This window comes from Chamaea fasciata, unplaced genomic scaffold, assembly GCF_029207755.1.
Source record: "Chamaea fasciata isolate MVZ Bird 193981 ecotype frontalis unplaced genomic scaffold, bChaFas1.0.hap1 SCAF_7, whole genome shotgun sequence".
NCBI classification, from domain to species: domain Eukaryota; kingdom Metazoa; phylum Chordata; class Aves; order Passeriformes; family Sylviidae; genus Chamaea; species Chamaea fasciata.
In genome coordinates this window covers 8,607,495-8,729,390 of record NW_027094092.1, presented here as the reverse complement: position 1 = coordinate 8,729,390, position 121,896 = coordinate 8,607,495, and the positions used below count along the sequence as shown (strand labels likewise).

The 121,896-nt window shown below is 39.0% G+C and overlaps 2 protein-coding genes across 2 annotated transcripts; one reads left to right on the top strand and one right to left on the bottom strand.

The window, feature by feature from the left end:
* Positions 1–2,572: 2,572 nt before the first annotated feature.
* SVIP (small VCP interacting protein) lies at positions 2,573–9,131 on the bottom strand. The gene is made up of 4 exons (XM_066187481.1): positions 9,005–9,131; positions 8,047–8,097; positions 5,729–5,842; positions 2,573–4,934 (listed from the first exon to the last, which is right to left on the bottom strand). Exons 1-4 carry the CDS (start codon positions 9,065–9,067, stop codon positions 4,920–4,922), a joined length of 243 nt encoding a protein of 80 aa, XP_066043578.1. The 5' UTR covers positions 9,068–9,131; the 3' UTR covers positions 2,573–4,919.
* A 7,450-nt stretch (positions 9,132–16,581) lies between these two features.
* Positions 16,582–104,720, top strand: LUZP2 (leucine zipper protein 2). The gene is made up of 12 exons (XM_066187469.1): positions 16,582–16,837; positions 48,151–48,268; positions 49,728–49,798; positions 52,730–52,808; positions 60,951–61,013; positions 67,534–67,596; positions 71,970–72,032; positions 86,616–86,690; positions 88,535–88,699; positions 95,410–95,502; positions 102,839–102,916; positions 103,509–104,720. The coding sequence occupies exons 1-12, from the start codon at positions 16,776–16,778 to the stop codon at positions 103,611–103,613; spliced, it is 1,035 nt and encodes a 344-aa protein (XP_066043566.1). The 5' UTR covers positions 16,582–16,775; the 3' UTR covers positions 103,614–104,720.
* The last annotated feature ends 17,176 nt before the right edge of the window (positions 104,721–121,896 follow it).

Genomic DNA, 121,896 nt, shown 5'->3' with positions numbered 1-121,896 from the left:
CTTCAAAATTAACAGCAAAATGTCTATGGACTGGAAAGGATCAAGACCATCTTTCATGTTCCATGCCTTACTAAAATCAGCACCTTGTATCTCACTTCTGTGGAAAAGGCCTACCTCACCATCTGAAAGTACCTGCTGAATACAAACAGTTCACAGTGACTTGGTGCAGCAGACAAAGTAGCAGGACATAATTCCAAAGTTGCAGCCTTTTATTCTTATTTTGAAACACTTTCTAGGAAGATTAAACCTATATTCAAGCAATAGATCTTTTGAAAAGCCATAGGAAGTCCCAGTTGTCACAGAAGTTGTCATATGTCCTCCATAAGGGAGCGGAAAACAGACCATAAGCAACATCATTTTATAAAAAACATAGCATAGCTGAAAAAAAATCATGATCTTAATATAACCACTGAGAAATCTGTTTTCAAATAAAAAGGGAAGGGAAAAAAATCACTCGTGGAAATGTGAGATGTTTATTTTAAAATAATGGCTAGTTTTTAAAATATAATTAATTGGATTTCACAGAATCATTGAGGTTGAAAAGACTTCCAAGATCTTTATTTTCATTATCCAAGACTAAGTTTGTGTAGTTATTATTATATTGGTTTTTCAAATATTTGAAGGTGTTTACATATTAATAAATCAGAGCAGATAATTATAAGAAAAGGTATTCGTAAGTTTATTTTAATAGTAAACTTCAACAGACCCAGTAAATCCAAATCAAGATTTTAAACTAAACATGAACCCCTTTATGTGCTTGGACTCTACCTATCAAAATAGTCTCTTTTTATTTCAGGGTACTCCAATGTCTCTTTAAAAATCACATTAAAACACTTCCTGACTTAAAACTTCAACTTTGCCAGTTGCAAAATGGGAGACCATAGGATTTTATTTTAAAGTATTGCCAGTACCCCCTGATGTAGGAGAAGGGAATACAAGTGACCTCACCCCTGCTAAGTACCCAAAACACCCTCACCTCTGATGAATCACAGCTACATCCAATGAAGATAAGTGTGATAAAAAGGAGTAGGTGAGCTGGTGAGAGGCAATCATGAAGGAGGAGGAACCTTGAGGAAGAGGGAATGAGAGGATCATGAGGAAGGACTCTGGGGAGAGAGAATCACTGCTGTGAGGTCAGTCTGGAGCTGCAGTTAGAACCTGCTGTTGGAACCTGCAGCCACAGTCTAGCTGGGTAAAAGCCTGCAGTCAGAGTCTGCACACTGATACCTGCAGTCAGAGTTTAGCAGGGAATAACCAGCAGTGAGAGGCTGAAAGGGAAGCCTACAGTACGAGCTTGCTGCAGAGTCAGTGAATAGTTGGAGTCAGGATGGCTGAGCTGTAAAGAGGAATAAACCAGGGCCCTTTTCATTCTGTGATGAACAAGACACCTGTGTTTCTGCTCATTTCTACTCTCTGACAAGGGGGCTGCTGTAACAACCTGATGTAAAAAACATTTGTTAGGAACCTATAGCTCAATTTATAAAGCTAAAGCTGAGCAGCAGAATCTTGCTCAAAGGCATATAGCCCTTGTAGCAGTGATGAGGGCAGAACAGATTTAGGTCATTTTCCATGAGGCAGTGATTTTAACTAACTATTTTGCTGTGAAAATTGGCTGACTGTGAATGTTGAGGAGGCTGAAATCCTAAAAAGTTTAAGTGATAGGAGTTGCAATAAAGCCCTTTCTTAAAGTCCTCGTAGACAAACCCCATGGGAGCTGCCTGTGAATAAACTGTGCTTAATCTCAAAATGGATAAATTATGTATAATTATTTACAAAAAACATTATTGTATGATGTCAAATATGACTCATCATGCTGGAAGCCCTTCAAAATTAGTTTGGAAATGTAATTGTGGTATCTGTTACTGCTCATTATAGGAAGTGCATTCTGTCACCTTACTATTCGTGCATTACCTGGAGATCTTTTTTCCCAAGCAGGATTATTTACATCACTGATTGAGGATAGGATTTTTTTTCATCTTTATTATAGTGATAATTGCTCCTTCCTTTTCAGTACCACCTTTTTTTTTCCAACAGCAATTTAGAGAAGATATGGAAAATCTATGACAGCTAGTTAAAGGGTTGTTGGTGGGCATGAGTGAAATGAGAAGGCAATGTATGTGTGGGAAGTAACTTCAGTTACTTCCTTGTAACTGAAGACTCAATCCCAAATTCATTACATGTGTTCACATTTGATCAGGAAGATGAGCTGTTTGCCACACCCCAGAGTTACAGAAGCATCTCCTAGAGATGCTGACAAGGGCATGGTTCTTCTTGGGTTTACATGTTGTACTGCCTCCTTGGCAGCAGCCTGGCAGTACCTGACAAGAGAAGGAAGCGCAGTGCTGCTGCTTTGCTATGTCTCCTCCTTCCTTAGCTTGTGGAATGTTGACTCGGGTAAGGTGGAACAGACAGGAGGGATCACACAAATGTTGATGGGGCTAGACAGGTTTTCCCAGACTCTGGAAAAACTGCTGGCATTGCTTGTGCCTGATGAGCTGTGTCTCCAGCATTTAGTCTTGACACTGTGCCAAATGCTGAAGTCATCTGTGTTCCTCAGGGCCCACTGTGCTGCTGCCCACCCTTGCGGAGACACAGCTTCTGTGTCTTCCCAAGTTTCAGGATATCTGAAACACTACAAACACTCTCTCTCTAGCATAATCTGTTTATATTAACCATATGGAGTGGCAAATGGTTTCACTTTGTGATAGCGTGATCTTTGTTGCAGTAAGAGTCATGGATAGTCAGTTTTTCAGTCCAGTTTACTAGCACTGGGCTTTGGCCTCCCAGTTTTTGAAGTGCAAGACTATGCTTTCTGATGATTAAAAAAAAAAAATAGTTGTACTGATGTAAACAAAGTATCAACTGTCTAGGTAATCTACATGAAAAGGTGCATTTTAACAGCCTCTGAGGTGCAGTAAACATCTAGAATTGGGGGAAATAAAGACAAAATTCCTGTTGTGGTTCGTGTTAACTTAGTGCTGCACTAAGCAATAAGAAAGACAGGGAACACATCTCTAAGAAGAGAGCAGCTCTAATCTACGTGGCTCTCAGCCTTACTGTTTAGTGGTACGTGTCAGTTGTACACTACTAATATGCAGTAGTTGCTGCTTTCACCCTCAACTGAAACAAAAACTTAAACCAACAGTAAGTGTTTTTATTTACCCAAATAATTCCCAGTCAGTCGAGCCTGGCCATTTGGACAATTGGATGTGTATGGTATAGGAATATCTTTTAAAACAGCTTTGTAGGTGATTCATAATCTACAACTACACACTCCTACAGCCTCTGATGTGGTTCCTTAGCCAAAGAATAAATCTGACATTCCATACTATGTCTCTTAAATAGCACAGACCGCTCTGGCTTTTACATAAAGGATGGAGGGAGAGAATAGTGTGATTAGTTTCTCTAGGTTCTTTAATGGCTTTAAATGAAAGTGTTCATGGCACTAATGCAAGCAGGGGATTGGATGACAAGAGACGTGGTTATTCGCTCCCCTTGCACTCTTGGGGAAGCAGTATGACAGAGAATGAAGAGAAAAATGTTTGAAGTCCCCAAGTGACCAACTATAAGTGCAAGTGCTGCTTAAGTGTCTTGTACTAACACCTGTGATGTTAGATTGAAATTCTCATTTCAAATTTATGTCTGAGATACTTTTGTATAACTCAATGCACTTTCATTAGACTTTAAAAAAAATTATGACCAGTTAACACACTGAAGGGAGCAATTGCCAGGAATCAAAGGAAACTGAAGGCAGTCTTCAGCCAAGGACACAGCTTTTTTTCAGCTCAAACACCATTACGTTAATATTGAAAGTTCTCCCTTCAGTTCTGAAGGCTAAGCCAAGAAACTGTGTCAAGACTGCACTCCCAGGCAAACACTGGGCAGCACTGAGATGGGAAAGACAAAATACATAGTACAAGGGGTGGAAAAAAAAAAAAAAGCCTCTATAGTTTTGACTAGGTCAGACATGAGGTAATTGCAGTACTGAGCCTATGTGTAATATGCATACTGCTCTCTGGGGAAAAGAAAATGTTTTTGCACCGTAAGTAGTACGCCTAAGTAACACAGAAACTTTTGGAAATGAACTGGCAAAGAGATGGCTTAGTGATTTGTTTTCAATGCTGCTGAGAAGGGCAGCATTGCCCTCTTGTGGTAATAAATGAAAACAACTAATAACAAGATTTTTAATTTCATGTTTAACTTTTAGTATTCATTATAAATACTTACAGACCCCAAAGAAATCCACATGAGAAAATGAGAACAATTATTACATACATAATAAAACAGCATTCTTGATCTAAGTGCACTGGATTTATAAAGGTTTCTATTTTCTTTTAACTAGTCACAAAATTATTCCATTTGCGAGGACTCTACTTTTCTTTTTTTGAAAAAGGCACTAAATTCCTAAGCAGTCCAAGAGTCATTAGGAAACAGAAAAGAAATGCTGTCATCTGCATATTCAAATACATACATATATGAAAAACTTTCTACATGAGGACTTGGAGAAAAGTTTAATTGTTGAGCTTGAAATAAGCACCAAAACCAACATGTGGGCACCTGAGCTTGCTCAGGCCAGTCATACACAGACAGACAGACAGACATCAACTGACCAGCCAGTATGCACATATTGACTGATTGCACACAAGGAGGCCACTTCCAGCTGACAGGAAGTCTTCAAAGGGAAGCAATAAAACATGCATGAAAAACAAACAAACAAAATTGGCAAAACCGTAGTGTTCAGAATTAGTTCTTAAGTTTTTTTGTGAATGTTTCCACATCCGTTGTCCCTCAATGGCAAAGTACTGCTGAGTTTTCAGATGTAAATAGCAAAAGCCACATGATGAGTAAGTACCACTTGGCTGCAGAAACCAACGAGTTATTGGCAGTAAAACATCAATCATCTGTTCAGAAGTCATGTGTTATCCAACCTGCCACTAAAGAAACAAACAAAACACACCACAGGTTTGTAGGAAGGTAAGACAGGAAAAAATCCTAAACCAAACAAACACCATAACGTTGTCCAACTACAATAAATTCTCCATTCACCTTTAAATTCCCAATTCACCTTTCACCCCAGGAAGTAATGGACATGCAGTATATCAACTTATACAAGCTCCTGCCTCCTGAGTCATATAAGATAATGAGGGCAAAAGATGAAGGTTTATGGAGCCTGAGTTTCAGTGATCAGATACATCTATTGTTTTGGAGAGATTGTAATTCTTCATTCATTCTCTGCCTGGCCTTCTGAGGTTAAGTTCACATTAGAATAGCAATAGTAATAAACTTCATCCATATTTATGCCAACACTGCACGTTTCTTTTGTAATGAGAGACACATACATAACCCCCAAACCACCACCCTACTTAGTTCAAGTGTTTTCTGTAAGTTATGAAGGAAGTGAGACAATCTCAACTGGCACTGAGTACAGGGTAACACAGAGATGAGGCCCCCAGTGCTGAGACCTCTAAAACTGATGCATCACAGATGTAGAAACTGGGAAGAAGAGGGGGGGGGAAAAAAAAGCTCTCTGCCACCCGTGCTGTCTTTCTGTCTGAGTGATGAAGTCTCATTAAGAACACTGCAGGATAATGACACATGCTTCCATTTCTATTCCATTTCCCTTCCTCTTGGTTTTTCCTCAAGCTATTCAATCTTCTAAGTGACAAAACAGGATTTTCACAGTGAATACATGGACAGTTGAATCATATTGTTTCTTTTTTAAACTTACTCTCAGTCCTCCTTCTCCTCCAGGACGTGAAGCTGCAACTCTTCTTTCTATTTCTTCCTGTTTCTTTTTCTTCTGCTCTACAGAGTAAACATTCTTAATACCTCGAGAGGAAGCCTGGCAGAAAGCACATTTGAGTAAGACCAAGTTACCTTAGAGAGAAACCAAACTGCAAGTGTTGGCAACACTATTTTATGAACTGTGGTTTGCATGAAAAGACTGAAGCACTCAGAAATGCTACTGTTATATCAAGGTAGACCTTTCAGGATATTTCCTCATTCTGTGAACTCTTGGTCCCATAGGTGAGGGTGGTTTTGTTTCACTTTGTTACTACATCCAGCTGAAGATATTTAATACTCAGATACAGAACCAGAACTTCCCTTCTAAAAAGTCCACAAATTTTCACTTTGTAGTTTTTTCAGTGTCAGGGCCTCATGAACAGGGGAGAAAAAGAGCTGTGTTAGTAGTGCTAGCCCTGGCTGTGAAGAAGTTCAACATTTAAACTATGATCCGTGAGAAATACCTTGTACGATAGTCTACCCTTCAAAATGTCCCAGGGCGTGTGGGTAGCAGGAGTACCAAATGAAAAATCTGTCATGAATTGCCTGCTTCACATCCTTGTGGGAACTGTTAAATGATGATCTAGACTAGATGGCAGGAGTATCAGAATTACAGACAGTAAACACCATGGAAAAGAAATAGAAAAAAGAAGAAAATGTTTTAAAAACTGATTCTTACCTAAGTTTAGGGTTATTGTAACATAGCAGAAGTTATATAAAAGATACGAAAATCTTCCAAGGCAAAACAGCAATGTTCTCACCTGAATTTCAATCCGAACAATAAGCTCAATTCTCAGTGGGGTACTAAGACAAATCTTACCACCAAATACCAACCTACTTAGACCATATGTTCTCTGCCTCTTAGGAAACTGCCCTTCCAAGTGAGCCAGGTACCCAAATTGCCTCCAGCACCCCAAAAGGAAGAACAACTCACATGATGTCAGGAGGGATAATGAGCAGCTAAGAGGCATGTACAGGAAAACACTAAGCAGAGAAGAAAGGACATCTGATCTATTCTCTTGTCCCCTCACTAAGGCAAAACCAAACATGGCTGCTTGCAAGATATCTCCATTACCCAACATTCAGAGACTAAAATGACCTCAAAGATAGTCCTGAAAAATCCTGGTAGATGTTTTATCTCTCTGTCTTCCAAGAAAACAAAAAGTAACAGAGAGTGATAGTTCCATTTTTCTTTGGCAGCATCACGGGTCCCACAAAGCTTAAAGGACATGCACAACCCTAGTTGCTTCATTTCTTCTTCCTCTGAGGAAAGCTTTTTAGCCAGTTAAGAGCTAGCTATTTCCTACAGTTATGCCTAAAAATCTCTTTGTGACTGAAACCCATTTGTGACTGAAAATAGCACGTGGATTGCTTTTAGTGCAGAGAATGACACAAAATCAAGAGTTTTAAGGAGTCTAACGCATCCTGTCACTCCAATTAGTTACCAAACCCCCTTCAAACCAGGTCAACATGGTCCTCATGCATAATGGTCAATTCCTAATTCAATATGTAATGTCACTGACATTCACACAAATAACAATCCTTTCTCTTCACAGTTCAGCTGTGGTCTCTATGACACACCATTCAAAATCTACAATAAATAAAGAGTATTTGCTATAAGCCTTTTTCAGAGGTATGTAAGGGGAAAAAAAACCAGGCTGGCTGTTCTGCTAGAACATTAGTATCCTACCTCTCCTAACTCTAAAGATATCAAAGCAGTTAAAGCTTGGAAACCTTAAAAAGACAAAAGACTAAGTTAATACTACATCTTTGCTGGAATCTGAGCTGATAAACATGTTTAAACTGTTGCCTTGTTGATCAACAGAACTTGCAAGTGCATACAACCTGCATTTTTAAGAAAAGTACGAAGTGCAGTATCACTTGAAATTGCCCCTGCAACAATTGTTTGACCACTCTGGTTTCAACACTTCTCTATCTCTTGTTTTCAAGTCTTAGAACAAGGATAAAATAATGTTGAACTTGCTCTTCCAGTTCTTAGGTTGTTTTATACACTAAAGTATCTTCCATCCAAACCAGCTCAGTTATTTTGCAATGGTCTTAGAGCACCTACCTAGCTGTGAAATTCTTAATATATATAAAAAAGGTATAAATGCACAACAGTAATAATACCAGGAAAGTACTCAATGACAATTCCCACAATCCGAAGACAATATCCAGTGTTACCAGAGAAACCAAGCCATTTTCCCCAAAAATCAGTTATCTAAAAATAATTTCAATAAATGACATTTTATCAGACATTACCTCCATCTGCCTCTTTTCAGCGGCTTCTGCTAGTTGTCTTCTTTTTATTTCCTAGATATAAGGACAGTGAAATTCTACTTCAGTATAGCCTTAGCATTCTTTTCAAAGTCTTCATTTTTAAGTACGACTCAAATCTGTGATACTAACTCCCACAAAATGTCAACTTCAAGTCAATTAGTATCATCTTCCCCTGCATTGCCAGCCTACAAGAACGAAGTGTTTTTAGTGACTAATATGCCAGAAGAGCAGCTGCTGACATATACAGAGTCAGAAACCGCTATTCAGCTGTTCTGCACCTTCACTCAAAACAATCCAGACTGAGGTGAAATGGCACTCAGTAAAACGTGCTTTTAGAGTCTGGAAAGGGGAATGCTTGCTCTTCCAGGCAGAGCAGGCTCCTTTTCTTTTCCCCCATAAAATCCTCAGATGAGGGGCACAAAGCACAGAGACGAGCTCTTACCCAGGAAAAATGTCATGCAGTGGAAGCTAGTTAGAAGCGAGCACTGGAGAAAAAAGCCCATCTTTTCCTATTTCTTGTAAAAATGGGGGTCATGCTGGCCACAGTTAAGCACTAACACGTCTCACGCGTGTACGGGTCTCCACACAGCCACAGAAGTGCCCACGGGTGATCGGTGGGCCAGGGCAGCAGCAGGTTCTGGGGCGCCAGGCCCCACGCTGCGGGGTGCTCAGGGTGGCCTCGGCCCAACACTTCTCCCCAGCCCAGGCCGGGGGCCGAAGGACGGGCATCCTTTCCCCGGCAGAGCCGCTGCCTCCCGGGGCATAACCACAGCCCCGCGGCCTGGCCTCCATGCTGAGGAAGGGAGGTCACCGCCCCCGCGCTCACCCTCAGCGCGGCGACACCGGGCGTCACTGATAAACAACGGGGGAAAGGGAAGGACAGGGAACGGACGGGGGCTCGGGCCCGGCCCCGGGGCCGCCGCCGCGCTCCCACACTCACCGGGTCGGGCGTCTCCACCACGTCCTTGACGGCGCCCCCGAAGCAGGGAAGGCACTGCCCCATGGCGAGCCCGCCCGCCCTGGAGCCCCGCGGAGGAAGCGGCGGCGGCCCCGCCCACGGCCCCGCGGGCCCGGCAGTGCCCGCCCCGGCCTGGGGCCGGCGGGGGCGGGCGGGGCCGCGGCGGAGGCTGGAACGGGGTCGTGCCGGTGCCCCCGGTCGTGAATTCCATGGAAGGTGTTCTGTGATGGCGCAAGGAGAACAGTGCGATTGGTTTCCCGGGCGGTGTTCTGCCGGCAGCCAGCGTTTCCGATCCTGTGCCCCGCCCGGCGCTGCTGGAGCTCAGCTTAGCCGGCGCGGATCTAGCTCGGCTCAGATTGAAACATTAATTTTGAAGAATTAAAGATTTTAGTTAAACCAGATATTGCTGAAGTAAGACAGATAGACTTCCCTTTTGATAAGCAGAAGCCGGATTTAAGGAACTGATAAATCATGAGGCCTGTCAACTTATGTTTGTGTATTCTGACTAATCAATAGGCTTCAAGAAGGACAATGAATTCATAAATCAAATACTCCTGGGAAAACAGGATTCAGTTGTCACACAACACTAAAAGGTTAAAAAGTCAAAGCGAAGAAGACTCGCTTACTTCATCATTTTGAGACCCTGTCCCATAAACAAGACCACCGACCCATTTCAAAGAACAAACCATGCATGCTTAATAGTTTTTGGCTAATTACCATACGAAGTGGGGGATGAGATGTACTAAAGTCATGAATATACATTTGTGTTTTGGGTATTCAAAACTTCTGTACATAAAAAGACCCTGTGATCTTCTGTAGGTGCGCGTGTGTTTGGGAGCTATCCCGCATGCTGCCCGGCGTCGTAATTAAACATACGCTTTCTAACTTTAAACTGTTAAAGAGTCTTTTGTCCGTCATAGTTGGATATCGGCATTAGGGCGATATTCATATTTTTTTAATAATTCAGGATGATTGAAGGTGTCTCTTTCTGGCTCTTCTGCTATTTCTTTTTTTTTTCTTCTTCTTTTTTTTTAACTTTTTTTTCTTTTTTTTTTCCTTAAAATAAAATGAAGAAACCTTGTCTTCCACTTATTTATAGTAGACTCCAGCATTACCATATTCAACATTTCCTGAATTTGAGTGTTGGTGCATATATCAATCCCCAAGGATTATGTGAGGAGTATAAAATGTATTCTTCTGTCCAGAACCTCATGCCCAGATCATGCTACATCTGACCAGCTTCTTGTCTTCCTCTGTAATTTTGAACAAGGAATATCTTTTTTGCACCCGTCTTCTTGTCCTAGCATATATTTCATGAGCTTGTGATGCCATACATTATTGTGAAGCACGAATTTAAGTTTTTGTGTTTGTTCCCTGCACCTGTAATCAGGCATGGAATCATGTGACTTGGGTAGAATCATAGAGTGGGTTGGGTTGGAAGGGATCTTATTGACCACGTAGTTCCAAACCCTCTACCATGGTCAGGGACACCTTCCACTAGATCAGGTTGCTTCAAGACCCATCCACCCTGGGCTCAGACATTTTCAGGGATGGGGCACCTACAGCTTCTCTGGGCAACCTCTGCCACTGCCTTACTACTATCATGTAGGAGAAGGGAATACAGGTGACCTGGCCCCTGATAAGTAACTGCTGTATTAATTACCCAATAGAGCTTCACCCCTAATGAGTCACAGCTACATCCAATAAAGATAAGTGTGACAAAAGGGAGTGAGTTAACTACTGAGGCTAGAATCATGTAGGAGGAACCTTGAGGAAGAGGGAACAAGAGGATTATGAAGAAGAAGGCTCCTGAGGAGAGAGAATCACTGCTGTGAGGTTGGTCTGGGGCTGTGGTTAGAGCCTGTGGCTGGAACCTGCAGTCTAGTCTGCAAACTAATCCTTGGAGTTGGAGTTTAGCAGGAAATAACCAGCAATGAGGGTGCAAGGAAAGCCTACAGTAGGAGCTTGTTGGAGCCAGAATCACTGAATGGTTGGAGTCAGGATGGCTGAGCTGTAAAGAGGAATAAACCAGGGCTCTTTTCATGCTGTGATAAACAAGTCTGTGTCTTGACTCATTTCTGCCCTCTGACAAGAGGGCTGCTGCAACACTGTCACAGTAAAAAGTTTCCTCATTAAAAAATTGTAAGAAGTCTTACAATTGCACTTTCTTGTAAACCTCTCCAGCTCTCCTGTAGGTATGTGCTGGAGGGGGCTTTAAGGCCTCTCTGGAGTCTTCTCTAGGTTGAACAAGCCCAACTCTCTCAACCTGTCTCCACATTGGAGGTGCTCCAGCCCTCTGAGGGTCTTCAGGGTCCCCTCTGGACTCTCTAGCAGGTCCATGTCCTTCCTGTGTTGGGGGCCCCAGAGCTGCACACAGTGCTCCTGAAGGGGTCTCACCAGAGCAGAGTAAAGGGAAAGTCACCTCCCTTGACCTGTTGGTCACTCTGCTCTTCATGCAGCCCACAATGTGGTTGGCTTTCTAGGCCGCAGGTGTGCATTGCTGGGTTGTGTGGAGCTTCTCACACCCATTGTTATAAATGATCAGGGCAGGAGATGATATTAGCTCCTTTAAATGCCTTTATTAGGAAAAGAAAAGGGGAAGCTCGAGGGATTGCCTATGCTGCTGCTGCTCCACCAAGGAGGAGGTCTGTATCAGTCCTACTGTGCAGCTGCTGTAGAGCTGGGGGTTCTCATGGCCTTGTCCTGAGGCCTCCTCTCAATCCATTCTTTGCCCAGCTTGTATTTGGGATTGCCCTGACCCATATGCAGCACCTGGCCTTGAATTTCATGGGGTTCATACAGACCTACTTCTTAAGCCTGTTAGGTCATCAGATGGGCTTTGCTGGGTTGCTGAAGTAAGTACTTATTACAAGTCTCAGCATGGTCCTGGGCTTTCTGAACTGGCCTTCAAGTCTTACTGCCATAATGAGAGACTGATGAGGTTCAATGGAGGGTGGAGAAAAGGATGCTTACCTGCTGCCCTTATTAGAGAGGCTGAGATGGTATGCAGGAGAGCTGTGTTGTGTTCTTGGAAGCTGCAGTGGAGGTACTGCAACTTTCCTGCTGCGTTGTGTAGTGTGTTAGGAATTAGTTTTCTGCTTTGTAATGAAAGCATTTTTTGAGGTTTGTTTTTTTTTAAGGGTATCAAGGTGCTGGTTTTTTGTGGATTTAGTGTTCAGTATTTGTCAAGCTTTAGATTAGAACTAAGGGGATCTCTGTTGCTTGCAGTCACCCGTTGTATCCATCAGATGATAATCCCTGAAAGTAACTAAAATAGATTTTGCTGCAAATCTGTTAAGATTTAGAGGAGGATTGAAGTGTGCTTGGACAGAACTCTTCATGGAGAAAGAGAGCACAGCTTTCTGAAGGAATGGTGACCTGGTGTAAGATACATAATGGAAAAGATGAGTGGTTCTTTTAATGTTCTTATATAACTGTTGTGATTTGACACTAACCCAACACCGGGTCCCCCCCAGAGCTGCTTGCTCACCCCTCCTGCTACAGCTGGAAAGCAGAGAGGAGGGGAAAAAATTAACAAAGGGTTCATGAGTGAGATAAGGACCAGGAAAATATTTCAAAGGCAAAACAGGCGCAACTGAAAGTTGCAAAGTGAATTTGTTATCAGAATCAGAGGAGGAAAATGAGAAGTAAAATGAGCCCTTAAAACACCTTTTCACTGCCAGCCCCTCCCTCCTTCTCACCTACAGTCATGGGAGTTTTGGTAATTCATCATCGAGGTTTTCTTCCACGGCTCAGGGGAGAGGAGTCCTTTCCCTGTGAGGCTGTGGGGTCCCTCCCACAGGAGACAGTTCTCCATGAACTTCCCCATATTTTTCCTATCATTGTGGCCTGGATGTGCAACAGAAATAACTTCATTCACATGTTGCCTGAGTTGTGCAGAGAAAATCATTCCATCACACGTGATTCTTTACTGGATTTTTCACGTACTTATTCAGACAAAGCCCAGAGAAATTCATTGGTCCAATGTTCATTTGTCCCAGATCACACAATTCTTAATATTTGGCTTCCTATTGGTCATTGATCCTTTTGCATTCAATGCTAATTATATGCTCATTCTTAGTTCTCTTATTGATCTTTTCCCAGACCTTGTCTCCAGCATATCAGGGAGGATGTTTGGATGTTGATGTTTGTTAATGGTCGCTTATTTCTTGTGCATCCTCTGGCAGCTCCCAGTCCATTGAGATGTTAAGCTCACCAGGCCCCAGGCCATGCCCGGGGAACAGTCTCTTGTAAAGAAACTTCCATTCCCTTTCCCCTGGGCAAAGAGGAACAAAAGCCCTAGCTAAAGTTGCATCATTTTAATAGGGAATATTTGTTCTAATATCTTTACAAACAATTCTATAGGTGAGAGTATGGGTGTTAAGGTCTCCACCGACTTCGAGCAGCAGGTTTGTTACAGAACCCAGACTATTTGACTCCTGAAATAAAAAAAATGGGTCCAAACAAGTCTGACTTTCTGAATGTCTGGAGAATATGACATGTTTAAGGGGGGAGTATGTGGTAGGCGGTTCAGGAAGGCTGTACCTTCCTAGTACCTTAGCCAGTGGGGAAAGGAAAAGGGCAGTATGTAGCTGGGAGTTTAAAAAGGAGACTGTGCCCTCCAAGACCTTGAGAGAGAAAACCCCACAGGTGTGTGCCCCAGTGGACCCTCTCCCTTTACTGGTATAAAGTTTCAGGACTCCTCTGTCTCCTTTATGGACACTGTCTTTTCATATTGTGATTTTCTGAACAAAAACAACATCCTGGCCGGAATAAAGTAATGCCTTAATTCTCTAACACTAAAAATGTTGTTTGGAGAGTTTGGGGTTTTTTTTCCTGCAGTTCCTGTGACATTTCTGCTCTGGCAAGCATAAGCTTGTGTTGTATTTTGCAAAGGGAGACAGTTGGTTCATTTTCCTCTCCAAGGCAGGCAATAATATTCCTACACTATTGATGTATTTAGCTAAACTTGCAAGAACCTATGTGACGAGTGTTTGAAGTGCCTTGGAATTTTGCAGTAATACTTCCATATTTCCTATGTATGGGGTTTTTTTAATGGCAGATAAAATCATCTTTTGCTCGCTAAGCTAGGAGTAATTATTTATTTAGTAAGACTGTCAATTAATTTGAACCAAAAAATGTAAAGCCATTAATTGCAAGAGTACAACTGGGATATTTCTAAGGAGTTCTGCATGTCTTATGTGTTTATATAGAATGTTTCTGTGATATCTTTGAAGTTGTTACACATTGATATTTGATCTCTAAGTGTACACAGCACAATAAATCAACTACAGTCTACGTCTAAGAAAAATCTGCAAGTGATTCTCTCAATTTTTGGTATATATATATTATTGTTAAGATGCACATTACTCCTCTAAAATAAACAACTGACCAACCAACCAAAACACAAAAACTCCAACTTGTCAAGATCAAGGTCATTTATTCCAATAGGAGGGAGGAAAAGGATTCGTTTTTGCTTCTTTAGGCAAGCAGCTGGAGTACAATCAGGTCTGACAAGAACCGCATTGAAGATTAAATGCCCAGCCCTTAATTACAGAAATTTGCCTCTAAAAAGGCAGGTTTTCCTTCTCTCCTACATGCATTTACTGCTAAGCATTGTCTTCACAGTGATGCACTTGAACCTGTGTCTAGCTCAGTATTTTGGGGTGCAATTGCTGCAGTCTCTGCTGAGCCTGGCTATGGACATGCTGTGCTCAAGTGGGCTGAGGGTTCCCCATGGGCTGACCTGAGTTGGGAAAGCTTGTTACACATCCTGTACCCTGAGTTCTTGAGGTGTTTGCAAGCTCAGTGCTGTGACAGTCTTTATAGGATATTCACATCAGAGCAGAACCAAAGCAAGTAGTGCTGGTAAGCATGAAAGTTCCTGATTGTTCAGTCAGTTCTGAATAGGATGGACAAATTATGCAGAGACTGACAAAGTTGTGTCTGGGTGATGTAGCGCTGCCGTAGTTGCAGATTACCTGTACTGAAGTCACTCAACAACTTGTGCAGATATTCCCCCATGCAAGCCTGGTAAAACTCCTTGAGGTGAAACCAAGAAGCAGCAGTAGGCCTCTCTATTCCACCCCCCCTCTGCTTCCCAAAGACAGAGGCAGAGCAGTAAAAGAATTAAAAAATAGTTCCTCAAGTTGCAAAATTTCATAAGGTTACTTAAGATCACTCAGCATTTTTTACTGCCGTGATGCACCAGGACCTTACCCTCTGTTCCACCCTGTAAGAATGCACATAAAAGGAAGATGAAAGAAGTGTTAGCTGCTGATACATGACTATGAAGTGCTTGGTAGACTGAAAAGGTTGGCTTTTTCTCAAAGAGAAAATGACAAGCTAACAGTTCTTTTTATGACCTTTTTACTGTGCTATCATAAGTATCCATGGTAACATGACTGTTCATTCAAGCTGGTACATAGCATCAAAGTAACAATAAATACAGATTTAAATTAATGTGATTGAGTAGGATGTGTTGCCAGGTGTGCTGAAAAAGATTACTAGAGTTGGGACGCAGAAAGTCAGAAGTGAAATATTTTTGTTCCTTTTTGGCTGTGTATATTATATTTTCTTTTTTTTTTTTCTTTTACCTCCCATCATTCTCAGTTTGCTATTGAAGGATGTAATTTATTAATTTTATTTGTATTCACCATGTCCATATCTTAAAGGACAATACCAATTTTAAAAAGTCTTCCATTCATTTCAAACAATGAATTTCTGTTTTCTGAAATACAAAATTACTCTGCAATGAACAGCTGAATGCAATGACCAAAAACCAGTTTAAACTAAGGAATTTTTTATTTTATGCTTGTGATGTATGATGTAGTTTCTGGATGCCTTTTGTAAGAGCAGAGAAGCACATGAGTGACCAGATATCTTTCTTGTAATGACCACACTTCTTCATTTGCAGACAAGTTTGGGGTTTTGTGGTATTGCAGAGATACGCGTTTAAATGTTATACTTTCATATTATTTGCCATCAGATGAACTTGTGTTAAGGCAGGCAATTATCTATACACTGAAAACATGTTTAACCAATGCTGATTTATGTAATTTATGATTAAGATCGGGAGAACACAGGAAACGTGAAAAGGGTGTTTATTTCTTTGAAGGTCTTGTCCATTGTTTCAGGTGATCAAGGGCTTTTAGAGATGGCATTGTTCTAAATCCTATTCTGGAAGCTATTTCTGCTCCTACCTTCAACTTGCCATGGGGTGAACCGATTGAAATAGTAGCTTGCGTGTTCCTGCTTTGCAGAAATGACACCTGGCTATGCGTAGTGGCTTGACTTGGAACAGCTCCTGCCCTTACATCACCTGTCTCGTTCACAGTCACATCGCATAAAGACACTAACTGAAAAATACTGCTGATGTTTTTACTGCAGCTTTCTCAATATTTCTTTTTCCCCCGTCCTGTTAGGATTTCTGGGCCATGCCCCGCTGTTCCCTTGCAATGAAGCTTGGAGCGTCAGACCGTGCTGCCTCCCGGGCCGCCCCTAAGGGGCGCGTCCTGGCGCAGTCTGCGGGCCGTGCTGGAGCGGCGCCGGGCGGGCTCTGGGTGCTCTGCTGCCTCCCGATACTGTCGCTCCCGGAGCTCAAATCCCGATCGTTCCCTGCCTCACGCCGTCTGTCTGTCTGTCTGCGCTGGAGGTGGAACCTCTGGGCAGCGGCGGGCAGCTCCCTTGGTGAGGCGGGGACAATCGGTGTAAGGAGCGGCGTGAGGGATGGAGTGAACCGTGTAGGGCCAGCATGAAATCAATCGCTGCTTACTGCGTGCTGCCTCTCTTCGCTGCTCTGGTCTGTGGCACTGGGTGAGTACCGTCTGCTGTTTTCCTTACAGCTTTGTTTCCCTTTTCTGATTCAGTGCTTTGAAGAGAAATAATGCAGATTTCGGCTTTTGCTGGGTGTTAAGTTTAGAGCAAAGATCGTCTCTTATCTGTCTCGCTCCCGCTCCTGATCGTCTCAAGATTGAACGTTCTCCTAATGGTGTTGTTTGTTTGTTTGGGTTTTTGTGTTGGTTGAGGACTTTTGTTTGTTTGTTTGGATTTTTTTTTGTTCGCTTCTGTGTTTTTCTGTTTTTTTTTTGGTTTTTTTTTTTTTTTTTTGGGTTTTTTTTTTTTTAATGCTGAGAAAAAGATGCTCCTGTATAACTTGACCCACAGCTTGTGGGATGTAACAAGGCAGTGACAGATGTAAGCTTTAAATGTAGGGCAGTTAAGCCAGATAGTCTATTTCGTTGTAAAGAGAGGCAGACAGCTGAAACTGAGAATAGCTAACGTTTTCCCTTATAGAGTGCAAAAAATTTAAAAACACTTGAACATTGTCATCTCAGTTAGGATTCTATATTTGAATATAGACCCGGGGCTTACCTTTTTTTTTTTTTTTTTTACCTTAAGATATTGTACTGTTATCTCAATGCTAGTAAATGTGTAAAAAGTTACTGCAATTTAGAATAATTTCTTTCTTTGAAAGTGTGTGAGAAAATACGAACAAAATCTATTGCAGCTTAAAAATAAACCTGATCTGACCATGCAGTGTTGTGATAGGATTATGCGTTCTGCTCACAGGCTCAGAGATAGTATATTGTCTATGTTGTCAGTATAATATGTTCAGCAGAGAAAAGATAAAACAGACACGTTTTCCCATTGTCTTGATATAAACAGATGAGAAATTAATGTTGGGTACAGAGCAGATCTATTATGATATTGCTCTCTGTTTAGACTGCCCAATTTCCAGTTCTTCATCTGTAAATCAAGCCCAAATTTTGACTATGGTATTTCTCTGCTGTGTTAAAATAATAACACAGAAATAAGTGCATAATAAATAGTAATGGGTCTATAAAGCATGTTCTTGGAGGATATAAGCATATACATTTTTCAAGGAAATGTGACTTTTTCCTTTATGTAGTGTCGCCCCCTATAAAATGGGCATCAAAGCGGCCTTTTGCAGAAACACTCCATGTATTAAGGCTTAATTGTTCACTGAGATGTAAAAAGAAAAGAAAAAATGTGTGCCGGCAACATAGTCGAAGTAAGGGACAGCAGGAGCTACACACACAAGCAAATAATAACTGAAAATCTCTGAATGGGAAAGTGTCCAAATGTGGGGAGAAATCAGGAAATTGCTTCAATTATCCAGTAACTTCCTTACTTTAAAGTGGGGTTTTATTGGCAGAAGGAGGGTACTTTTTTTGGTAACATTTCTGGTTAGGAGTTCCACAGTACTGGTCCATATGAACCAAGCTTTGTAATACAGCATTTGGAGGAGTATGTTGTGGTTCGGTTCTTCTGATTTAATAAAATGTCTATGGCAACTTTCACTGGCAGTCATGTGAATTTACTTGGATTATTAATTTTATGCACATTGAGGAGTGATGCATCCTTGGAAGAAGAGTTAAAATGGAGAGGAAGTGCTAAAGCAGCTTTTGCAGGTGCAGGTTTGTATCTTGCATGAGCTTGTGCAGATTAACCCGTACTGAAAAGAGATACAGAAAGCTTAAAAACTGTCAAAACATTCATGGGAATCAAGGTATTTAGTGTAGAGCCCTAAAACGGAGTCTTATCTTCTTGAGCAGATCTTACCACTATGAGAAATGAAGTGTAGCTAATTCCGGATAATTGTAAAAAAAAAAAAACATAATAAATTGAAATCCTCCCTCAACCTTGAAAAAGTAGTTGGAAAGAATGTCAAGAAGTTGAAGTTGGCATGTGGATGCTGATTATGAAAATTATAATTCTGAGGAGTGTGTATATTTTCATAAGAGCACAGTGTTGTGGCTTGTGATGGTTTATGTTCTTATGTAGTTGAGAAATGAAAATGATCAATGGGAGAGAAATTCCAGTTAAAATTCCACCCGAGTATGTGTTGCTAAGTGAGTTTTGGTACCAGATTGGCCATCCAGTTACAGAAGGAGACTGAAACTCTACAACAGAGTTGGAGATGTAGAAAAGTTGTCTTCAGTTGTCACTTGGTTTTTAAATGGCTGTGTAGAAGGTGAAGTAGTTTTTCAACAGCATGTTCTGGAAGTTTAAAAAATGCAAGGCTGTCAACATGCCATTTACTGGGAAGAGATTATGCTTTAATCTCCTTCAGCAGAAGGCAGTTCTGGCTCTGGCAGTTAATACTTGTTGTAAACCTATGGTTAATTCATCAGTTAGACCCAACAAGGTAGGTTTGCAGGACTAGCTTTTCTTGCAAAACAGCAGGGTACACTATAAAATGCAGGGTTCCTGTGAAATTGCTTAGCTAAGGCAAAATATTAACTTTGCAGGACAGAGCTTTCCATCATGAGGATTTTTTTGTTTTTGAAGTTTGTACTCTTATTTCATACATTGGTACTGAAATAGAGTGAACACAGTACTTGTTGCAGAGGTGGACAACTCATGGATTTTTGTTCCTTGTCAGGTGGTGATGCCATCTTTTTTGCATCATGTCATGGTCATAGTTTTGAAAGATCTCAGCGTGCCTTCAAGCCTAATTGCAATCAAATACAAATTGATGAGTTAAGCTACATTAAAGCAGTATGTAATCTTTTCTTATTTGATAACATTGTTAAGAAGAGGAAAGTACACAGCTGTCACCATTATTTCATAATTGTATGTAACTTCTAAACTTGGTCTAAAATCATACCCATTTAATCAAATGCCCATAAAATTACAGAAAGTTAATGATTTGGTAGTGAACGGCCTTTTCTGCATTATCTAAAATGGATTTTGGTATGGCTTTGAGACACAATTATAGGTCTTAATCATAATTCTGGTCGGTTGTAGTGCCAGAGGTCATATATTTGAATTTGTCTATCCAGTTAAATATGCATGCTTTGGCATAAGTAAAAATTACTGCTCTAAAATCAGTCTCTCAAAATGTAAAGTGGAACATTTTTGAAGATGAATTTAGCTCGGTAAAAATTATGGAATTTGTGTTTTCCTGACCACTTTTATATTTCCTTTGACATTTCAATTTTGGCAGATTTAATGTGTTAGACTTTATATGTAGGTTTTTTTCAACTGTTGCTGAAGACAATACAGGGTTTTCATGTGACATCAGAAATGAGTCTCACAGCCCTGAGAGTTCAGGGAAAAGACCCAGTATACAGTTATAAGCTCAGGATCTTATTCTGTGGCCACTTGAGTGCTTTTGTGGCTCCAGACACCTTAACAGTCTGACTGGAATGCTGCTTGTAAAAGGGAATCTTACATGACGGCAGTCATTGGGATCAGTAACTAAGGTTTATGGTCCAGATGATCTTGTCTGGTGAGACCTCCCTACTTTTAGCTAAAAGGACAGTTTTCGGAGTATTGTTTGAACATTACTATTGAAATACTGTATACCAAAATTTTTGTCTAAACAACAAAATACAGCTTCTTGGAAGAAGCCTTATATGAAACAGAGCTTTCCTTTCCTTTTTTTTTTTTCCTTGTGATAGTGCATTCTTTTCTGCCCACATGTGAAATATGACAAAGATACAAGACACTGAATAATTTGATTGAAGCAGAATGCTTAATAGCAGAGAACGGGACCATAAACCCAGCAAGATGTGCTTCAATAGCAATTGTAATATTTCTACTATGGCAACTCCTTAAATGCATGTAAAAAGAACAGGGCTGTAAAAGGCAGAATTTTTTAATTGTGGAGAAGTAGCTGTTGGAGTTGTTTTTTCTAAAAGTACAGTTCTTTGTCAGTCTTACTCCACTGGTGTTAAAAGGCAATCTGTAATACAATGGCTTCAGAATAACACATCTGTTGTTTGTAGCAGGATAAAAGTCATGTGCTTATTTCAAGCTGGTTAATGAATGTACAGGTGTTGATCTGGCATGTGTCTATAGTTGGAAGTGATAAAAATATGATGAATTGCTTAATTAAGCTTGAGAATGGTTGGGCTTTCCTTGATTGTATTTTTAAGGTCAGCTATTTTCTTTACATTTGTTGGGTTTGGTAATTATTTTTTAAGGGATATGAAAATAATTTCCCTCCTTTCAGGTAAAGGTGTGTAAATGACTCAGCCTGAAACTTAAGGAAAAGATAAAGAGGAACATGTCTGATGTTACTGTACTGGCATGGAGTGGGAGAAAGTTGAAAATCCTTGTTTCCAGTTTTTAAGATCTTTTTGGTTTTAAGAACACTGAGCTATAGTCAGATGTTGAAAGTAGCTGTTTTTCATTTAGGCTGATGTGAGAGTAGATGGAACCCTTCCTTATAGGCTTTGAAGTGTGAGGCTCATTGAATGTTAATGCTCTTGGCTCTGGCCAAGCCATTGTAACATTCTCTGGCAGGAAGCCAGCGCTCATCCTCACTTGTGAGCTCTCAGACTAAGGTCCAGTAGTGTCCCTTCTCTTCCCCACAACTGAAGATGAATTCTGCAGAGTGGTAGTAGGCTACTTTTTAAAGAGAAAATAGGATACTTTTTTTTTTTTTCCTGCAGGTTCTTAATATGCCTTCTGAATTCTTTCAGAAATGCAAGGGTAATAAATATCATTTTTCTCCTGCGTAGAATTCACAGTTTTGTAGTCTGAATTTTCTGGGCCCTAAAAAATTTCTGATTTCTACCAATGTGGATGATGATGTTTGATTGGTTAATGGCTTGTAGGGATTTATACTTGAGGTACAGATGTAGTATTTAGGATGAGACTTGTGGCCGTATTATACCTGTAAACTATGTGCTGTTGTTGTGGACTGTGTATAAGTGTAGTGGGTGCTAAAAGCAGTGGTGCAACTCCATAATTTCATGGGATGTGTTTGGCTTGATGGCTTCATTTTGATGACTTAGAAGAAAGTGCCTAATGCAGCAAACTAGAAGTTACTTGCACCTTGCTGCCAAAGGAATGGAGAAAAATGCATTGGCAATATCGATGGTGCTCCATAGATCTAAGATCATGAACTAAAAATCCAGAAAGAAAGTCTTAGTTTGACCAGAAAAACTAAAAAAAACAAACAAACAAACAAACAAACAAAAAAAAAACCCTAAAAAAAAAAATCTTTTGTGATGTTGGCATTCTGCTTGTTATGCTATGTATAATGCATTTCTGCCCAGGAGACTTGCTGTGGAGTTACTTTTGACATTTTAATGTGTTCTTTGTGTTTAGAAAAATTAGAATGCTGGCACTTTCCTGTGTCTCATTTATTAAGTTACAACAAGGACAGAAGATAAGGATATTTTAACCTAAATTGTAATCCCTTTTTCAGTGAGATTGTGAGCTCAATATTATTTTCTATATTTAATAGAAAACTGTTCAGAGACAGTATTCCTTACTGTAGGTAAGGATGTAAGATGTATATAAGATGTACCACTCTGCAGACAAAGAAATGTCATTTATGCCACTTGTCAAAGCAGTGTTTCTTCCTATTGTCTAGTTTTGCACAATGGATGTACCATTTGTCTTGTAAGGGTCAGATTGTGAATATTCTCTTTTTGGAAGTCAAGTAATATGTTTGTCAGAAAGCAAAAAAGATTTTTCATACCATCCTTCAGTCTTAATACTGAGCAAAGGTTTAAGATGTATATTATTTTATTTGCTATTTCAATCACATTGGAAGGCAAGTACCTTTTAGAAATACTGAAAAATAAATATGACATTTCATCAAATAGCAATTTTTATGTGCTACTATAGTTTTCTCTACTCTTTCCTTACTTGCTCATCTTACTCTTTACATAATTACAGTGGTTTTTTAAATGTTTACTTTTACTGGTTTTTATCTTAGCAATATAGAAATCAGTACATTAATCCTACAAGCTGAAGAAATAGGTGTGTACAGAATTTCTTGATATCTTACTTGTTGATACTGATTGTTTACTGATTAATAGTTTCTATGGAAAAAAAAGTAGAGAAGTGTCAAAAAATTCTGCTGTGTTTTGTCTTCATGTGCTGTCTTAGGAAGAAAAGAATTATTTGCTGCCAGCTGGTGTATATTACCCAAAATGTTGATTTTTCCAGCCTTTTACATATTCTTATTGTTGTTTATGAATTTGGTCAATTTCTGGTCAGTTTCCTTGCAGGAAATAGGTAAGTTTTCTTTGCATTTGCAACTACCAAAGTGGAAGCTGGTTGAAAAATCAAGTAAACCTACTTTGGACAAAATGAAGCACTTAGAAAACGGACCACGTGTTTGCTGAGTCACATGTAATTGCAGAACTAAAATCTTTCCCTTTTAGTTGGAGATGGAGCTGCAGCAGAATATCTTTATCCAATGTCTCTATATAAAAGTCTTCCAGGCCATCACACTTCTACCCATGACCCAGATATATGCTCTTGCTTTGACAGCATCAAAACACCTTCTATGCAACAACAGGGAAACAGGGATTTCTGGTGGGGCCCGGTCTCTGTAATTTCACCATGGTGAAATCATACATAAACAAATCATTGGTAGTTTCTATGGGTGTTTATATAACTTGCTTTGGTAGTGGGAGGGGAGAGAAATTACCTGGTGTAAGTGGTAAACGAAATAGCTTACTCATGCTTTATATTGTTGAATTCTCTATAGCTGATACAGTTCTTCAGGTGAATTGTGTGTTTTTTGTTGATATGAATGACTACAGGAAGTAGGAGCTGTGACTCTGTACCTCAGAATTGCTTGGTGAACCCAGAGCAGCAATAAGCCCAGCGATTACACTGTGCCCACCATATATGTGTCATCCTCATCATGTTTGAATGATTTTTCAGCCATGTGTTTGTTTCTGGCTAGTCTGTGACAATAAACATGGGGGAGACATCTGAGATTTTAGTGAAATGTGGAAAAATTGAGCTGACAAGACTGAAAAGCCGCAGCTGTGCTCTGGGCAGCATTAGATTGTTAAGGAAGTTTCTTCCTCCTGAGGCAGTGTAATGAAATGTGTGCTCGATGTGCAAAGAAAGACCTGTCTCTCTTGCAAATGGAGAAATAAAATCAATTTTTATACTGCTTCACTTAGGGTTTTTTGTGAAGAAGTATTTTTCAGGGCAGGGTGAAACTCAGCAGGAGTGCAAATCAAAGAACTATGTTTAGGTGTTTAGTAGCTGAACCTTTGAGATGCTATGCTGAAACTATTCAGTTGATAATTAATTGTTATTTTCAGTGCCAAAATGTCAAAAATAGCCACTGTATTCTTACTACTTATCAATGGCTGGCACAGTCCATCAGTCCTGCTGTACTTCTACCCCTCTGTTCTGTGGAGAGTACAGAAGGTCCTGGTATTTCCTCCTCTGAAAATAGCTGTTGATTTTTTGTTGTTTTTGGTTTGTTTTCTTCCCCCTTCTGTGAAGGGAGCCAGCGTTTGCCAAGGGACCAGATATCTTTGAGAGGCTTAATACCTATAATCTGCAATGGATTTTCTTTCAAGTGAGCTGAAAGAGTCTAGTCTGATGACTTCTGCATTTCAGAAGGGGACAGCTGGTTGACTGCACTAACCTTTTGAAATTCTGAATGTAAACAAGAGCTGTATTCTTTGAAACTTAAGACTGTTCTTTAGGTGCTCAATGGTATGGGGGTTACCAAATAGTTGTGATTTTTAGGAATCCATCCTGACCTCTTTTAGCGAGCTTAGCCTTGCAGCTGTCTTCATTTTACCCTCAGTCCAGGAATGAGATTATTTGGCTTAATGCAGAGGGTAATTAATCTGTAACCATGGTGCCTCAATGGCAGTGAAATGAGGGGTCAAAACCCATGAAAGCATTGCTGCTTTCATTCTGTTCCCTTAAGCATATTTAATGTTGCAATTAGTGCAGCCGATGCAATTTAATTTGGTGAAAAATCAGTCTCAAATACCACTTTCTGTGAGATCACCGCATTTTTATATGAATATATAGACATTCATATATGAAAAAAACCACTGTCCTCAAGTGCATAGGTGGTGAATAGAGACTTATCTGCTTTTTTGTTTACTTGTAAAACCACTATCTGCTCTTAAGTACACAGATGTACTGTGTTTGGCTCAGGAAAGTTCATGAAAGCAGAAATTTAATGTATTTATTTAACTCTGTTCCTGTTTCAAACATCCTAGTTCTTTCCCTAATTTTGACTCAGCTGGAACTCCTTTGACACAAGGGCAGATTGTTATCTGTTCTTGGGCGCAGAAAGAATTAAAATGCTGTAAAAATTAAATAGCAAGATCAGTTTTAAAGAAATAATAGTCAGTCCATTTGACTGAGGAAAAAACCTTGCATTTCTGTCTGTTTTAATGTCATGTTGTGTAGAATTATCAGTTTCATGTGTACCTAAACTGACAAAATTTAAATAGCTTCTGAAAATATCTGGGAAGAAATATATGACATGTATACCAGAACTAAGGGTTTAAGGAATATCTGTTTCCTTTGTATGAGGTGACTGGCTTCACTGGCTTTTAAATTGTAATTGTAAATGTTTAAGCCATTCCCATCAAATAGGTGATGTATAGAAGTTGATACTCAGTCAGGTTTAAACATTTTAGTGTTCACTCACATCATGTGTTTCTTTGCTGCTTAATCTTGCTGGTAATATCACATGTTAAAATGGTATTTTTAAATGTAATGGGAAACTGTTCCCAATGCTATTCAGTAATTAGAGGAACATGGAAGTTTTTATCACACTAGATTAAACCTGATGATACCTTGGAAGCAGTATGGAATAATCTAATCTGCCTTAATTCTTTCTGTGTTCTAGGGGATTAAAGGATCCTTAAAGTAGCTTGTGCCATTCCTATAGAAGAATATTCAGTGTCTGGAACAGAGTCTTTGTTCTTGTGAATATTTGCAAGGACCCATCTGAAGAAATAAGTAGATGTGTTTTCAGAAGTTCAGCTGCTGAGTAGGCCAGAAACAAACATACATAACTGAGCAATCCCCTCAACTACCTGATTTTTCAAGGAAACCATTGAGAAAAATCACTTTACAAAGTCAGATTTGTGAAGCTGCCAGAGCCATTCTGGGACCTGACAGGATGAGATATCAAAGGAGGGTGATGGGAAAACAGTCTAATTTCAATGCGTGTTAGAAGGAGGTAGATAAAAAGGGACATTATGTAGTGAATAAATAAGTTGAAATATTGATTTTGTTCTAGAGACAGACTATTTACCTGTATCTTACCAGACACTAACTGTATCTGGGTGCTTCTCTTTCTTAACAAAGATTTAAAAATCATTGTTTGTGTAGAGAGACAATATTGGAGAGGAGGAGTCTCGTTAGGCTCTTCCTCTTATTGTTTGGGACTTAGAAGTTATAGTATTGACGTAGCTTTAATTCTTTAAAATAAAAGCTTAAAAATTGTTTTTAAAATATGTCTTAGAAGTCTAATAAGAAAGCAGTAAAAAAACCAGCACTTTCATTTCCAGTTTTGGGCAATAGAACAGGTTCTTCTTGTCCTACAGATATCTATGCTCCCTACACTTTAGACTTCATAAACTATATATACCTGGTGCTAACTGAAGGGTAAAACGTTTGGGGTTCTACAGATAACACTGTTTTTTAGACAGTGCTATGTGTGTATGTGTGGAAATCTGAGTGCTCATTACTAATGAGGATGGAGAGAACTCCTACCTGATTCTTGCTAATTTAATGAAAAGGAGTGGCAGTAAGAAAGTCTCCTCATCTGCAGTAGATATCAAAATGTCATTGTGGTTGCTGATAAAAAGAAATTAAAAATTGCAAAATTGTAATAAATTTCAAGGGTATATTTTTTAAATATACGTCTGCTTCTACAGAATTAAATACTTCCAAACAGCTGATTTTTTTTTTCAACAGCTAAGTCGTCAAATTTGACTGTGCTTTTGCAGATAAAAATACCAATTTATTTATACAGATAACATTGGGGTTTTTGTTTTTATATTCTGTCACTTCCTTCAAATGCAAGAAATCATATTGGGGATAGGCACTGTTTCTGCCGACTTCCATTTTGTAGTCTTTCAGTTGGACAGTCCTGCATTTCAGTATATAAAAAGACGTTCACTTTCTTTAAATTCTTTGTATTTCAACAGAATTTTATATTTATGTTGATGATGGCCATTAGTTCCTGTCATTATGGCATAGGTCACACTGCTGAAAGAGAAACTTTTAGCAATTGGCGTACTGTTAAATGTTCACTCAGCTATTGGCAATCTTGGGGTGTGTTTCTTTGTGGCCCAGTGTCCTAGGGTGACTCTATGGTGCTTGTATCCCCAATTGTCTGTTCTGTTTGTGCTGTATATTGAGTTCTGTGCCTTTGGGACTGGTTTTAAGAGTGAAGCAAGGAAAGAAGAAGTGTGCAATTTGTTTTGAAAACAGCCTTCACTCCTCTGCATTATTTTTTTTTCAGGGGACGGTGTTGTTCGACTGAGGCATGGACAGCAGTGGGACAGATTTTTTTTTTGCTTTTAGTTAGTTTAGCTAGCTGAGATGAAGAAGCTTCTTGGACTGGTTTTTTTTTTTCCCCTTTTTCTTGGGACTGTTTAAACCGGCTCTGGACTAAGAACCCAGAGGAGCACTGGGAGTTCGCACCTGGACCTCCAGAGGGACTGATAAGGGACTGAGAAAGTTGAGCTACACCCACAGCAAGGACTTTCTCAGTTTGCCATCTCACTCCAGAACAAGAGGTTTTATTGTTTCATATTATTAATTCTTTATTCTTGTGGGCACGTTGTTTGTTAAATAGTTTTTTCCACTTTACTCTGAGGAAGTTCTTATCTTGGACTGGCTGGGGGGGAGGGGCCATTTGGGTTTGCTTCCTAGAGGGACCCTCTTCAGGGGTTTTCTCCCAAATTTGCCCTAAACCAGGACACCCAGTTATGAGTATAGCCTCCTGTTGCAGCGGTGTCTGACATCCTGAAGTTGTTCCATATAACTCCCACAGGGATGGCAAGCAGTGGGTGCTGTTGCAAAATCTCTCTTCTTAACAGGCTCTGAAGCTTTTGCAGGGTGTGCATGGCAGGTAACCTTCCAAATCTTCTTTAGGGAAAGATCTGAGTCTTTTCAGACCTCCAGTGCTTTGATGTTTCACCTGAATATGAGGAGGAGCTGCTCTCCTGTGCAGGTGACTGTGCACTGGAACAGGTGACCCGGACAGTTTGTGGGGTCCCCTGCACCAGACATCCTGAGGAACTCTAGACATGGTCCTGTGCCATGTGCTCCAGGATGACCCTGCTGAAGCAGGGGGTTGGACTGGGTGGCCCACTGTGGTCCCTTCCCATCCTACCCATTCTGTGATAATGTGAAAGAAGGGTGTTCATTCTTTTACCATCATTTCATTGACTTGCAGCACAGTTTGCAGTCAAGATAATCTGTGGCAAATGGAGTAGCTTATGTTGGGCTTCACATGCTTACTTGTGTGGAGGAGAAAAGTGGGATCATTACTTTTCCTATTTTCTTTCCTTTATTTTCTTCTTCCAAAAGCCTGCATTGAAATTAATATGTAGAACTCGATTTTGGTGGAAAAACTGATGAAATCCTGCCTTCATGAAAAGGCAGCTATGGTTGTTTATGGGCACGGTAAAGCTTGCTGCTTTTTCATTTGATTTGGGTTTTCATCTTGGAGCTAGTCTGGGCTTCATTCTTAATAGGCTTATGTAAATGCCTGCTTCTTAAAATATCCAGAAGACCTGAATTTCCATAACAGCCTTGTTTGGGGTATAAAAAATAAAAAAGAATGGTAGAAAACTAATGTTTTTGTATATTTCTGGATAAACGAAACTGATATTCTTTCTCTTTAAACCTGTATCATTTTTTTGCTATAGCCTAGAATATGTATAAGGAATGGAAGTTGGTTTTGGAGATTCAATTTTCTTCCAGTTATTGAAACAGGAATAAGGGAAGAGAATAACTCTTTCAGTAATGTATTAAAACATATATATGTATATATTCATAATGAACATCAAGATGTTGTCTTCCAAATATTAATCTTTAACACACTCAACCAAAATTCCTAAAAGTGCGAATGACAATCCCTTCAAATACTCCAACAGTTCTCAAACACTTTGAAAATTAAGAGACTACTTACATTATTATTAGTGTTAGCAATGTGTTCTGTCTTACCCATAATCTTTGTTTGCTTAACAGTTGCTTAGGCATTTTAAAATTTTATGTCACAAGAGCACGGTGACCATGGGATATTTCAGTGAAATCAATGTCAGAGTAAATAAACTTTTAGTCTTCAGGGAATCTATTTTCAGTCCCTCAGAGCACACCAGTTCTTTGACCACTTCTGATTTGAATTACTGTTTGTGATGCTGACTTAAGAATTTCTTTCTAGATGCAGAAATCATTTTAAGCAGCTGAAGTGCTTGTATTATATGTAAGGGTGATTTTGATACCTGATTTCAGAATAGTGGTGGAACAAACAATACAAACTTCCTCTGTTACAAGAAACAATATTAACTTCCTCTGCCGTGTTCCTCTGGCAACAGATGCTTAAATGCATCTTAAAAATGAGGGAGGACCATTGACTTCAGATATTGTAGGTTAAAAACAGGAAACCACCAAAATTCTGATTTGCAGTATGAATCAAGATGTGACATCCCACCCTCAAGAGGAAGGCTGCACCCAAGATTCATAGGTGTGCTTATGGTTAAAAGGTATGACAAAAATAACAGAGATCACAAAAACTCACAGAAGTTTTATTAGTAAATTACACAATTGGCATGGAAATTGGTATGTTAGTGCCTGTTCTGCTATATAAGCACATGGCAGTGTGGTAAGATGAACAAAAGAGAGAGGAAGGCAGGCATGTGCCTGAGCTTGGTGGGAGCACCTTTCTATTCAAGTTCTCATACACAGTCCACTCTTTCAGATTGTTCTGGAAGTGGGTCAGAGGGCTTCAGGGATCTGTGGTTGTCTTGATCCCCACCTTTATAGTCTGTGGCCACTTTTCAGCCTCATCCTTGCCCTTGAGCTGCACCGCATTGTGCTCATCTCCAATAATTAGAATAATGGTGTTTGCCCTGGAAAAGTGCTGCCCTGCCTCTCCATGGTCCCCTTCTCCAGCAGAATCTTTTTCTTCCCCACAGTGTGTTGAGACACACACATTATACCCTCTTTTGGGATTCTACACAAGGTCATGGGAGTTTGTCTTGTTCAGATGACGTGTAGCCTTGAGAATATTAAGTGGCTTGGCAGGATTACACTGAAGTAAAACTTGAATAACAGTCTGTAGCTTTAAATCAATTATTTGAGTAGCTTCAGTAATTACTAAATGAATCACACACTTGATCCCTTTGTAGTCATTGTAGCATCCACTCAGTTCACTGAATCCCCATTGATGGTAGAATAATATCCTAGCATCTTCCTAGCACGTGTGAAAAGAGAATAAGAAATTGGCCTTCAGTTTTAGCAACACCTGAACCAAAACAACACTCAGATTTTTTAAAAGAGATAATTCTTCTCTTATTTATATACAAGAGTTACAGACTTTTTTTTTTTAAATTCAGCCTTTGATAATTGGCTCTTATTTCTCTAAAACAGAAAATCTCAGTTAAGGCTTCTGGTGTGAAAGTTGGCTTTTTAATTTTTGGGTTTTTTTGATTTGTTTCATATTTAGGTCCTTGAAGTACTGACACATACATTAAGTGACTTCTAGTTTTTCTTTCTTTCTCTCTAGCCTTTATATTTTGTTCATGCACCTCATTTACTACTCACTTTAGTGTCCATGGAGCAACAGTAATGGTGGAATGCATAATGTACAGATCTGTCTGTTTTTTTGGTCAGCAGGTGTCTTGTTTTATAAGCAGCTAGTGTATTTACTCGAGTTCTATGGGAAAAGTTCATGCATATTGTTTATTTAATTCTGGGGAAATGAGGAGAAAAGGGACACTTTTGATACATGATCTTGTCACTTGTATTATGGAAGTACTCTTTCAGGCTTTGCCCTCTTCCCGTTTTACTTTTGAGGTTTGGTATGCTGGAGGATACTGTTCTTCAGAAGTTTTATCACTTTTTATTTCTTTAAGGAGTACAAGAATTATTGTCCCAGCTTTGTGGCATCCCACTGCCAATCACAAAAGAGCTCTCAGGTATACAATGCTTTCTAACTTCTCTTCCTCTTATATTTCTCTGAGTCATCTTATCCTGGGAAACAAAAGGCATTATTCTTCCAAGTTTAAGGAGTTACTGGTATTATGTACTGTGAGTACTGGCAGATCGCATAAATGTTACATGGAGATTGCAAATTAATGGAACTAAATATCACAGCATATATTACTGATTTTTCTAGAAACACTGTTAACCAGAGCCAGGGTGAACAAAGCTTCAGAACATTCATTTGTATTTATAATTGTGCCATTTAATACAGAATATAATGATTTTGACCTTTGTGCACAAGGATAAAGTAATCCTCTGGTTTAAAGTAATTGCCACACTGTATTTGTGATTGACTAAGTAGTTACATTGCCTTCAGCATCAAACAGAGGCAACTTGCTAGACTTCATCTCAGACAATTTTAGTTTAACAAATTCTGATTTTTACACAATTATTAAGATTGTGGACTTTGAAGGATACCATGAAAATAGGCCTGAGTTTGAAATCTGGTTTAGGCTGGTAGACCCTGTGTTTAGGAAAACAAGCTAGTTGGGAGGATATTGTCTTTTCTCTCCACCATACAAGAGAGTCCGTTTCATAATGGACTCCTAGCTTTCAAGCCTGTGTGTCAGAGGCAGCAGAAATAATTTTTATAATTTCTAGGAACATGTTTTGCTAAATGTATATATATATATGTGTGTGTATATGTATATATATATATATATGTATATGTAGAAGAGAAAGGATGAAGTGTATGCAAATACTTGTAGAGAATTCAGGGCGTGTACCTAAAAATTGAAGAGAGAAAATACAAAGATTACACAAAGTTTTGAAGTTCCCTTTGTTCTGTTGGATGTTTAGCTATTTTGGTCCTACCTCACTTAAGTGAAAATGTTGGTTTTTTTGTGCTTCACGGTGGCTTGACTGTTGCTTGTAATGGTTAATTCTGAGGGAGGGTTATTCAGCTTTGGAATAAAAAATCTGTCTTTAATTTTGCTATTAAAGAGACCATATTTGAAACTCTTCTGTTGAGAATTGAAAAGAAAAATTGTTTGAACAATTTGAACAGCAGGTAACTGTACTGATTAGCTTCCCCTGTAAGAGGAAAAATAATATTTTTCATACTAATGTATTTGTAAGACCTTCATAAAAAATAGTATTTTGAGTTGTTGGAATGATTGCTATATTTTGTTATATTGCGTCCTAAAAGTTAGACCTTATTTTATACTCCAGAAATTGTTCTAAAATTCAGTTTTGGAACACAAAGTGGTCTTGGTTAAATATAGAAAGTGAAGTTGAACCTTTTTTTATAATTAATGTCAGTAGGGAATTAATTTTTCATGCTTTCTATAAAGAAGTGCTAAAAGCCACACAAGAATTGTTTTTATAATGTTTATGTATAGTCTGTGTAAATGTGTTTATGAAAACATCCAACCTCCAAAAACTCTGCACAAAGTCTCCAAAACACCTACCCATAACAGCTGATGCAATGCTATTTACATTAATAGAAATACAGGACAGACCCAAATTACACGACAACATCCAATTGTTGAATATTCTATGTTTAAAAATTGACTGATTTGATTGTGGAAACCACTGAAGTGTGTCGAGTCTCCTCAGCCCATGAAAAAGTCATAGTTGGTGTGTGTTTGCAGGGGTTTATCTTGGCACTATCCTGAACCAGGAAACATGGCCAAGAGGCAAGAATGAGTAGTCAGGAAGATCCCCAATGCAGGCAGCAGAAGAGTAAAAACCTAGGTCCTGAGTCATGAGATGAAGCGTGCATTCCTTTAAGCAGTAGAAAGCGATTTCCAAGAATTCCTGCTTCTGCACAGAACACTTCAGGTTTCTGGTGTTGATTTGTGAAAATGCAATGTGAAGCAGTTAGAAATATTTAAAATATGGAGTAGTCCTGCTGTCAAAATCAGTGGATATCACCAAACCACCCCATGAAATATGCACATTGCAAACTTTCTTCCACAGTTCTACCAGCTGAAGGATATTTAGATAGTTTGTGTTGTATGAATAATGTATCCCTCCCAATACTTGAAAAAACACTAAGCATAGCAAAACCTGTTTATTGTAAGGGACCACAGTAAAAATAGAAGTAACTTCTTTCACAGCTGATGCTGTTGAGAGAACAGACTACTTTCAATATTCTGCCTGAACAGTGTAAATTCTGTATTATAGTGTCAAGCAAGTATGTTGGAAAATATAAGATTTATGTGGCAATATTTGGCAATGACTCTTCATGAAGTATAAAAATATAAAGTATAAAAGTTACAACATTGACAGTTTTGGGGAGAAGAAAGTCCTCAACTATCTAAAATCAATAATGCAAAGAGGTTTTTTTCATTTATTAATGAGCATATTAAGCAAAATGACATTATTACAAATCATTACATTATTAATCATTACAAATTTAAATGTATTGGTCAGAGAAATACTAAATTAAAGACCTTCACCTTGGATGTTTTGTTTGATTATGACTTCAAAAAGGAGAAACAAGTGATGTTTAAAATTCAGTGTGCAGCTGAGATTCTTGACAAAAGAAATCAGAAATTGAAGTTATAAGTACCTTAGACTGAAAATATGGAGAGTGTGTCCTGTAGAACAGAGTGAAATGCTGAATGTTTATACTTAGAAAAGTGATTTAATGCAAAGTAAAAATGAAACTCCAACCTCAAATTGTTTAATACGTTTCAATTGCTGAATTCCTGCTTAGTGTCAGGTTGCATTCAGTAATCTTCACTTTATAAGATCTCAGCTAATCACAGAATTCTTAGGATTGGAAGGGACCTATGGGGACCATCCAGTCCAACCCACCCTTCAAGGCAGGCTCACCTGGTGTAGGTGACAGGGATGCACCTGGGTGAGTTTTGAACATTTTCAGGGAGGAGACTCCACGACTCCCCTGGGCAGCTGTTCCTGTGCTGTGTTACCTTTGGTGTAAAGTTCTTCCTCATGTTGTGGTGAAACCTCGTGTGTTTTAGTTTAGTGTCCATTGTTCCGTTTAGTGACAATTAGTTTAGTTTAGTGCCCATTGTTCCTCATTCTGTCACTGGACACCTCTGCAAAAGAGGCTGGCACCATCCTCTTGACAACTGACTTTGAGATATTTATATATCACTAATGAGTGCCCTCTCAGTCTTCTCTAGGTTAGACAGGCCCAGATCCTGTGGTCCTTTATAACCTTGAGCAAGTCACTGCACTTGTGTATGTCTCTCTGGGCCACTTGTCACTTGTGTTATTTATGTTAAACATAAGAGATGCTCCATCATCTTCGTGGCCTCTTCTGGACCCTCTCCAATACCTCCTTGTCTTTCTTGTACTGAGTAACCCACAGTACTCCAGATGCAAAAGCTTATTAGAAATCTGATTCATATCGGTAGGCAAAAATCCCTTTTTTACCCTGACTGTTGCTCTTGGAACAGAAATTTTTGTACCTAAAAATTTTATAAACTTAGTGTATAGGTAAATGCTAAGGTTCACCTTTTACTCTCTGTTAGTAGATGTGAATGAGAGAAAAGAAGTTTGAAAGCTCATTTTGACAGGTTAACCACTGTGTATTTGTAAGGTGCTAAAAAAACAATTCTGTTGGAAGAGTAGAGATTTGTAAATCATTTAGTTCTATATATACAATTAACTGTACTTGCTCTGGTCACTACTATGGACCTGGAACTTCTTGAAGTAGACTTTAGCTCTTGAAAAGAAATGAAAACATGCTATGTGTTCTGGCAATGTAATTTTAAATTGACGTTTAGGCTTTAAGGTGTAAATAAATTACCTTCTAAAAAATTTGCTGAAATATGGAAATCTGTTTGAGTGATACCCACCTATGGTTACTTTAGCACTGTAATACTAAACATGTCTGTAAGTGTTCAAGGCCAGATTGGATGGAACTCTGAGCAACCTGGTCCAGTGAAATGTGTCCCTGCCCGTGGCAGGTTGATTGGAACTAGATGATCTTTAAGGTTCCTTCCAACCCAGGCCGTTTTATGTATGGTTGAGTAACACTTTTTCTGATCTCTCTCAAGTCAGAAAATATACTTACTTGATGTGCAAACACTTTCTTTTTGCTTTTTACCTTTTCTTCTCAATGAGCAATTTAAAAATTACAATTTTAAGTTAGATGGAGCAAACATCTTAGAGCAACATACTCTTGGTCATGGGTCTGTACCCTACAGAAAAGCATTCAATCTGGAAAATAGGCAGGATTTTGTGATTTAATCTGATGTAAAACACCAAATTTAAGCAATTGTAGTTCATAAACTACTAAGGGGAGGGAGGAAAAAAATACAACAACTAAACCAAAACCACACAAAAACCAATGCAAAGGCAAATAACCCCCTCAAGCTCAAGCAGAGGAAATAATAAAGGCTAGATTTTTCTGTCTTGGATTATTTTGAGATGCCAACTAAATTTCCTTGTCAGTTTTAAAATATAAACTTATTTTTTAAGTGCAGTATTAAAAATATTATGGTCTGACTGGTGATTTGAAATATCTCATGTTTTGGAAAGGCATCTTTTCTATACCTTACTGAATGTTTATCCAACCCAAAACATGTCAGATTCCATGACACTTAAGTAACTTCGTGACAGTACTTTAGTAACTGACTCTAGCATATCAAGCAGATTCATTAAGATTACATATATTTCTTCATATTTACTGAATGGGTTTTTGATTGCATGTACATGTACTGTTTTCCAGCTCTTTATGTCTATGGTTCATTTTACTGGTAATTCTATTTCTTGGCCCATAAAGGAGGGTCTTCAATGTGTTATTAAGTTTTCTGGCAATAGAAAGTTGCAACTGAGAAGGATGAAAGAAAACGTTAGGAAAATGACACGAGGTCCTCCGTACTTGCGGAATTTCTTGTGCTCACGCTTTTGCTTCCTGTATGAGGATGGGTTAGTGAACAGTGAAGATTTCAAAGTAAAGGATGTGCGAATGATTGCCTGGCAAGCTCCTCTGTCCCTATTTTGGGGACCAAGGCCTTCAGACCATGTGACTCTGTAGGGCTAAATACAGGCACTCAAAATATCCAAGAACAACAGACCTTTTTAGCAGAATTACTTTATGTCTGTGCAGTAGCTGTACAGGTTTTATCTTTGCCTACCAATGTAAGCAGGCCTTTAAATTAGTTGAGCAGAAGTTGTCAGGAGAGAAATGGGTATTGATGGTCTGCCTCATGATTGAGCAAGAGAAACCCTCTTGCAGTCATTTCTGGAGGAAGATGGAGGAGTAGAAATATCTTGTAACTTTGTATCACAGATGTAGTAAGATTGTGCAGCTGTAAGGAAATACCTTATTACTAACACAATAAAGAAAACCCAGCCTGCTTGTCCACTTTGCACATGCCAAATGCTTTTTCTGGTCTTCGTTCTGATGGAGGCTCCTAGGGGTTACAGGAATTGTACTCTGTGTTTTAATAAATAAAATTGCATCCTGGTGCTAACAGTGCTACATAGAGAAGCGGCAGTGCTCTGCATTCAAATGACTCTCCAGTACACAAGAAAGTGAATATCCCTGAAATGATCAAGGGAACGGTAGGGGAATCCATACAGCCTGCCTATTCAATGCTGCTCGGTAGGAAAGAATGAACAGTGCTAGAATTTGGCATGACCAGCTAATTTCCTGAATGATGTGCTAATTAGAGAAGCAGACAAAACAAGGACTGTAGAAGCAAAATGTAACTTTAAACAAAAGCACCAGTTTTATGAGTTGATACTAATGTGGAGGTTTTTTTCTTTAAAGAAATCTGCACTGCTGTTTAGTTTTTTAAAACTTGTTATTCCTTGGCAGGCATTCCCCAAAGAAGAGCTAATCTGCTGTTTCATCAGTTAGAGTGAGAAGTCTGTGTGGTGTGATTAACAAACATGAACCTGCAATTAAATAAAAGATAAAGAGGTTTTCATGGTAAAACAAAGTAGGAAATAAAAAATGGTCCTTTGCTCATTTTTGCTCTTACTGATCTCAGTGGATTTGTCCTTACCTACAGGGGTCTACATCTCTTTATTTAGAACCTGGAGTTATAGACTTGAAGTACCATGAGAAGAAGCACTAGAATAAGACTTTTAATATTTCTGGTACAGGTTTAATGAAGCAGAGAAAGTGTTGTCCCAAAATAGGTTCTTCCACCTGGTGTGCAATAGGCCAATCCACACACAGAGTTGAGGTATGTGATTTATTTCCAGTTCTGCACAGAAAAGGGAGCTGGGTGGCAAATCCACTAAACCAGCACAACAACCACCAAAACTTTTCACTGTTTATGCATTTTAATAAACAAAAGCATTAATGTTCATTGGGTACAATTTACCTAGTTATTTTATTAATTTATATTCTCTCTTCTACTGGTCAATATATCTCTTACTTCTCATGTTAATTAGTCTGCATGCTCTTTCTCTTTTGAGTTGGTTGGTTTCTTGGGTCAGTGGTTATGGTCTTTCCTTTCTAGAATCCCCTTTTACCCAGCTGGAGCTGATTGCAGCACAATTGCTGAGTTATCCTTATTAGTTTCTTCCTTATCTTGGGGGGTTCTGCTAAATGTCCTTCTGGCCTGTAAATCCTGCATTCTTTGTGTCCACTATTAGTGGTACGTCTGTCCTTCTTCACGAGCTTTGTTAACCTCCCCTAGACCTGACGTCATTGAAGCATGTCCAGCCCTAAATGGTAACAAAGTAATTCTGCCAACAAGTAATTTGCCTTTCTAAGGCCTGGACTGCACTTAGATCTTGTTTGCTGCTCTGTTCTGTGGATTAAATCTCCCTTCTTCTTGATGAGGCTTGAAAGGTATACAAAGAACAAATACCAAAATCACCCTTTCTCAAGAAAATTTTACATCAACCAAATTTTGCAACAAGAAGAATGCCTTTATAAGTGCAAATCACAGTTAAAAGAATGTAATGTAAAAACCTATTCATAATGCTTGCACATCCATTTTGTATTTTATGTTTTAATCTTTGCAGGGGACTAGATTCACAGAACTGTGCTGTAGGTATGCCTATAAATCAAGCCTAGAAAAAGCATTCTCAGGAATGCTCAAAATTTCAAAATCTGTTTTGAGATGACTCTAAAGCAGTTATCAGTACCTCCATTGGTCCTGGGTTATGTGGCCACTACTCATAAAAGCTCAAACCTGTGCAGAAGGCACTTAGGTATCAGTAAAGCTGGACCACAGAATCTCTTTTTGGGTAGATACTGAGGCCTGTAAAGGCACAGTTTTACCCTAGTACAGAAATGTGTCCTCTTAAATATGAAGTTGGACATGTAATATATAAATCAGTTTTTTGCTAGTTTAGAGGATTTCTTTAGAGTACCTTATACTGAGAAAACTGTACTGAGCAGAGAGCTGTGCTGGCTCAGCCACCATACCTTATTTCACCTGACTGTCTTCTACTGCAACAATATGGGTAATCTCTGCTTCCAGAAAGCTTGCCCAGATTGTCTTTATCTCCCTTCCCCTCATTTTTCTCGACTTTCCCATCTCACATAAAATCTCAGCAATTAATTATATGGATAACAGCTTTCAGGTAGATACAACTGTGCTGTTGATGTAATTTCTTCTATTTTCCTTGTGATATCAGTGTAATATGTGTTTCCTAAATTTTCTTAGGTGTTAGTACAGCATCTTGGAAAACTGTGATCCTTGTCATACAGGATTTTCGTAAACACAGTAGTAGTAATATTTGAGGTAGAGAGAAAGAATAGCTGCACATGGAACTTGAGAATTATAAACATTCCAGTTGCTTGACAATTCAGTTTCTTATTGAGGGTTCTCGGTGTTTTCTCATGACTGTGGTTTGCAAGGATATTTTTGATGTTGGTTTGGAATAGTTGTTTTCTTTTTTAAACTAGCACCTAATTAAAAATGAAAGTATTTTAAATGTTTTGTTTTGTTTTACTGCAATTATAATCAGGTCATAGTGTCTAAAGAAAATAATAGAAATGCTAGTTTATTGAGCAGTCTCCCCTATAATTTTAGTGTATAGGGAGATATAAATCCTGAAAATTTAGGAATGCCTTTCAGTGTATGGGTTTTTTGGCCAAGGTTACAAATTAGTAGTCTTCCTCAATATAATTATTTTAGAAGTCAGTGGCCTTTCACATGCAAGGAGACTGTCATTTTTTTGCATCTTTTATGAAAGAGTTCCTATCTAGTGGAGCTGTCATTGCACCATCACCTTTCTAAGACTGGAGAAAGAAGATGACTGCTAATCCTAAACATTGTGTTGAAAGATGTCTTCACTTATCAAAAACTTCATTCTAAAAAGAACACACCTTTTTATCACACTTGATCAGCTTATTTTAGTAAATACAGTAGTCCAGTTGATACTGAGAGACCCAGTTCCTGTTCTCAGCTCTACTATGGACCTGCTATGTAACCTTGAGCAAGTTACTGCACTTGTGTATGCCTCTTGGGCACTTGTCACTTGTGTTATTTATCTGTTAAACAGTGTAGGGCAGAAATAATTATCTTTCATGGTATATGGAATTGAGCCTTTCTTATAAGTGCCTAAATAGCAATGTTGGTATTGAAATCCTATGGGCCCTACTGTTACACAAATAAATGAAATATTTGGATGGTAAAGTGGAAAGAATACTTGAGCTGTAAGTTTTTCACAATAAATTATAATGGAGATTTTATCTTGCCTTTATTGTGTGTATTAGAAACAGTTCTTTTTCCCTTGTTTACCTGCAGACCTTGATTATTGGAAAAACAAAATCAGAAAGAAATAGTTTAATCTCTAAGGCTCGGAAATAACAATACATTTATCAATGAGGCACCTTTCTCCACTGAAGATTGTGCTGCCTTCTTCCAATTAGATTTTAATTTTCATTGTCTTTGAAAAATAAGCTTTGCTTATGTTAAATCATAAACTAGACAAGACATATGTTTTCAGTCTACTTTAGTGTTATATGTATATATGTTATATATGTCTTCAATGTAAACATTTCCTGAAAAATCTCTTGAGTTCTAGCAAGTGCTTGTTTTAAATTCAAACTGCTGGTTGGTCAGTAAGACTAATGCGGTTTTGTTAGTGGGAAGTAGTTAACCTGTGGTACTTCGTTACTGACAAAGTTGAGTAGACTTTAGGTAGCTTTTAAAATAATGTGACTTCTTTACGGATTTGTCCTGATTAAGTTCCACCCCTGTTTTTCTGGGTTGTAAATGTTTGAGTACTACAGGTAATGCTTTCTCTTAATACAGTAAAATATCAGTCAGTAACCTTTATACAAAATAGATGTAGTTTTGCAGGTGCATACTAATGTAGATTTATGCTATAAACTCTTCTCAGACTCAAGGTTTGTTCTGTTCATTCTAGTGCATACTCTCTACTGCCTGCATCAAATTATTCATACCAAAATTCCTTCAAAAAAGTTACCAATGAGTGACAGAAAGTTCTTCTTTACTCTGAAATTCTCTCTGATGTGTATTGCCTCTTTTTTTGGGGGTGTCATTAGTCAGCCTCTGCTCGAGCACACCAAGACTGCAAAGTCTTTGGTCACTTTGTTCTTGATGATCTTGCAGGAGATTTCTGAGCTGATAGAAGTCCTTTCCTGGGTTGCTACTTCTCCAGCATATCAGAAGACCTGTTTCCTCAATATCTGCCTTAACTTTCTCAGTGAGATGCCCTGGGCTCCTACTGTGGTCAGTAACATGTATGTACAGCAGTGTGTATTGATGAGACAGATTTGTGCTCCTGCAGAATATTCCAGAGTATTGCTTTATTGCTCCCCAGGCAAACTCCAAAGAGAATTTGGTGGCTTATTGACTTTTTCTCTTTATTCAAATTGCTTTGCAGTTTTCTCTGTCAGGTGGAGCTTTGTTGCCTTTTTGGGGGGGTTTTGCTACCTAGTGAGTGTCATGAACGTCTCTTGGCTGAAGTGCACAAAGGAAACACATTGCTTTTCTGGGAACTTTTTCTTTTGCCTTTCAGGCACATGGTATAAGTCAAATATTCACAAATGGTTCACATTAGAAAATTTCCATTTAAAATGTGAATTATTTCTAATGTTGGAAAGGTTACTCATACTTTAAAGTAAACCGTAGCTTTAAACTCCTATCAATTTTAATAGAACTAAACTACTGCCACAAAGAAAAGATTAAATATGAAGCCTTTGTGTTGCATATAACTATGTTAATGGGAAGATGAAATATCAAACATATTTTAATAATATAGTGTAGCTTTTCTGCTGTGATGTTTCAGTTTAAATTAACATCTGGAATAATCCAGCCCACATGATATTACATTAATTTGTCTCAGCAAGTTAGTTAGATTTTGTAAATATTCCATGTATTTGTAAATGGTGGGAGAGAAGTAACAGAAATATCTTGCAGAAAATATGGAAAGAGTAATTTCCTCTGTGATAGTTGCACATCCTCTATCTGATGTAACCTGTCTTTTTTTAGCTTATATTTTCCTAACATTAGAGCAGTCATAATAACCAAGACATGCTATATGGGAGGTGTGAATTAAGGTAAGCTTGTTACATGTAAAGAGCTCTGATAGTTGGAAAATGCACAACCAGGAATGTGCTAAACTGGGATGTTTTTACAGATAGACAAAGTCACAGGGGAACCCCAATAATGAAGGGAAGTCGGCAAAGCAAATGCAGATATGACCAATATGATTAATGCTACATTTCTCCCTTTATTGTGTGAAGATGGCAGGTGTTATACACTCTATATAGTTTACAGTTACAGGAGAATTCTAATTGGCACACAGAACAGGAAATAATGTAAACTCTTATTGTTTACCAACCCTTTAAGGCAGCTACTGTGTCCACACCAATTACTATACTTGCTAACTACTATAAAACCCTTTGACCCTTGCTAACACCTTAAGTTATAATTCTAACTGCGACACACTCCTGGCACTGAATTTCTATATGCGCCACAACGCCTACAGGCCTCAATGCTGCGGCCTAAAGGCCTTAGCAATGTGGCTCAGTCTGGGTGATTCAATTATAGTCCATATCTGCTACAGATAGACAATTTTAAAATATGTATTCTTTAATATATTGCTTATTATTTTGCTGATGTCAGATTTGGTATGAATTGTTTAATTTGGGGATTTGAACGTAATGTAGAGTGGAAATAAATCCACTGTAGTGTAAAAATGTACAGAACTAATAGAACAGATTCTTTATTTCTGTCTGCATTTATCTGAAATGTGTAGAAATAAGCTAAGTGTATGCAGGTGTGAAGAAATCAAATAGTGTAAAGCTCATACAGCTATATTTAATCAGACTTACTTGGTTTCATTGGGTATGTACAAATTAAATTAAGATTGTGCTTGTGAATCAGTAGAATCAAAATCACATGAAACACTACTCCTAAGGTTTTGTGTCATGTCACATTTCACTGCATCACTCAGACAAACAGATATTCTCATTTCAGTTTGTGGTTGTCCAGGGTTTCCTATACAGGAAATAATGTTTCCTCATGAGTTTTCAGGATTTTTTTCCCCTTCCATAGATATTTTCTTTCTGTTTTTAATTTTACTTTTGGCAGGGTAGGTCTTACAGCAGGCACGGTTTTACACTACTGGATTTGTGTAGTGTAAATAATGAAATGGATGAATTAGCTGTAATTTAAATAAAATGTTAAATGCAGCAGGAAATATATCTGCTATTATCAACATCCAAATTGCTTGAAGAATATGGATTTGAGCTTAATGCACAGTACTTGATGCCTTTTAATTGATGAAGAAATGGATGCTATGACCTCTTAGATTTGTTTGTCTGGGCAAAGTATAAAACAGTGCTTTAAAAATGTAGTAGCAGCAATAGCATAAGTCCATGTTAGCAGTCCTTGTAACTGTGAAAACCAAAGAGTCTTGGGAAGCTCTGAAATTTATGGCTTTTATGCGTATTCGTTGTAAGGATATTTGGAAATGTTTGTTTAAAACCAAGAAAAAAGCCTAAACTGAAACTGTAAGGAAAGGAAATCTATTAAACTTCCATTCTAAAGTTGTATCCTACTGTTCATCTGTTGCATTTCAGTATAATATTAAAAAGTATGTTTAATATAGCAGAGGACCTAGCTGTGAAAGCAGTGTCATTTAGTCATTGATAGCTATCATTAAAAAAAATAGAAGAAACTTGCTGAGGAATATCTGCATCATATTTTTAGAGAATCTGTTTTTCAGAGTGAAAGGGACAAGACTAAGAAACTAGAAACAAGCTTCCCACCAGTAGGATCTATATGTGGAAATGTGTATGTTTAGGTATTTACAAGCTCTAACATAATCAGATTACTTTGGAGTGAAATTCTCAATGCCTCACTTTTCTTCCTAGATAGTTTTTTTTTAATATTGAGAGGTATCCTTTCCTAATTTATAATAGGATCTCAGGATGTTCTGATTGACTTTGGTTAATTCCTAGGTAGGTGACACCAACCAGTTTAAATATAGCCTTGGCCCAGAGCTTGATGGTGTGCTACAGCTCAGTAATGTGCTTGATGAGCATTCTAGGAAAGGATCACAGCTTATATATAGCTGCAGATATAATTAGCATATCTTTGCTTCCCTAGGAGGAGGCAGTAGCAGCAACATAACATTACCTTGTCAGTTTTGTGGTGTTACGCTTGGTCTGTTGAAGGTTGTCACTGGCCAAAATGACAAAGAAAAGGTACTGGAATAATGTACAAACTTCCCTGTATGTCCTCTCTTTTGGGACTTGTGGGAAGTGTTAGGTCAGACAGCCATTTTGAAATGTGTATGAGGATGTAGACTATTGTCCCTAGGAGAAGAATATTTAGAGTTATCTGTGTACAATCTTGCCTTTCAAAATCATCACCACCACCACCTTTTGGGCATCTCAGTTTATTTGCTGGGTTTGGTTCAGACGCTTCATTCTTCTTTCTTCTATCTCTGTATGTCTTTTGGACAAACAGTTTTTTCACTTGAGTTCATACTTTTAAAGGGCTGAAAAAGGGGAGAGAAGCATGCTGCTTCCTCTGGTTCCACTGATGGATGCAAACACTCCATCACATGCCAACACTGCAGCCTGTTAGAGGAGTACGTGGTCTCCCTGCTCACACAGATTTAAGAAAGAGGGACAGGAAAATGCTGCTGAAGATGTGGAGGAGATGGCCTTGGACATTGAGTGATGAGGTTGAGTTGCTCTAAATGTGGCTGGAAGCATACTCTTGGAAGGAGGTGTGCAGTGTGAAGTGGGTGTTTCTGAAGGAGCTGCAGCCTGTGGGTCACCTGCACTAGAGCAGGGATGCACCTGAGGAGTGGCAGCCTGTGGGTCACACATGGCAGAGTGGGACCACCCTGAGTGACTTCAGCCCATGGAGAACTCACACTGGAGTAGAGAAAAAGCACAAGCAGACCATGAGCATCAGGGGGAAAGCTGCTGTGCACTGTCCCAGTCTCCTGTGGTTCCTGGAATGGCTCAAGGATAACCTGCCATGCACATCCAGGAAGCTGAGATGGGGTGTAGGAGAAAAAAAGAGATTTGGTGTAGGATGAGTATGGGGAAGAGGAAGGAAGAGTATTTATAGGAGTTTGATTTTTTCTTGTCCTTCTATGCTCTCCTCTTTTCCAAGTACCCTGATCAGCAATCAGAAGTGGGGGTTTAATAACAGTTAGTTAAATTAAGGAAAAATTTCCCAAACTGAGACATTTTTCCCAGTGACAGCCCTTAGCAAAAGAAAAATCAGCACACTGATTTTATTTACTGGAGAAGTAGAGTTCCCAGATTCTCTGCTGAATGAACATGCAGATATTCCTGATTTAAATTTATATCTTAGCAAGAAAATTATTGATATTATGGTACCTTTTGAGAGCTGTAGAAATGAAAAGACAATATCAAGGTCAAATCTTCATTTCAGTTTCTAAGTCAGTGTATTTATTTAACCTGAAGAAAACTCATGAGATATAAAGTATTTAAATTCTAATGTGATTCTTTTAAGAGCTGATATATTTACACTTGTACAAAAAATATTCAATATAAAGGGCAGCTGTCAATAAACTATTATATAATGAAACTAGATTTAAAATTCTGATTTCAAATCTAAGATCTTAGTCCAATTAAACAATAAATGGCAATTGCCCTTGAAATCGATCTTTTTTGAGTCAGGTCACCTTTCCAGAAGCTCTTAATTTCATGATGGCACACAAATTTGTGTAGTGATGCTCAAAAGTACAGAAAAACTTTGTGTAATTCCATTTTTTCTATTCACAATTTGTAATATTTTCAAGTATGTATGCATTTATTCTTTTATAAGTGTCCCTTCAATAATGGTGGATCAGCAATATTACTGGGTTTTGTCTTTCCTTTCAGAATTGCAAACAGAAAAGTTGAAAGAATTATTTGTAGCTAGTACAAAACTCAGCCAGATCTCTCAAAATAATTATTTTTGTAATTAAAACCGGATTGGCTGTATTTGGTGGAGATGCTTGTTTGGTGTTCTTTGCATCTCTAAGACAAATGTTAACAAACAGATTTCAATTAAGGAGGTAACATCAGTTGTAAATAAGGTCCAGTGCTTGTTTCTACCCTTCCTAAAATTTCCTAAACAAGGCAATGATTTAGAAATTCTCATTTCAAGGAAGGGAGTGAGTCATCAGGCTGGTGCATGAAGTGGTTCATACGTGTCTGAAAAGACAAATAGGTGCATAGAAATGGCTGCTTAATGTAAGCAAATGCTGAATGGTTCTTTGTCTGAAACTCTCAAGATGAGATTTCATACATACATATCTATTTTTGTTGTAAATATATATGTTTAAACTGTAAATGGATGTAAAGGAATAACCGAATTACAGAAACCCCGTAATAGTGCCTGAGCTTCTCTGAGAGGAGACAGGGAACTAATTTTTATTATGTGCAGTCACACAGCTAAAATAATGCTACTTTGACTTGGTTCTGTTTTAAGGACTGTGTACAATATCCTTCCTTAAATACTGCAGTGTTTTTTCTCCTTTTCTAAATGTGGAATGAGGATTTAAAAGAGTCTTTATAGTCTTTATAATCTTTAGAGTCTTTTATTCCTGTCAGCAAAATATGAATTGAGAACACTCAAGGCAGGTAGCAGGGGTAGTAATGGACATCTTTATAAATACTAATTTAGTAAAAATAGAAAAAACTTTGAGGAATTCCATGATGTACCTAAAAATCAATGCATAAACAAGAAAAATATTTAACTGGTTTATGGGAAGTATGTGATAGAAGTGTCAACACTTCCAAAATACATAAAAATCCTTTGTCATAAGTGTATATGTACATGTAGTTATTGGAGTGGTTGTATGAGTGTGTATGCATACATATATATATGTTTGTGCTTCCCAATGGGGAAAAATGTTAGAAATAGCAGGAAAAAAACAGTACTGCTGAAGAGTCTAGGTCAAATATTATAAAATTAGTAATTTTCACATGTATTTCTCCCACTGAATGCTGCAGAATACCCTTCCCAGACACTGCCAGAAGATGATCATGTTGAATTCAAAATGTCAGCATATTCTAAGAAAGGAAAGTGAATGAAGGACAAAGGGCTTGAAACAAGATTCTTCTGTGCAAAGCCAGAACGTGCAGAAGTAAAATACCCTGTTGATTTGATTAACAGAAATTTGTAAGTGGGGAAATTTTTTCCCTGTCCACCTTTCCCCCTCTCCCCCACCCCAGTCTGAAACACAGTGTTAGGGTAATGCCCAAATACAAAATATAATGTGTGTGTCATTTGAGTATGCAGAATAGTTTTATCTGACAAAGGCTGGATTTCAGCAGAAGCATATCTGCTGATCAGCTTAATGCTTAAATGACTTTTCCCAAGTGTAATAGTTAATGCAGAATTAAATTAAATCAGGTAGAAGAGGGACTTGAAACTCAGGTTCGATACTATTATAATACATTATATATATATGCATGTGTGTATATATATATGTGCTGTAATTATATGCAGCCTACTTAATCTGGATAACCTGATCATTTTGGGTTTTGATTAATAAAAAATGTCACAGATTTTCTAGTTGTAAAATGTTCCTACTTAGAAAGACAGGAAAATCAGCATTGCAATGCTCTGTTGTATTACAGATTATTTCCATCTCTTTTGGTTATGGTACAATTTTAAAGATTCTTATCTTCAACTTCAAGTCTTAATGTTGACTTAGAATTACGATTAATCTTTTTCTCACTTAAATATGAACCAGAGCCTTGTGCCCACTTCCACTACCAAGAATACCTTCAAAAGATTTCTTTCTAAAAACCCACCTGATAATGCACTTTGCAAGGGTACTTTGTAAGCAGTATTTGTTACAATTTGGTACCCTCTTATCAAATCACCTGTTTTTCCTAGAATTTACAGTAGAATGCCCTAAACTAGTAATTATAGTTAGGGCACAAAACTTTTTTTAAAAAGAGGAGCTTATAAATAAACTGTTGCACGTTTGCTGAATGAGTGTCTTGGTTTAGAGACCAGTTTTAGGAGAAAGTGCTCTGGAAGGAGTGTTTCCACTAAAGAGAAGGGCTTTGGATATCCTTTTTTTTTTTTTTTTTTTTTTTTTTTTTTTTTTTTTTTTTTTTTTTTTTTGCCAATGGGAAATGAATACCAGTGGGTGAAAGTGAAAGACAAAAAGTAGAACTGTTCATTAACATAGCAGTGATACTTCTCTTACTTTCTTCTGCACGGTGAAGGATGATGCCATCTTCCTTAAAGACCCATATGCTTCATTCTGACAGGTACCTAGATATGGATGAGGTCTTCTTTCATCTTAAATCTTCTCCAGCTTCAGTGGTCTTATTCTGATTAAGTCTTCTAACATCTGGTTCAATTGGCTTACATGTTGCAGTTTTTCTTAATTGAACAGATCATCTTGTTAGTTAAATTCAGACAAGTGTGCTTGTGTTCATCAGGACAAAATTTCTGTATCTGTAAAGATATGTTTCGTAACTGATGTGTTTTCAAATACGGAATACATGTTACTATGCTGTGGTGAAACTATTTAATTTTTGTTAATCTAACATCAGCTTCATGAAATACACTATGTTTTTCATATAATAACACAGCTTCAGGCTGTTGGCATGGTGATGTGGAAAACTAATGTGTGTGAAACCTTCCTAAGAATGCTTATCAAATGCATGTGAGACTAAAATTCGATTATTTAGAAATCAAGATGAACTAAGATATGTTTTCAGGTGCATTGACTGATGTTTTGGGATGATCTCATGCTTTTATTCTTTGTGTTAGACAGGGCTATGAAGAACTGGAAAGACAGCTGAAAGAAGTCTTTAAGGAAAGGAGCAACATACTTCATCAGCTGTTAAAGACTTCCAAAGAACTTCAGGGAATTAAAGTAAACCTCCAGGTTAGACTCTGTCTCAGTTTCTATAGGATTACTTGCTTACCTCAGCATTTTCTTATTGGTGTCTTTTAATTACAAAAGAATGTGTTCCTTTTTATAAAAATAATTGAACATGTGTGAATAATTATTTTGCTTATTTTGTTGATCTTCTACATAATATAAACCTGATGGTTTATTGGAAAATTTTGTCCTAATGTGTTGAGACCTATATCAACTCAACAAAAATTAGTAAAATGTGAAAATAGAATACAGAGAAAGGAAGGGAAGGACAAGAAATACGCAGTATTAATGGAGCTGACACACATTTGTACTGGCAGCTACTGCAGAGGATGTCCTTTCCTGTTGCAGGTTGGATCTTTGCTGCTGAATTCCATACACTCAACTTAATTTAATTGCTTAGTTTGCCTTTCTAACACACCATTCACACAGTCTGACTGGATTTACTGGAGGGCATTGCTTTATAAGTTCAGCTGACAAACTGTGCTAGATGAGCCTGAAGTCAGAGCTGAGACTTCTCTGCTTTTAACTTTTGGGTCTCATGGATAGGCTGAAAGGGCAGTAGATTAACTTGCAACTCAAATCAGCTCTTCAGAGGAAAAACTAGATTGAAAATGCTGCCCTGGATTTGAGGTCCAGATATTCAGCTGAGGTAGCACTTGTCTTTTCCTAGTAGAGTCTGTTGGTCTGGTGAAAACGTTTAGACTCATTATCAGTTGAAGTTGGTCTCTGTATTTCATGCCATTTTAAAGGAAATTATTTTTCTGACAATGCATTTTTATCTTCATCGTTGTAAACTGGCTGGGAAAAATAAAAGGAGAAGCAGCACTGTCTGTTCACAGGAGAATACTAGTGGTGTGTATCAGTACTCTGCTATATTATATTAATATGTTATATTGTCTTATGTTCCAGACTTCTCTGGTTTTAGTTAATCAACCCTTTGATCTTTGGGGTTTTTGGTTTGGGAGTTGGGTTTAGTTTTGGGGTTTTTTTGAGTGTGTTATCACTGTTATGTAGGCTTTTTCTTACTGTTTAGAGAAATACGCTTCTTGTAGAAAATTTATTTTGTAATGTAGCACAGTTGAAGGTAGTATTCAGCAAAGTTAGACTGTGAAAAATTTTAGACTTAAAACTACAGAGATCCTGATATGGGCAAAGAGCTGTAGGATTATCTTCCGTATATATGCACACTTTCTTGGTCATAAAATTCTACTGCTTTTAGTCATTCATCTGTTTCTAAATCTGCTTATTGGATTTATCTCTCATTTATTATTTGAAAAATACACAGCTGTGTATAGTTAACTGTGTTTGAGTTACAGTAAAAGAAAAGTCAGACTACTCTTCCAATTTTCTTAAGTGGTAATGTCTGTAATTCACCAGGACTATTTTATGAACAAGAGCCAAATACTTGCACAGATTAATAATAAAAAGGATCTCTTTAGTAGAGTTTTTTTGTTGTTCCCAGTCTTTAAAAAATGATGAAGCATCAACCAAAACTGATGTGGAGAAACTTCTGGAACTGGGCCAAAACCAGAGGTAAGACACTCAATTCTTTCCTTCTCTTTCTACCTCCTGACTAAAAACTGTCAGACTAGCAAATTCCACCTTTCCTTTTACTATTTAGATAAACACTGCTGTATTCCAGAGTCTGCTGATTGTAACAATAAAATAAAGGCAAGAAACACTCTTTTTGAAACAAATTATGGATTTGCTGATATTGGACATAAGATGGTAAAATGCTATGGTGAGATATCTGCTAAAGAAAGGCATTTTGAATTTTAAAGGAAGATTTAGCCGTGAAGTATTCCTTAAAAAATAAATTCAGAATTTTTAGAAATATAAATTACTAAAGTGTCTAAATCTCTAAGTTTGGGGATGATGACATTTGTTCAAACCTCTTAATTAAATGTTTGTTTGTAGACACTCAAAATCGCTAGTCCATGTGCAAACAGGAATACTTGCACTGGATATTTGTGATGAGTGGAGTTAGGAGGAGAAAGAAGCATTAATTTCAAATTATTCATTGAGCACTTAAAAAATAGTCCCTGTGGCTGAGAATGCAAGTTCCCAGCCTAGTGCTTAGTTTCAATTTCCGTAGTGCTTCATTGCAAGTAAGTCTCATCATTTTGTGTCTCTTAATTCTTGAAATTCAGACCAGCAAATAGCAACATCAATCTAATTTTAATAGCAAGAAAACATAACTAATATAGTGACCACTTTTGCTGGAAAAACAGTATATAATGAATGCATCTGTACTTCATATTTTTCCCTGGGAAAAATATTTATTATGAAAGTTCATTAAGTTCATACTTGCTTAATTGTTAAAAATGCAGTAATTAAATTTCATGGCCATCTTACATCCACATTCACTGTGGAGGTACACATGGAAGTACATATGAAGTTACATTGCAACATAGAAACCTTGTAAGAAAATGACCTTCATGTCTTAAACACCCAATATATAAGGTCCACAGTACAATACCAGTAGAATTTCTTATTTTAACTGTGACATGTAACAATCTTTCGGGTATTCCAAGTAAATATATTAAATTATAAAGGCAAGACTTTAGCTATTGTCCTGTTTAATACTTAGGTGGCTTGGATGTGACTGAAGGGGTACATCTCAGCATCACAGATTTCCTTTGCACAGACTAAATCCTTCATCATACATGAATGCGGTTTTGTAGTGGTTGGCTTGTTGTACAACTTTCCTTTATGAAACTGAGACATGAATTGATTGAAAGTGTTAGTGGGCTGTTTACTAAATAGATCTTAGTTGTAGAGGGGAAAACTGAGTCTGCTAAAAGAAAATTTTACTACAAATTTCAAATATTCTTCCTAATCACCACTTGCAGTCTCTCAATATCCACCCAAAATTACATGCTGACTTTTGCTTCTAAAGCATTCAGACATTGAGTATACTGCACAAGAGCAGTTCCCAGAAATAAAGACTGGGTCAGTGCAATCTACTGCTGAGCAGCCCACTCCATCATTCAGAAAATGAAAGGTTTTTACAGTAGTAGTAGTAACAAGGAAATGCTTTGGGGCTACTTCTGTTGCTAGCTGTTTACACTTACTAGATTTCTTTTCCAGAGAGGTGTAAAAGTTCAACATATGAAAGAGGTATTAAAAATGTGCCAGAGAATCTTCATAGAATTTCACTAAGGAAAGGTCACAGTTTATTTGCCATGGTCCTCAGGCTATGTTTTATCTGCAGTAAATGAAGAAAAGTGAACACAGTATTACGCTTAAATCTATTGCATTGAAGCCAAAATTCAAAATATATCCCAATGTTAATGTTATGATCTTTCTTTGAACAAACATGAGCTGCATTTGGTCTGAGCACGACTTTGATTATGCTCCACAATGCTGGATGATACAGTAAAGTTTAGAATACCAGAATCTCAGCTTCTGTAAGTAAATGTTCTGCTGACTTCAAAATAGATTTTTTTTTAATTCCTTTTGTGCAAATTCTTCAATAATTCCCAAGTTGCAAGTAAAACTTGGTCAGCTACTGTGATGCCCCCAGTTTTATTCTTTCTGTGCATCATCAACACTTTGAAATGATGGCATCTGTTAGTGCTGGTGGTATATTGTTTTCATGCTGCTCATTCATTAGTTCTGTGCTAGTGTTGCTGAAATGGCTGAAAGTAGTAGTGGTTATCAGCTAAAAAGAAAGATGATCCAGCAGGTAGCAAGGTCTTTTAAAATTAAGTGGTTTCCATTCAGTTTAGTTTTCACAGGGCTAAATTATTATCTGTTACCATGTGTAAATTCAGTTTTGGCTTGATGCTTGTTGAGAGTTTATCCATACAAGCAGCAACCCTCCAAACGCTCTACAGCTGTTATGAAATGTCATTTTACTACTTTGCTGCAACTCCAAAGTGTGTCAGATGCTGTGGATAGAAAATTCTTGCAATTTGGAGAAAATCTCTGGCTGAATCAATGCAAAGGGTTTTCACTTTATTCAAATAAGGCCCAATCCAAGCCATTATCCTGTTCTTTTTTCTTTTTATGCCAGAAACTTCTACTGAATTTTTTGTTGCTTGTCTCTAGAAAGTGGCATATGAGGTTGAATTTTATCAGAGTATGATTTATTTGTTAGTTTTAAAGCAGATATAAACTATTTCCTACTGATAATGTCTCCATGTCAGTGCATTTTCACTTGCCTATTTTCCTCACTCTTTTCGTGCCAGTCATTTTTGTTAGAAATTATGCACTGGCAGCTGTTTAGCACAGCAGGCCATTCAGCAGATAAAAAGAGTGGCCAGTTTGCATCATAGATAATTTTTGTTTTGCTTTGGAACTATGCTTCATGGAGTCATTATAATTTTATTTGTAAGTCTCATACACAAAGTATATCTGTTTGCTCCTCTGAATAATTAAATGTCCATTTTTTCAATCTGAAGATTATTTCCTAATGGAAACTTGTGTTGAAGTTTGTGTTCTGTGTTTTCAATAAACTAGGGAAGTGAAATCTCTCCAGGAAGCCTTTCAAAAGCAGCTTAATGAGGCAGCTGAGAAAGCAGAGAAGCAGCAGGCTACCGTGAGTGATTCTCTCTTTCCTTATTTTTGTTATTTTTCTGTTGTTTCTTAATCATGCCTTGAGAATTTATTAGCTAAAAAAACTTTGTAAAAAAAAAAAAGAATGGATTTCACATATATGTTAGTACTCTGCAAGCTTCAGAAGAAAGGTGATGCAAAAAACTTGAATGTTCTAAAATATTAAGATTCCTGTCTTCCCTTATTTCTGTGGAATTTAGGGGTGTTTATACACTTTTGGAGACTTTAGACAGAAAATTTAGGCCTAAGTCCTCTCCCTGGTGAATGATCTTTATGGACCCACATATCTCATCTATACTAATATACACTGTCATATATCTATTGACTTTTTAGGAATTACTATGGATTTTCAGCAACAAAATAGTAATGTCTGTTTTTGACCATAGTAGAACTAATTTTCACTATAGAAGGTATTATTAAGTCCTATTAAGATTTCATGCTTTATTGAGATTCTGTTTCTGGACAAACTGCACAGTTGTTTTGACTTTCATGTAGCAATGTAATGTTTTGGAGCATAAATAGTCACATTTTGCTACTGTAGGGGAAAAAAGTAGAATCATGTTTGCTTAAGATGAAAGTATATTACTGTGTTGATTATTAATATTCCTATAACATGGACACAACTGAGCATGAGTTGACTAGATACTAATATCCAGAGGTTCTTTCAAACCTTAACTGTTTTATGATTTGAACTCTGGACTTGGAAACAACCTGCTAGAAGTGTTTATAGATCTATTTTATATTTCATGTTGGATAACTACTGATTTGTTGACTAAAGTTTTGCTGTCCTCCAGGGTCACAAAACAAGGCTTTGTGCAAGACAGAGGTTCAAATGTAATTATTAAAATCAACAAATATTTACAATACCTTTTTTCGTATCACTATGATTTGTATGTGGCTTTACACCCTTGGTGAACAAAATGTGAGAGTGTATGATTTCCTAACTTCTAATTAGAAACAGCATAGATTGTGGACCAATCGATTCCTTTTGCAGGTTTCTTTCAGTTAATCTGATTTTTGAAAATACATTTTTCCCTTTGTTGCTCAAAAGTCTGAAGAGTAAAGTTTGCTTTTTATTCTTGTGTACCACACAACATATAATTAGTGTAATTTTGGTACTTGTATTTTTGTCTAGAGAAAAAAAAAGAACTTCTGTCCTCTTCAGGAGGGAAAAGAAGTGATCTGAAAGCTGTATTGAGTTTGAAAAGGATAGTATAGTTTGGTTATCTTTCTTGTTTTAAGATCCTTTTGTACTGAGACAATCTATAAATTGTCTGTATTGAAACCTAGAGTCTTAGAATGTTAAGGGGTTGGAATGGACCTTAAAGATCATCTAATCCCAACCTCCCCTGCCGTGGGCATGGGCACCTTCTACTAGACCAGGTTACTCCAGGCCTTATTGAACCTAGCTTTGAACACTGTCAGGGTTGGGTATCCACAACCTGCCCAGGCTGCCTGTTCCAGTGCCTCACCTCCCTCCAAGTGGAAGGTTTCTTCTTAATACCTAAATTTCCCATCTTTGAATTTATCCCCGTTACTCCTTGTCCTGCCACTGCAGTTCCTGATGAAGGGTCTCTCTCTGACTTCCCTGTAGGTCCCTTCACACACTGGAAGGTTGCTCTGAGGTCTGCATGCAACCTTCTCTTCTCCAGGCTGAACAGCTACAACTCTTTCAGCCTGTCTCCATGGGGGATTGCTCCAGTCCTCTCATCAGCTTTGTCACCCTCCTCTGAACTTGCTCTGACAGTTCCATGTCATTCCTATGCTGGGGACACCAGAGCTGTACACACTACTCCAGGTGGGGTTTCACAGGAGCAGAGTAGGAGGGAGAATCACCTCCTTCAATATAGTTCTGAAGTAAGAAAAAAATAGTATCTAGTTGTCTCTGATAAGTACTCAGAACATTCTAGTTGAAAGTTGACTTTTTTTTCAGGTGCACTGAATGCATTCCTATTGGCTTTATTAGCACAATGAATTCTAGTCCTACAAATGGAAGGTGGAAAACATATTTCATTATTGAATCTCTTGATTAGATTTTGTACTCTAGACTAATTCAGGTGTGGATTACATAAATCTCAGATGCAGTGAATGGATTTGTGTTTGTTATATAGTGCTTTTTTTTATTTGAGCAACAGTGCCTTGTGTACATTCAGTCCCACTCTAGCACTTGGCAGAGCACAAGATTTGTTCTATACAAAACAACATCTGCCATTAACTGTGAGCAAAATATCACCTGGTGTAGAAACCAAGAAGCTCCTCTGAGTGTATAACAGAAGCTGGCTTGGAGTGGTGGCAGATGGTTAAAGATTCTGAATTCTTGAGCTGTATTCCAATACTTGCCACTAATAGCTTATTAAACTCGATAATAATTCTAAGAAAATCAGAACTGTGTCCTTGGTTTGTGACATTTACTTTATGCCTCAGAGTACAATGTACATAGTGAAGCTCAACAACACAGTGAGACTGAATGAATATTTAAAAAGTGCATCAGAATCCTCAAATGAAAATTCCAATAGAAATGGAGATAGATATTACTACTGACACACATGGTTATTTTATACCTGGTTTGTCTATGTGTTTGCTCTATGTTTTCTGAAAACTATTTGAAATCTATGAAAGAAACTCTGAGTGCTTTAATAATGGAAGACTAGTGAGAGGATGGGAGCTTGAATTTAATTCTAATTTAATTAATTGTGAACCTTGTTTCTAATCACATTTAAGCACATTTTATATTCTAGGACTTGGTGAAGTGTATCTTGATTTTCATCAGAGTAAATGAAAGTAGAATTATGTTTCACAAAGACTAATAAACCACTGGTGTGGGGGAGAAGGGTGGAAATACATATTTCTTTTCTGCACTTGCCAAGGAGACATAGTACAGTGATTTTGTTAATTTGCTTTATAAATTAAACAGGTAACACCTTCCTGAAGGTGTTCTTCATTAGGTCTGTGTAAAAGTGTAAGTAATAATTCATATGAATTAAGTCAAATTAAATGAAAAATAACTGGGAAATTACTCAAGGACTCTGACCAAAACAAAAAAACAAAGGAGACAACAACTATACATTGGACTTCGCATTCATGTCTTCTTGTGCAACATGTGGCAAGGCTTTTCACTAGCACAGCATAAAGGATTCATCAGAAAGAGAGATATCAATGTTACTGTGGTTGCATATCCATTTTTTGACCCTTTAAGACTAGAGGAACCGAGAACTGTAGGCAGCAGAACAGTTGCTGTTCTGAGCAGCTGTTGAAGTAAGTGTTGGTGGGTACCAGCTCTGGCTGGTGCAGAGGGCAGCCAGGGGTGCTGCTGCTGGGTAGGAACAGCCTTCAGAGGGCAGAAGCAGCAGCTCAGGCTTGAGGAAAGTGAAAGGACATGTAAAGACATTCCTGTCCTCTGGAGCAGTAATCACACTGAGGGCTGACTTGGGGGATCTTAACCAGGAGTGAGCACTGCCTTTCTGGATTGTGTCCTGCGTCTGTAGCACTAACAGAGAGCAGCAGCAGTCTGTCTTGGGATAGGTCTTTCCTAGAAAATTTATGGCAGATCTCAGATACATTTATGTCTGTTTCAGCGGTTTTGTGTGGGAGTATAAAATGTGCAGAGAAACACTAGTTATGATAAGGATGGTTTAAATTTCAGACTAGTCCTGCAAAATTCAAGGTCAAATACAGTCTTCCAGAAAGACTTTGGTTGTGAAGGAGCTTCTCTACAGATCGTCTCACACTAGAACTGTAGATTATTTTATATCTAAAGACCTTTCAGAAGGACCATACTGGGTTTAGTCATACAATATGCATATAAAATATGTAAGACATCATTCCAAATAACCTGATGTCCTCTTTAACAATCCTTGAAAGTTGACAAAGTTTTTTGTTCTGCAATTAGCATCAAATATCTAAGCAATTTGTATTAAGTTTTATGCAGTGAGAAAAGTGTAATTAATGTTAAGCTATTATCTCTAAATGTGAAGTGGAGCCACTTCCAGCAACAGAGTTGGAGATCATAGACTAATTTTCACTTCTGTTAACAAGGCACAGAGCAAATGGCACATGTAACTTGAAAGTGTTTTGCTTTGTTTGTGTGGGATTTTTCAATGAATTTGAATAAATAGAATAAGTATTGATTCTGTATGTCTTCATTAGGTTAAAAGGCTCTTAGAGCTTTTGGGAGACAGACTCCTTGCTTGACTGTACTTCATGCTGACTGTTCTCATGTTAAGGAATAATTACATTTTTAGCAAGTTTGCAAACTTATTTCCCATTTACTGCAGTTAAAGTTTATATAAAGAGCTGGCTGGCTCTGGATGAGGGAGAAGATAAACATGGAAACACTTTAAAATAATTTGGCTAAGTAAAGTGAGTTTAGTCTACCTTTTCTGTTTTATTCTGTTGGTATTTTACATCATGCCAGCATTTTTAAAGAAAATGTGCTATTGGATTGTTTGGCAGTACAGATAAGGTACTCTCCATCAAAATAAAGGAGAAAATACGTCTGTGTAATTTCCTTTCTTCGCTCATTGTTCATTATGAGAACTGAGAATTAAGTAACATTTTATGTATGACTTAAAAAAGAAACCATAAACAATATGGGTATTTTTAAGTCAGTAGGGTTTTTCTAGTAATAAAAACCTAACAGAATATGGGGAATTTGATTCCGTATTATCCCCATACTTGGAAGTTTTTTAGTAAAAAGATCTGATGTTCTTTTCCCTTCAAAAGTATTTGTTTTTTCTAGTAAAAACTTTTATGAATGTTCATAAAGTCCTAAATGTTCCTTTGACAAAAGTTTCATTTACTAATCAAACTCTAACTTGCAGTTTAGAAATTACGTTCATCTTGGAAATACTAATAGGTAAAAGTCTATTCAGCTTTGCTTTTAGAAGTATTTAGCACTCTGTAGAACAATTTTTGCCCAAAGGAAAGAATATTTTCTATGTTTTACATAATAGCCTAGACAGTTCTCTCTGGCTTTTGAAGTCTTTTTTTTCACTATAAGTGGAAAATTAGAGCAGGAGAATGAGCACTGAGTATGCCAGGGTTTCCAGGTATGGCCAAAATAGTCACGTGTTAATGAATGAATTTCAGTTACACCTTAACTGCTCATTTTAGTCCTGAGCAAGATACAAGAAGTCTGGAGGTGAGTGAACATGCTCACAGTTGAGTCTTGGCTGCTGATGTTAAATTGGGATTTTTCCATTCTCTCATGAATAACTACTATTGTCTGACTCTTAGAATTAAATCACTACCATCTGCTAAAGCATTCTCTATTTTGATGGGCAAAAATTTAATTTAAACATTTCAAGGTCACCAACTGCTATGAGTAAAGGAATGGAAACTGTTGTCCTTAATAAACATAATAAGCTCTGAAACACACAAAGCTCTGAGTATCTTGGATGACTCTCTCCAGGATATGGAAGCAGTGTCCTTGCTTAGTATCGAAAAGTTCAGCCTTAGGACAATATATTTTCATCATGTATTGTCATAATTGCAGCCAGAATGCAATTAATGGCAGACAACACATGTAAAGAGGTCAAGGTTATTTTCTTTGCTATTAATTTAGAGCTGGGTATAAATGTCTATTCTGGCTTATTATACTGTCAGGATTTGATGACTGAAGGTAGTATTTGTACGTCTCTTCTAGAAAATTATATTATGTCTTGTCCTTGAGACTTACCAAAAGCGTCATGCAAATTGTCTGGTACAGACTGTGATCTGCCTTAAAGCATGAAGCTATATACATGGATACGCTTAAATGGATAAGTAAGGTTACCCCTTTATTGGCCCCAGTAGACAAGTCATATAAATCCCTCCTATGTAACGTTCCATAGCTATACTTTGTGACTAAGCGGTTCTTCATTTGTTAGAGACATAGTGGTGTGGGAATGCACAAGACCGAGAGTAAGACAGACTTGATTAGCATAGCTAGTCTGGTGACTAGGATGCCATGGCAAGGACAAACAGAACTTTGAGCTTATGAGAAGATGGGATTAAACCTGCTTAAGGGAAAAGATTCAATCAACCCCCTATGATAAAGATGTTGTAAAATGCATAAGTTGCTTGTTTGATCTTTTAACCTAATTATTGTAGTAGAAATTATTAACCTTACTGAAATGGTATGTAAGTTCTTGGAAAACCTGAGTAAAATTGAATTCTGACCACCGAATCAGTCTTCCCGTCTCTCCATCAATTGCTGATATAGTGGAAGACCCTTAAAATGCTGTTATAATATAAAGGCAAAAATTAATGAGTTTCTAAATAATATTTCTATTATTTTTGAAAAGGAAGTGATGTGAAAATACTTTTTAGTTTTTAATTTGTTAATTCTATTTTTTTTTAATTCAGGTAAGCTAAAATGGTATGTTTGCACTATGTAAGATGTCCGTATCAGTGGTATAAGATGCATGTGTATGTGAATAGTAATAAACAAAATTTAGCTAATGTTGATTACTGGATAAATTTATAGTACTGGGCTGTCTTAAATGTCTCTTCCCTAAAAGATCCAAGCTATGTAGAGATAATAATTTTGGTATCACATCTCTTGAATTATTTTATATATATTCATAGCTAGAAGTGAAGTGCCTTGAAGGAATATTAATATTCCTGAGAGATAGGTCTAAGAAAGGGAACACACTTCAGTGGAGGTTAATGTATTAGTTTTTCTCATATTTAATGGTGGATAGCTGCCAATTCCTTTGAACAGCTGAAAAAACCAAAATAATCACAACAAATAGCTGTATTTTGTTTCTCCCCATTTATCTTGATCTGATATTTTGATTATGAGCTTCATTTTTTGTCATGCAAAATCTTCATGTTTATTATCTATACATGTACTAAATTCCAGTATTTGTGTATGTCATTGCTAGGCAGGTGCTGAATAAAGCATCATTCTCAGCCAGCAGGTGAGTGTGGAATCAGTATTTCCACAATCAAAGCACCAAAGCATTTAGGCAAAGCTTTGGAAGAGTTTGTAAAAGAAGTTCTATTGGAGCATGTCAGGTGGCACTAGTCTCGTGGACCCCCTGCCTATGTTTCTGTCTTAAGTGATGACAGCATTCTCTGACTTCTCTTTTGATGCAGGTGAGACTGCTGTCAGTTCAGTGATATTTTTTAAATTACTGACATGTCTACTTGAGTGTGGACGTGATTCTAAAAACAGCTGTCATGCCATGTAGATTTGGTGTCATTTTTTAATCTACATGATATCCAAACCATTAACCTTTGTGTCAGTGATTCCATAATCTGAATCTGTTTCTTACAGGAGTTTTGTTTTCCTTAACAAATCTATTGCAATGTCAGAACTACAGTTTCCCTTGAACTTGGGTAGAGTTCTGTATCAGCAGCATGGGACGTGGGGTAAATAGGGATGAGTATTTTGCTAATTGAACTATCCAAGAGCATCTTCCTTCAAAGTAACAGAAAGGTGTTCTTTTAATCCTAGTTTTTTATAGTTACAACCTCCTTCCTCTCATTGTATTCCATAAGCTGTGATTAAAGCTCAGTCCTGAAAAAAACTCATTTGTAAAAAAATATTTTTTAACCTCTGTTTGATTAAATTCAGTCTTAAGCCTTGTGACTGGAATTTCTACTTTTTAAGTCAAGTCATTGACTTAAGTAGGATATAAAGACCATATTTGAATGTTTCCATGTATAACACACTTTATTCTACAGGGGGATCTGACTAGAAGCAAGGTCTTTATCTAATTAGGAACAACACTGTAGCATTCAAATAAAATAACTGTGTTGGAAACCTGCTCTGATAGATATGTTCTTGGAGGAGAAAAATATTTTTGTTAGAAAATCAGTTAATATTTTAAAAATCCTCAGTTCTTTGATGATCACATTGAGCTACCTTATGAAAAATAAACGCTGTGTCTACTGGTGAAAAACAAAAATAAGCCTATTTACGTACAGCAATTTTCTTCTTTTGTTTACAAGTTTTCTCGTAAGTATGCTAAATGCTTGTAGATTTATTGTCTGTGGCCTATACCAATTTAGTATGTAAGCAAAATTTTTTAGTTTGGTGGTTAGTTTTTTTCCAAAACTTTTAAAAGCATTTAAAAAATAATTAGTATTTACAATTACACCTCAACAACTCCCACTCAACATTTCTTTATAATTGTAGATTAACTTTTTGAAGACTGAAATAGAAAGGAAGAGCAAAATTATTCGAGACCTCCAAAACGAGGTAAGAGGAACATTTGATTATCATCTCAATTCAGATTTCATACTGGAAGAAAGTGTGGTTTGGCTTCACATATAGAACATGTTATTATAGTAGGCAAAAAGGGCACCAGGGAAATTCTCTGAATAGAAAAACAAATGAAAGTGAGACTTTGTGCATTTAGAAATGGTGTTTTATTGAATGGAATGGTTGACTCCATGCTAGTGGTGCTTACTTTCATAGACCACCTCTGTAACTTTTGCTGCTTTTTAGGAAAGGAGGTTCTGTAGATTATTGTAGAACACAGTGAAACTTTGTTCATTTTGTGATTGTTTGCTTTAAAAATAAATATCAAGAGGAGGAGAAAGGAAATGTAATCTCAAAACTGAGATTACTAATAAGATTTTAAAATACTCCAACTCCTAAAATGTTTTAAGCTTTGTATGCCATGAATATCGATCCCTGATTGATCCCAAAATTCCAAATAAAGTATAAAACATGTTTTAAATAATATTTATTGGTATCAAATTGAATTTATTATGAATTTGGTCTTGGAATTGAAACATTAAATATTTGAGCAGCATTATATTTCTTTTCCCCCTTATCCCATTCTCTCCAAACATTTGCCTAAATCAGGATGTAGTTTCCTTTTCCATTTCTTTATTTTGCAAAGAACTTTGCACTTGAAAATATTTTATTCATATGATGTCTTGTTCTCATGCCAAGCTTCTTGTCTTTATCTGCTTTGCTCAGTTCTTCTGCTTTTCTAAACTATTCTGAGTTTATGCATATGAAAACTTGATCTCCTTAAAGCTGTCATTTAAACAGGGATTTCTGATTTCTCTGTGAGAGTGTATATATATGGTCAATGTGAAAAAATGTATTCATTACTTTTTAAGTTATAAATGTGTCCTAGTTTAGGACAGGACAGGATTAATTTTTTGCCATAGTCAGGAAGGGGGCATGGACAGACCATAATGTTATTTGATACCATCACTTGCCAGGGGCAGGAACAGGGGACTCTCATGTCTGGTTCTGTTTGGGAGAAAAGCATCATGACTGAAGTGGTCTAGTGCTGTTTTGTTTTCAGTGTAAGTTGTTTTTCTTATATCTTTTGTTATTGATATTGTTACTGTTCATATTCTTATGTCATTGCTGTTTCTAGTAAATTGTTCTTATCTCAGCCTATAACTTTCACCTTTGTGCCTCCAATTCCCAGCTCCATTCCTGAAGGGGAAGGAGGTGAGCAATGCACTGGTTTGGGGGAGTCTCACTGGAGTACTGGATTGGGGAGCACTGTTCCTAAACCACAAGAATAGGAAATGTCTCTTTCAGTTGCTCATGTTAATTAGGCCAAGCTCTCAGTTGTCTTCATCTACAGTCAAAAATGCCTTGCTTTCTTTTCTCACCTGTTATCATGGGATGCTTTGCAATTGAGCCTGTAAACTCTAATAAATCCTATCAGTCTCATCCTATTTATCAGCCATTAAAAAATCTTTTACTGAACACAAAGAAATACTTCATTAATGAACATTTGAAACTGTCTGACTCCTGATGATTTTCTTAGGTAGGTCAGTAGACTTCTCTGATATTTATTGTATTTATAGCACATTTTAGAAAATCTACTTTGAAAGGAATCTTTCTTTTGGCACCAAATATCAGCTACTATGTGGAAGAGGAACCAAAAGCTGTACCTACCTAGTGGCTTTCTATTAAACTTCTATACCATGTTTGTTATTTCCCTAAAAGTAAACACTTATATAATTTTTTTTTTTTTAAATTTGACTGAATTTAAATTATATTATTGTTAGGAAATATTATGTTATTTAGGTCCTGCTTCCAAAGACTGAGTACACATTGCTTTTAAAAATCTCATAAATTTCGACGTGCTATATATTTAAATAATTGATAGCATTTTATGTGTAGATTTTGAAAGAATAATCTGCATATAGATGTATAGAGACAGATGATGAAAATGCTTCCTTCATACCTGCTCTTGTTCTTTCAAATACTGCATTCACCCTCATTTTGTATTTCCAGATTGTGAATTTTGCAATCTTTGGCTCTTCCATGACTGTAAAAATAATTTCCTCTTTAGTTCTACTCTTTCAGCATGTACCCTAGTGCCATTCAGCTTTGCCATTTGGAGACACAAATAGATGGCAACAGCCTTCCAGCTGAATGCAGCAGCTGTCATGTAGTGTGTGAGGAGAGGATGTTGTACAGAAAGGCAATTTTTAGCCCAAGGACTGAGGCAGAAAGCTTTTTATATTCAGTATGGAAGCTCTATGAAGAACATGGTAAGAAATTTAGCAAGTTGTCCTGAAGAGTTCTGACTTTTGTGGGCTGTTACAGTCCAGTTGTTAAAATTGTTAGAGAGATGCCTCTGCCCAAATGAAGGTGCAAATGAGGCTTATATGCCCAAGTCAACAGTATGGATTTTATTTAACAGTACATAGGAGGTAAAGAGAGAGATGGAAAGAAATAGAAAAAGGGAGAGAAGAGGAGGAGAGTGACAGAGAGACAGATTAAGTAGAAAATATCACCACTGTAGATCCCAATGGTGATCATTGATCCTCTTCTTCTGGTCTTCTTGGTGTTGAGGGTCCCACCAAACTCAGAGTTCAGTGGATTTATATATGGTTTGGGCCAGGTGGGAATGCCCCGGGAAGGCAAGTTTGACAGTGCTTCATGCAACAGGGGCTCTGGACCTGTTGCATCGTGTGCCGTCATCCTCAGGAATGACTCTGGGGGGCACTTCGGGGGTGTTAGATGGTTTGTGACACCCCCTCAACTGCCTCTCATGTGAATGTCCCACTGGAATGTCGCCTTCCTGGGATGTAGAGCGGCTTACAACTGAGCTGGTTTGTGCAAGGGAGGGTGGGTGTTCACTGCCTTTGACCAGAGGTTATGCCACACACCCAAAACTGTCTTCCTCTCCCTTTGGTTGGCTGGGGAGTGTGTGCAAAGCTGGCCTCAGCAGATAAGCGTGTGGGCTGGAACCTCCCACACCCTGAACCCAGCCAGAGCTGATTTTCAGGACAGATGCTGGGTCTAGCTTTCTTGTGGGTATGTTCTTCTCCCTCAGCCTTGTTTTCGTCTACCTAGAACTGAGATAATTGGGTAACAGTGTCACCTTCATCTTAACTCATGTTCCCTTAGGTGGCTTAACTCCCAGTCCAAAGTTCCAGTCAGGAGGCATATTCAGGAAGGGGTGAACTTTGGTGGTACCAGCTTCTTGATACAGTTTTGGCATAATGGGCAATATAACATAACATAACAATGTACATTCATAACATACCTTCATAACAATGTCCAAGCCATGAACCATAACGTTTCAGTCTCTCAGAGTGGACAAGGAATGGATTCGTGTGGTGTTACTGAGTGTAGGTACCAGGACAGTAAGAACAAACTGCACGGGAACAGACAGCAGGATTCTTGCCCATGAGGCAAACACTGACAACTTTTTGCACCTGAATTTAGGAATGCACTGAAAATAGTGGTGCAAATGATGCAAATGAGCTAAAAGATTTCATAAAGTAAGAATTAGGTACAACAGTAAATTGGCTTAATGATATAGTTGCATGCAAATACTCCAGCATTTAGCTTTTGCTACAAGTTTTCTAAGATGTTCAAATACATTAAAATACCTATTTATTTTGAATATAATGATATTTTAACTCTAATTTTAAGTCTAGAAGGCCCTTCCTAATTTAAATAATTATTCTATGTAATTTTTAAATTGACTACTAAAGATATATTTAAAGATACTTAATTCCTTATTTTTAAGTTTGAAATGTCCAAGATCTTTTCCATTGAAATACTTAATTACAAGTGAAGTATTTGAAATACAAATTGTGTAAACCTGTGTAAAAGTCTAATTAACTTTTTGTTGTTGCTCTTTGAGGGATGCCTAATAGGAAAATTAGCATAATCTTTAATCCTTATAAGTCAGAACTTCTGTACTGAATCAATAGGCCTTTGTAAATTTAAAATTTCATTGATTAATTAATCTGACTTTGAATAGCCCCTTTCTAGCAAAAGGGACATATTCTTCCAGCATATGTGTCTTATCAGACTTCTTTCAGAAGATTTTACTTCAGAATTAAAACAAACCAAAAAGGCTCTGTTATACTTAGTATGTTTTCACTGCTGTGCTTTATATTCTGCTATGAAAATTAGCACTATTAAGCAGGATGCAAAGCTGTTTTTAACAGTGATATGGGATTTGTGAAGTAACATAAAATCACCCAAATTGTAGTCAAGAAGTTGTCATCTTCTCCTACTTGTTTTACTCCCAATAACATTAACTTTTGATGCTTGCTCTCGTTTCTAAGAACATTATTAGGTTCAGGACTATCGGGACTATTTTGCTTGATTCTGATAACCCTTCTGGGTGTTTTTGCTGTGAATAGACTGGACAATGAGACGGAATTGGTAAATCAGGTTAAACATAGCTAAATCTCCAAAATGGAGTCCATCTCCTAACTTTAAATATTTCCATCAAGTTTTGATTTTGGACAAATTCTGTATGTCTAGAACTATATGCTTTTGCCAGGTTTATTTGGCACAAAATCTGGAAATCGTGATGTGCTCTAGTACATTGTGTGTCCTGTTGCCACGCAGTTTTTCACATTCTGGGTTACTACATGGTATTCTCAAAATAGCCTGTGTAGAAATTACTTACAAAAGAGTCTAATGCATTAATAGAAGTTATTTCTTACAGCAGTTTATACTGGGCAAAAGGAAGATAAATGAATAAAAATTTAGTGAGTACAATTCATTCTTACTTTGGTTCTGAAATATGGACAGAGTGCTACTGAACCAACCATCACCATTCCATAGAGGAACTGGAGGATAATGTGTTAGTCAAACCAAAGGGATGACTTGATATCCTGGGTTACTTAAGGGCAAGTCCCTAATGAAACAGTGCCTTTGGCACATCTGTTTCACCATCATCCCAAAAGGTGATGCTGATCTTCATTCACTGAGAGGTGTGTAAAACACATTCACTTTGTGTTCACAAGTACAACACAGTTCTTTAGGTGTACCCCTGGTGAGGAACAGGTGAGTCAGGTGTGCTTCATGTCTTTAATTTTGCTTTTGTTTACCTTTGTTCATCTTGTATCTGATGTACAGTTCCTTTTTTTTTCAGAACCAGTTGTCTTATTCTGTATTTCTGTAGTTGTTAGTGCAATAGGATATTGCTCTTGGGTGAGTTACAGCATAAATTTTCAAAGAATCAAAAGAAGTAATTGACTGTGATTAAAAAGCGCAACACCCAGCTCTTTGCAGGTCACATTTTGAAAGATAGAATCTGGACTGTTGGATTGGCTCATTCAAAGTAACATCCTAGTTCCTTTCACTTATATCAGAGAACTTTGGGCATCTGTTTCAAACAGCTGGTGAAAATTTACTGCTTCTGCAGTAGTGTATACTGTTGCATGGTAGCCAGCAACAGTGAAATGTGAATTTGTCAGATCTCCTCCTTATTTTGGAATCATGAAAATGAGGTTTCAAATGAACCTTTAGTTTCTTTGCATTTGCTTTAATAAAAAGGTTTTTTTCAAGAGAAACTCAAAGCTTCTAATTCTGGTATTGAAGCTTCCAGTGTTTCAGTGGGATGTGGGTTTAATTTGAACTGGATGGAATTATGATTTTTGCTCTAATGACAGCTTTTTCTTGTGTGCAATGTACAGGAAAGCTATTGCTATTCAGTAATAAACATACATTCCTGAAATGTGGTGGGTGCTGTTTCTGTTTGTATATTTACAGTTCATTAATACAGGACTAGTTGTTTTTTGTATTCTTTCAATTTTTTCTTGGTGTTAGGCATGTTATGTTCAGCACTTGTAGATCTGCTTATTGAATACTTATGGTTTTGACCAGTTGTAAAAGATGTTTACACTGCAGAGAAATCTTTATCTTTGACTGTCAGTTATGGGATAATATGAGTGAGGAGTGGAAAATAATTACTATGAAGAAATAATTTTGTCAAGGTTTGTTATTTTCCCTGAAAATGAGAAGAAATACATTTAAAACTCCTACATGAAAAACCATATTGAGTTGGCAAAATGCTGTATCAGGTAACAAACTTTCTACTGGTTTTGATTACGAAATTTAGCAAAAACACCCCTTGATTTTGATCAAGGTCAAGTGATGAGACCTTGGCCCTATTACTGAGTTGTTAAAATGATTTACAGAAAATTATATTGAGCTATGAGGTTGACACCAAGCAACGAATGGAGGGTTTGTTCTGCGCTTTTGTACGTCAGCATATTAAATCTAAATTGCTTTCAGTTGCCAGTGTTCTGGAAAGGTTTCTATGGACAGTCCTGTTCCTGTTGAAGCAAATTTTAATTCTGTAAGAGGATACTGTGCCTTGATTAATCTCTTGTCTTATTTATATCTTTGCTGGTGACTTAAAGATGTTAGCCATGGATAAAATAAAGCCAGTATGATCAAATAGTTAAAGGGTTCCTTAATATCTTAGTAATACTTACTAATAAACCGTTATGTTGCGCTTTTTTTGTCCTACTCTCAGAACAAAAGCCTCAAAAACAAGCTCTTGTCAGGAAACAAGCTTTGTGGTATTCACGCAGAAGAGGTAAGGAAGATTCCTCTCTGTTCTAAATCCAGTGTACCCAAAAGAAGTTTGCATCAAAGTCTTTTGTACTGAGGTTCTGGTGTATTATACATATAAACAAGAATACATACATATATATATATATATATATATATATATATATATATATATATATATATATATATATATATATATATATATATATATATATATACACACACCAGAATACAGAATATATGTTATGCTTATATGGTGAGTGTTCCTAAAGTGCTCTCATCCCAAGTAATTTCTGTGACTTCACAAGAGGCAGCTCAAAGGTATTAGAAAGCAAGTTGCAAAGTCAAGTTTTAGACAGTTACAAATCATCTGGGCATGCCTATGATATAGCTCTATAGATACATACATTTCTAACATATATAAAACTGATTTCATTTCCATGATCTCTGTGTCTACACTAAGACAGGAATTGTAAAAGGCCTGTTTTGAAATTATAATGGAGACAGGAAAGATCTAGTATTATTGATTCCCAGAATGTTTCATTATTTCAAGGGGAAAAGGGTCATTTTATGAAACTGAGGGAAAGAAATCTCCTCTCTACTGAAGAGTGAGATTGTCAATGATACAGAAGCCCTATTTTTGGCAAATTCCTCAATGTAGAAGTGCCTGCACTTGTGGGAGCGCTCCCTTTATTTAATTTTTCTTTTAAAAAAGCTATTACATGTGAATCTGATTTACTCACATTACTTTAGTCTGCTTTTTTTTGCATATATAATTTCTGTTAACGTCTGTTGGGGGTCCCAAACCAAGACAACATCATTGCACCTTGCTAGAATGTAACCAAAGCATAAAAAAATTCTTCTGTACTAAAATTTTCCTAATTATGGTTGAATGCATTTTCTTCATTAGAGTCTACTTTTTAACTTAGAGATCAGTACTTAGGAGTTCAAGTTTCTGATAAATTCTCAAAGGTAGGAAATAATAGGGTTAGGAGTATTTTTTTAAGTTTTTCAAAATCTGTTATCTTCCTTTATCCCTACTGTTGCTTTCAAATAGAGAGAAGGATAAGAATACAGATCTATTTTGTCCCCTTCTTTACTGCTTAAAAAAACAGCAGTGTGTACAAATAGTTTTCTGTTTTACCCTCTTTTTCAAGTTTGTTTTTCTTAGTGTATTGGGTTTACAAGGCAAAGTTTTGTTACTGGGGAGAGCTATTGGGGTGGCTTATTCTGGGAAGCTTCCAGAAGCTTCCCCTGTGTCCACCACTGCCAGTGTCAGGTGGCTCCACTGTGAACCTACCACTGGCCCAGGCTGACACAATCAGAGATGGGTGTAACCCCTCTGTGATAATGTATTTAAGAAAGAAAAACTCTACTGCACAGTAATATTTGTTGACAGAGAAGAGAGGAGTGAGAACACGTGAAAGAATCGTCTCTGCAGATACCAAGGTCAGTGCAGAAGGAGGGAGAGAAGCTGCTGCAGGCACTGGAGCTGAGATTCCCCTCCAGTCTGTGGGGAAGAAGGCCATGGTGAAGCAGCTGTGCCCCTGCAGCCTACAGAAAGACTAACAGGAGTGCAGAGATCCCCCTACAGCCTGGGGAGGAGCCCCATGTCAGAGCAGGTGGATGCCCCAAAAGAAGGTTGTGACGTTGTGGGAAACCAGTGCTGGAGCAGGGACCTGTGGATCCATGGAGAAAAGAGCCCAGGCTGGAGCAGTTTGCTGCTAGGGCTTGAGACCCCATGAAGGACCCATGCTGGAGCAACCTGTTCCTGAAGGACTGCACCCCATAGAAAGGGATCATGCCAGAGCAGTTTGTAAAGAAACATGGCCCATGGGAAGGACTCACACTGGACAAGTCTGTAGAGGACTGTTTCCTGTGGAAATACATGTCCCCATGAGGGAGCAGGGGAAATCTTCTCCCTGAGGAGTAAGCAGCAACAGAAATGTGATTAACTGGGGCATAGTCCTCATTCCCTGTCTCCCTGTGCTCCTGAAGGAGGAGGAGGTGGAAGCTGGGAAGCAGAGGAGGGGAAGCTGTTTTTAAGGTTTGTTTTGCATCTTATTATCCTGCTCTGTTTTTGATTGGTGATAAATTCAGTTTATTTCCCTAAGTCAGGTCTGTTTTGCCCATGATGGTAATTGGTGAGCAACCTCTCTTTATCCTTAACTCATGAACCTTTTGCTATATTTTCTGTTCCCTGGCCAGTTGGGGAAGGAAGTGACAGAGTGACTTTGGTGGGCACTTGGCATCCAAACAGGGTCAAACCATCATACCTAGCTGCATAATATTTGAATCTTTGGTAATTAACTTGAAGATCTTTTCTCTGATCATGTCTCTTTTAATATTTGCATCTAAGGATGGAGTCTTAGGATAATTTAATTTTATTGCAGTGTGACAAACCCTGGCAGTCAGAGATCTTCAAAAAATTAAACATAAATTAAGTAATGGTCAAGACAGCTGATTGTGAATGTATTTCAGAGTGTGAGAATCTCTATGGATCATCCTGGCAAATTTGCAGCTATTAAGCATGTTACCACTGGAACAAACAGAAATGCTACAGTAGCATCCTTTTTTTGTGGTCATTTTGCCAGTTAGGTTGTGCCAGCCAGAGAAACACAGCGTGTTTTCAGTTTTTAATGAAGCACTATGCTCACCAAGCACAGCAACTGTGTGAACTCTGTATCCTTTCAGTTATTATGTCCAATACCTTTTGTGGGTACAGTTGCCTACCAGGGAGCTTCTGCTTCATTTTGCTCCCCTAGGCTGTATGCAGACAGACACAGAGAAGGGAGGTGATTTTTTGTTGCCCAGGTGCATCAGTGGGAGCATGCCTGTGATCCTGAAGTTTTTGCATGGCTGGATTTTCTTCTCCAAGAAGTCAGGGCCTTGGAGATGTGAAGGCAGAGTGGTGCAAACATTGGGGTTTCCAGGATGCAGAAAGGGACACATGCCAGGGCAGTACCACCAGACTGTATTTTAGAGGCCTGTGTTTAATGGTAATTTTATCTGTCTGACTCTACTAAGAGGTCCTCTTCTTTGAAGCACAGAAAATCCACAGAACAACCAAATTTTATCACAAAGAGTTACAGGCCACACCCGTGCTTTTGACCTGCACTGAATGTATTTAGCTTTATGACTTAATTTCATATTTAGCAAATGAGTTATACCTTAATTGTTAACTCTTAGATTCCTCTGCAGCCTATTTGGATACCATGTATATGACAGAAACTCTATCTTTTATTAAACACAGCCCTCAGAACAAATAAAATTTGAGAACATTTTCTCATTGGTCTTTAGGTGATGTGGAATATATTCCATAGCTCAAGTAATTGCATTGTCCAGGTCAGGCGACAGTGCTATTACAAGTAACAGCAGATAAAATCACAGAACAAAAAATTCTGCTGCATCTTGGCTATTTGTTTCAGATTTTACAGAATACTATAACCATTTTGGCCTTACTATTAAAACAGTTAAAGAAGATTCTAAAATTTTGTTTTTAGATCTATTCAGCCTTCCCAAAAGTCTGTCAGTGAATTTGACTGCATAAATTAGAAAGAGATAAAATCTTTCCTAAAATTCCAGCTTATGGAAGATATGCTACTTTTGTAATGTGTTATGTTTATGGAATGCTCTTTTAGTAAATGTGAAACTGACTTCTAATCCATTCCAAGGACTTCAAAACACTTGGCATTAATTAATACAAGAAAATTTACTGAGTATCAGTCAGGACTGTGGATTTAATTAAAAACAAATCATATTTTTGAGAGGATTCTTAGATAAATGGTGAAATAATGTTCCTTGGATAGTTGGGTTTAGTACAAAAAATCTATTTCTATTATCTTTTGTTTAAATTAAATAGTATATAGACTATTACTTTGAATTATTTTAAGGCTATATTTAACAATATATAAAATAAACATCATCTTAAACTGATATAAATAAGCAGAACCAGGCCTGTTTTTAAAGGCATGGTTACAAACTGAGAACCTAGTTCCTTTGGATACCACCTAGAACACCCTGATCTTTACAAAGACCTGTGTAACTCTATGGAGCCTTTTTACTTCTAAGAATAAGATTGTTTACTTTGAAGGTGATGCCTTCAGTTATGCTTTATGGAAAGTATTAATAACAGCTCATGTCTAAAACCTGTAAGCCCAACAAGCTATTCTTTGTAGTACTAACTTAGGCATGTGCTTTAGGTGAGTGTGCCATTTAACATTTTCCTCAGTGCTTTGGTTGGTTTAATTGTGAACCTGGAAAAGCAATTTACAATTATTTGGAGGGGGTATTCTACATTTTAAATCACATCAAGATTTTGCTGTTCTCAGAATTCACTAAGTTTCTTTAATATTTAAAATAAAAAACCAAACCTGATTTGATTATTCTTGCTTTCAGTCAAAAAAGATCCAAGCCCAGCTGAAAGAGCTTCGTTATGGGAAAAAGGATTTGATTTTTAAGGTAAGTTTTATTTCACTATAATTAGCTAAAGTATTAGGGTTAATATAGCATTGGAATAAAGTAGGAATATGATAGCTGCCTTTATTATTGCAGTTCTAAGGAATAAGTTTGTTCTGAAAAGAGCTCAAAACACCAAGACAGACTTAATACCATAATGCATTTTCAGAAATATACTATACTTATATCTATATTTTTGTGCTCACAAAAAAGCAAAATTCTTAGGTTACTGCTGATGAATAAAACCTGTTGCCCTATTCCAGACATTCTGTAACATGTCTTTCATCTTTCTAACTGAACGATATAATATTTTACCAATGCTTGTTGTTTTTCCTTTAATTAGCACTCCTCCATGACGAAGTCAAGTATTGTTAATATTTAAAGCAAATCTCTGTGTTTACGATAAGCTTGAGCAATGTAATGTTCCTTAGGTCTGAAGATTTAAGAAAAAGAAACGTCTGTTGCTTAAACAATCCAAATGAATAGTCTGTTCTAGCTGGCACATTTTAAGAAATAATAAAATTTAAAATAAAGGAGGGGAGGACAAAACATAAAGACATTGCGGAAGGTCCTTGAAGTCCCTGTTAACACAGGGAGAAGTTAAACCCAGTTAAAGGAAGAGGAGAGAGATGCAGGTCACCTGACTGAAGACTGTTAACATATTCCCAGCATAAAGAGGGTGAAGATTAAGTACTCATCTTCAAAGTGACTAGATCTAGCATTACTTATAAAGTCATTCATGTCAACATGAGTTCCAGATTGTCTTCTGGAAGTGTTTAACTCTCTCTACTGTCTCTGTTGTATATATAGTGCTGTAAATGTGTAATGCAGGCCATTTAAAAGACACAGTGTGATTTCTGTGCTGCCTCCTTTTTTTTTTTTTTTTGGGGGGGTTTTTTTGGGGGGTTTTTTTGGGTTTTTTTGGTGTTTTTTTGTTAATGCATGGGTCTATTCCAGGTTTTATCAGGGACATTTATTTCTCATCTTTGTAAGACCAAAACTAGGGAAACAGATTTAGAGACAAAAATTTGGTAGATTATAGATTTAGACATTTCACTTCTAACGCCATCTAGCATTAACAAAAATGGCACATCTTTCTTCAAAATTAGTATAATGGAGAGCTTGAGCAGAGGTAAAGATCAAAAATTCTAATCTTGCCTTGCTGTGAAAGTTTGTTTTCTTTGGCTGAAGCAGTAGGATTGTTCAGCACTATTATCTGGTTGTTGTTTTCATTATGCTAATACACAGTGATCCCAAAAAAGGATCTGAGTTATGCTAGGGTGTATACTAATGCTTGGCAAGGGAACCCCTGCCTGGTACTACCCACTTGAGAAAAGCTTACAGAAGATGAAACAGAAAACGGAAACATGAACAAGTGAACCTGGAAAGGCTGTCCAGCAAGTCACTGACATGCATGCAATGACATCCACTTTCTCCCAATCCTACTTCAGTGAACTATGACAGTGTAGTAGCTAAGGCACATGTGTAAAGACCTGTACTAAGGGAGGAAATATGCCTAGTGTGAATGGGAGTAGACATGGGCTCATCTGACTGGATATGGCTTTCTTCACCATAGTCTCCACTTCCTCGGAGAATCCTTGGAGAATTATCTTCTGAAGACTGTCTACATTTGACCACATGGATTATGCCTTGATTTACACTGAATAGACATAGTTCTTGATTATGAATGAACACTAGAGCCACCAGCTGAGATGGAGATCCCAAGTTAGGTAGTGTGGGTTCTCCTCTGAGTGCTCTTATTGCAAAATAAGGATAGTTACTTGCCTTCTAGGTAAACTATGATCTAATACAATTAAAAACACTCTGAGAACTTTTGGTGGAGAATGTTGATGAATTGTGGACTCCAAAGCTCCACAAACTGAGAACTATGTATTATATATTTATATGTAAATAATTGAAACATTTCTTGACCATGTGCAATTCTGTATGAGATTTGAATGCCTGCTTTGCTAATATTGATATATCCTTTATATGTTACTAGAAATCTTTTTGCAGGTTTATTCATCAATCTTTTTCCTGACCAAGAAAATTTGGTTTATGAAGCGGAGGATGCAGCAACCTTATGCTATCCTCCTAAATCATGTGAGATGGGGGGGAGGGTAGGTCCAGTGTGCCTGTTTGCGTGTGTTTCATGTCTGAAGACACACTAAGCAGAGTAGAAGCCATTTGGTATAGTCTGGAAAGTTTTTTAAGTATCTGCTTGTGCTGAGTGGAAGGTAAACCAGTGGGAGGAATGAATGCCACACAAAATACCTTGTGAAAGATTTCAAGTGGGAGCTACAATTTAATAGAAAAATTACAATAAAGGCAACAGTACAGAAACACTGCTTTAAACTGATAAAGTCAGAACATGACCCGATACCCCGTTGGTCAGGGTGGTGGTGGCAGTCCCATTGGAGTGATGGATGTGGTCTTATCGAAGTGGTGAGCCTGTGGAAGTTCTGGTCCTTCTGTGGAGATCCGGTGATGGGGGTGGAGAGCTCTTGTCCTCTGGGAATCCAGTGGTAGGCGTCATCATGTCCCAAACCCCAGATTATACAGAGGCAGGAATGTTTGGTACCTCATCTAGGGTAGGGCATTTCACAATGGGCTGATGTGATTCTGAGAGCCATTCTGGGGAGTTCTTGGCAGCCCATTAGCAGAGGTGACCCCTCAGGGTGGCTGCTGCTTCCCCAGAAGGAGTTACCATGGTTGAGTCATGGCAAAGATGGAGAAACAGTGCTCCACCCACCTTAACAGTTCAACAGAAGGTAATGGAGATGGTGGTAGGATACATGCCTTGGTTACACCCATATCGTAACCCAGGATGCTGCTTGATCAGAGAGAGGCTGCTAGGTTTGGGCAAGAATAGATGATATTTCATTTCTAATCGCTTTGATACTGGAAACATAACAGATTTAATCCTAGCATTGCTGTTGTGGCTGTTTTATGAAGCTATTACTCTTTCTGATAAATGAAATGGATAGTCTTCTGCTGGCACAGTGTGAATGTTAAGGATAAAATCCTGGCTGCTAGCTACTTTCATGTTACTGGACTTTTACCTTTTCCACTTCCACTTCCTTCCCATCCCACTAAATTTTTTTTCTCTGTGGCCTACTGAGGACTTTAGGGAAGTCTGCTCTCCATATAGATCTGAACATTGCAAGCTTCTTGGAGCAGTTCACCAGAAGGGTGTAAGCTGCAGGCTATTAGATTTCTAAAGGGCATGAAGGAAGGCTGCAGTTCACATCCATCAAAATAATGCTTTCTCTGAAGGAATCAATTCTGCAGATATATGTGAAATGAATAGGGAAGGATTGTTGGATTTTTATTTTAAATAATCAACATCAAGAAACTGTTTCTTAAATTCTGGTACCTGTTACTGTCAATGGCTCTGTTCTGAGCTAGACCTCTGGGGATTAAGTGGGAGAGGAAGAGAAAAGGGGAAAAAAGGACCTTTCTCTTTAGCATTCCAGTGAATTGGTAGATTATATCTTCTTTGTCATATCTTACTTACACTCCTTATGTTTTCAGAGTAGTTTATAATCTAGTTGTAATCTATAGTCTATAATCATTAATTATAATTAAGGATTAATTAGGGAGCTGTCTTGGTTTGGGAAGACAGGTATCTGCCAGGTAAAATTACAATCAGAGGCTCTTTGGCAAAGATTTGGGAAATAGGAATAGCAGTTCTTTACTAGTATGTAATACAAAGCAAACAAACACAAAAAAAACCTCCCCCCCCCACCAAACAACTACAGCATTAATGACAAACGACAACAGTACCAAGAACCTTGAGGGCTTTGTTTCACAAAACCCAGGGCAGTTTGGTTTCGGTGTCCCTGCAGGATCCTCGGAGCACCAAGCTGAAACAGTGGAAAAGTCCCGGGCTGGTAGCTGGGATGGCAGGGTGTCCCGGCAGGCAGGGGCAGGATGTCCCGGCAGCGCGGGGGGGGGGGGGTGCAGGGTCACGCTGTAGCAAGACGAGCAGCGCCGAAGAAAACCGAAGGAGAGGCAGGGCTTGGACCAGCTCCCCGCGGGTGACTGGGAAAACTCCGGATTCAGGCCAAACCGGTGATAGTAGATTTCCCAGGACTGGATCCCTTTGGCCACAGTGAAACTCCTGCCTTGGACTTTAGCTCGTACTGAAGTTCCAGCATGTCCGGCACAGCAGCGCTCAGCGGTGGAGTCACTTCATTCAATGCACGATAGTCCACAGTCAGTCTCCATTCTCCATCAGACTTGCGCACAGGCCGGATGGGGCTGTTGAAGGGTGAGTGGGTTTTGCTGACCACCCCTTGGCTCTCCAGCTCACGGATCATCTTGTGGATGGGGATCACGGCGTCCCGATTTGTCCGATACTGCCGACGGTGCACTGTCGAGGTGGCAACAGGTACTTGTTGTTCTTCTACCCTCAGGAGTCCCACTGCAGATGGGTTCTCTGATAGTCCCGGCAAGGTGTTCAACTGCTTAATGTTCTCTGTCTCCACAGCAGCTATTCCAAAAGCCCATCTGAGTCCTTTAGGGTCTTTATAATATCCATTCCTGAGGAAGTCTATGCCCAGAATACGTGGAGCCTCTGGGCCGGTCACAATTGGAAGTTTCTGCCACTCCTTCCCAGTCAGGCTCACCTCGGCTTCAACCAGAGTCAATTCCTGTGATCCCCCTGTCACCCCGGCAATGGAAATCGGTTCTGCCCCCACATGTCCCGATGGCATTAGAGTACACTGCGACCCAGTATCTACCAAAGCTTCATATTTTTGTGGCTCTGATGTGCCAGGCCATCGAATCCACACAGTCCAAAAAACCCGATTTTCCCATGCCTCTTCCTGGCTAGAGGCAGGGCCCCTCTAGCACTGGTTATTATTCCCTTCTTGGACATACATGGTAGAGGTTCCTTCGAGGGAATCTGACACAGCATTCCCACCTCCGTAATACCTGGCAGCTTGCTCATGGGAGGCTGAGGCTACCTTCATTCTAGTGGAACTCCCTCTGTTAGTGTTTCTCTCCTTGAGCTCACGTACCCGTGCTGCCAGGACAGAAGTAGGTTTCCCATGCCACGCTCCCATGTCCTCCCCATGGTCCCGCAGATAAAACCACAGGTCAGCTCGAGGGGTGTACCCTCTCTCTCTCGCTGGGGGATGTTGGGCTCTGATTCTGGGGCCTGTGACTCGCACCGGTGCTACATGGGAACTGCTCCTTCTCATCTCTTCTCTCATTTCCTTCATCTGCTCTTTGAGTTCCTTCACCACCGCAGAGATATGAGCCTGCATTGGGCCACTGATCATACTTTCATAATTTCTGAGCTTGTTGGCAACAGAACCCACTGTCTCTCGGTTATCCTCGGCATTAATTGTTGCGATGAATGTGGCGTATTGAGATGGTCCATGAGTTGCCAGATTCCACAACATGTGCCCTGTGCATTTAACCTTGTCGGGGTCATTATCATGCTGTCTGGTCCTCCCAAAAAGTACTTCCAATACTGCCACTTCTCTCAACTGTTGGATTCCTTCCTCAAGGGTTTTCCATCGCATTCTATTGTTGTGCTCTTGCATTCTGTCTCTGTGGACAAATCTCTCTCTCACACTCATTAGAAGTCGTTCTCAAAGGGGAAGGGGCCTTTGCTCTCTTACAAATACCTGATTTATACCTGAGTCCTGGGTCAAGGGTCCCAAATTCCTTGCTTCGGCACTATCCAGTTGCACACCTGTACCCATAAGGTCCCAGACTCGAAGTAGCCAGGCTGTATAAGCCTCACGTCCTCGTCGTGCAATATCTTTTTGCAGATTACGTAGACTTTCATACGTCAGGGACTCAGTGATGATCTCAACCTGTGGCTCTTCTGTGGACTGTGAGGACCCTCCTTTTTTATCCTTAATACCAGGATCTGACGATTTCACTTTACACTTCCTTGTTTCCACAGGGGCGACTGCTGCTGGCTGTGGTTGCCCTTGTGGTTCAGCTGGAACCTGGACAGTTGTAACATTTGTGGGTTCCACTGCTGCACCATCAGTCTCTGCCTTCTCGGGGCAGGGGGAGAGTTTTTCATGAGCTGGGGAAATGTACTCCCTCAGCATCTGGCCCATCTCATGCATCTCTTTTACCAGAACCTCAACCCAATCCGGGTGGGTCCTTTCTGAGGCAGGCTGTGGGGCAGAGTCAGGCTCTGGGGTATCATCCCTATTCTGTGGGGTAGGTATCAGGGTGGTTATCCAGGTCAATCTTCCCTTATCTCTGAATGCTAAATAGAATACGCATATTAGCAGCACCAGCCATTGTATGATATCATTAGCATTCAGAGAGGATTTAAACCCTTCAAAAAACTGGTGGGGCAGACCCAAAGAGATGGGTAAAGGGTTGGGAAAAAACCTCCCCCGGTGTCATTTCCTCACAGTAGGTACCATTGTTAAAGTAACTCCAAAAACACACAGTTAGTGTATGATAGCCCTGAATCCATGTGCCTGCTTTCCAGAGGAAATTAAAAATCCATGAGTTCTTCACCTTATTAAGCCATAAAATAAACTGGATGACAGTCACGGTAGCCTTAGTTATAGGGCCCATGTTTAGATAAGGGCCTGCAAATGGAAGGAATACAGCCACAACCACATGCCACCCAAACCAGGCTAAGTTAGACCACATGATGCAGCCTAATGAGGTTTTTATATCCAACGCACACAAAAGAAAGTACTAGGTTAGTTAAGAACTGCTATTTCTCTTCCCTTTTCTTTTCTCAGTGCCCTCAAGGCCCACACTTGGGCGCCAAAATCTGTCTTGGTTTGGGAAGACAGGTATCTGCTAGGTAAAATTACAATCAGAGGCTCTTTGGCAAAGATTTGGGAAATAGGAATAGCAGTTCTTTACTAGTATGTAATACAAAGCAAACAAACACAAAAAAAACCTCCCCCCCCCACCAAACAACTACAGCATTAATGACAAACGACAACAGTACCAAGAACCTTGAGGGCTTTGTTTCACAAAACCCAGGGCAGTTTGGTTTCGGTGTCCCTGCAGGATCCTCGGAGCACCAAGCTGAAACAGTGGAAAAGTCCCGGGCTGGTAGCTGGGATGGCAGGGTGTCCCGGCAGGCAGGGGCAGGATGTCCCGGCAGCACGGGGGTGGGGGGGGTGCAGGGTCACGCTGTAGCAAGACGAGCAGCGCCGAAGAAAACCGAAGGAGAGGCAGGGCTTGGACCAGCTCCCCGCGGGTGGCCAGGAAAACTCCGGATTCAGGCCGAACCGGTGATAGTAGATTTCCCAGGACTGGATCCCTTTGGCCACAGTGAAACTCCTCCAGCCAGCAACAGCCGTTCTCCGCTCGGCGTGCTTTGCGGCGGCTGAGATTCTCGAGGAGCAGCAGACACACGTCTCCCCGAACACCGGAAAAAGAAAAGCATGCAGCTGCCTCAAGCTTTGTCTTTTACCTGCGTTATCTCCCCCTTCCACCTTTGTCCACCTCTTAGTTTCGGTTAAGTACTCTCAAGTATCCAACACTTGGTCTCCTTGGTAACTTGTGGGGAAAAAATTCTTTAGAGAAAGAAGGAACAAACCTAACCCCCAACAGGAGCATATATATGTTTATGTTTATATTTTTAAACTCTCCCTATGTGATATAAAGCCATGGGACAGATAAGTAATGAGCATCACAAAAATTAATTCATGTACCCAAGGCTATAGAGCTTGTCATTATCTGTACTGAGATTATAATTTGACCTCCTGCCTCTTTGTCAGATTTCAGTCCCTTTCAGCATGCAGCATGTTATCCTTAAAGAATTGACCTAAGTTGAAATTTGCTTTGCATTATAATGAGAAAACGAAGAAATTATTAATAGAAATTACCACTGAATGTTCTTAATTTTATCACTGCCTTTGTAAGTAGGTACTGACTAGTTCTGAATGACATTACTCTTAATTGCAATAATTTACATTATCATCCTAAATCCCTGATTCCGTGAAGTTCTTCTAAGTTTAAGTGCTTTGCTAGACTGAGGTCTGCATTTGTTTCTGGCATTCTAGACCACATCTTTTTAAAATTATTTCTCCTTTGTTAACTGTCTCCCCATTATTAGGCTATGTTGTCCTGGAAAAGAAGTCTCGTGTTTTACTAAAATAAGAAATAATTTAAAATAGTTTGGTTTTTTGTTCGTGAATTGCAAACATGTATATATGATAGTAATACAGATGAAGAAAAATAAATCTAGCAATGATTTTCAAAGTCAGTTTATGCAAGTAACTTTTGTATTGAAATTCCTCTTGTAAATGTAAAAGGTGACCATGCTTCAGCGGTATGTTTGAATATATCTTTGCTTTCTTCTAAGACTTTTGCTTCTGAGTTTCAGAGTTTCAGACATTTGATTCACCGCTTCATCTCTTTTCCCTTTTGTTCAAATTCTAAGACAAAATGTAATGGTAGACAGTCCTAGAAAAACAAGAAAAAGTTCAAATATGAGTAGCAACTAGAAGCACCTGGCCTACCAATCTTTCTTCCATGGTAGAATTTAACTATAAACAAGCAAGCAAATAGGAATGGCTATTACAACAGATCATACAACTTAGTACCTTAACAAACACTTACTGGCTAACAAGAAGTCAGGTAACTCCTAATATGTGTTCTGTAGATGGTTTTACCATGAGTGACATGGTTTATAATTGATCAGTTCCTGCTGAAACATGGTGATCAGGGTGGATGTTTACTGAATAAAGATCTGCTCTTGGCCCTGGGAAGTCCTTAAAGCTTCTCCACAAGTTCAGAACCTCCAGGTGCCCAGTTAATAGCATTAAACCAGAGGATGTCTGCCAAGTCCAGTGCATGACTGGAATCAGTGGCATCAGGAGCACCAAAGACAGAGGTGTGCAGCGAGAAATGGCAAGCACAAGGCAGGCAGGGATTGTAGTGGGATGACTGGGAGAGAGGAACAATGGACAGAAGAGGGAGGTAGGAAGGAGGGTAGTGAAGAACCTTGCTCCCAGTGCTTGACAACCTCTGCTGCTCCTTAGAGTCATTTAGCTTGTTTCCATGATGATACTCTTGAACTCTCACTTTTCTTTGAAGTGCAGCTTCACAAAGTAAGAACAGGATTGTAATTTACCTTCAGTACTCTTATATTCCTCAATAATGTTTCAAGTACTATGAGTGTTCAGTACCTCTAAAGGACTAAGGACCATATATATCACTATTGCAAATTTAGAGTCAAAACCATTTTCCAAATTCTTTGAAACACCTAGTTCTGTACAAATTGTCATTATCTGACATGTGAAAATCATTTAAATCATTTGCTATGGTAGAGTCAAATACAAAACTATGTGAAATCGTTTTCGTATTATATTGACTGGATTTGGTAAATATCTATACAATTCCTCCCTCTGAAGTTAAACTGATGCCATGTGTGTTTCCCTCTCTATTAGCAAAGTTAATTACATGCCACAGTAAACTGATTTCCCAGAATTTTAAATTACTTATTTCTCTAATGAAGACAATGAGATTCTACATTACATACAGAGAGAGAGATGAAATAATTAAAGAAAAACAAAGGAAAGAAAACAAGGAGAAAACCACTAAAGACCTGCTTTGGCAGAGAATTTGTGTAGATATTAAGATTGCTTTCTGGGCTTAAAATAATTGATTATATATTTTAAAATTGTGATAATCTTTTACAGAAGTACTTTGTGTGCTGGCACATATATGAAGATGCGAGTTTCAGGCTTTCCAATACAGTTTTATTTGTATACTGCTGGTGACTAGGCTTGATCCTAAACCACCCAGTTTCACACATGTGCATCCACTTCCCCATGATTTGCATCTGCACATATTAAAATTATCAGCTGCAGAATTTAGCCGACTTTGCATATTTGAAAAATTAGTTCATTTAGCAGATTTTAAAGCATTCTTCATTATGTTCAAAGTACCCTTAAACTTCTCTTTTCCTTGCAGAAAGCTTTCAAAAAAACCAAAACCAAAACCAACAACCAAAAAAAAAAAAACCCAAAAAACCAAAAACAAAGCAAGCAACATCACTTTCGTACAACTTTATTTGTGCATTCATTTATCTAGCACAGAAAGAATGCTCTTATCTTTCTTGCTGCTTCTACATTGCCCTGTAATGGTAAATGTAATTTCTGTAGTTCAGTGTTAAAAGGAGATGATAAGAGAAAACTGGGAACAGTTTCCTTTTTGCCCTATCAACTTCCCTGAGAGAATACTGCAATCTCTCTTGCTTTCAGACAAGATCTTTACTCTGTGGTGTGTTTATTCATCCAGTGTGCTTCCTCAGTATCTGGATCTTGTGCAATCTCCCTTGGGAAATTTACCAGAAATGTGTAGGAAAGACATAACTAAAAAAAACTACTATAAGATATGTTGGAGGTTAGGTTTGTTCCTTCTTTCTCTAAAGAATTTTTTCCCCATAAGTTACCAAGGAGACCAAGTGTTTGATACTTGAGAGTACTTAACCGAAACAAAGAGGTGGACAAAGTTGGAAGGGGGAGATAATGCAGGTAGAAGACAGAGCTTGAGGCAGCTGTGGGCTCTTCTTTTTTCCGGCATTTGGGGAGAGAGAGAACGGCTGTTGCTGGCTGGAAGAGTTTCACTGTGGCCAAAGGGATCCAGTCCTGGGAAATCTACTATCACTGGTTCGGCCTGAATCCGGAGTTTTCTCTGCCACCCGCGGGAGCTGGGCCGTCTCTGCCTCGCCTTCGGCTTCTTCGGCGCTGCTCCTCTTACTACAGTGTGACCCTGCACCCCCTGCGCTGCCGGGACATCCTGCCCCTGCCTTCTGACACACCCTGCCATCCCAGCTACCAGCCCGGGACTTTTCCACTGTTTCAGCTTGGTGCTCTGAGGATCCTGCAGGGACACCGAAACCAAACTGCCCTGGGTTTTGTGAAACAAAGCCCTCAAGGTTCTTGGTACTGTTGTCGTTTGTCATTAATGCTGTAGTTGTTTGGTGGGGGAGTTTTTTTGTGTTTGTTTGCTTTGTATTACATACTAATAAAGAACTGCTATTCCTATTTCCCAAATCTTTGCCTAAGAGCCTCTGATTGTAATTTATAATTGAAAAAGAAAAAAAGGGGGTGGGTTTACACTCTCCATCCCAAAGGAAACTGCAGTTGGTTAGTTGGTTTTTTTTTTTTTATTACCTGGAAGATACCTGTCTTCCCAAACCAAGACAAAGATACCAGTTATAAACATAAATGCAATGCAAAATATTAGAATTATTTTTTTCCCCCAAAGATCTTGCAACATTATTAGGGATAATAAGTTCTATAAGCTATAGGCTGACTTCATCATGCTGCATAACAGCTGAATAGAGTCTGGAAGAGGAGACTTTCCTGTTGTTATGCATTTTATGGGTGGCATTTTTAAGCATATTGATTTGAGACAATAACTATAAAAGACTTCAGGTAAGACAGTGCTCCCTAAAAAGTTTCCCTTGACTTTGTCAGAAATGACAACTGAATGAAAAAGCAAACTGAACCTCTGGTTAGTTATATCTTAATTTTATGATGTTTTCTATTTGATAAATTTAATCTCATTTGTCTCCAGCAGCTTAAATGTTACTAGTGTTGTCCAAACACTTCTTGAATTCTGTCAGGTTTGGTGCTTGTGACCATTTCTCTGAGGAGCCAGTGGCAGTGTCCAGCCACCCTCTGGATGAAGAACCTTTTTAATATCCAACCAAAACCTCCCCTGACACAATGTCATGACATTCCCACTGCTCCCCAGAGAAAGGAAATCAGTGCCTGCCTCTCCCCTTCTCCTCACAAGGAAGTTTTAGACTGTGAAGAGGTCTGCCCCCAGTTGTTTCTCCAGGCTGAACAGTGCCCTCTTCATACGACTTCCCCTCCAGGACTTTGACCCACTTTGTAGCCCTCCTTTGGACACTGTCTGATTGCTTAATCTCTTTCTTACGTTTTGGTGTCCAAAACTACGCACAAGACTCAAGGTGAGGCCATACCAGTGCAGAACACAATGGGACAGTCTCCTCTCTAGACCAGCTTGATGCATTAAGTTTTGGCTTTCATGTTTCTCACATTCTGTGCTGCCCAGGGCTGCAGTTCTGATCCTCATATTAAGTGCTGGTAAGATCTCTTCACAGAGTAGGTAGACAGAACAAATCCTTTTCTTGCTGAAGACCAGGGACAACTTTCAGGGCCAAAAGCACAAACAGCGGTAGCTGAGGGGAGGAGCAAGAAGGATGAGACCTCCCAACCTGGAGCTGGAATTGGACAATCCCCAATATGCAAATAGACCAAGACTTTTAAAAGTGTGAGACCTTGTGACCAGTTGGGCATTTTGTGACCCTTTTTGGGTCCCCACTGGGTGTAGCCCCGGCCAGGGTCTTGTCCTGCCCAAGGCGTACCCTGAAGGCCTTTTAATAAATACCTGCTTTATTCTCTAGCTCTGTGCAGTCTCTGTTTCAGGTCAGCCTGCCCAAGGCATCATGCTGTTGATGCTTTTTGTGATGCCCCCCAGGACAGGGCTGGCCTTCCTGGCTGCCAGGGCACTGTGGATTCATATTCAACTTGCCATCAACCAGCATCTCCAGGTCCCTTTTCACAGCACTGATTTCCAGCATCTCCTTCCCCAGTCCATATGTACATCCAAGGTTTCACCATTCCAGGAGTGTTAATTTGGATAGTTGTACTGAAAAATAATAGGTAACAATAGAAAAATGTTAATGATGTGAGAAATTTCTTGGTCTAGTTTTATGAGAAGTGTCTCTGCATCACATAGAGTCAATGTTCAGTCTTTTAAACACTGTGGCCCTGTTTATTGTGAGTGATGTTGTGTCCCGTATTTAGGAAAAAAACTTGAAAGTTACTGAATTCTAGCAGTTTCTTATATCAGTATTTTTTTTCTGATAAACCAGTGATAAGTCCATTTAAATTTTGCAAGCTGATAAAATGGAAGGATTATTTCTGTAGTGAATTCTCTGTTACCCGACTAAAGGACCAAACCAATGGTCTGATGTATTGTGACAGTGACTGGTGTCAGCTGTAAGAAATGTTATACAGTGGAAATTACAGACTGCAATTCAAAAGAGACTTTCCCACATGTGAACAAACAGTTGACTTCCACTTTGAAGCAAGTTTGGCTTTGACTAATGAAACTGACTCTGGTGATAAATCTGAAGGTAAATGCCTAATCCTGTTTTAAAATGCGACTACGCGGTTCTTTACTTGAGTTGAGAACTGGAAATTGCAAGCTTTTGACATTTCATTTGGCAGTACAGCCTATACCTAATGCTAATAAACATCATTAGCTGTCTGCTGAGGACTACTGGCTTGCCTAAGCACATCACCTCATCTGTGACATGTGCTGGAAGGACTGTCATTAACCCAGCAGAGACTAAGTTAACTACCTTTATAGGATTTACATTAAACAGCATTTGCATAGTGTGGCTATCCATTAAGCTATGCTACAATCAGCAGAGTGCAGGAGATCTTGAAAAGTGTGTCAAGAAAAAAAATCTCTGGCTGGGGTTGAACTCCAGAAACCTGGGAGCATGGGATGATGTTGAGGGAAAACGCACTTGCAAATATTACGTTGAAATAAAAGTGTATTGCTCTTTATCTGAGAAATGAGAATTTTATCCAATTATTCTGCATATTTACTTAATCAGAATTTCAGAAAGAAAAGATAACTGGCTAGTCCAGTGCCCTTTTCTATGGTTCCCTTTTCAAACAGAAAATGACTAGGCTGATTTTTTTGCAGGTACAAAGCAAAAGAATCTTTATTCTTTTTGGTTGCATACTAGTGTGTTATTAATGACAAGACTGAGAACTTTAGGAATCTGGGAGCTCCTGCTTCCCTGAAACAGAAAATTCTTGCAGAGAATGGATTTCCTTCAAGCAAGCAGGCTGGGTTTATACACCTCCTAGGGAAGGAGAGAGAAAATAATTGTCTTTATTTACTGAACATTTAAAAGCATCTTCTGAACCCCTGCAGTCCGTACATGACATATACATTATATAGAGCCAGAAGTCCTTCCATTCAGGGGGCAGGCTACTTGCCTGATCCTGACTTCAGAGACAAGTCTCCCAAAATGCTTTCCTGCTATGTTGTTGCATAGCCAGCTATTGTTGTGAATTTTGCTTTTATATTTCCAGGAAAAGACATGGAGGAAAAAAATCTGGAGTTACCTCCTTGTATACTAGTAGGTAGTATAATTTCGTAAGGTGTCTGCATGCAAGAATGTTTGGGTGTTTTCTAATTTGTCTGTTTATGCCAAATTAGCTTAATGTTGGCATCTCAATGTTTAAAACTACAAAATAATGTTCAAATTGCACTCAGAAGTCAGATAAATGAACAAAACAATTAAAGGATATTTGAATACCTTGAATTTTCCAGAAGGATATTGTGGCATAATATTAAATGTTTTATAGTATGGAATTAATTTTGCTATTGACATTGAATTATTATAAACTTGCATTCACATCAATGGAGCACATTTGACCATGATGTTTTTTCCTCAGGAAAAGCAAATCTGACCCAACCCATATATATGACTTGTAAAATTTATATTCTTTCCTCTCTCATATGAAAAGATGCATTACAGTTTGCATCAGCTTTTCTTCTTGATTCCCACAGGCACAACAGCTAACAGATCTGGAGCAAAAACTATCAGTTGCAAAAGACAAATTGGAAAATGCAGCTCTTGACAAAGTAAGTAGTGTAATGTAATGTAAGCATGTTTACTTCTATGAGTTGTGGATGATTTGGTGTAATTTGACAAAAAGGAATGAAAACCTTGCAGTTATTTAGATGCATACTAAGTTGCGTCTGGGATTGTAACTGGGAGTGATGCTACTGAAATCAGTGGAACTAATTATGGTACATGAAGTTAAGTACATCTGCAAAGTTATTTAAGGATGGTGAAAAGAAGAGAATGGTGAAATTAGAAAAAAAAAGCTCAGATTTTTTTTTCACTGATTTTTAGTACATTTTGGTAGTCTGAGGAAGAGGAGGCTCATGCTCATTGCTCTCTACAGCTGTCTGAAAGGAAACTGTCATGAGGCAGGAGTTGGTTTCTTCTGCTATGTCTCAAGTGAAAGGATGAGAGGAAATTACCTTAAGGTGTGCCTGGAGATGTTCAGATTAGAAATTAGAAATTTTATTTTCACTGCAGAAGTGGTTAGGCATTGGAATAAACTGCCAAGGAAGGTGGTGGAGGTAGCAACTCTGTAAGTGTCAAAGAGGCATCTGGATGTGGCATTTCGGTTTAGGGGTGATGAAAATGGTGGTATGTTGACTGATGGTTTTGAAGGTCTCTTCCAGCCTTGATTCTGTGGATCTAGCCATGTGATAGGAGTACAAATGAATCTGGGAAATATGAAGATATGCACCATGTGCTTTGGCCAGTAAGCAGCCTATTTTGACCACAGTCACATCTATGCAACATTATAGAGAACTTTGTCAAATTACATCCCTGGTTCCGATAGTGTTTCCTTCACCTGTGCTTTCATGATGTTCATTTATAGATCTCCAACACTGCACCATTTTAATCACCCGTAAACTCAAATGCCGCATCCAGACGCTTTGTTAAGAAGATGAGAAATGCCTCGATTTATGAGGTATACCTTGATTTATGTACCTTTAAAAAAATCTTTGATTGAAATGTGAACACATTTTATACTTACAGGTGCATTTTTAATGAAAAGAAAAAAAGCTAGGTGTTTTTTAATGTCAAATGCTGCTAACTCCCCTTGAAGTGAGTGTAAGAAGTTACCTCAATGGCCAACATTTTACACATGTCTTGCTTTGATGAAACAAAGATTTAAAATATGATTTCCTCACTGCTGTAGTTATCTTATTGTTCTTGCTCTCTCAGCTTATTTCAATTACGGACTTCTATTTCCATTAATATATCTATCTGTGTTTCTGGGAGTAAAATACAAATGTTTTAACATGAGTTGCAAGCATCTCACCACTTAGAAGGTTTACTTTGATTTAATGGACAGTAGTGGGTCTGGACAAATACATTCTTAACTGTTAAAGAGACCTATGGTTTTTCTGCTATATAGTGCAAAAGTATAATATGCTTATCAGGGAAGCCATCTTAGTTGGATTAAAATCTATCTATAATGTGGAAAAATACCAATTATTTGAAATGTTGTGGACAAAACTCCATGCAAAGTCTGTGTCTTTCAATACTTATGACTTCTCTGTAGATATTATACATAAAGGGCTGGACACTGTATGGTATCTTGTAAATTGTATTTTTCTTTTCAGAAAAATTATATTTAAGTATTGTGTGCAGTAATCAATGTGGATAAAACTGCATGAAGGGTTGGGAAGAGAGAGTGCAGTGACTTCCTAGGCAGTTTGGTGTCTAATGTACAGTAACCTAATCATAGAAAAATACTGCTTTATACAGTCTTGATTATTTCCATCAGTGAGAAAAAGCAGCAGCTACTCCTGAGTGTTTGGTTTAATACAGATAGAGAAAGTAAGCAGTTATGTTCATCACAGCACGTCCTAGAAAAGTGATGGTTTCTCATTTTCCCCAGGAGTCCCAGCTGAAAGCTCTGAAGGAGACTGTGCAGCTTTGCCTGTCTTCTGTTCTGCGGAATCAGCCTCCCACAGTGAATCTAATCTCTTCCAAACCAGCTGAGAAGCTAGCTTCCTCAAATACAAAGGGCTCCAAAGTTCCATTTCAAGTGACAAGCACCAAGGTATGATTTCTCTCTTGGGTGGGTTTTTTTTTTTTTTTTTTGTTTTTGTTTTTGTTTTGTTTTGGGGTTTTTTTTGTTGTTTTTGTTTTTTTGTGTTTTTTTTTTTAATGGCTATGAAAGTTTGTCCTATAAGAGCATCAGACTCTAAGGAAGCTAAAGAGGATTTGAAATTTATTGGAAGATTAGGACAAATTTTGAGGATAATTCTAAGACTCTTTCTGATGTTAGTAATTTTTTTTTTAGTTGGGAAGCAGCTACTTTTACTGAGTAACAAAATTCTGTCGTTGGGTAAATGATCATGTCTGCACAACAAATCTACAATGAAGATGGATTTGCATTTAAAGTAAATGAGGATGCTAATTCATAGGATCATTTATCTGTCAGGCACTGATAGTGAGTTTATGGTAATACAGCACTAAACAGTAATATGGGGTTTGCTTATCATGGTTTCTTTCAGTGGAAAAAAAATTATATAAAAACCATAAAAGAATCTGTGACACCCAAATCAAAATTGCCACAATGGGTCATGAACTTGACAATAGGCCATAGGGAATATTCCAGTCTTGAAAGATGAGAAGGGCAGTTTCAGAGAAAGCATGAGGGAAAAAAAGATGAAAAGTGTTTTGGGTTAATAAATTCAAACGTTATAATACAGTCAAGATTTACAGTGATTGACAACTGACCTAGTAATTTTCATCTCCAATGTTGCATTTTGCTCCTGAATTCAACTGATTCAATAGATAGATCTAGAATAATTCTGTAATTTCAGTGAAAGGGAAGTTTTATTTCCTTCCTCCAGAAGAATGACTGAAGGACATTTCAATATCTTCCTTTCATTTCAACACCGAAATAAAAATACGAATTGCTAACTCATATCCAATTTGTAATTTGTATATGGCAGCTGTTGGTATTCACTGTTAGTGCACAGGCTGAAGTCAAAAATTAGTACATGTAATTAAAATTAAAATACAATTTCAGAAAGCTGAAGTTAATTATAAAACTGGATATCATATTGCTGCTCTTAAAATTATGATTGTCAGTTTTTTAATAACTGTTTTACAGGAAGAAACGATCATTCCCAAAAATTACTACCTCTGGAAAAAAAGCACTGTTATTAGTTAGTAGCAGTACATGGGTATGATAGTGTTCATTTAAATTAAGCTGACTGGATCTCTATTCTGTAGGATAGCAGACTCTTCTTTTGTGGGTTATGCAAGCTGAAAAGAACTCTGGGATCTCAGAAGCGTGCTGTTCCTAATTAATGTGGCTGTAGAATTGTTTATCTTGCTCTTATTGTCCTTCAGGTTGGAAATGTTCATGCCTCTGTCATGAAAGCAGAGAAGTCCTGAAGGATAAGGGCCAGCTAGACATTATGTCGGTGTTTAAGACTGGTCTAAGGTCAGAGCCTTTGGAGAATTTTAAATCTCCTTGATGTTATAGATAGGGACATGAGAACACAGCATAGAGATTAGAATTAGATTTTTGATATTTGACTAAAATACAGAGTACTCTTCCTGCTTTTTTTTTTTTTTCTTTAGTGATCATAATAGATTTTTGTGTTTAATGTACTTGGTAAAATGTGTCAGTACTTCTGTGCTGTAGCCTTGTGAGAAACCAGTCTTTAGTCCTCTGTATTCAGAAGTGCTTGAATAAGTTTAACTGCCTCTAAATAGGCAATTCTCATATTTCTCTGCATTTGGCATATGCCATGAAAATGTCTGAAAGAATAATGGTCTGCAAACCTCTTCTTCCACACATTGATACCTCATTATTAAAAATCTGTGTATTATCTGTGATTATAAAACTAATGAAATCTGCTACTGTGAATCAAGTTGTTAAAGAATCATAGTCAGTCACCATGTGCACTTGAGCTTATAGGTGTTCTTTTATTATGATACCCTTTCTTATATATCTTCTCCTTGGCTTTTTTTTCCCCTTTGACAAACACCAGTTAACTCTTAAATACCGGTGTGTAGCTCTTTTTTCATTATTTTTAGATTTGCTTAAATATTTTGATACAGTAGGCTGGTATTTGGGGGGAATATAAACATATGTGATTAATTAAATGTGTTATCATATATAAAAGTGGGAACTTCAGATGAGCAGTACTTACACATCTTGTCCTGTCAGATAAGCAGCACTTTCACCTTGAGGCAACAAATGATTATTTATCTGGTAAAAATCTTAAGATATTCTCATCCAGCCTAAAAATTGCTTTCTAAAATGTCAAACTTACTTTAAATCCATGGAAGGATAAATCATATACTGTATGATAGCTGTACCACTTGGGGACAATTATCCCTGGGATGGGGGTGCTTCCTTATTAAAAAAAAAAAAAATCCAAATAAGTAGGTTGTATATTTGTATTTATTATTGGTAACCGTAATATCTGAGAGCTTGTTAGAGATATTTAGCACAAGAACCTGGTGTAGAAAGGATTACTAGGAAAGCAAGTTGCCACATTTCTTGAAAAGAAAGTACTTGGGCATTTTGTTTTTTCTAGAGAATGTGATATGAAAAAGAATAAATAAGGTTTTAAAATGTGTGCAAAGAAGTGCATTATTAAGTGCCTGAATCAGTGCAAAACAAAATTGTTGTTCTGGATAGTTCATTAATACGGAAAATTGTCTAGTAATGAGAAATTATTACATTTAAATCATAGGAAAAGTAATCTTAAAGTGATCAAAAGCAGTATAAGTCTGAAGTCTGTTTTTTTGACATGTCTTAAATTAATATTTGCAATGTACAGGAATACAGAAATATAAATATAAAATACAGAATCTACCATGTGAGTTGGCACTAATATTTCAGTTCAGAGCCATTTTGCCTATCATGTACTTGTCATAACACAACCCTGGTGCCGAAAGTACCCATTGACAAATGGATTTAGGGCACTGTGCATACAAGTTTCAATGACACAACTAAAATCAAGCATAACCAGAAGGTGAATCATTAATCCTGAACTGTGTGATTTTTAGCTTTCTGTATTACTGACAATGACTTTCATTATATAGTTTCTTTTGCACTATAATGTCAATAACTATTTTATGTTCTTCCAGTGGAAAACTCTTCCAAACTATGAGAGTTGGATCTGTCTTTTGTTGTAGCACTTTTCTTGCCTCATTCCCATTAGAGGAGGTGATGAAAGAGAAAAAATGAAGACTGAAGAGGACTGAAACTCTGCTTTCCTTTTTATTCTCCAAATGAATGCCTAAAGTCAAATGCAGTTACTTTTAATAATAAAGCATCCTGTTTGCAAAGTCTTCCTGTAAGACTCACACATGATTAGCAAGTATATAAGCCTCTAAAATATTTCTTTTTCATGTAAAAAGTCAGTGTTGGTCCCAAAATTTTATAGAATAAAACTGCCTAAATAGATGCAGTATGCCCTCTGGTGTTTTGGCCAGAAGTCAGATTTAAGGACTCTGTTGATTTGGCATGGCCTGGGTTTTTGGTGGTGGGCGGCAAGGGCCACAGTGTTGCTTTTGTGAGAAGCTGCTAGAAGCTTCCACCATGTCCGACAGAGCCAGTCTCTGATAGATGGCTCTGAAGATGGACATGCTGTTGGCCCAATTAGAGAGGTTGGTAACACCTGTGAGATCATGTATTTAAGAAATCCAAACAGCCCAAATGCAGTTTTTTCCAGGGGTGGCAAGGCGCCACTGCCAGGGGCTGTCCCTGATGCGGTGACGTGCCATAGCCACCACCATCGCGGTACGGCCTGTAGTGAACCTTGTCTGCCTGGAGCCTCAGCCAGCCATGCTGCAGGCAGAAGGGCAGGGGCAGCAGCAGCAGCTTCTCCTCCCTGGCTCCCTGCATGAGGAAAGGTGTTAAATAGGGCCAGCACCATGGCTGCCACCACTGCCCATGCGCTGGCAGCAGGGCCGCATGGCCAATGGCGAAAACACCATGAGCAACTCCCCACTGTGGAACCTTGATGAAATCAACCTCTCAGAACTGCGGGATCCTGCAGGGATCTTTGAACGAGTGGAACTTGTTGGCAGTGGTACCTATGAGCAGCAGTTTTTCTTCTAGTCAGAGAAGAGGAGGAAGTGAGAATGTGTGAGGGAAAACAACATGGTGGCACTTAGGTCAGTGGAAAAGAAGGGGAGGAGGTGCCCCAAGCATCAGAGCTGAGATTCCTCTGCAAGCCATAGTGAGGACTGTGGTGAAACAGACTGGCCCCTTGAAATATATGAAATCCACAGGTAATGCAGAGATCCACTTGCAGCCCGTGGGAAAAGTGCTCATGCCATGAGGAGGTGGATGCTGGAGAAGGCTGTGATCCAGTGGGAAACCCGAATAAAGAGAGAGCACCCCTGCTTCCAGAAGCAGAGAGAGAGGGGCCTTGCTTCCAGACTGGAGCAGCCTGTCCTTAAAAGACTGCACCCCGTGGGCGAGTGACCCATGCTGCAGCAGTTTTGGGAAGGCTGTTTGCCCATAGAAAGGGACCCCACGGCACAGCAGCGAGAAGACTCCTTTCCCTGAGCAAACAGAAGATCTCAATGACGAACTGACCAAAACACCCATGCCCTCTCTCCCTGCACTGTCAATGGGAAGAAGGGAGGGGCTGGGGAGAAGAAAAGGTGTTTTAAAGGCTTATTTTACTTCTCATTATCCTCCTCTGACACTTTTAATAATAAATTTACTTTATACCTTTAAATGTGAACATATTTTGCCCTTAGAGCGTTTTTCTTCCAGTCTTTATCTCAAGTGATGAGCCCTTCATTAATGTTTTTCCTTTGCCCAGCTGTTGCAGGAGAGGGTAAGTGAATGATTTTTGTGGGTGCCTGGCATTTGGCCAGTGTCAAACCACAACAGAGACCCTGCCAGGATGTTGCTCTCTGTTCTGCTTTCCTCCTTCAGCCTTTGTGAGACATGTTGGTGGTGTTTTAATCTTGAACTTAAGAGGTGCAGATCAGTGTCACCTCAGGGTAACAGTATGAAAAGTAAGAGGAGTTGATGGTTGTGTAATAGCTGAAGGGATGCAACATCCATCAGTTAGAAAACAGGGGGAATGAAGCAGCCCTGTTCACTGCTCCCAGCTTTGGCTGGTGTCTGAGCAGTGCAGCTCTGGTAAGTGATTTTAGAAGTTTGTTACAGAATCTGATCCTGCTGGCTAAGGCAATCATATAGAAATTGAAAAACCTGATAAAATCTTGTCCTTTGTTTTGGGAGAGAGAAAAGAAGAAGAGTTCTAGTATGTTGTAATGGACTTCACTCTTTTGAAGATAAACAGGAGACAATTGAAAATTTTCCTGTTTTCCAATTTCCTAAAATAGGAAATGCTGTAAACATCTGAAAACGTAACACTTGGAAAGTACTTTCTTGATGACAACTTACCTAAAATCTCAAATTTCCCCTTGTTCTGTAGAAATGAGTACATGCTGAGAAATTGTGTATCATTTGCTAAGGTACAATCTTAAGCAAGATTCAAATTCTGAAATCAGAAGCACTGTGCACAGGCTTTTATTCCCCACAGTTAGTAAGGCTTATGCCTGTCTGGTTTTGCTGGCATCCCATGGGATTTCACTGTGTCAGGTAGCCAAGAAATCAAGTGAACATATATTTTATCATTTATTGAACATACACTTCTTTTATTCACTGGGAAGAAATTTAAGTTTGAAGAACTGTAATTTCTTTCAGACTGAAGAGACAGGTCACTCAATACAGGTATTAAATGGCATTTATTATTTAACAGAACACTTATTTATATTGATATTTTAAATTTGTTTATCTCCACATTACTTCCTCCAGTAGTCAGTTGCTCTCTGAAACTAACAAGTTCTCATTGGAGAGCTGTTAACCAGTTACTATTTGAACTATTTTATTTCAACTATGAATTGAACTGTTTTTCATTATTCAAGTTAAATTGTAAATATTGACCTGTGTGGTTTGGTTTCTCCTGTTCTCCATAATTTCTGAAAACTTTGTATTACTTAGTAATTCAATGCAATATAGGTGACATGAGAAAAGTTTCAAAACTGATGTCTGAAATTTTAACTTTCCTTTACAGAAAAATTATTTTGCTTTGTTTCCTGTCACCATCCCCCTGAAGAGTTTCAATATGTCTTGCAGACAATTTGACGCTTTCAGGATAGTTTCAGTGCATGTTCTTCCTTTTTTGTTCTTTTGAATCTTAAAAGTTTCAGGAAATATAGAAAAAGATGCTTCAAACAAGCAACAATTTAGTGGAAAGAAATTGGATGCTTATAAAGAGATAGCAGAGTGCCTTCTCCATACAGCAGTCCATTTTGTGTGTAAGGTGAGAAAGGCAGGAGAAGGAGCATGTTTTGCCAGCTTGGGAAGTCCCAGCAGAGAGAGAGGTTGTGGACAGCTGAAGTAAGCTAAAGCCCTTCATAAACACGTCAACTCACAGCCTCAATCTTTCCCAGCCAGAATCCACAAGAGTCACAGGAATATGAATTCTAGAAATGCTTTTTTCCCCCCTCCTTTGGCATTTAAATAGAATATCTTGATTATGTATATGGAAGTAATAATTTACAAGGGAGTGTTCTAATGAGAATGTATATTGACATTTGCTGCATAAAATTTGTTGAAAATGCAGTATATAAAGTTGTTAACAATTTGCAGTGTATGACCTCTTGGTTTTTCATTGTTACCCTGAATTTTCACATGTGACTTATTTGATATTTTATCTCAATTATATTAATGCCTTTAACTTATTATTTTATATTTTTATTTTTCAGGTCTGGCAAAATGTCTCAGCAGAGAAAGAGAATTTTCATGTGGTCCTGAAAAAGGAAGAAAATCAAAGCACCCAGGAGTGTGATTCTCAAGATGTAAGATTAGCTCACCTGAAAAACAGGGCCTAATCTAGGCTGTATGAAAACATGAATGCTTTAGGCCATTGTCAATGGGGCTTTTCCCAGTCAAGATGATAGACATACTTTATAAGCCAGCTGTGTTCTGGATTAAAGTGCTGAGGAGCAAATGCTCTTTGCTGTCAGTCTGTGCATATATTATCCGGGTTTCTTTTAAGAGCTGCTTAATAGAACTGGTAGAGCTGTTGCAGGAAGTGCAGTGGTGGAAAGTGTGTCATTTGATGTTTAATCATTTCGAGAGTACATTTGTTCCTGGTTGAAGTGTTGCCTGCATTATAGTGAGATGCAAAAACCTTGTTTACATTTTTTAATATTTATTACTAATTTATTTATTTCTGATAATCAGGCACAGCCTTCACAGATGCTTCATTTAATAAAGCAAAGCCTTTGGGGAGATATAAGACATGACAGCATAGTAGTTGAAAGGATGTGATATCATTCACTGCCAGTCCAGAAAAGCTGCAAGCTGTGTTTTTCTTATGGCAGCTCTGATAGAATGTTAAATATGGTGCTTTTACTGAGACCATACGCTCAGTCAAACAGCATGGTGTGAGCTCTGAACAGGAATCTCAAATGCATGTATTGTGGCTGTAATTCTAAAGACACAAACAGAGCAGGAAAAAAGACAGAAAAAATGAGTAAGCAAATTTTGTTGACAGAGTTTACTCTGACTGTTGAGGATTTTGTGTTCAGTAGTTCAAAAAGTATAGTGCTACTCTGACTAATTTGCAGGTGAAATATATATATAGAATATTCAATATTTATTGAATATATTGTTATATCTTGAGATAAAACAAAATCCTGTGGAGGTAATTGGGTAGCTTGCTGTTTGTGAACTTGGAAGTGGGAAGAAAATTCTGGAAATAAAATCTTAGATAGTTCAGTATACAATAAATTATTTTAAAATTTATATAGTATCCATTTATAACAAATATGTTACAAGTTTATTCAGTTATAAGTTACCTCCCTTCTGCCACATCCTCTATAGAACAAGGAAAGGAAACTTTATTTTTTAATAGAAGTTGAAGGAGGAAAAGAAAAACATGTAAAATTATGAAGTTGGAGTGAACTGCGTTTAGATTATGACTAGAGGTTAGTTATTCCTTGGAAAAGTTATGGAAGGTTTGATGAAATGTAGAATACTTTTGGTAGAGACTGAAGTCATTTAGGCTAAAAAGTTGTGTGAGGAAGTTTAAACCACTCTTTTTTACAGAAGTGAATACATTAAAAGAGAAAAAGAAAATAACTGTTAACATACTTCAAAAATCAAAAGAGTATTTAAAAGTATTAAAGAGTTCACAAGTACTGTGATGAAAGATACCTAAAAGATTGACTTTTCCATAAAATCAAGGGTTTAGTTATTTAGATTAGCCGGTGGTGGCTTTTTGTGCTTCTAGCAACTGGCAGCTTTTTAGCTGTTTAGTCAGTCAGCAGACATACACACTGTCCATCTGAACATAGGCTAACATAGACATAAAAGTAGTGCAGGTGATGACATTGGGCAAACAACCTCTTCTTCATCATCATCATCATCATCATCATCATCATCATCATCATCATCATCATCATCATCATCATCTCACGTTAACATAGAAAGACACAAGGAAGAATTCAAATCATTACCTTTGAGAACTGAACTGAAAATGTCTCTTTCCACAATTAACCTTCATATATTGGCATTAGAGATACCACCTTAACTTTTGAAAGAACTGGAAGGAATTTATTTTCCCAAAGGATCATATTTCTTCAGTAATACAAAGCTGCTATTTGAACCTGTGAGCACTATCCCTGAGAGAAAATTCAGCACTTGGGGAAGAGTTTTTATTGTATTTTTATCATTACTTGGCTGTGTGTAATTTTTTCTGAAGCTTTTTACAGCTGCTTAACTCCCAATGAAGGAAGATTAAGATTGGATGGTTAAGAACATATGACAGGTTGTAATGCAGCATTTTTGAAGAAAAATTAGTGAAGATGCACTTAACACTGTTGCTTAGAAATCTAATATTTCAGCAATCCTTTCTCAGAACTCTACAAAGATCTTTTATTGTGTCTCTGATAAATAAAATGTGATTTATATTTTGGAAGAATTAGGGTAGTGAAGACTAGAGAAGAACATGCAATCTTAGAGATATTATGGCAAAACATAAAGCGAAATGGTTAGTTGCTGGTTCCAACTGGTATTTTTAAGTCTATATGGCTAAGCATCTCTGTCTTAAATTTGTGATCTTTCTGCAAATTTGTATTTATGAGGTTTATGCGTGTTCACAGTAATTAGTGTTATTTACATTAGGACAAAAACAAATGAAAATTTGTTGACAAATGGGATACAGACCAGTAAATTTGGAAATTAGACATTGCTGATATTTATCTGTAACGAAATTTGACATAGGACCAGTAATAGCCAGAAGTAGGTAGGATTCTGAAATTCATCAAAAACCAAAAAAAATATAATAACTTCAATATTCTGGTACAAGTTTCCATTATTTAGATTACTTGTACTTAAATTAGATGCATCTTGTCAATACTACTTTTTCTTAGCCTTATCCAGAGATGTTTTCCTATGTCTGGCTCCTGAAAGTCTCTGTGCAGAACCAGAGTTCTGCAGAGCTCTTTCCCCTCTATCCCTTCCTTTTTCTGTCTTCCTAAAAGCTTTTGGGATTTTGGCTTTTACACCAGAATCTACTTCATTCCCTTTTGATGTCAAATAATTCTTATGCATGTAACATATAATTTAAAACCACTTACTTGGTATTGCTAAAACATCAAAGAATTTATAAAATGATTCTTTGTTCTCTGTTGTCATGTTAGATTTTTTGCTTTGTCCTTGTAGAATCCTCTCTCATAAATAGAAGTGATAGTGCTTTTATTTACTGCTTTAATTTCCTGCAGTAAACAAACACTGCATTCATTAATCATTCAGTGACAAAGGACATTGAGTATTGGAGCCAACCACAGCATTTTGCTTCATTTTCTTAAATCAGTTTCAGTTGCAGAGCTTTGATCACATTGCACTTTCCAATAGTTTTCCAAAGGGAGTAATAAGAGGAAAAAGTAACCATCGTTGTAACAAAATTTCAAACTAATAAAATCCTCAAAGTAAATTTGATTCTGTAAATGTGGACTAGGAAGGTCATCAGAAGTTACATCACCTGAGTTTAACCATCCCCTCATGCTCCTTAAAAAGGGAGGCAGAAGAAAACACAGAAAATAATTAGGGAGAAAAGACCTTTCTTGTTCCAATGGCAGGAAATAAACTTCCACAACTAAGTTGGAATTTGAGAATATTTTTGGATTTTTTTTTGTTGTGCTGTCAGTTTCATAAATGCAGAAGAGTATTTTTTAATAATCTTGTATGCAAAGTTCATCAGAAGACAGCCTTTCACCATGTTAACAATAAGTTGCACTTCTAGAAATGTTGTGGTATTTTAGTCATCCAGTCTTTTTCAGCTACATCAAAGCATGGTGTTTTGAATTGTCTCCTTATTTTATAGCTTTTGAGGGATTTGGTCTTGCCCACCTCTGCTGTGTTTTCTCCCTTTTGATCTGCAGTCCTTACCCACCAGTCACTATAGGCACAAACAAGAAAATAGCCAACATTATTTGGTTGTATGATTGTGTTGACCCTGCATTCACATACTGCCTTTCTGTATTCCTGGAAAGACATTAGCTGATGTACCAAAGGTCATCACCTGGCTATACATTAACTCTTGGTGTTGGAGATTTTTCTTCCTAAAAATTTTTTAGCATGTAGCTTAAGAGCCTGCTTAAACTTCTCTGGAAGCAGTAAGGAGAGGGACAGGTAAAAAGTAATTTCATATTTATTCCAAATTCATTACAGCTGCGTTGGAATACGAGCCTGCATTGCTTCCAGTGATATCTGTGTCTTGTTCAAAGTCTCCAGATGTGAGAGAAAGGTAGTGCCTCTTCCCTGCCCTCCCTTGAAGCCAACACAGATTTAAAACTTACCTGTGACTAGTAGAGGTAATGTGCAAGCAGAACTCATAAAGTTTCTGCCCAACCGTGGGGAAAGTAATCCATGTTTTGAAATATCATGTTTGTGACATTGTGAAATGTCAATATTACACTCGGTATGAAAACTAGAACATCCTTGAAGTACTCCTGGCAATATTTTAAATTACAACCTGCCTTGTTATGTTGCTACAAGAGGATTTGATGGAGTTGTATTTAGCTAACAGGACTGACTTGAGATCAGGTGTGATTTTTTACCTTTTAAGTATTTCCTTCAAAGATGCTTTTACTCTTTTGTTAGCATTTTATTAACATTTCAGTAATAATCTTTCAAAAAAAAAGTTCACTCTTTGGAAGAAAAGCAATTGATCCTTCTCTGATAGAAATGGAGAAAGCTGCTTTTTGCCCAGTTGTGTGTCTCTCTGTTAAAGCATATGTTGAGGGACATTTTTACTGCTGAATAATCATGGTGTAAGGTACAGGAATGCCTGCTCTTGTGGGGGAACACAGAGTTCCTCCCTGACATATGTCCCTCAAATATTGAAATCTTGATTTAAAGCTTGGCATGATTCCAGTATCTCTTCCAGTAGGTACTTCTAAAATCTCATTTCCATAAAATAAAAAACCACCCTGACAACATTTCAACACCTTTATTTTCCAAAAGCAATTGTTTTTGCTTTTTGGTAGTTTCTACCATGTCAAGCTCTCATTCTGTCCTTTTAATGAGTGTACCTCTCACAGGATGGAATCTGACAGGCATAAAGGGAGTCACACAGACAAACATACAAAACAATCCAGTACTTGGCATAGAGGGAACTAGCAACAGTAACAGAAGTTTAATATTTTACTTTCTTTGTCTGTCTCCTAAGGTTGTGGAAGGTATTCTAGTACATTTGGTTTAAATTTCTCCACTGGTCTTTAGCTGAGGGACACAAAGATAATATGTATTGTGTGTATTTGTATATTTATGTGTTTATATATGCATATATAAATATATGCTTATAAAAATATAAGCATGTAAATACACACACAGGTGTGTGTTTGTGTATGTATATATGTGTTTATACATATGCCTGAGGCCATATGAGGATGGGATTCAGTTTGGGTTCTGTTAAACCCAGTTTACAGATAGAGCAGAAGATTCTGTTAATACTCACTCAGTTTAGAAACCAAACTGATAAAAAGCCACAACCTCTGTATGTGTATATCTGTATACATATATGCATATATACACACACACACACGTATACATGCATATATATATTATATATGTATGTGTGTATATATATATACACATGTGTGTGTGTGTGTGTGTATACACCTCATCCATGAGAACTGGTTACAACCCTGGCTGTTGTTGACTGATGATAGATTGAAAGTCAGTGCTACTGTTCAATCTGTAATTTATTTGTTAATGATATACAGTGTTTCACAGTGACAAGCAATCAATAATGAACATGTTATGTTTTAACAACATAAAGGCATTATTTAGAAAAAGTCCCTACTGTCTTTCTCCAACAGTGATCTATATGGTATGCTACTAAAAAGAAAATAACTCAGAGGGAACAAATATGAAATTCTACCAACATAAGTCTTTACTGTTCTTTTCCTGTCATGATAGCCTTTGTTATCTGGTCTATGAAAGAAGTATGCAAGACTACTCACTCACAAATCGTTTTTTTTATCCTTTGCTGTTATTTTCTCTAAGGCAGACCTGGTTTGGTTTTTTTTTTTTCTTCCTTTGCAAATGTCTTAAGCAATTGACTTGCGGCTTTATTAATTCAATTAATAGTTTTTGCTTCCTATCTCCTGTAAATTATGTTGGTGAAATAGGTTACCAGATTTAATGTTCTAGTATGTACAGTCAGAGCAAATTCTGGATATGTAAATTATCATACATTTAATTAGCATTATTTCTGTCCTCTTCATTGCAGTTTGCAATACTGTTCATTGTTTGACCCATGGTATCTTTTGTCCTCAAGCTGTATCTAGAAGTCACTCAAACCCTCATTTTTTCTGAACATGATTCAGCTTGAAATATTTTTTTAAATCTTGATTACTAGTAATTAATTTAAATGGAAGTTTTGGCAGGACCACACTTACAAGGTTCTGAAGCATTAAAAGTCTACTAAAAATTGCTACTCTGTCATCTGACTTTCTAGTCTTTATCTCAGACATAAACCACATTTGTTTGATGCTTTGTTTGATTTTTTTGTCATAAAAGAAGTAGGTGCTTTATCGGTAGACGTTATTTTAATCAATACTGCCTTGATTATTCCCTATATTAATTCAACCTTTATTTGCTATTGTCTAGAGTGGGAAAATATGAAGAAGAGTTCCCCACATCAAATCCATCTCAGAGGCTCACTTCAGTAGTTTAAACATTACTAAGCACTCCCCCCCACTGTTACATTGGAAAGAGTCTTGATGACTTAAAATTTAAAAAACCGTGTCATTTTCATTCCATTTAAGTGTGTCAGTTTTAATAGCAAAACAAGTAGAGAAATTCCAATGTGAACTCATTTTAGAGTCATGACCAAGTATTATGAATATTTGACTGTATTCTGTGTTTCAACTCCTCTTCTTATGGCATCCTTAATCTACCTTCTGAAGGGACTTTGATTTAAGTACAGTAGAATTTTCAGTGTTGAGTAAATCTCTGGTTTCATATCCAGAGTTCTCCTTGGTTCAAAAATCTACTTTGTAATTAGTTTTATTTATGCTGTGCAACTCTGTTTTCCCACATATTAAAAAGCGTATTGGCAAAGAATGTAACATTATTCCTTGGATAAAATGGCAGCAATTAATGTCACAAGATTTTGTACCTTGAGAGTCATCTGCCTTACCCACTCAGGGACTTTATATTCCCATTCAGGGATTATTATACCTAAGAGATACAGAGTTTTGACAAGAGGATAGTAATAGAGCCAAGTTCTAAATGTAATGCTGATTTTCAACTGTTACTGTTTCCTCACCCATGAAAGATACTTGTAATTACTTTTCTGTTCCCTAGGTCAACTTGTAGAAGTAAACTTCACTATTGGTGATGAGGTTTAAACATGAAGAAAAAAAGCTGGATAAGTGTTAAGTTGTTAAACCTGCTGCCACAAGACTACATTGTTAAAGACTATTACAGGGATGATGGGAGTCTGTGATAAGCTTAGCCAGGAAAACTTTGTTCCATTTCATCAACTAGGCTTAAAAGACGACCTGGTGATTTTTTAAATTTTTTTTTTTAAGGAAAACCTTTATTTTAGGAAAAAAATACAAAGTAGTAATCTCTGACATTTGTATTAGTAGTAATCTCTGACATTTGTATTAACAGGTTGCCAAGACATGTTTGGGGAATCGTAATGATTCAATGTCTCATTTGAAGGCAGCAGAAACAGAGACAAGCTTTCAGGTATTCTCTTCCAGAGTAATTGTTGGGATTTTACTAAAAGGTCTTGTGAAATGCAATTACTTGAAGTATACTTACACATTTTTCACCAAGTTCTGTCTCAAAAGAGAAGACTGTTTAGTTCAGACTTTGACTGCATCTAATTGCAATTTATCTGTTCAGAATGTTTTCTGGCTGGTAACGATTTTCAGACTATTAAATATTTGAAGAACTAGTAGTCAAATGACTTAATTTGATACTATGATGTCAGTAGCCCTGGAAGCAGGAGCAGGGAGAGATTTCCAAAATAATTTTATTTATTTATTTATTTATTTATATGCAATTATGTGAAGCTGCATGCAGCATCAGACTTGTATGGTTTTGCACTGTGAAGGTTGTTAAATATGCTTTTTTTAGTAGAGATCAGGACCCTTTTCTAAGCACAGTTGGTAAATACCATATTCTGCTGCAATAGTTTATAACTGGCCAGTTTAATGGAAATACAGCTCTGTGTGTACTATTGCCACAGATTTTTAACATACTTCTTTTATTTTTGCTTCTGTATATATGTATCCTATACGCCATGTTTACACTAATGATGTTTTCATCTCTACAGAAGTTGCACAGCCCTCCATGGACTAAACCTGAAGATAAAAAATCACCTGGAAAAAAAGAGAAAAAATACAAAGAATCAGTTAGTACACAAGGAAAAAAATTCTAAATGCTATTAATCTACATTGAAAAATGCCAATTGTTTCCATCCTCATGTTCTGTTAGCACAAAGGCATGAAATGTCCTAGGTTTCTAAAGCATGCATTTTTCACTATTTTATGAATGTCTGTAAATTAGTCTAGAACAGACCAATTAGTACCTTACAGCAATAATCCAAAATGGATGTTTGAAGAAATGTTTTGTAATGCAGTCCAGTTTTTGAACTCTTATTCTACCTTATCAGTAATTGTATACTGTAAATTACTTTCTTTGTAAACAACAGTCATTCTCGAGTATTTTCTCAGTCTGTTTTATTTAATGTAATTTTGTGGCAGATTAGGTTTTAAGATTAAGGGGCAGTCAGTGTGTGTTGGGGAGGAAGTATCTGTAACCATATTTGAAGTACAATCTTTAAGTACAACTGTAAAAAGAGAACTGTGTGTGGGGGTCCATGTATACTTACCTTTCAGTAATTCCATTTCAAATCTACTTACACAATAAAATAAATTTATTTTGTGTGTGGGGTTTTTTTTTCCCCTCACTGCTATCTTAACTATCCCATTTTTGAATGCTGAAAAGCTGACAGAATTGGAGTTTAAGGGATGGAGACAGAGAGGATCATTACTTTGGGGATTCAAGCAAAGAAATTTGCAGGTGGTACTGAGTTACGGTTTCATAGCTTGAATGGCAGCCATGCAAAGTCAGTTTCATCCCTTATATTTGTGCTGATCTCAACAAGATAAAATAGACTTTAAAGGGTAAAGCCCTGTTTTGTCCCCTACCATTGGCCTTTGATCACTCCATCAGGGAGGAGCTATTGATTGGAGTGAGCTTTGTCACTCATGGATTCTTTCAGTTTTTCCTTAGTCACACACTATGACAAGAAAGCAGAAAGAAGGGGAGGAGAAGGAAGAGTGTTTTGCTTGTTTGTGTGTATGTCATTATTGGTCCAGTTTAAGAATTCATATCTTGTTGGAAGGCAAATCTTTCAAGAACAGTAGGAACAGTAAATTGCCTGATGCAATGCTGTGCAATCCCTAGAAAGAAGTGTTTTAAGGAGTTGTAAATTGTAAACTTCCAACTTTGTCTTAATGCACACATTTTTTACTAGATTATAGTTAATTAGTATGGTATAGTTATAATAATTTACTTTTTCTTGCTTTGGATCAAATAAAATACAAAGCAAATAGGCAAATCTTCTATTTCACTTAGTGGTGCTCTGTTTTCAGTTTTAGAATTTAAGATTTTACCTCTCCTTTAACAGTCTCCTGCAATACCTACCTTTTCCTTGCTGGTGTGAATAATCTTTCACCCTGACACTTTGTATATGCTCGTCTACTCAAAGGTAGATAGTTGCAGAACAGTAGGCTTCTCTGCCTTGAGAAAATACAATTTTGAAAAGAAAAAACCTCATGAGTTGACCAAATGATGACATAGTACAGCTTAAGACTATCCTTTTTAAGCATCAAAAGAAGTGAGATGGTGGCCACAAAATTAATCAGAACAGAGATGTGGCTTTTTGCCTCTGATCCTAAACCTTGCTGAAGACAGTCTGCTATCTTTCAGAATTTTCAGTGAGCAAGAGACTTGCGATCTTGTCATATCTACAGCTGGCATTCATTTCTAGGCATGCCAAAAGCAACATTTCTTTGCATATGGCACACCTCAGCTGAAAAAGTCACTGAAACTGCCCACAGAGGGAAAAGGATCTGAAAGTTTTTAAGGAGGCTCAAGAAATGGATGAATAGGGATGTCAGGTGCTTTATCTCCTGGGGGCCAAATATCAACAGGAGCCCTTGATAACTTTAAAAGTAGGCCCCCAGGAGGAAGAATTAGAATTTTTAGTAGATACAGGGGCTGAGAAGACATGTGTTTGTCGAATTCCAAAAGGATGTAGAAAAAGCCAAAATACAATTCAAGCAGCAGTTGTAAAACAGGTAATATTTGGAGGAACAAACAAAATAAGAATGGGGGATGTTTTATTCATACCAGGGGCAGGATGTAATTTGCTGGGGAGGGATTTGCAAGTGCAGTTAGGTATCCCTCTTCCAGAGGGAGAGAAAATGGTAGTCAAACTTCCCAACAGAGGAAGATGAAAAACAAATTGAGGAAGTAGTTTGGGCCAAGCCTGGAAATAGGGGCAAGTTAAACATAACCCTTATAGTAATTAAAATAACTAACAAAGATTGCCCAACTGGAGTACAGCAATACCCATTCTCTTTGGGAGAAAAGAGTTGCAGACAGTAATTCAAGAATTAATTAAAGATGGGACTTTAGAACCGTGCATGTCTCCCCACAATACTCCTATATTACCAGTTAAAAAAAAAAAAAATCAAATGGGACATAACAGGCTTGTCCAAGACCTGAGAAAAGTAAATAAAAGAACTATAGATCAATATCCAGTGGTACCCAATCCCTACACATTATTGAGTAAAATCCCTCCATCACATTGTTGGCTCAGTGGGATAGATCTCAAAGATGCCTTTTGGGCCTGTCCCCTTCCAGAAGGAAGAAGAGATATATTTGCTTTTGAATGGGAAGATCCCGATACAGGGAGAAAGCAATTACTCAGGTGGACAAAATTATCCCAAGGATTTACTGAATCTCCCAATTTATTTGGACAAGCCTTAGGGGAAGTATTACAACTCTTTCCTATTGTGCCAGAAATAAAACTTATCCAGTATGTGGATGACTTACTCCTTTCAGCAGAAGATTAAGAGGAAGTCAGAGAATTCACTGTATCATTGCTGAATTTCTTGGGAAACCAAGGGCTTCAGGTATCGAAAGAAAACTGCAATTTGTAAAGAATGAAGTAAAATACTTAGGACGTGTAATACGCCAAGGAAGCTGGCAATTAAACCCTGAAAGGATTCCGGGAATAACCTTAATACCTCAGCCAAAAACTAAAAAAGAAATCAGAAAACTCTTGGGCTTGTTAGGGTATTGTAGGATATAGATAGAAGAGTATACCCAGGCTGTTAAATGTCTATATGAACTATTAACAGAAGAGGAAATCACGTGGGAAAAAGAAGATGAACAGAGATTTGAGAATTTAAAACAAAAGTTAATCAGTGCCCCTGTGCTAAGTCTCCCCGCTTTAGAGAAACCTTTCTACTTATTTGTGGATGTAGAAAATGGGGTAGCCCATGGAATCCTAGCCCAAGAATGGGGAGGGACCGAGAAACCAGTAGCTTACCTGTCTAAATTGTTGGATCCTGTTAGAGGGTAGCCCACCTGTACTCAGGCAGTAGCTGCTACTGCCTTATTAGTAGAAGAAATCAGAAAATTAACTTTTGGAGGGAAACTAAAAGTGCACACCCCACGTGCAGTTAGAAATATTTTGAATCAAAAAGCCAAGAAATGGCTCACTGACTCTCGAGTGTTGAAATATTAAGCAATTCTAATCAACACAGATGATCCTGAGTTAGTTGCAGATAAACTCCTCAATCCTACCCAATTTTTATGTGGAGAATCAGTAGAACTAGCTGCTTAGAATGCTTAGAAATTATAAATTATCAGACCAAAGTGAGAGAAGATTTGACTGACCAACCCCTCCAGAGGGGAGGGCAATTATATATTAATGGGTCCTCAAGAGTAATTTAGGGGAAGTGAATGTCAGGATATGCTGTAGTAAATGAAGAATTGATAACCATAGAAAAGAAAAAGTTACCTTCCAACTTGTGAGCCCAAGCATGTGAGTTACATGCTTTACAACAAGCCCTTGAAATACTAACTCTAGAAAGAGGGACCGTGTATACTAAGTATGTCTTTGGACCAGTGCATACCTTTGGAGAAATTTGGGAGGAAAGAGGTCTGGTCAATTCAAAGAGGAAAGGACTAGTCCATAAAAAGCTTATGTCAGAAGTATTAGAAGCATTGCAATTACCAAAAGAAATTGCTGTTGTACATGTTTGAGGACATCAAACAGGAAGCACCTTAGAAATATGGGGAAACAACTTGACAGACTTAGAGGCTAAAACAGTAGCCAAGCCCAGAGAAGAGAGCATAATGATGGTTTTAACCCCCACAGAACAAATTCAAGATATACCAATATTCAGTGAAACAGAAGAGAAAAAATTCCCAGAAATAGGTGCAGAAAAAGAACAATAAGGGGGAGTGGGTGTTATCCAATGGAAGGCAATTATTACACAAACCAATGGCAAAAAAAAATATTAGAAGGCATGCATAATAAGACTCATGGGGGTACCCAAGCCATAAGTAATCAGTTTTTGAGAAACTGGAGGTGCATGGGAATTTTTGGAATAGCTGAACAAATAACTGAGAAGTACGTGATATGCCAAAAGGTGAACAGAAAGGTCATGAGGGGAGCATGCCAGGCAGGGCGAGGATTAGCCTTACAACCCTTTCAGAGTATCCAAGTGGATTTCACTGAACTCCCTCAAGTGCAATGGTGGAAATTTTTGCTAGTAATAGTAGATCATTTAACCCATTGGGTGGAGGTGATACCAACAGTTAAAGCCACTGCCAATGTGGTAAACAAAACCCTTTTAGAATTAATCATTCCTCAGTATGGGATAGTAAATAACATCAACTCAGACTCATTTCACATCGAAAGTAGTACAGCAGGTGGTGCAAGCTCTGGGTATAGAATGGGAATAACACATTCCATGGCACCCACAAAGTTTGGGACAGGTTGAAAGGATGAATCAAACCCTCAAGAGAACTCTAACTATACTGATGATTGAAACTCAAATGTCATGGGTAAAATGCCTACCCCTAGCTTTGTTAAGAATCAGAACACAGCCTAGTTCAGATTGAGGGATTTCACCTTATGAAATGATATTTGGTTTACCATTTCTGAGTTCACCAAATAGCATTGCCACTTATGAAGAAGGTGAAGAGAGTGTTAGAAATATGTCCTGTCTATAGCACAAACCCTAGAGGAACTGTGAGGAAGAGGGAAGAATCCCTCAGACTGCTACCCTAGATTTCAAAATTCATAATGTCAATCCTGGAGACTGGGTAATGGTTAAATGATAGAAAGATCAACCTTTAACCCCCCAGTGGGAAGGTCCCTTTCAGGTTCTGCTCACCAGTGAATCGGCTGTACAAACCGCAGAGCAAGGCTGGACTCACACTAGCAGCATAAAAGGAGCAGTAGAAGAACCTGGTGAGTGGAAAATTGTCACCTCCACAGAAGGACTGAAAATGACTCTGAAACGAAACCCATGGGCTCAAAGTGGCAAGTAAACCATGGGCAATAACACATCAATCCAGACTGGGAGAGAGTTCCCCATGGGCTTTATCAGTTATTTTGTATTCCTAAAGGCCAGAGGCTTTCCAAACTCCGGGGCAGTAATTTTATACCTCCCCAGTCAGGGGGCTCAGGGTTATATAAACTGACAAACACCAGGTCCATAAATCCTAGAGTTTTTGCTTTAACCTGCAATTTACAAAAAGAAATCCCATCAGCTTTCCCGAGTGAAACAGCTCCCAGATTTACTCCCAGTCACTTACCCTGCTTGAAACACCCTCTGGGGCAAGACATCCAAGCTGGGAACAATGTCTGTGTAAAAACTGGCCAACTCTTCTGTTGTAGGTTCCCCAGGTGGTAAGCGTGTTTCAAGATTTGTCGAGATAAAAAGAAAAGTTCCAGCACTAATCGAGGGCAAGTACCAATTCTAAGGCTTTGTTGTGGAGTTGAATGGATGCTCCTCGATACTCAGGAGCTGTTAGAAGCTGAGCGGGAAGCTGGATTAAATCAAAAACAGGGACCATATTTTGAATGCAGACAACTACTCCTTATGATGGGGAGGTAATAAGAGACTTAGTGAAAAAACAATTAGTATCCCCAAAACCCCTGCAGCCCATGCAAAATATTCTGAATACACCTGTAGGAGACCTTATTTGGTAAAGTGTTTACAAAAAGGCCAGAGCCAACTCCACAGGGAAATTCCTATGCAAAGTTCAAAAAATGAATAGAAGCTGAGATAGAAATCCTGAGGTTAGGGAAGAATTTATTTGTAGATTTGGGAGAAAGAATGAGCAAAGAACTGAATGTTCCTAACTTCTGGGTGTGAGGGGGGGCACCTTAATATCTGAAGAATAGCCATGGAGAGGTAGTACCTGGGCCTGGTCAAACTCCTTAAATGGAACAGGACCAACGTGAAAGAAGGAAACCGACCAGAGGGGTGGATATTAAGTTCAAAAATAATAGGAGAGGAGTGCCTCTGGCGTTTAGGGAAAGCGTTCTTAGATAACGTAGGACAAACTTCCTGTAAAACGTACGAAGTTTATAATGGAACTTTCACAGGGTGGATCCCTGAAAAACCCATGCAATATTGGACCCAGGAGAGGAAAAAGACTTGTAAATATGAAAATGAGACTAAACTTTTCTGGTGCAGTGACCCTGGGAAGAATCCCTATTATGGGATCCCAGAAATATCGGAAATTTGGGAAAACATGAATAACCAAAGGAAGGAACACTGGACAGCACCAGTTGGCTTACTCTGTGGGAAAAGGGCTTATCCAAAACTTCCTCCCCTATGGAAAGGAAGTTGCACTCTAGGAATTATACAACCAGGATTTTTCCTGTTGCCAAACCAAGACGGGGATGATTTGGGAATACCGATATGCAACACCTTAAAAAGAAATAAGAGAGAACTAATTGGAGAGGTTGGGGGGTACCAAAAGTGTGGCAATGAGGAGTGGCCACCTGAACGGATAATACAGACATATGGTCCAGCCACCTGGGCACAAGATGGGAGTTGGGGATATGAAACCTCAATTTATTTGTTAAATTGCATCATCAGGCTCCAAGCAGTTGTAGAAATCATATCTAATGAAACGTCTGGGGCCATGGAATTAATAGCCAGCCAGCAAAGGCAGACCAGGGCTGCAGTGCACCAAAATCAGTTGGCATTAGATTATTTGTTAGCAGAAGAAGGAGGGGATAAATTTTGAAGAAAATTTAACACATCTGATTGCTGTCTACGAATTGATGATAACGGGGATGCAGTTTTGGATATAACCAGGAACATTCAGAAAATAGCCCATGTGCCAGTGCAAAAATGGGGATCTATAATAAATAAAGGATGGTTAGAAGATTTTTTTGGATTATCCTGGTAGAAAAAGGCAGACTTTGTAGTGTTATGTGGAATAATAAGTTTAATCTTTCTTCCGTGTTCGATTCCATGTCTTATCCGATTAATTACTTACGTGGTTCAAAATATGCCAAAAATGACAATGCCCACACATCCAGAGTCAGAAACCACAGAAAAAAGGCAGAAAATTATGGTGTTGAGAAAAATGAAAGATGATAAAAACCTAGAGAAGGCATTTAGGATCTAAGAAAGATATCAGTATGCCAAAAGTGCGGAGGCTCAAAGGTTGTAGCTCAAGCCAAATACAATAAGAAAGACAAAGTTAAAATTGCAAAAAGTAAAAGTAAAAAAGTAAAAAGTAAATGTTAAAAATGACCCTATAATATTGGCTTTTGCATTTGTGTATTAGTCTTTATATGTGGTTATTGATTGTTCATGTAGTGGATTTTATAACCCCTTTTAGCTGCTTGCTAATTTAGCAATGCACCATATGCACTACCACGGAAATAGCAGTGTGATAACTTTATTACCTTGATGTATACACCTTATAGCTTATAGAAATAATAATGTGATGAATGTATTGTACTGTAGGCCTTAGCAAAATATAAAATGTTAAAATACCTCTTTGTAACTGAGAGAACTGTGTAAAGCAATTAAATTGTTTCCCACATCTGCTGACTGATCTCTCCAAGTGATAAGAATGACACAAACCAGAGCACAGAAGGAGTATTAGAGAAGAATTTGTTAACTCCTCATAATCAGAAATAACAGGATGAAGGCACAAGAAGGAATAAAATATATACATGACATCCTGCAAATCAGGAATAAGTCAGAGTGGAAAAGCAAAACAAAGAAAAGTTTCTACATCAAAAGCTCCCAAGAATTTTTGAATAATGCATGAAACTTTGAATATGTATATACCTTAGTAAGGTAACAGTATATAGATAACACTGCTTTAATGTACGGATGGGTTCATTGGCCAATAGCCAGGAACACCCCAGCGCTGGACATCATCCTTTTTTATTCCCTTATTAAACTTGTGAAAAATATTCTAAGAGGGAACTTTTATTTTTTTACAATACTTAAAACTGCAAAGATTCTAATTTTCTATATATTGATAAATAATCTTAATTTATATACATATTTCCTCCAGGTGGATTTATCTGCTGTTATTCCCCGTATCTGCTGTGTTATAGTCAGAATTTTAGACTGTAATAAATTCTGAATATGGATCTGAAGGGTTTGAAAATAAAAATACAACGTTTGTACATATATATATGAAACAATAAAGAGCTTGAAAGGGCAAGACAAGATGATCTGCATGAAGGAACTAGAAACAGCTCTGTGTACTCGGAATTTTTCCGTCTTCTCCCGCTGGAACACCCGAAATCCGGGATCTGGGATGGAATCGAAATTGGGCTTCATTGGCACCCTAAACACGCTGCGCATGCGCGATGGCCGCTACGCCCTCTGATGCTGGCTTGTGGGCACAGCCGGTACTGCAGCTCCGAGCGCTCCGGGCGCTTCGCGCGGCTCCGTCGGCACCGGGACCGGGACATGGAGCTGGACCGAGACCAGGACTGGGACCGGCCATGCTGGGCCTGCGGCGGGGCCGCTCCCGGCAGGAACCGCGGCCGCTGTGCCGGGAGCGCAGGCGCGGAGCCGGGAGTGGCAATGGCGGAACTCGGGGAGCAGCGGGGTCGGGCCGGGGGCACCGGGGGCGGCTGCGCCGGCCTCGGAGGTGAGCGGGGAACGGGGAACGGAGAACGGGGACAGCCCCAGCGGGCGGCAGGTATGGCCCGGGAGCTGCGGGCACCGGAGCTGCCACGGCCGTGCGGGGCCCGGGGCGTCGCTCCGGGGCTGATTCTGTAAGGGGCAAAAAGAACATTTTGGGGGTAAAATGTGAGTTAATGTGCAGGGGAGAGAATGAGTGTTCTGAGGTAAAAGTGAGGCAATCAGTAGTGGAGGTGGGGGAAGTCTCAGATGGGGTTACTATAGACTGTGAAATCCATGTGTGAAATCAGAGCTGTTCCAGCAGCTTTGCTTTCCAGTGCTCTCCAGGTGTTTTCCTTGTTTTCTGGTTTTCAAGAGGGAACACAGTTTGGGATGACACAGCTTTGAAGAGTTCTGAGTTTTCCTTTAAGTGTGCAGAGATGTCAGGATCTGGAGGCAGTCCCGATTCCCTGAAGGAGGATGCCCTGGGGAATGTCCTTAGGTTTGGCTCCTGTGGAGCCTCCCAGGATGAGCCGTGCCGGGCTCGGATCCTGTGCTGGTCCTTGCGCCACCCTCGTTCCGCAGTCTCCGGGAGCTCCCGTCGTCTCTTTCTGTACCTGCCCAGCTGGGTCAGACGCAATGGGCCCTCCAAGTGCAGGATTTCTCTCTTATCTCCCTCCAAGTGGTTTTATCTCTTGCTCTCATTGAAACCGAAATCCTGTTTCAAAAACAGAATGGATTTCTCAAGAAAAAAGTGCCACAAAAGCCGTTTTTTGTGCTTTGTTCTCACATTTCCACCCGTTTATTTCTCTTGCAGCAACAATAATGAATGTCACAGAACTAAAAATGGGAAAGAGGAATAAATGGAATGTGACTGAAAATGATGATTTTTGTAATTTGGGCAGGAACCAGTGAGTGTTCAAAATGTTCAGGCCACAGCAATATGAGCACAGCCACAGGAAAACCCAGAAAGTGCTGAGTTCCGTCCAAGGATAACTTGCACTGTTCCAGGCTGCTCCAACCCCCATCCAGCCTGGCCTTGGGCACTTCCAGGGATGGAGCAGCCACCATTTCTCTGGGTTTATGGGCACAGGAGCAAATTTCCAGCAGGAACTGAGACGTTTCCTTTGCTCTGTCCAGCCCCAGCAGGACTTTGGGAGGCAGAGGATGTGGGAACAGGAGCTTTGCCCACTGCCTCAGGGGAGTCTCTGATGTCCCAAACCCCAGCAGAGCAAACATTTGTGGTTTAACATCTCGTTAAAAGGAGATGCCGAGCCAGGAACAGGAACGGCTGTGGAGCAGGGATGGTACCATGCAGAGGGTGCCACCAGCCCGTCCCTACTGCCCACGTTTGGGATGAGCAGGCTGTAACTGTCTCTGTGTTTGCTCCACAGGATGAGGAAGCCAACCCTGCCGAGGAGGAAGATGAGGAGGTGTGGGAGGATGGAGACAGCGGCCACCAAAGGCTGGGAAAGGCACAGGTCCAGGTAGGAGACATTGCCTTCCAAGGAGAGAGATTTGTCTGTCCCATTGGAATTTGGGGCATGAGGCCAATGGAACAAAGGGTTTGATTCTGTTTTCTTACTCGAGTTCTCATGTGCCTTAAGAGAGATTTGTGGAATGGTCTTTTCAGTGAGTTTGCGCTGGGTTTGAAGGAATGTGACCCCTGGGGCAGAAATCCCTGCACAGCTTCTGTGTCCCCCCATGGCTCATCTGAACAGTCCGTGGGCTGGGCCTCCTCCTTGTTTCCTCCTTCTTCAGGCTCTAGATGAAGTCCTTCCTTTTCCAAGGGAGGGGAAAACCAGCAGGATGTGAACCAGAGGTGGTGCTGTAGGAACGGCCCTCCAGCCTGGCAAGATGCTTTTGGTTCCAGACACATTCCCAGACCTCAGCAACAGCAGGACCTTGTGCTGTCCCCAGCAGGTGAGGCAGAGGTGCCTTTCCTTCCTTCCCTGCTGCACTTTGGCTTTTTGAGGGGTCTCTAAGAGTCTGAGGGAGAAGTTCTTTGTCATTGCAGGGCAGAATTAGCCCTGGTCCCACTAAAGCAGGAGGAATAATTTTATCCTTGTTTTTGGATACACATTTTGTGTTTTCTCTCTGTTGCTAACACTGTGTGGTGAAGCAGCAGCTCCCAACTTTTCAGTGCTGCTCTCAGTTTTGTTCATAGCATGTAAACAAGAAACAGTCATTTGCTGCCCTGTGTTAATTGGATTAAGGACAAAGCCTCTCTCTTTGTTTAATATTCCAGAGAAAAACTGCCAAAGAATAAAAAGAGAGCTTCCCCTAGTGAAAACCTGCCCAGTCCCATGCTGGGTTTGCACACACACAAGGCTCAATCCCTGCTGGAATCCCAGCCACAGCCCCCAGATCAATGTGCAGCTTAAGGTCTCACAGCCTGACCAGGACAGTCTCTTGCCTCTGGACATGGAAAATCAGTTTTTCATCATTACAGCACCAGCTAAGGTAATTATGAAGTGGTTTTTAAGTTGTGCACATGGAGGAAATGCACTGGAGCAGCCAACACTGCTCCACCTTCACGGACAGCCCTCTGGGTTTGGGATCGTGATTTGTGAGTGTGAAATCTCCTCACAGAATCCTCTGAGGCTGAAACAAAAACAAGGAGCCTTTTGAGATGGAAAAAGCCGGAGCAAGTTGTTGTGGGAAAGGAAAACTAAAGATGGTAAGTGCTAAAACCGTTGTTCTTCCCTTGTCTTGAGCTCTGTACTTGGGAATATGTCAGCTCTGGCAATTTCCTGGAGACACTGGAGAATGATCCCTGGTCTGCTTCAAAGCGGGAAATCCCACTGGCAATTGCAGCCCCTGAGGGAGGACCTCAGTCTGTGAGAAATAAGGGAGGGACAAATGTATGGATCATCCTATGCCTCAAGGGACCAGGAAAAGCCCTTGACTGAAAAACTGAAGTGCTGTTCCACAGGGAGCCCCTGCACAGGCCCTGGGCATTGGGCTCATCCCAGCTCCCCTTCCAGAGCAAGAGGAACACCCCACAGTGCTGTTCGAGACATTCCTGACTGGAACTGGGGCCGACTGGGCACTTTCCCATTATCCTGTAGGATGTGGGCCATGACAAGGGAATTGGCTCCAACAGAGCCCAGTGTCAGTGTGGGGTCTGGGGCAGGGAGAAATCCCAGAGCGGACAGGGAAGGGAACCTTCACCCATACTCCTGAAAAGCTGAGAAGGAAAAACACCCGCCTGCAGCTGGCTGCTGCTCCTGGAGCTCTGGCGTTTCTGGCACACTCAGGGACATGGGATAATGCCAGAATCATTCAAACCTTGGGAATAATGGAGTTAATAGCACCCTTTGAGGCTGTTCCGGGCAGGCTCCTGCCCATCGCCACTGGTTGCAGATGGCTGTGGAAGTAATGGAAGCATTCAGAGAATGCTGATTATTTTTCGATCACTTTGGCAATCTGGTCAGTAAAAATACTAATTGAGCTCTTCCAACAGGGAAACATTTAAGCAAGAGGTGCTGAAAAGAATTGGAGTTTCTAATTTTTAGTCTCCAACTTAAAATCCCCTTTGGATTGTCACCAGTCCCGTTTCCAGGGACTGGTCACCTTGGCCAGGAGTGTCTATTTTTGCTGGAAATGCACTGGACCAGGATGTCATTTTCATTTCATGCTGGTAAAGACCCTCTGGGTGACCCCCAGTCTCTGGAAGGACTGGACTGGGCTCCCAGGGCACTGATTCCAGGTGGTCTGTTTTTGGGAATAGCACAGGGGCCTTTCCCGTGCTCAGAGAAGCAGCCAGTGCCTCCCTTAGTCCACAAATTTCCAGGATAGAACACAAAGAAAATCACAGGAATATGGAAATCCCCCACATTGGGAGTTTATGGTGCTCTGGATTATATTTTGAATTTAAATGTTGGAGGTGTGGACGGTTTTTTTGTCTCTCCTGTTCATTATTGTACTTACTGCTTTGGTTGCTCTCACTGTTATTATGTGTTGTCATTAATATTAAATGATGGTATTTGTCTTGGTTTCCATTATTAAACTGCTCTGATCTCACCCCTGGTGCTGGATTTTTGTCTCTGGTCTCTTCCCCATCCCACTGGGGGCCGAGGTAGCTGCTGCTGGTGCCCAGCTGGGGTCTAGCCATGGCCCAGGGCACTTCTGGGGGCTCCAAACCCGATGGACTGGAGGAGTTTTGGGGCTCACAAAGGGAGAATCAGTGCTGCGTTTTGGGGGCTCAAAACTGGGCTCATTTGGCCAAGTACAGAAACAGACACTAAGTCCTGGTTTGGCGGCTTGAAACCAGGGTCCCTCAGACAGCATTTAGGATCTCAGAGATCCAGTTCTGTATTTTAGAGGCTTGAAGCAGAGACCATGTCCTGTGTTTGGGAGGTCTTGAAGCCGGGGTCAGTCAGCCATCTTTGGGCTTGACCAAAAGATATTTAAGTGCTGTATTTTGGGGGGTTTGAATGAAAGCCCAAATGCCGTGTTTAGGTGCTCCACGCGGGCTCTTTTGGCCAGGGCGAGTCTGTGTGTCTGAGCTCCGAGTGGTGCCTTAGGCACACCCCAACTCCGCGTTCCCCCGGCCCCACGGAGAGCTCCGCAGCAGCGGCTGAGCGCTACGTGTGAGGCGGGCGGCAGAGCCCCGGGGCGTGTTTTGGCGCCCAGGGCGGGCTCCCGGGAGGCTTCAGGGCTCGGAGCGGAGCCCGGCCCGGCGCCTCGGACTCAGCACGGGATCCCGGGGGTCCCGGCTCCGCGCCGGCCGCGGCTGGAGCAGGAGCGGCAGCGCCGGGCTCGGCCCAAGCGCTCGTCCCGGAACGGCTCCTTCCGGTCCCGGTGCCTGCCCCAACCCCGCCTCGGTCCTGCAGGCCCGGGACCCGCACCCCGCCCGGCGGGGGAGAGGCGGAACCGCCCGGGACCCCCGGAGACCCGGGCAGGAGTCGGAGCTGAGGCCCCGGTGCCGGTGGCAGCCCCGCTCCGGCCCAGGTGAGAGGGGCGGGGCCGAGAGCGCCGGTCCAGCCGCCATCCCGGCCACGGCGGGGCCCCGGGGCCGGGCGGGGCCGGGGGCGGCTCCAGGGGCGGGGCGAGCCCGTCTCAGGTGCGCGGGGCCCCAGCGCAGCTGCGCGGGGTGGGGCCGAGGTGATTTAATACCCGGATATCGGCTGCGGCGCCATTTGCTCCCTCAGAGTGTGTGGCTGGTACGGTCGAGCTGGGCTTCTCCAGCGTGGCCCTGGAGACGCCCCCTGTTATAAATACATATTATAGGGTTGGCTTTCCGCAAGATGTGTGTTATATGAGTAATAATGTTGTGGTAAAGATACAAGTTTTTCTTTTATTTCTGCTATTAGTAAAGAAAATGAAACATATTGGTATTAGCTGATACAGTATGCTTAAACTGTTTGGCCAAGATAACATCCAGTGAACATGTAAAAAAGCCTCTGCCAATTGCTTAAACGGTCTGTTTAGTTGAGATAATATCCAGTGAACATGCAAAAAGGGACTCTGCTATTGATATACCAACTATCAGCATCTACCATCTGAAGAAAGCACAGATCAAGGCCCAAACTGGAGGTGATAACAAAGACACGGGCAAGAAATACGCATGCTGTAAAAAGGTGGACCCAAGGAGGGGCCAAGCAGAACAGTTCTGGAATATGGAAACTACTTTATGGAAAAATATGAATATTCAACAGCCTAATGCAATAGAAAGGGTATTTAAAGTATAACTTTCATATAGCAGTGTGTGGACTTGGCTGAGTGCCACGTCAACCGGCCAGCCGTATTTTGCTTTTTTTAATCTCTCTTGTCTTCTCATTTTATTAAATTTATTTTTAAAATTTTACATAGAAAGTGAACCTCGTTTTTCACACCCCCTCTACCCCTCTTTCTTCCCCCTCTTTCTCCTGCCCTTATCCTCCTCCTTCTTCCCCCCTTATCCCCTATTTTCTACCCCTCCAGCTTCTTTCTCTCTCCTCCCCATCCTCCCTGTCCCTCCCAGCCTCCCTCCTGCCCTCTCCCCACTCCCCAGCCTCCCCTACCCTCTCTCCATTCTCCCCTGCATATTCCCGACCCCCTCCCCTCTTTCGGCCCTCTCGCTACCCTCTCCCCAACTCAATTCCCCTCTGTTCCCCCTCTACCCCTCCTCTGTCCATCATCCCTCCCCCCGACCCGGCCTTTCCCCCCTCCTTCTCCCCAGCCCACCCCAACCCTTCTCTCTACCCCACCTCATCTCTGCCTGACCCCTCCTCTATCCCTCTTTCTCCCGCGGCCGTAGGGCTCGGGGCGCTGGAGAATAAAGACCGGAGGGCCAGAGCCCGGCGCCCTCCCCCCCCTCCCCTCGCTGGAGCCCCCACACGGGGCCGGGCCCGCTTGGCGGGTCCCCCTCTGCGGTTCTCGGGGACCGCCCGATGCCGCATGGGCTCCGGCTTCCCCCACATCACACTGGGGGTTCCCCGGCAGCATCGGGACTGGGGGTCAGGGAGGACCCCCTCGTTGGGGGAAGTCCTGGGGTGGGTTGGGATGGGATGGGCCTCCTCCTCTGAAGGGGGTTCTGGAGGGAGGGGTTTGGGGAGCCCCCTTCTCAGGAGGGGTCCTGGGGTGGAGGGGTGGGTAAGGGAGGGTGGGCCCCCTTCGGACGGGGGGATCCCTGGTGGGGGCTGGGTGAGTGTCATGAGCCGCTCACACAAGCGGGGTTCGTGATGGTTCGTTTTAGGGATCTCAGAGCGCAAAAGACACAGCGGGGGACAAACTCAGTTTACTCAATCACAAATGCACCTTTATTTAGTGCCAACAAATGCAATAGTGGGGAGAAAAAAAAGAATAGTAAGAATGACAGAAAAAGAGGGGAAGGGGATTATAGCTACCAACATGGAGGGTCGAGTCCTCGAGGCTTTTGAAGATGCCTATAGACGCAAGTTTCTCCAGTGGGGTGATCACACAAGTGAGCGGGGGTCTCCAGGGTTTTTATGGTCCTCTCCGAAGCGACAGGCAGTTGGCCAAACAGGTAGGGGAAATCATTGCAGTGTGTTCATTCAGAGAACTCAGAACAAGTTGGTCGTCAGCAGGTACAGTGTCAACCAGTACAAGTCAGCAGGCACAGTCACTTCACCGTGACTTGCCCATTGTTTCTGCTCAGATTCTGATGTTCCGATATGCGTGCTGGGTTTTTCCATTGAACACACCTGCAGGCAGCACTTGGCCAACATCCCACCTCAGCCAGGCCATAACTCCTGCATTGAGATTTTAAAGTCCCTTTTTAGGGGTTTCAGTCTCTGTCCTTGATGATGGTTGTAAGGCAGATGAGGTATCTTCAGACCGTCTCTTACACCACCCCGTGACTCACGATTGTCGTCAAGAGAGCTCCTTCAGCAGGGTTCCGTAGTCTTGCGAAGTCTTCAGGACTCGTCCATGTTAGTAGCATATCCTGGAAAAAACAGAGACAGTAGAGAGTGTGCGTGAAAAAGAGAGAGAGAGAGAGAGAGGGAGAGGAAAAAATAGGAACAGGAAATAGAAACAAAACAAAATCAATCAATATTGATTAAAACAATTTCTTCAAAATAATCAAAACAAACCATAAAATTCCTTAAAGTTATAACAATTTTCAAACAACAGCTTAATTTTGATTACAATATAACATAATTAAAACAAACAACAATAATCAAAACAAGCAACCAACAATTTCAAACAACAATTTCAAATTAATCTGCTGTTGGAGGTCTAATTTTCGCTGTTTGGGTAGTATGTCTCGTGTCAATAACTTTGGGAGTGTCTCTTGCAAAAGAGGTCTTGACTAAACTGTGTGCTTCCATTATAGATGCCAAGTGTGTCAACTTCTTCGTCATTTTCCTATTTAGAATGTATAAAATGACTGATAAGACAAAACCAATCAAAACCAAAATCAAAAAAACAACAATGGGATGACACACTTTGTTCAGGATACCTGTAGCCGTAGGTGACCACCTGAAAAGGGTATCCCACCACATGTATTCAGCATCCTTTTTGACCCTTTCCATGACATGATGTATTTTTCTCACATTGTGATGAATAGTTACCAGGGTTTTCTGTCTGTTTTTCTTGATCTTTTCCAAAATCTCAATTAAGTCCTGATGAAGCAACAATTGCTTCACCAAAGTAAGATTCATCCCAATAGGGGGAGGCAATAATTTGTGCATCACTGTATAATCAGATTGTAAAAGGTGATAAGAGGTAACTGGGGCTATATCAAAAAATCACATTCTGTAATTTTGGTAAAGTTACAAACACAATAATTTGAGTGATTCTTAAGATTCACTACTATTTCTTCTACAAACACTACATCACAAGCAGTTTTAAAGCATGCACACCCATTGCTTATACATATTAACACTGTTTCAGAAGTTTGGTTAGGGTGAATTTCAAAGTGGCGGATATTTTTTTCAGTGTCCAGAAATATGTCTTGAGCTATGATTGCATTAACAATATCAAGTACACCAAGACATTACATATGGTTATTACAAAAGCTGTAACTGTTGGTATTGGGGTTATAGGTAAAGTTTACCAATTTCTACCAGGATTGGAATTCCTTTTCAAGATCATTTGCATTGTCCCAAATTATTTTCCGAATTTCAGCAGGAAAAGTGCCTTCCTCTCCTTCTCTTATAATTGAGGTGGCAACTGACTGCATCCATAGCTGTGCCTGGATACAGCTGAGAGCCAAAGAGACATTGCTTTGTGTGGTACCAAGTGTATCAATTATCCATTTGTGATCATTCATATTTATCTTTTCCTAATTTGGTAATATGTTTGATAGCAACCACTGATGTGTCCCCAAAGCCAATAAGGATGACTGCAATGGTTGTTATAGTTTGGCCAAATCCCTAGTTGTAGCAGCCAATTTGTTCATTAATACTTCTGAGAATTCCCAATTTAAAATATTTATCGTGGTTTATATGGCCTTCATGTCCCTCGGAGTTCTCCTGCAAAAAGTAAGCACAACAGAATCTGCCACCAGAAGGCAGAAAGTTAGAATTATAGAAATTCTCCAGTGTGCATTTATTCGATACTCTTTCCCTAGAGCATCAAAGGTTACCCATGTGTATTTATTCAGAGGGGGTTTTAGCACTAGTGGTACCTCTCCCACCGTGGGGAGGTCCACCAAAACAGGTTGTCCAGGGTAATGTGCTGGATTCTTGGAATGACTTGGTCCCCGTAGTGAGGGAACTATGCTTGGAGCTGTTGGGCCAGAAGGAAAAGCATCAGTAAACCAAGGATTTGCCGACATTTCGGGGGAAAAGGGAGGGGTAATGACTGAGGCAGGTTTGTCTTGGATGCTATCCAAGTTTTCTGCTTCTTGTACTGCCAGTTTTTTCACAGCTCCTTCAGTTATTGAGAAGATGTTACAATAATGTTCAATCTGAGCATACCACTTTCTTACTGAGGCCGTCTGGGCCACCCCGTCAGGTGGGGGAGTCCCAGTAATGACTGACTTAATTACTTTGAAGGGGCCTCTCAAGACGATTGGTGTGATCTTCTCCACTTCTATGAGAGCTAAGCTAACCACAAACAAGC

What these genes read in the sequence shown, in the direction of transcription:
- SVIP (XM_066187481.1), bottom strand. Translation starts at nt 9,067, where the DNA reads ATGGGGCAGTGCCTTCCCTGCTTCGGGGGCGCCGTCAAGGACGTGGTG. An exon ending in TGGTGGAGACGCCCGACCCG is followed by an intron (nt 8,098 to 9,004) that starts GTGAGTGTGGGA and finishes CCTTATATCTAG; the next exon opens with GAAATAAAAAGAAGACAACT. An exon ending in CTGAAAAGAGGCAGATGGAG is followed by an intron (nt 5,843 to 8,046) that starts GTAATGTCTGAT and finishes GCTTTCTGCCAG; the next exon opens with GCTTCCTCTCGAGGTATTAA.
- LUZP2 (XM_066187469.1), top strand. Translation starts at nt 16,776, where the DNA reads ATGAAATCAATCGCTGCTTACTGCGTGCTGCCTCTCTTCGCTGCTCTG. An exon ending in GCTCTGGTCTGTGGCACTGG is followed by an intron (nt 16,838 to 48,150) that starts GTGAGTACCGTC and finishes TCTTTGTGTTAG; the next exon opens with ACAGGGCTATGAAGAACTGG. An exon ending in TTCAAGTGACAAGCACCAAG is followed by an intron (nt 88,700 to 95,409) that starts GTATGATTTCTC and finishes TTTATTTTTCAG; the next exon opens with GTCTGGCAAAATGTCTCAGC.